At 43.0% G+C, this 137,412-nt stretch overlaps 1 protein-coding gene across 6 annotated transcripts; it reads right to left on the bottom strand.

Annotated features, from left to right (window-relative positions):
• Positions 1-28,912: 28,912 nt before the first annotated feature.
• Positions 28,913-136,008, bottom strand: ATP6V0A1 (ATPase H+ transporting V0 subunit a1). 6 transcript variants are annotated; one of them, XM_040437975.1, is made up of 22 exons: positions 135,756-136,008; positions 122,825-122,976; positions 104,312-104,390; positions 103,176-103,273; positions 102,308-102,436; positions 86,307-86,413; positions 85,700-85,826; positions 77,326-77,408; positions 76,653-76,746; positions 75,118-75,330; positions 74,833-74,983; positions 74,571-74,710; positions 62,258-62,421; positions 61,804-61,894; positions 61,596-61,714; positions 61,225-61,441; positions 60,616-60,723; positions 53,552-53,659; positions 50,606-50,623; positions 48,119-48,236; positions 46,468-46,639; positions 28,913-30,547 (listed from the first exon to the last, which is right to left on the bottom strand). In XM_040437975.1, the coding sequence occupies exons 2-22, from the start codon at positions 122,939-122,941 to the stop codon at positions 30,454-30,456; spliced, it is 2,547 nt and encodes an 848-aa protein (XP_040293909.1). In that variant the 5' UTR covers positions 122,942-122,976; positions 135,756-136,008; the 3' UTR covers positions 28,913-30,453. The 6 variants fall into 6 exon arrangements, with proteins under 6 accessions (XP_040293909.1, XP_040293907.1, XP_040293911.1 ...); XM_040437973.1 differs by lacking the exon at positions 50,606-50,623 and adding an exon at positions 48,511-48,594; XM_040437977.1 differs by having other exon boundaries at positions 86,307-86,389.
• Positions 136,009-137,412: the final 1,404 nt, after the last annotated feature.

Raw genomic sequence — 137,412 nt, 5'->3', positions numbered from 1 at the left:
AAATAATTTAGATATTTCAGTTTTTCTATAAGGTTAAACATCATTGTATCCATCAGCCAGGACCAATAACCTCATCCAACGTATCGGCTAGACTCATGGGTAAACCATGCTTGTATGGATATGGGACTACCACCTGTATTAGGTTTATGTTTGTTAAATTTCCCAGTTCAAGGCTCAGGTTCTCTGGGACTGTCGATTAACAGTATACATAGTATCAGGATGACACACATGAAGGGCAAAAAACGAAGATCATCACAGATGAACCACTTGTCTTGTCATCACAGATACAGACCTTAAAATGGCAGAGATACACTCGAGAGTAAGGCCCCTTGCAGACGAGTGTGTCCAGATGCGTTGCGGATGCGTTCAGTGAAAACTGTACGATTTTGAAAAGAAAGCTATTCAATTCTGTTTGCGAGCACGTTCAGTTTTTATTGCGCTGGTGCAATGCGATTTACTGCGTTTTTCACGCACATGAAAAAAAAACGGAATGTTTACAAACAACATCTCTTAGCAACCATCTGTGAAAATCGCATCCGCACTTTGGGGCCAGCGTTGCGTGAAAATCGCAGAATATAGAACATTCTGCGATTTTCACGCAACGCAAAAGTGATGCATGAAAACCACCGCTCATGTACACAGACCCATTTAAAATAATGGGTCCGGATTCCATGCGGGCGCAATGCGTTTGCAATCACACATTGCACCCGCGCGGAATTCTCGCTTGTGAGAAAGGGGCCTAAACCTTCTCCCAGTGTACAGGAACTATACAGTGGAGCTACTCATTCATATTGCATAGCTTTACATTGTCATTACAGGGTCAGCTGTCCACAGATACCACATGTAATAGAAAAATAGCAATAACGTAGGCTGGAGCTACAGGGGCATCATATGTACAATTCCATGTTGCATGTACTTCACTGCCAGGCAACACACAGCTCAACCAATGCCCGTTTTTCAAAGTTGCCAGAGCCAACAATGTTTCCGATTGACTTTGCATTAATGGCTGTTACTTCGTGTCCTCACCTGTGCTTCTGCCATACATGAAAAGTGATCTAAATGAACTGAAACAGAAATGTCCCTTATTTTGTATTATAGGAATATTATATTTTGTCATTGTCACTTTGTTAATATGGAGGTTTTGTAAATAAAGATAAATATTTTGCATGAAGTCTTTCTGATCATTACTGTCGAGGTTTAGAGGTTGGGTGGAAGCAGCGTGTGACTTACCAATGGTAAACTTCCCACACTTCATAAACTAGATACAAATCAGTAGTTTCTATTTTAATCATCTGCTGAAACTCAAATTCCCAGCACGACTTTGTTTGGAAAAATAATAGAACTAAATTCCTGAAACAGCTTGCGTTATATAGCTGAACAGCTACTGTGACGGGTCAGAACCACTGCGATTTCCTGTCAGGCTTGTGCTGGCTATCGGTGATGCTTAGAAAGTTCAACTAGCTTGCAGTCCCCTAGGTAAAGTACTATGCATTACAGCATTGATATGGATTTCTGGGACTAAAATGTTGATTTCCTATTGTTAGGGTACTTTCACACTAGCTTTATTCTTTTCCGGCATTGAGTTCCGTCACGGGAGCTCAATACCGGAAAATAACTGATCAGTTTTATCCTAATGCATTCTGAATGGAGAGCAATCCGTTCAGGATGCACCAGGATGTCTTTAGTTTAGTCTTTTTGACTTTTCAGGACGGAGATAATGCCGCAGCATGCTGCGGTTTTATCTCCATCCAAAATTACGGAACACCTGCTGGAATGCCATTGAAATGCATTAATGCCAGATCCGGCACCGAGTGTTCCAGCAAAACGGATCCGGAATTGCTCAGACCAAAAAAAAATTCATTTGATGAAAATAAATGCCGGATCCGTTTTACCGGATGACACCGGATCCGGCATTTCAATGCATTTGTCATACGGATCAGGATCCTGATCCGTCTGACAAATGCCATCAGTTTGCGTCCATATTGCCGGATCCAGCGGGCAGTTCCTGCGACGTTCTGACCCCTGGGAACCCTGTCACTGTTAATCAGAACAAAGGCCAGTTTCAGACAAGGTCACATATACAGATGAGCATTATTTCTGGATAAACATCGCAGCTTCTTCTTCAGACCTCTATGAATTATGCATTAATCAGTGTTTTAGTCCTGAAAAATCCTATTGAAGAGCAACTGTCACCTGTATCAACCCTATTAAACCATGCATACTGCCTGGTAGAGTTGATTCTACTGATTAAAATGAAACCTGTCTTGTGAAAATCAATTGCGGCGTTCCAGAAAAAAAATAAAACTTTTATTCTTTATGCAAATGAGAGCTTCAGTGCACCAAGGGGCAGGGGCTAGCCCTTCAGTGTTCGAGTACCTTCCAGTAATGGCCACACCCCTCAGTGTACAGAAGTTCTGATTTGCATAAAGAATACAAGTATTTCTTTTGTTGTGAATGCTGCAACAGATTTTCACAAGACGGGTATAATTTTAATAATCAGGATCAACCCTACCATGCATAACCAATATCCATGGTTTATAGGGCTGATCCTGCTGATTGGTGCTCTTTTAAGGGGTTCACCCGGAATTAAGAAAATGAAAATACTTATATATTACTTTATTATAAATATATTCCCAAACACCTTTCACTAGTTATAATGGCTTGCTTAGTCTCTTGAGCAATCATTAGGAGAAATAAAACAGCCACAATCCTATTAGTACACACAAAACCTGTCCTAATCACACAGCAGGCCAAGATGCTTCAGAGCACTGAGGTAAAGAGTTGCCTCATCCTCCTCTTCTACTTGTCAGGGGTTATGGTCCTGAATACTGTTTAATATGATTTTCAGCTGAATGTCTGTAGGAATGGAGTTCATGAGGAGACATGGGGTTCAGAGAGGAGGGTGGGGGTAATGAGAATCAGCACTTGTATGCAGTCTCCATTACCACAGCCCCAAATTACCACAGTCTGTCCTGTCTGTCCTCTGTGCTTCACGTCTCCTCATGAACTTTGTTCCTACAGACATTCATCATTTATCAGACATAGATCATATTAAACTGTGTTCATTATCATAATTCCTGACAAGCAGAGCAGAGAGAAGGAAGAGGCAACTCTTTACCTCAGCGTTCTAAAGTATCTCTTCCTGCTGTGTGATTTGAACAGGTTTTGTGTGTACTAATAGAATGGCGGCCATTTTATTTCTCCTAATGATTGCTCAAGAGACTGAATGAGGGGTGTGATATACCTATAATATACTTTCTACAGTAACATAGAAAGTATATAGTGCATTTGTATTGTGCAGCAGTTGTGTGCATTTCTGCTGCGATACCGCAGGTATACAGAGGGACAAGCGCTATTGGAACAACTATTTGCAATGAGTGTGATATACCTGTTGCCCCCCAAAAAACTGATTGAGGGGTGAAATATACCTGCTTCCACAAAATACTGATTAAGGGGATTGATATTCCTGCTTCCACCAAATATTGATTAAGGGGTTCTATATAACTGCTTCCATAAAATACTGATTGAGGGTTGCGATATACCTGCTTCCACAAAATACTGATTAAAGGGCTTCTGTCACCCCCAAAACCCTTTTTTTTTTTTTGGCCTTGTTAAAATCGTTATTTAACGACTATTCCCTATATAGGGATCTTACCTTTGTCTGTGGCTTCTTTTCATTAAAAAACGATCTTTTAAAATATGCAAATCACTTCACTACCAGCAAGTAGGGCGTCTACTTGCTGGTAGCCACCGCAAAAAACCACCTGCAACTCTTGTTGATTGACAGGGCCAGCAGTGCTCTCCTCCTCCGGCTGGCCCTGTCAGCATTTCAAAAATCCCGCGCCTGTCTTCATTCGGCGCAGGCGCTCTGAGAGAAGGAGGCTTGCCTCCTCAGCACTCCCTCAGTGCGCCTGCGCCGATGACGTCTTCTCTTTCGGTGACGTCATTGGCGCAGGCGCACTGAGGGAGTGCTGAGAAGACAAGCCTCCTTCTCTCAGAGCGCCTGCGCCGAATGAAGACAGGCGCGGGATTTTTGAAATGCTGACAGGGCCAGCCGGAGGAGGAGAGCACTGCTGGCCCTGTCAATCAACAAGAGGAGGGGGCGGTTTTTTGCGGCGGCTACCAGCAAGTAGATGCCCTACTTGCTGGTAGTGAAGTGATTAGCATACAGGGAGTGCAGAATTATTAGGCAAGTTGTATTTTTGAGGATTAATTTTATTATTGAACAACAACCATGTTCTCAATGAACCCAAAAAACTCATTAATATCAAAGCTGAATATTTTTGGAAGTAGTTTTTAGTTTGTTTTTAGTTTTAGCTATTTTAGGGGGATATCTGTGTGTGCAGGTGACTATTAGGCTGCGTTCACACGGGCGAGATTTCCGCGCGGGTGCAATGCGGTAGGTGAACGCATTGCACCCGCACTGAATCTGGACCCATTCATTTCAATGGGGCTGTTCAGATGAGCGATGATTTTCACGCATCACTTATGCGTTGCGTGAAAATCGCAACATGCTCTATATTCTGCGTTTTTCACGCAACGCAGGCCCCATAGAAGTGAATGGGGTTGCGTGAAAATCGCATGCATCCGCAAGCAAGTGCGGATGCGGTGCGATTTTCACGCACGGTTGCTAGGTGACTGTCTATACACTGTATTATTTTCCCTTATAACATGGTTATAAGGGAAAATAATAGCATTCTGAATACAGAATGCTTAGTAGAAGGTCAATTGAGGGTTAAAAAATAAAAAAAATTAACTCACCTTGTCCTCTTGTTCGCGTAGTTCTCCCGGTCTTTAGTTCTTTAAAAAGATGAACTATGGGCTAAAGGACCTTTGATGACGTAAGATCACATGCTCCAATCACATGGTCCATCACCGCGGTGATGGACCATGTGATTGGAGCATGTGATCTTACGTCATCAAAGGTCCTTTAGCCCATAGTTCATCTTTTGAGAAGTAAAGAAGAGACCGGGACTTACGCGAACAAACGGAGAAGGTGAGTTAATTTTTTTTATTTTTTTTAACCCTCAACTGATCACCTACTAAGCATTCTGTTTTCAGAATGCTATTATTTTCCCTTATAACCATGTTATAAGGGAAAATAATAACATCTACACAACACCGAACCCAAACCTGAACTTCTGTGAAGAAGTACGGGTCTGGGTACCACAGTCGGTTTTTTATCACGCGCGTGCAAAACACATTGCACACGCACGATAAAAACTGAACAACGGAACGCAATCGCAGTCAAAACTGACTGCAATTGCATTCCTACTCGCGCGGGTTTGCCGCAACACACCGGGACGCATCCGGAACTATTACGGACACGCTCGTGTGAACCCAGCCTTACTGTGCATAATTAGGCAACTTAACAAAAAACTAATATATACCCATTTCAATTATTTATTTTTACCAGTGAAACCAATATAACATCTCAACATTCACAAATATACATTTCTGACATTCAAAAACAAAACAAAAACAAATCAGTGACCAATATAGCCACCTTTCTTTGCAAGGACACTCAAAAGCCTGCCATCCATGGATTCTGTCAGTGTTTTGATCTGTTCACCATCAACATTGCGTGCAGCAGCAACCACAGCCTCCCAGACACTGTTCAGAGAGGTGTACTGTTTTCCCTCCTTGTAAATCTCACATTTGATGATGGACCACAGGTTCTCAATGGGGTTCAGATCAGGTGAACAAGGAGGCCATGTCATTAGATTTTCTTCTTTTATACCCTTTCTTGCCAGCCACGCTGTGGAGTACTTGGACGCGTGTGATGGAGCATTGTCCTGCATGAAAATCATGTTTTTCTTGAAGGATGCAGACTTCTTCCTGTACCACTGCTTGAAGAAGGTGTCTTCCAGAAACTGTCAGTAGGACTGGGAGTTGAGCTTGACTCCATCCTCAACCCGAAAAGGCCCCACAAGCTCATCTTTGATGATACCAGCCCAAACCAGTACTCCACCTCCACCTTGCTGGCGTCTGAGTCGGACTGGAGCTCTCTGCCCTTTACCAATCCAGCCACGGGCCCATCCATCTGGCCCATCAAGACTCACTCTCATTTCATCAGTCCATAAAACCTTAGAAAAATCAGTCTTGAGATATTTCTTGGCCCAGTCTTGACGTTTCAGCTTATGTGTCTTGTTCAGTGGTGGTCGTCTTTCAGCCTTTCTTACCTTGGCCATGTCTCTGAGTATTGCACACCTTGTGCTTTTGGGCACTCCAGTCATGTTGCAGCTCTGAAATATGGCCAAACTGGTGGCAAGTGGCATCTTGGCAGCTGCACGCTTGACTTTTCTCAGTTCATGGGCAGTTATTTTGCGCCTTGGTTTTTCCACACACTTCTTGCGACCCTGTTGACTATTTTGAATGAAACGCTTGATTGTTCGATGATCACGCTTCAGAAGCTTTGCAATTTTAAGAGTGCTGCATCCCTCTGCAAGATATCTCACTATTTTTGTCTTTTCTGAGCCTGTCAAGTCCTTCTTTTGACCCATTTTGCCAAAGGAAAGGAAGTTGCCTAATAATTATGCACACCTAATATAGGGTGTTGATGTCATTAGACCACACCCCTTCTCATTACAGAGATGCACATCACCTAATATGCTTAATTGGTATTAGGCTTTCGAGCCTATACAGCTTGGAGTAAGACAACATTCATAAAGAGGATGATGTGGTCAAAATACTCATTTGCCTAATAATTCTGCACGCAGTGTATTTTAAAAGATCGTTTTTTAATGAAAAGAAGCCACAGACAAAGGTAAGATCCCTATATAGGGAATAGTCGTTAAATAACGATTTTAACAAGCCCAAAAAAAAAGGGTTTTGGGAGTGACAGAAGCCCTTTAAGGGAATTAATATACCTGCTTCCACCAAATATTCATTAAGGGGTTCTATATACATGCTTCCACAAAATACTGATTAAGGGGTTTGATATACCTGCTTCTACCAAATATTGATTGAGGCCTGCGATACACCTGCTTCCACCAAATACTGATTAAGGGGATTGATATACCTCACACAGGAACATCACGTGGGAAGCAGTGGTGAGAAACACGAGGAACGCCAATACCACAGCCGGGACGCCGGCATACAGAGCGGAAAGAGAGACTAAATTACTAGTCCCATCAAATAGAGCGCAGGAGGAGGTAAGCCCACACCTGTGGGGAAACATACAGGAGGTATAATACCCTTCTATGAAAAGGTCAACCTGTCTAGCAACCAGTATTACAAACGACAGTGTACCTGTGTGCAATAGTATACAGCAATCGTGCTGTCAACCCTCCACTAAGGACTAATTCTGCTGGCAATTACAAACAGTAGAACATCTTTTTGCAACAGTGTAAAGTTATTGCGGGCATAGATACATCGTTTTACTGAAAGTGGATTACCCGGCTATTTGTTTACAACAGTGTAAAGTTGTTGCGGAGATAGATACATTGTTTTACTGAGAGCACTGATTACCCGGCTATCTTTGAAGTCCGTGGATATGGGACATTTTGATATATAGAGACCTATGGGGTTTAATCAGTTGCTGTCTGCGGGAGTAGTACATGGAAATTTGTTTTTTTAAGAGGAATACCATTTAGGGTGGTAGAAACTGACGGCACTATTGTCTCTCCAAGACAAGTATACACTCACCTAAAGAATTATTAGGAACACCATACTAATACGGTGTTGGACCCCCTTTTGCCTTCAGAACTGCCTTAATTCTACGTGGCATTGATTCAACAAGGTCAAAAAAGTCCAGCAATAAAGATACCAGTATTATATCAAATCAGAGTATTTGTATAGAAAACAGAAAGTCCAGCAAGGGTACCCTGTTATAACATAAGATGGCTAAATTTAATAAGAAATATAGAAGTATACATAAACACAAGAAATCTAAATAATAAATCCGAGGTAAGAGGCCAGTATACAGCGGGATGCACTGGGTAAGTGGTGGGGAAGGAAATCCCTAGCACTGATACCCTAAACTGGTCCTCTGCCCAGGGACGTCTCCTGATGGTGGGGACGCCCTGTCCACGTGCCTATTCTCAACCTCCTGGCTGTCCCTAGTAAGGTGAACAGTGGAGGGAGATAGGTAAAGAGTGGTATTCTACCGGATAACTCGGATCTAGCACACAATAGGAGATTTAGATAGGTGTCCACTGTATTCAGCCCTCGTGACAGTCTGCCAGGAGGTACAGGGTCCACCAAGAGGATAAAAAATATACATACAGACACACGCACAAGTAAACACAAATGTAATGACAATAGATGACCTACAACCCCGACGCGTTTCACCCACAGCAGTGGGATCATCAGGGGGTGATAAGGGGTAGGTATACTGAGGACCGGAAGCCCGTGACAGTGGCAATAGCAGGTCCAGTCCAAGGATATGTGCGTAAATAAATGCGTTGATAAATGAACACTTATAACGCAAAAATCAGACCCAAAATTAATAAGTGGTTGCCAAATGGCAGATTACATACGGTACATCAGCGGCACGGATAGTGAATTCAAACGCCTAGATGCAGACTGCAAATCAATATAGAGAACAGAAACTTAGGTAAGAGTATATAGAACAAAAAAATAATATACACACATAGCGCTAAGAAGATAAAGTCCTGGTAAGTACCTGAGATTGGCGATGGCATTAGGATCACATAGAGATAATTTGTAAAGAGGCTCATGCAGGGGCATAAAGAATAATCCCCCCGAAACTGCCTAACAATACAAAACACAAAAATGAGCATAATGATACCTAGCTAAATGACCCTGACCCATATAGCCGGAGTTAGAAAAGTCCTATATCAATACCTTGTGAGCACTCCAGGAATATGATCACAAAGTTAGTAGCTCCTCAGGTGTAGGGCTACCCTCCAGGAAGGTACCTAAAATGCATAAGTGCCTGAAGTTAGTGACTAGGCCGTATAGGGGCTATAATGGATGCAGTGTACTGGTACTTACATGTTGCCGCCATAGGAGTGGAAAGGTGGGTCTGAGGCGGTCATGCTGTATTGCCCCGCCCTTCAAATACCCTATGTGCCCATTCCATAGGATAAAGAGAATGCCCGGGGGGGGGGGGGGGGAAGAGAAACGGCTCCGATACAGACGCACAAAGCTCCCGTTCCACCACATCCCAAAGATGCTCTATTGGGTTGAGATCTGGTGACTGTGGGGGCCATTTTAGTACAGTGAACTCATTGTCATGTTCAAGAAACCAATTTGAAATGATTCAAGCTTTGTGACATGGTGCATTATCCTGCTGGAAGTAGCCATCAGAGGATGGATACATGTTCTCATTCTGTTTACGCCAAATTCGGACTCTATCATTTGAATGTCTCAACAGAAATCGAGACTCATCAGACCAGGCAACATTTTTCCAGTCTTCAACAGTCCAATTTTGGTGAGCTCGTGCAAATTGTAGCCTCTTTTTCCTATTTGTAGTGGAGATGAGTGGTACCCGGTGGGGTCTTCTGCTGTTGTAGCCCATCCGCCTCAAGGTTGTGCGTGTTGTGGCTTCACAAATGCTTTGCTGCATACCTTTGTTGTAACGAGTGGTTATTTCAGTCAACGTTGCTCTTCTATCAGCTTGAATCAGTCGGCCCATTCTCCTCTGACCTCTAGCATCCACAAGGCATTTTTGCCAACAGGACTGCCGCATACTGGATGTTTTTCCCTTTTCACACCATTCTTTGTAAACCCTAGAAATGGTTGTGCATGAATATCCCAGTAACTGAGCCGATTGTGAAATACTCAGTCCGGCCTGTCTGGCACCAACAACTATGCCACGCTCAAAATTTCTTAACTCACCTTTCTTTCCCATTCTGACATTCAGTTTGGAGTTCAGGAGATTGTCTTGACCAGGACCACACCCCTAAATGCATTGAAGCAACTGCCATGTGATTGGTTGACTAGATAATTGCATTAATGAGAAATAGAACAGGTGTTCCTAATAATTCTTTAGGTGAGTGTATATAATTGATACCCAGGACCATTACAGGTCCAACAAAGTGCCATCGGCTCCTACACCATTTTGGATATTTTTATCTCACTGATATCGTGTTTATGATTGTATTAATATTGTATTTTATTGAGACTGTACATCTGACAGGCTGATTTTTATTTCTATTTTTATTTTATTCCAATAAACCATGTTTCTATTCCATATATGAGTGCCAGTCCTATATACTATATAAATCTAAGTTATACACCAGGCCCACAGTCACCGTCCCTGTCCGAGGGACAGGCCTAGCCTGATGGCGCACACAGCAGAGCCTGCAAGTCGTGCTGTGCCGCTAAAGAGGACACACCTAGCCGGTGGCAGACGCAGCAGAGCCTGCAAGTCAATTACTGAGCCGCAGTCCAGTACAGTAAGGCCTAGCAAAACATATAACCCTAACTATCTAATTAATACAAGGCCTAGGCTAGTCTCTGTTACTTCAGGCGCCACACAGTATAATACAATCAGTAACCAGGTGTACTGACCTGCGTCCGTTCTGGGCCCGAGGATGCCGCTTACTCGGGATGGCCACCAACCTCTCAGCAACCGTGCGGCCTTGCTTGATAATAAGACTTCTGCCCACACGCTGTAAATGGTCTTCCTGGAACAATCTCTCTTTCAAAGAGCCGGATCCAGTAAGGGGACAACAGCTACTCTCCTTCCTCTGCGTGTCCATTCACTCCCGGACAACTGCAAGCCAGGATGGAGTCGGATTCAGTCTCTCACAGAACCATCCTGCCATCATGTCAGATCAGCTCAGACTTCCTGGTTCACTCAGACGCAGCCTGCATGAGTCATCACCTGCTTTACATATGCAAATCTCAGTGTGTGCTGGTTGTAACTGCAAAACAGTGGCCTCTAGTGCCCAGAATGCCAAATGACAGTTTCAATACAATTTAGGCACAAACATTATACAGGCAGAGCTGTTCCACAATCTCACATATTAGTGGGGAGTTTGTCCCTAGGTGTATGTTACACGCTTATTTTATCTTATTTTATCTAACAAGTGTCTAGTATTGGGGGTTGGGGTTACCTTGTTGGGGTTTGTTTATAACGAAATATTTGTCTGTCAATCGCTATATGTTTTGTAAACAATGATATGGTACTGTACAGACCGAAGCACTTGACAAAATGACTTGTAATACATGCTTGTTTATTTTTCAAAAATCAATAAAATATTATCTGATTCAAAAAGAGGATTGATATACCTGCTTCCACTAAATATTGATTGAGGCCTACGATACACCTGCGATATACCTGCTTCCACAAATACTGCTCTTCTCTAAGGACTTTGCCACAGGGTCATTTTGAAAATGACAGGCAGAGGAAGAGGCAGGCCGTTCTGCAGGGATGGTAGGGGTCGGGCAGGTGCACCAGGCCGAAGCCTAAGTGGGAAGTTGGAGAAGGTGCGTGCGATTACGTCAAAGGACGCACCAGAGTTGGTTGAGTGGCTGTCACGGCTGAGGATGGGGAAAACCCTCAGCCGTGCGATGCCACGAGATGTTAGTCGCTGCTCGGCCAGGACAACAGAATAAGGGAGCAGGTCACCTCCTAACGCATCCCTAATCTGACCCTAACTCCTAGCTGCATAAGCCGACCTTGAAGGTAGGAGGGCTCATGCTCAGGAACCTCGGATCCCTACTCACCCTCCGCCGATCCCTGAACTAGGAGCTGGGTAGACCACCCGTTCCTCCTGGATGCGGAGAAACAGGAGTCCAAACTGGCCGAGCTGCAAGGGGATATAAACATAAACAGACTATGGATATGGCAGGAGAGTGAAAGACTTCCACCCCTACCTGCCACAGACACACTGACTGGATCCCTGGACACAAGTGCTGAAGTCCACACACAGACATAAAAGGACACAGCACACATAAACACACAGGGAGCCAGAACCATAGCTGCAATAATAACAGACACCACATAAACATAAAATCACATAACAACATTTATGACCACAAGGGTGGCCCTCACTGGCAGATGGTATAAGGGACCAGGAGGGTGCCTCCAGCTTACAAACAAGGCTGGAGTACCCCTCAGACATCAGGTCTGAACTGAGGCTATATAGCCCAAAGTGGCCACACCCACACAGACACACCCAGTGTTCACACACACAGAAGGGAATTAACCCTTCTCACACCAGGGAAGGGAAGACAGCCACTTAAAGGAGAAAGTGCACACATAACTAAAACCCTGTGCACACCAGACATACAAAAGACACACCTAACAAAGATAGGTTGCCAGGTGCAACCGCATGCACATTGCAGCAAGCTGCCCAGCACCAGCTCAGGCTGCTAAACTGCTAATTAACTACATGTTGCCAGCGGCAACCACAAGTGAGGCAACATACTAGCGGCCCTCACCTGTGGTTGAACAACAAAACCAGACCGCAGGCAACAGCATGCGGATACAGGAGTCACGACCATGACCATGGTCGTGACAGTGGCTCATTCAGCCTTCCGCTTCTGCACCCTCCTCATCCTCTGTATCTGCACCCTCCTCACTCTCTGCTGTGTGCACCCCCCAAAGACACCACAACAACCACCACCACCATAGCCCCTACACTCGAGTCAGAGGAATTATTTTCCCATCCATTCCCAGACCTTACCAATGCACAGCCATTCTTGGCATCGGATGAGGAGGAGAAGGTAGCAAAGGCTGCCACACAGCGGTCTGATGACAGTACCCAGATCAGCCCAAGGAGGGTTGTCCCCGCTGTTGCTGCCTACTCCGAGATCTCTAATGTCAGTGGTGGTGAAGGTGACGATGATGACATGTCGATGAACGTCACGTGGGTGCCTACAAGAGAGGAAGAGGAGGGGAGTTAAGAGGGAGAGACGGAGCTGCAGATAGGGAGGAGAAGGAGGAGAAGCAGGCAGAACTCGCAGGGCACAGGAGGCAAAAAGCAGACTGCAAATGTATCTGGAGTGAGCCATCCACCATGCACGGTCACATTTTGCGCTCCCAGGATGCCGGCACATGGCTCCGCAGTGTGGGCTTTTTTTTAACATGTCAGCTGCTGACAATAGTGTTGCCATCTGCAGCCTGTGTTGTCAACGTATAAGTCGCAGTAAGCCCAAGAAGGCACCTGGCCTCCCATTACTGAGCCCAGTGGGAGCAACGCCGTCAGAACCCACAACGCCACACTCCTGGCGCTCCACGTCTTGCCTCTTCTCCTTTTCCTCTCTCCTCCCATTTGTCCTCCACTCCATCTTCCACCGTGCCGTCATCACGTTCATCTGGCAAAAGGCAGGCTTCCGTGGCCCAAATGTTTGAGCGTAAAAAGTTGATGACGCCGGATAATCCTCTTGCCCAACGGCTGACCGCTGGCTTGTCTGAACTGCTAGCCCACCAACTACTGCCATATAAACTGGTGGACTCGGAGGACTTAAGAAAATTTGTGGTCATTGGCACACCGCAGTGGAATGTCCCCGGAAGGAAATATTTCTCCCAGAAGGGCATCCCAGAGATATATGCCCTGGTTCAGCAGCAAGTGAATATATCTCTGGCATACAGTGTCAGTGCCAAGATACATCTGACCACAGACACGTGGTCTAGCAAACACAGGAAGGGAAGGTACATAACTTTTACTGCCAACTGGGTAAACCTTCTGACGGCCATCAAGCATATAACCCGTGGCACCCATGTGGATCTGGTGTTACTGCCACGGATTGCATGCAGGCCTGCCTCTTCTTCTCCTCCTCCTCCTACTCCATCCTCCATCTCCTCCTCGTCGGACTCCTCCTTTTCCACTGCTACCACCTCTTTTGCTGCACCCGCCAAGCCCCCCAGAACCTATTTGACGTGCCAGGTGAGATGTTGCCATGCTGTGTTGGTAAAGTGGTGTGCGACAATGGTGCTAATCTGCTGAGTGCGCTGAATCAGGGCAAAATGACATAAGTGCCGTGCATGGCACACGTCCTGAACTTAGTCATGCAGCGATTCGTTGCCAAAATCTCTGGCCATTTTAGAAGATCTTACACGGCCATGGCTCGCCTTGCTGACGTTCAGCGGCGACACCACCTGCCCATCAGACGTCTGATTTGTGACAGCCCAACACTCTGGAACTCCACCTTGTATATGCTTGATAGGCTTATCCAGCAGCAACGTGCCATTAACGACTACCTGTACGAACTCTGCAGCAAGACAGGTTCTGGGGAGCTTGGTTTCTTTTCACCGCGCCTGTGGCTGCTCATGCGCGACGCATTCAGACTTCTGCGGCCATTTGATGAGATCACTAAACTGGTCAGTTGCAGCCAGGGCACAATCAGTGACATCGTACCTTACACCTTCTTTTTGGAATGTGCATTGCGTCGTGTCATTGATCAAGCCATCGAGGAGCAGGAGATGGAAGATGAGGACGTCGCAATGCTGAATGAATTCCCAGGGGGGCTACTCCATCTGAGACAAGTCAGCAGGAGTCTGAAGAGGAGTCAGAGGAGGAAGAGGAGCAAGAAGAGCAGGCTTAGAGGGGGCCTTTAAACTTTTCGGGGATCCCTGGTGTTGTCCGTAGCTGGGGGGAGGAGATGGAGGATGACATTCTCCTGGGCAATGAGTAGAAGCCAGGGCGCTCCACCGCTTCCAATTTAGTGCAAATGGGGGCCTTCATGCTCCAGTGTTTGAAGAGGGACCCCCGTATAAAAAGCATAAAGGTAAAGTACCTGTACTGGGTGGCAACATACTTAGACCCCAACATACTTAGACCCCTCGGTACAACCACAAAATGGCGGACATGTTACCAGCATCACAGATGGCTGTCAGAATGCAGAATTTCCAGGCCGTGCTGCGAGAGATGCTGCATTCTGCTGTTGCGGGCACTGGCAGAGGAATTTCCACCCACAGCGAAACAGGTGCGGGTACCAATCCTACCGCGCCTGCAAGAAGAGGGCGGTTTGAAGGGCAATTCGAATATGAGATCATTCTTGCAGCCAACCCATCGACAGCCGCCCTCGAGATCCAACCTCAGGGAACGCCTAGACCGACAGGTGTCCGACTACATCGGGTTAACGGCCAATGTGGACGCTCTGAGAAGCGAGGAACAGCTGGACTACTGGGTGTGCAGGCTTGACATGTGGCCAAAGCTGGCACAATTTGCCATGGAACTCTTGGCTTGCCCCTCGTAGAGTGTCCTGTTCGAAAGGACGTTCAGCACAGCAGGGGGGGTCATGACCGATAAGCGCCTAGCTCACGACAGTGTGGACTACCTCACATTTCTAAAAATGAATGAGGCATGGACCTCAGAGGAATTCAACACCTATGATGACCACGTGTAATTACATTTCCTCATGCCAGCCCACACAGTACAAAGAATGGTCCTTGTCTTATGTATATACAGCAGCATAAAAGGCCTTTTCTGTCAGGTGAATGCCTAATTTTTGGGGCCTGTACAGCACTGGCCTACAGTAAAATTGTTATTCAGTGACCGCCCAATGTACCTCCAGCCACATAATCACTTGTTCTTTTCTGTCAGGTGAATGCCTAATTTTTGGGGCCTGTACACCACTGGCCTACAGTAAAATTGTTATTCAGTGACCGCCCAATGTACCTCCAGCCACATAATCACTTGTTCTTTTCTGTCAGGTGAATGCCAAATTTTTTAGGCCTGTACTCCTGTGGCCTAAAATAAAAAATTTCTAGGCTCCAGCAGGGTACATTTTTAAGAGTTTCCTTTAAGACGCATATAAATGGCCCCTGATTAAAATACATCTTTTTTGTGGGAATTTTTGCCATTGATCCCCCTCTGGTATGTCACTGTCCATGTTGTGGGACTATTTGTGCACTTCTAGTGAGTATTTAATGGCTGCAAATATGACCTGAAGGTTTTTCAGGTTCGCCTGCCATTAAAGTCAATGGGGTCCGCCGCGAACGTGTGTTTTGCGAATATTTGATCGCCGAATGCGCCCCCTGATGAGCCCAATTAGAGCATGGGTGAAACGTGTTGGGACGATAACGTGAATTAACACAGCGTCTTCTTGTTATAACATCAACTTTTTACCTATCCTAAATAAGGATCAGTTTATAGGCGTGGTTTATAGGCGTGATTAAGGCCTCTTTCACACTTGTGTTGTCCGGATCCGTCGTGTACTCCATTTGCCGGAGGTGCCCGCCGGATCCGTAACACCGCAAGTGAACTGAAAGCATTTGAAGATGGATCCGTCTTCAAAATGCGTTCAGTGTTACTATGGCAGCCAGGACGCTATTAAAGTCCTGGTTGCCGTAGTAGTAGTGGGGAGCGGGGGAGCAGTATACTTACAGTCCGTGCGGCTCCCGGGACGCTCCAGAATGACGTCAGAGCGCCCCATCCGCATGGATGACGTAGTGGGGTGCCCTGACGTCACTCTGAAGCGCCCCGGGAGCCGCACAGACCGTAAGTATACTGCTCCCCCGCTCCCCACTACACTTTACCATGGCAAACAGGACTTTAGCGTCCTGGCAGCCATGGTAACCATTCAGAAAAAGCTAAACGTCGGATGCGGTAATGCGCCGAAACGACGTTTAGCTTAAGGCCGGATCCGAATTAATGCCTTTCAATGGGCATTAATTCTGGATCCGGCCTTGCGGCAAGTGTTCAGGATTTTTGGCCGGAGCAAAAAGCGCAGCATGCTGCAGTATTTTCTCCGGCCAAAAAACGTTCCGGTCTCGAACTGAAGACATCCTGATGCATCCTGAACGGATTTCTCTCCATTCAGAATGCATGGGGATAAAACTGATCAGGATTCTTCCGGCATAGAGCCCCGACGACGGAACTCTATGCCGGAACAAAACAACGCAAGTGTGAAAGAGCCCTAACTTTATTATTTTTATGTAACTTTTGTTTTTCTTTTGTTACTATTTTGTATTATTCATCATTGTAGTGATGGTTCCTTTGGTCAGCATATATTAGCTGGTAGCTTCATTCCTTATTCAGGGCCATCCCAGGGTGCTCAGGAGGTTCCTGATAGGGGATCGCCCCTATTGGGGCGGCTATTCCGTCTGTGGGCAGGGCATGAAAGCTATAGGGCCAGCTGTAGGGTCAGAGCCCATTAGTATAATATATTTGGACTATACCTGCCTACCTATGTCCCAAAGTGCTGAGTATCCACTCATCTAAATTTATGATTTTTTTCATCTTTTTCATATATCATTATTTGGGTTATTTGGGGTTTTAATGGTACATAATAAAGATTATGTTTTAAGGGTGGTAGTCTGTGACTACTGATTTTCTCTATACCACCTTTGTTATATTATACCCACGGACGGGTTTTTGTCTGGACTGTGAATTCCTTTTGAACTTGCTTGGTGCGTGTTTCACTGAACGCATCCTGACACAATCCGTATCGTTCGTGTGAAATAGTCCTTACACTACAATACAATATGTATCAGTACTGGAATGTGTAAGCTACATCCCAGTAGTTTCAATTTCTGCAAAAACTTTTAACTGAAATGGCTGCCTCTGTTCTCAGTAGCCCTTTTAAGAGAACATTTCAACAAGGAGTCACCCCCATACCACATTACTACTTTACTGCATAATGCTCAAAAGAAAGGTGATTTTTATTGCAAATGAAAGTCTTAAAACATGACAATATTTGAATAGTATTCCTGTGATAATTATAGTGTCCGGTCTGGGAAGATGAGTGTGGGAACTAGGAGCCTACTGGCAACATATGGGAATACAGAAAAACCCAAAGGACCCCCTTTCAAGTCAATGGGGTCTGTCATGTGATGGATCTGTTTTTCTTTCTGTTTCTGTTATGGAACAAACAAACTGCTCAACGCAGATGTGAACAACTTCATTACTGCTATTCTGTAATATCAAAACAATCATCATACATTTTGGGCCCATTTATAGCAAATGCATCATATAAAACCGCTAATAGCCTATCATGATGGTACAACTTGTCCCTGAACAATGTACAGTACATGTCCTGAGGAGGAATTAGGTAATTATATCCGTTAGGAAGCAGTAAATATAAATATGGGGAACACCGGAGAGGAGTCACACTTTGGACGGCTCTAATTTGCTGACAGTACCGTGTCAAATTACCAACACAGCAGACAAATCCCTTAAGGTGTAACATATCATGAATTGATTTATCTTGTACTTATCATCAATACTGAGACTTTCTGCCTTTACATATATAAACTTTGTAATATCACATGTTTAGTCAAACTGCGCCATCTATGGGTAACTGGGCAGGAATGTATATTTATTTCAACTTGTAAAACACCCTAATGTTGTGTTTTTTTTACCTAAAAAGCATGACTTGCTCAGCAATTACTGTAGTGGTTTGAGGCATTTTGCCCATACAATGTGTTTTACCACCTGGTGTTTTTTTCATGACTTTTTGTGTGGCTTGCATTTTTCTTTTTATTATAGGAAAGTATGCCCCTGTAATGTGACTGTAGAGTAATGTGGGGAAAACGCATTAGTACAAAACACTAAGCAAAATACAAAAAATGCCTGTTTGTGCCAAAATATACACCAAAAATTCAAAACCCTTGAAAAGCGGAAAAAAAGAAAATTCTTAAAAATTGCCACCTCCAGATCTTAGCTGCAAGTCTATAAAAAGTAACATGCAGTACAAACATGCAACTTTTTTTGTAGTGGCAGTTTTCTTTACTTTTAGTTTGTTTTTCCGGTCCCCAGTTAGTGCTTGCAAGTACATTTTTGTTTCTGGGCAGCAGATTGTGCTGTATAAACAGCACTGTTACCCAGAAACAATGCAGCTGTATGAGGACGAGCGATCGCTCGTTCTCATACTGGGGAGGTGATTGTTGCACATAAATGCAGCACTTCACCCCCACTGTACGAGCAGCCAGTTGTCGTTCCTTCCCGATAATCGGCTGCTCCTCAGCATGTGTAAACCCACCATAACAAAATACTCAAATTTCAAAACACACTGGCCCAGATACACAATCCTGTAGATGGCGGACAGGCTGCACCAGATTTATCACAGGGCTCAGGCTGGATGATAAAGGTGGTGCTTGGATAGACATTTTTTCCAAACTCTATACCAACCTATAGATTGGCTTACTGAGTCAGAATTGTGGCACAATTTTGGTGTAAAGTGTCATGTATAATAATCCAGCCCCTTGACAAGCAAGTTGGAAAAATAGTGTAGAAACCCTACATGTGCCAAATTTTTGACACTTTGTAGACAGATTCTAAGTGCATAGTCACTAGTAAATCTACATTACAGTCACATTCATTTGAACAGATATCTGTAACTATTGGGATCTTTGGGGGTCCCAGAGGTCAGATTTCCCTTAATTATATATATTGTCATATTATATAGTGGAAACAGGAATAATCCCATTGAAAAAACTTTCCAGACAAAACCAATACATGTTATGCTTAGTGCAGGACCTGCCCTGCACATTACACACTTAGGCGTGCGCACGGGATGTGCCGAGTGTGCCTGGGCACACCCTAATCAAGCCTGTCACCTCCGTGCTCCCGGGTGCCCCCTTCCCCCGATGAATGCCCTTTAACACTGTGAATACTAATTAGCGCTTCCATTTTGGAAGCGCTGATTAGTACCGGAAGACAGGGAAACGGTGAAGGATCTGTACTCACTGCTTCCTGGTCCTCGGCTGTCTCCTGTGCAGGGCTGTGCACAGCGTGAGTGGCTCTGTGACATCACGCTGTGCGCGCCAGCCTACAGCAGGAGGAATAAGATCGCAGGAGGTGCTGGTGAGGAGCGGTGGCGTCCAGGAGCAGGATAGGGAAGTGTTTTTTTGTTTTGTTTTTATCCGAGGCTGCTGAGGGCAATCAGGGCATAATGGCCAGGTTGCTGGGGGCTGAGGCATAATATGGGGGGGGGGGGGGGGGGAGGGGGCTGAGGCATAAATTGGGCTACAAGACATAATGGGGGGGCTGAGGTATAAATTTGGCTGAGGCATAATGGGGGGGAGGGCTGAGGCATAAATTGGACTGAGAGGCAGAATGGGGGGCTGAGGTATAAATTGGGCTGAGAGGCATAATGGGGGGGGGGCTGAGGCAAAAATTGGGCTGAAAGGCAGAATGGGGGGGCTGAGGCATAAATTGGGCTGAGAGGCAATGAAGGGGGGCTGAGGCATAAATTGACTCGGCGAGGCAATGGCATAATGGGGACTGAGACTCCTGACAGGCATAATGGGGCTGAGAGGCATAAGGACTGATAATGGGGGCTGAGAGGCATAAGGGCTGATTGTGGGGCTAATGAGAGGCACGGGGGCAGATAATGGGGGCTGAGAGGCATAAGGGCTGATTATGGGGGTGATGAGAGGCATGGGGCTCTTATCTGAGGTCTGATTGGGGGTCATTTACATAGGGGTCTGAGCTGAGGTCTGATTTGAGGTCTTATTGGGGTCCTATTAACATTTTGGGTCTGATTGGTGGTCTGACCTGAGGTTTAATGAAATTTTTTTTTTATTATTGTCCCCCTCTAAAAGCTAGGTGCGTCTTATAGGTCTCCTTCCTGAACTGCAGAGCGGTGCCCACTTACATCCCTGAGCCCAGCTGCCCAGAGCACTGATCCTGAGCCTGCTGGAGTCTTCAGAACTGTAAGTATTTACAGTAATTCACTGTAAGCTATATTATATATCACTTGTTTTATGTGAGTAAGAGTGCTGGGTGGTTGGAGAAGGAGGGGGGTGGAGAAGGGGGAGGAAGGGGTGGATGGAGGGGTACAATACTATCTGCAAATTGTATAAAAAAAAAAAAAAAAAGTAAGCACCACATTATTTCCTGTCTGCCGCCACAAAACAATCTGGAAGTACCCCTCCCGAGGGGTAAATTATACAGGGTGTAATATAACTAGGGGTATCAGGGTACATTATTATGCAGGGGTTATATTACTTTTATTTTTGTTTATATTGATAATTATATGAGTTCGGGTCTGTATGTATGTATGCAGTGTATTTGTGTATATATATATATATATATGTGTGTGTGTGTATGTGTATATAATATATTTATACATACATACATATTTATACATACATACACACGCATGCGCGCGTGTGTGTTTGTGCTTTAGGGTGCACACCCTAATGCAATAGGCTGCGCACGCCTATGATCACACAGTCTATGGAGGAATATTTATCATGAGGGGAATATTTGAAGTCAGTTTTGCTTGAGTTTGCATTGACATACTTAATGCCATGTTTATCAAATGTCTCATGTTGTTTATTACACTTTTGTCTAGAAAAGCTACTCGAGTTTTACGACTCCACCCTCATACTCGAGCGAGATTGAGACTAGTGTTGAGCGAACTTGTGTTTTCAAGTTCGGCGTACAAGGCTCGGGTTATCTAAGAATTCCGTTATGGATTCCACTACCACAGACCATAAGTTATGGTTCGAGGTAGCGGACTCCATAACGGAATTCTTAGATAACCCGAACCTTCTACGCCGAACTTGAAAACAGTTCACTCAACACTAATTGAGACGTTTAAAGAAAAAAAAAAATAATCAGAATGAGAAATCTGGAATGCCACATTTGAAAACTGAAATGCGAGTGGTGTAAAAATGCAAAATTTTTATGCTAGAATTCCAAACCCTTGAAAAGTGGAAAAAAAAATAAAAAATCTGAAAAATTGCCACCTCCAGATGTTAGCTGCAAGTCTATAAGAAGTAACATGCAGTACAAACATGAAATTTTTTTTGTAGTGGCAGTTTTCTTTACTTTTAGTTCGTTTTTCCGGTCCCCAGTTAGTGCTTGCAAGTACATTTTTGTTTCTGGGCAGCAGATCGTGCTGTATAAACAGCACTGTTACCCAGAAACAATGCAGCTGTATGAGGACGAGCGATCGCTCGTTCTCATACTGGGGAGGTGATTGAAACTCATTAACCTAGCTAACAACACCTACTATTCCACCCACATTTGAAAACTGAAATGCGAGTGGTGTAAAAATGCTAAATTTTTATGCTAGAAAGTGCAAAAAGTCACAAAATCCCTATTTTGTGACGTTTTGAAGCCAGAATTCTGGAGTGAAGGCATGATAAATCGGGACCCATCACTTTTGCCCAGTATTAACTGGTGGGGTAATAAAAACCATTGCCCATTTTTCCCACATATGTATGGAAATGTTTCCAGAAGATCCTAGAACTGGAGTTATGTGAGAGAAACTAGTGATCTTATAAACAGGAATATTTATGGACTTGAGGTCAGTAATCCCGCTGAACAGGTGGACTGGGAAAAACCTAAAAGTGGCTTAATGTTGTAGGCGGGTCCAAATTGACAGAAGGCAGAACAAAAGTAGGTGGGGACAGCAATACCATATTGTGGAAATATACCACCCCAGCAGTGGGACTAGCTGCACTAGGGCATTTTAGAGCCAAGTAGCTTGAGGGCAAGGTTCCAGACAGGGTTGTTCTTTTTAGGACGGGTGCTCCGTGGCTAGGATGATAGGGCCAGCATAGCACCCGTACCTTAAAGCTTTCTAGGGACCTAGAGCCCCCTTCCGCACCTGTCCTTTACCTGCCTTGATTTTTCAGGCTCATATCATCTTTTGTGTATCCACGAAGTCCAGACAAACCTCACGATATGGTAGGACTACTGCCGTGCACCACTATGTTTGAGTGTCATTGAGCACTCTTATACACTGCTCAAAAAAATAAAGGGAACACTTAAACAACACAATGTAACTCCAAGTCAATCACACTTCTGTGAAATCAAACTGTCCACTTAGGAAGCAACACTGAGTGACAATCAATTTCACATGCTGTTGTGCAAATGGGATAGACAACAGGTGGAAATTATAGGCAATTAGCAAGACACCCCCAATAAAGGAGTGGTTCTGCAGGTGGTGACCACAGACAACTTCTCAATTCCTATGCTTCCTGGCTGATGTTTTGGTCACTTTTGAATGCTGGCGGTGCTTTTACTCTAGTGGTAGCATGAGACGGAGTCTACAACCCACACAAGTGGCTCAGGTAGTGCAGCTTATCCAGGATGGCACATCAATGCGAGCTGTGGCAAGAAGGTTTGCTGTGTCTGTCAGCGTAGTGTCCAGAGCATGGAGGCGCTACCAGGAGACAGGCCAGTACATCAGGAGACGTGGAGGAGGCCGTAGGAGGGCAACAACCCAGCAGCAGGACCGCTACCTCCGCCTTTGTGCAAGGAGGAGCACTGCCAGAGCCCTGCAAAATGACCTCCAGCAGGCCACAAATGTGCATGTGTCTGCTCAAACGGTCAGAAACAGACTCCATGAGGGTGATATGAGGGCCCGACGTCCACAGGTGGGGGTTGTGCTTACAGCCCAACACCGTGCAGGACGTTTGGCATTTGCCAGAGAACACCAAAATTGGCAAATTCGCCACTGGCGCCCTGTGCTCTTCACAGTTGAAAGCAGGTTCACACTGAGCAGATGTGACAGAGTCTGGAGACGCCGTGGAGAACATTCTGCTGCCTGCAACATCCTCCAGCATGACCGGTTTGGCATTGGGTCAGTAATGGTGTGGGGTGGCATTTCTTTGGAGGGCCGCACAGCCCTCCATGTTCTCGCCAGAGGTAGCCTGACTGCCATTAGGTACCGAGATGAGATCCTCAGACCCCTTGTGAGACCATATGCTGGTGCGGTTGACCCTGGGTTCCTCCTAATGCAAGACAATGCTAGACCTCATGTGGCTGGAGTGTGTCAGCAGTTCCTGCAAGACGAAGGCATTGATGCTATGGACTGGCCCGCCCGTTCCCCAGACCTGAATCCAATTGAGCACATCTGGGACATCATGTCTCGCTCTATCCACCAACGTCACGTTGCACCACAGACTGTCCAGGAGTTGGCAGATGCTTTAGTCCAGGTCTGGGAGGAGATCCCTCAGGAGACCGTCCGCCACCTCATCAGGAGCATGCACAGGCGTTGTAGGGAGGTCATACAGGCACGTGGAGGCCACACACACTACTGAGCCTCATTTTGACTTGTTTTAAGGACATTACATCAAAGTTGAATCAGCCTGTAGTGTGTTTTTCCACTTTAATTTTGAGTGTGACTCCAAATCCAGCCCTCCATGGGTTGAAAAATTTGATTTCCATTTTTTTATTTTTGTGTGATTTTGTTGTCAGTACATTCAACTATGTAAAGAACAAAGTATTTCAGAATATTTAATTAACTCAGATCTAGGATGTTATTTTTGTGTTCCCTTTATTTTTTTGAGCAGTGTATTATTTTTTCTTGTTGATCTGTTATATTCTGAGGGACTTTTATTAATCTGACTGATTAAAAGTTATGTTTTATTAGGGATCACCGTTTACTATTTTTCTTGATTCTGTACCCTGTGGCGATAGTGTTATTAATTATCATACAGTACTTATTAAACCACCCCAGCAGAACCAAATACAACAGTGCACCACAAAATACTGCCTCTGCAAAACCAAATACCAAAGTGCAGCACAAAATATTGTCACCTGCACCGCAGGACGACAAGACTTGAATTCAGGAGGCCACACGGCCAGGTGCATAAGTGCCTGATGCTCCTACATTAATTAATGCCGAGAGCATCAGATATTTATGTACCTGACTTTCAACCAAGAGGGGGGCTTGGGAGGCCCTCTGGGCATAGGCCCACTGTGAAATTTCCCTGTAGGGTCTATGGCTAGTCCTCCCCTGCCACTAAAGAACCCCACACAACCAGCTTCTCCCCATCCTGGAGTGGCAGATGACAGAACAACAGATACTCCTCAACTGTCTAAAAACTGAGATATGATGGAAACTATATGAAGAACACAGCAGTACCCTTATGCTAAAGCAATGCAAATGTCCATATAATGTAAGGGTGATTCTGCACCCACAGGCTAGTTTCTCTTAGTCTTAAAGAGATTTCTTCTACTAATGGAAAACTATGTTAATCCACAGGTCTACTTATATCATGGTCTGTATATTTTGTATAATAGAAATTACATTGATCAAAAGATATTTGCCTACCAGTGCCCCATGTGTGAAAGTTGTTTAGAAATTCTGTTTCTACAGGTTACGTCCACCTGCAGATTTAGGTTTTGGTGGTCACACATGGGCAGATTTGTATCCTTATCTCTCTGTGTCTGCCTGAGTTAGCACCATGTGTCTTCTCAGCGCATTTGCAGAGCCACAACTTTCTCCTTTCTGTTGCCAGCTTGCAGTAGTGCATGATGGGAGAGTGAGAGCATGCAGCAGGGAACAGACGACATACTCAAGAAACCATGAAGTAAGGGCTCACCATGGGGAGAACAGGACACTGTAAAATAAGATAAATGTATATAACATGCCCATTTTACACTTGGATTGATAGTATAGGAGATCACTAATTAATATAATGTTTAAAGGGTACCTAAACTTTCAGAAAAAACATAGGAGGTGCAGTGGGACTTCTCATAGCAATCTGCACCTTTGGCTTGCATTGGCTCCGCTATTACAGCATTTGGATCCTACATACTTTCTCTTTATCTGTTTTCCGTAAAAACAGAGCAGGGCTGATGCAAGCAGGAGGTGCAGATCACTCTGTAAAGTGCTGTACCCTCATGATTTGGGCAAAGGTTTAGGCACACTTTAAGGGGGTATTCCCATCTTACATATTGTAACCACAAGATATGCCATAGATGCCTGATAGATGGGTCTCACCTCTTGGACTCAAATCTATTGCAACAGGGATAGCCCAACATGCATCTACATGCAGGCAGAGAATGAATGGAGAGGTGGCTGCACATCTGCACAATTTTCTTCATTCACTTCTATGGGAGTTACAGAAACAGCCAAGCAAGCCTTATCAGGTGAGAAGCAGTCAGCAGCCCTCATCCCGGAAATAGGTGAGAGTCCAATAGATGGGACCTGTATTCATCAGACATTTAAGACATACCCTGTGAATACACCATGTATGTCTAAGATGACAAATGTCCTTTAACAGATGCTACCATGAGGATGCCATTACAGAAGATTTTAAATAACTTTGGCCACAAGAGGTCAGTGTAGCATTAACTTGTATTGATAAGACCCAAAGGATCTCAGGGTAAGTTCACACAAAGATATGCTAGAAATTTTCCTCTGCAGCCTATTACATAAGGCAGTGTATTCTGGTAGGAACAGTCTCCTATATTCTGACTTGGTTACTGATGGTAACATAGTGACAGTCTGAAAAGTGATTAGACAGGGTTTGTTTGGGACGGAAAATATCTGTGATTTGATATGTACATGCAGCACTGGTACTTTTTATCTCCTTCTTGTGTTTATTTTTTGACAATGAAATTCAGTAAAATGGGAGTTTTCCATGAGATTAGTACTTTTGGTAGGTCTGTAGATTATAACAGTAGCAGTAAAATAGAGGACGTTTTACCAAATATGACCAGACACTGTCCGCAGCACGTCAATCTATGCTGCTTTGTGTAATCCTCTGCAAATCAGAGACAAATTCACTTGTTGTAGTGTGATTTTCTGTAGCCTGAGAGGACTGCAGGCCATTAAAATGATTCATAATGCTGTGTGTCTCTGCACGACCTGCTGTAATGAATTGTACTGACAGTATTATGATGATGATGTTGGGAAGGGACACACAGCATTATAATACAGTGAGGTCCTGTTACAAGAGCAGAGTCCAGGTTGGAGAATCACTCTCTAACAAGGAGCGTTTTTCTAGGAGACAAGTCGTTCGTCTGAAAATGGCCTAACTCACAGGAATTCAGCCACAGATTTATTGTGGATTTTGCTGCAGATTCATGGGAAAATCTGTAGCAGAAATTTCACCATGGAAATCGGCCCCACGCGAAAATCTACTCACAATGTCCAATCTGCCTCCCACTGATTGTGATGGGAATCCACACACAGTGATTTTTCCATGGTCAATTTAAAAAAGCAATAGAAATGCTTTTTTTTGCTGTGGTTTCGCATGTATAAAAGAGTTTAAAGGATAACTGTCGAATTATTATAATTTTTTTGAGTATTGGATTGTGGTGATTAATATCACTTTGGTGGTCCTATTTCAACTTTTCACTGTGTATTCAATTACCCCTTAATTCCACATTTTTGTTCCCTGTACTGCCTACTTTTACCTGTGCTTAAAATAGGGTTGCTAGGCATGGTCGATAGACGGAGCAGCAGCGTGCAAGGTCACATTACTGACAGCCAGGGACTAAGTAAATGATTAAAGCTAGGTCCTCCCCAGCAGCTGATAACAGTGTCTGGGCTGTGTGCTTTTCTCCCTGTCCCTGCGCTTGGCAGACGCTCCCTCACTCAGCAGAGCTGGAGAATGCAGAGTTGGTGCAGCACAGACCAGGGAAGGGAGATCTGCCATCTGCTCAGTGTATAAATGAAAGCAACATGTGGTAAGAGGGCCCCTTTGTGCTGCAGGAGACTAACCCTTTAGGGGGGAGGGCTCTGGTTACTGACACTTTTGGGGGGGCTATCGTTACTGGCTAGTGCATGTGAGGAGCTCAATGCATTGTGGGTAGTGAGGGCAGGCGGGATTAGCCTCAGGGTGAGGGCAGTGGCGGCCATCTTAACTGAATAGTGAAATTGCAGCTTTATGCAGACTGGTTGCTAAGGGCTGAATCTTATTAAATATGGGGTAAGTCAGTCTAATAGTAACTGATTCTGGAATATCATCTTATTAGTAACTACATATATGAAAATTGAAATTGGGGTCTAAATGTGACAGTTATCCTTTAACTTCAAATCACCTTCCTTCTTAAACTTTTTCTTTAACTCTATAATCTTTTTATTTAGCAGTCCTCTCATGTAAGCCTTGGCAGCATCCCAGACCATATTTACCTCAGCAGATTATTTATTTCAAAGAAAAAGGTAACCTAATGGGACAGGAAGTTAATCTTGAAACTGAGGTGAAGCCAAATAGGACTAACCGAGTAGAGTTTACCAATACCATTCCCAGCTTCCAACCTTGTACCCACCGTTTATTAAATGTGACAGTTATTCTTTAAATCCACAGGTGGATCCACAGCATGTACAACTTAAAATGTGTGTCAGAAATCCGATGAAAAGTCCATCGTGTGAACATACTGTACCTTAATGCCTTATTCACAGAGTCAGTGTTCAATCAGTGATTTCCATCAGTGATTGTGAACCAAACCAAGGTGCGGATCTAAGCAGATCTTTCCCATATACCGTATCTCTATGTAGCCTCCACTCCTGGTTTTGGCTCACAATCACTGACATGTGACTAAGGCCTAAGGGTATGATAACATGTTCAGGTTACTAATAAGATCACTGTCGCGATCACAAAAGATAATGCAGCAGTGGATTAAGATTATTCTGCAGCTTAATATCCTGTGTGTATTACAAAGAACTGTACATATACCTATAGTATAGGTGCTAGTTGGATCCTGGACATTGATCGTTAGTGCAGTCACAATACACACTTTATCCATATTCAGGTTGTTTGATGCAGTCCTTGAATCCAAAGCCAGAAGTGGATTCCAAAAGAGAAGATACGGAGGGAAAGGGGCGGGTTATCTCCTTGTGCAACTCTTTTGGCGTTAAAACAATATTTGCTACTTTTTAAATGGTACTTGCGACACATCCCCACGGACTGCCGGGGGATGTGCCTAATTAGGTGACTTCTCTGGCAGAACAGGGGATTTCAATCCCCCAGTCCTCTTTTATATGCGACTAGCATCTATTATCTGTTCCTGATTCTGGTTTTATAAATTGCATAAAAATCCTGAATGTGGAAACCCAACCTACAGACCACATGGTAGCACAGAGGGAAAGTAACAGGCTTTTCACAGAGATTATATTATGGACAAGGCCACCTTAAGGGTAAATTAACCTACTGTATAATTTTCTGTGACTGCCCCATTCATCTGGGATGAGGTACCAGAAGTAGCAGAAATCAATGCACATGCCACAGATATAAATATTATGTCCATTGCTTGGTGCATTAACCAGTGTAATGATATCAGAAGATGTTAAAAAACTTGAAGTGTTTTGGTTTGATTCAATGCAGCCAAGAACACAAAAAGAGGTAATTTCCTGGTTGTCATAAATTAAAGGTTTATTATCACAGGGAGACTTCATTTACCGATTCACAGCAGCAACAACAACATTGGAATCTGAGAGCAAATTGAGGAATCACTAATGTAAACATACATGGGACAGTGAGTTGTCGGCAACGATGAATCAGGATCTTGGTACCTGAAAGGTAAAAATCTACACGCATTCTCCAAAAGGTGGCGATAAAGTCTTACAGGCTGAGCCAATATAACAAACAACAGATCAATTTACTGGACATATCATAGTTCTGTAGTCACTGGCTAAACTGATTACAAGCTTGACTTGCAAAATTGTTACCTTCAGAGTGTGCAGAACGTGTGTACACTGTAAACCTTTCTAACAGCCTCCTCTAAAGTGGATTGGGTCTTTTACTTGCTTTGTACAGGAGATCAACCAACACATCTATAGTACAGCTCTTTAGTGTTTAAAATGTTGCATTTTCTCCAAATCTGTGCAGAATCATCACAGGCTGATGTTCAGATCTTCAATTAGCTCCTCTGCCTGTGTCCCTGTGACAACACTTCCCTCCCCCTGTCTCAGGCAGCTCAATGTGGGTTACACAGCCATGTTACAATCTCACTTGAGATAACACTGATCTGACAGAATGCAGGGGCAGATGTCATGAGCGTCCAGGAAACCAGTCACACCATCCTCCAAAAACTACACTGCAACTTTAGTTTAGCTTATGTAGTGTTCCCCTTTAATAAGGAGAACCACTTCTATACCCAAATCAGCACTCCAAAGTGAACATTTTAATGCTGTTCTCATATGTGCACTATTAACAAAAAACAGATAGGAGAAACTATACGGAAACTATTCTGATCAGGTAAATTGCAGGAAATTGGGAACCCCCACATACCAAAAAATGATGTTGCTGAATTTGGTTTAGTTTGCTTCTACCAATAATCATAAAATCATGTGGAGGGAATTTAGCAATAGTCCACTGTGGTGATAAAGAGGTTAATAGTTTGAGGCCTTATAACTTTTTAACATAATTGATCCTGGGGCCATGTCTGAGAGGGAAGTTATTGTTGGAATCGTGTGGCGTCTGTATATCTCTTCAAGGAGTGATAAGGATTTAGCGCTCAACTAAATTCTACAAAGTTTCCAAAAAGTACATAGGGGTTGATCTTACAAGTATGAAGTATCACTTACTGCAATATAATACATAATAAAAGAATGTATCTGAGCAAAATATTGAGGTAGAGGATGGCAAGGAGAACATTGATATGTGCACATAAAGAACCCTTCTGTTCTGTACATTAAAATCAATGGTACTTTCAAGCTTTATTATTTCCACGAAGAGTGACTTGGGTGACCTCTAGTGGCCAAAACTGTTACTCCTCCACTCCACTTCTGGAAGGCTGCTGACTATTGAGGCTCCTGTACAATACACCAACTATGGACCATCATAAGACTACTGTGGGTCTATGAAGCGTGAAGGACAGGCAAGGTTTCACATCAATGCACTATGGCAGGAGAGGATGACGGAGAGGAAGAGGAGCACACTTTGAATGGTTGATTTCAGTCATCAAATCTACCCTCTCTGATGGTCTCAAACGAGAACGGCATGAACTTAAACCCTGTTCCGACGTAGAACTTGTTTTGAAATTCCACCCTGTGGAGAAAGAAAGAAGTTCAAAGTCAAAACTTTGCATAATGTGGCTGACATGAAGTCCCCTTAATCTTTTTAACGTTGCTTTTGCTGCAACTGGGGCAAATTGTCGTTCCGTGGTTAAAACTGATGTCTTGCAGCACTGGAATTAAATTCAACCGAGGACAACATAGGTATGAAGTTTGTATGTAACATCTTAAGATTCCTCTGTGTACTTTGATTTCTTCCTATACTCCAAAACTACTGATAAACTGACCCTAGCGTACACTGGAGATAAAAGTCTAAGGCTGGTTTCACACGGGCGTTGCGGGAAAATGTGCGGGTGCGTTGCGGGAACACCCGCGATTTTTCCGCGCGAGTGCAAAACATTGTAATGCGTTTTGCACGCGCGTGAGAAAAATCGCGCATGTTTGGTACCCAAACCCGAACTTCTTCACAGAAGTTCGGGCTTGGGATCGGTGTTCTGTAGATTGTATTATTTTCCCTTATAACATGGTTATAAGGGAAAATAATAGCATTCTGAATACAGAATGCAAAGTAAAACAGCGCTGGAGGGGTTAAAAAAAATCCTAAATTTTTTTTTAACTCACCTTAGTCCACATGATAGCGGCCCGGCATCTACTTCTGTCTCCTTTGTTGAATAGGACCTGTGGTGAGCATTAAATACAGTTACAGGACCTTTGATGACATCACTCCAGTCATCACATGATCCATCACCATGGTAAAAGATCATGTGACGTACCATGTGATGACCGGAGTGACGTCAAAGGTCCTGTAACTGTATTTAATGCTCACCACAGGTCCTATTCAACAAAGGAGACAGAAGGAGATGCCGGGCCGCGATCAAGTAGACTTAGGTGAGTTAAATTATTATTATTTTATTTTTTAACCCCTCCAGCCCTATTTTACTATGCATTCTGTATTCAGAATGCTATTATTTTCCCTTATAACCATGTTATAAGGGAAAATAATAATGATCAGGTCTCCATCCCGATCATCTCCTAGCAACCGTGCGTGAAAATCGCACCGCATCCGCACTTGCTTGTGGATGCTTGCGATTTTCACGCAACCCCATTCACTTCTATGGGGCCTGCGTTGCGTGAAAAACGCAGAATATAGAGCATGCTGCGATTTTCACGCAACGCATAAGTGATGCGTGAAAATCACTGCTCATTTGAACAGCCCCATAGAAATGAATGGGTCAGTATTCAGTGCGGGTGCAATGCGTTCACCTCACGCATCGCATCCGCTCGGAATACTCACCCGTGTGAAAGGGGCCTAAGACTGCTTTCAGATGAGCGATGTTTCCATGCACATACGGTCAAATCACTCAACACCCGACCTGAACACTGACCCATTAACCTCTTAAGGACATAGGGCGTACAGGTACGCCCTTGTGCCCTGGTACTTAAGGACACAGGGCGTACATGTACGCCCTGTGTATTTTCGATCACTGCCGTGCGGCTGGCAGTGATCGGAACCCGGTGCCTGCTCAAATCATTGAGCAGGCACCTAGGCTAAATGCGCGGGGGGGTCCCGTGACCCCCCCATGTCGGCGATCGCGGCAAACCGCAGGTCAATTCAGACCTGCGGTTTGCTGCGATTTCTGAAGTTTCTGGTCCCCGCAGTCCCTGACCGCAGGGATCAGAAACTTTATATGCCAAAAAAAAAGTTTTATTTACCCCCCCCTGCACCCCCGAATGATTTTTATGGTGGCGGGAGGTGCAGGGGGAGGGTTGCGGGCGGTGTGGGCGGTGCGGGAGGCGGGCGGTGCGGCAGGCGGGATCGCGATCCCCCGCCCGCCTCCCCTTGTATAATCGTTGGTGTCTAGTGGGGATACCAGGGTGCCAGCACATTGCTGGCACCCTGGTATAAACGGCTGACATCTGCGATGCGATGTCAGCCGTTTAACCCTTTCCATACAGCGGTCCGTACGGACCGCTGTATGGAAAAGGTTAACAGCGCAGGGAGCTCCCTCCCTCTCCCATCGGGGGGCTGCTGTGCCTTTGCAGCCCCCCGATGGGGAGGGAGAGAGCCCCCAGAGAGCCCCCCGAGAGATCCCCTCCTTACCCTTCCCCGTCTGCGAAGTTCTGAGCAGACGGGGAAGGTTCCCATGGCAACAGGACGCCTCTCAGGCGTCCTGCTGTCCATGGTGCTGAACAGATCTGTGCTGAAAGCATAGATCTGTTCAGTGTAAGTAAAATACAGTACAGAACAATATATATTGTACTGTACTGTATTATTCAGACATCAGACCCACTGGATCTTCAAGAACCAAGTGGGTCTGGGTCAAAAAAAAGTGAATAAAAGTGAAAAAAAAGTAAAAATCAAAAAACACATTTATCACTGATAAAAAATGAAAAAAATAAAATTCCCTACACATGTTTGGTATCGCCGCGTCCGTAACGACCTGATCTATAAAACGGTCATGTTACTTTACCCGAACGGTGAACACCATAAAAATAAAAAATAAAAAACTATGATGAAATTGAAATTTTGCCCACCTTACTTCCCAAAAAAGGTAATAAAAGTGATCAAAAAAGTCGCATGTACGCCAAAATTGTAACAATCAAACCGTCATCTCATCCCGCAAAAATCATACCCTACCCAAGATAATCGCCCAAAAACTGAAAAAACTATGGCTCTTAGACTATGGAAACACTAAAACATGATTTTTTTTGTTTCAAAAATGAAATCATTGTGTAAAACTTACATAAATAAAAAAAAAGTATACATATTAGGTATCGCCGCGTCCGTATCGCCCGGCTCTATAAAAATATCACATGATCTAACCCCTCAGATGACCACCGTAAAAAAATAAAAATAAAAACGGTGTAAAAAAAGCCATTTTTTGTCATCTTACGTCACAAAAAGTGTAATAGCAAGCAATCAAAAAGTCATATGCACCCCAAAATAGATGCCAATCAAACCGTCATCTCATCCCGCAAAAAATGAGACCCTACTTAAGATAATCGCCCAAAAACTGAAAAAACTATGGCTCTTAGACTATGGAGACACTAAAACATTTTTTTGGTTTTAAAAATGAAATCATTGTGTAAAACTTACATAAATAAAAAAAATTGTATACATATTAGGTATCTCCGCGTCCGTGACAACCTGCTCTATAAAATTACCACATGATCTAACCTGTCAGATGAATGTTGTAAATAACAAAAAAAAAACGGTGCCAAAAAAGCTATTTCTTGTTACCTTGCCGCACAAAAAGTGTAATATAGAGCAACCAAAAATCATATGTACCCTAAACTAGTACCAACAAAACTGCCACCCTATCCCGTAGTTTCTAAAATGGGGTCACTTTTTTGGAGTTTCTACTCTAGGGGTGCATCAGGGGGGCTTCAAATGGGACATGGTGTCAAAAAAACCAGTCCAGCAAAATATGCCTTCCAAAAACCATATGGTGTTCCTTTCCTTCTGCGCCCTGCCATGTGCCCGTACAGCTGTTTACGACCACATATGGGGTGTTTCTGTAAACTACAGAATTAGGGCCATAAATAATGAGTTTTGTTTGGCTGTTAACCCTTGCTTTGTAACTGGAAAAAAAATATTAAAATGGAAAATCTGCCAAAAAAGTGAAATTTTGAAATTGTATCTCTATTTTCCATTAAATCTTGTGCAACACCTAAAGGGTTAACAAAGTTTGTAAAATCAGTTTTGAATACCTTGAGGGGTGTAGTTTCTTAGATGGGGTCACTTTTATGGAGTTTATAATCTAGGGGTGCATCAGGGGGGCTTCAAATGGGACATGGTGCCAAAAAAACAGTCCAGCAAAATCAGCCCTCCAAAAACCAAACGGCGCACCTTTCACTCTACGCCCCGCTGTGTGCCCGTACAGTAGTTTACGGCCACATATGGGGTGTTTCTGTAAACAGCAGAGTCAGGGCAATAAAGATACAGTCTTGTTTGGCTGTTAACCCTTGGTTTGTTAGTGGAAAAAATGGGTTAAAATGAAAAATTAGACAAAAAAATGAAATTCTCAAATTTCCTCCCTATTTGCCAATAACTCTTGTGCAACACCTAAAGGGTTAACAACGTATGCAAAATCAGTTTTGAATACCTTGAGGGGTGTAGTTTCTTAGATGGGGTCATTTTTGGGTGGTTTCTATAATGTAAGCCTCGCAAAGTGACTTGAGACCTGAACTGGTCCCTAGAAATTGAGTTTTTGTAAATTTCGGAAAAATTTCAAGATTTGCTTCTAAACTTCTAAGCCTTATAACATCCCCAAAAAATAAAATATCATTCCCAAAACAATTCAAACATGAAGTAGACATATGGGGAATGTAAAGTCATCACAATTTTTGGGGGTATTACTATGTATTACAGAAGTAGAGAAACTGAAACTTTGAAATTTGCTAATTTTTTTCAAATTTTTGTTAAATTAGGTATTTTTTGGTGCAAAAAAAATTTTTTTTTTGACTCCATTTTACCAGTGTCATGAAGTACAATATGTGACGAAAAAACAATCTCAGAACGGCCTGGATAAGTCAAACCGTTTTAAAGTTATCAGCACTTAAAGGGACTCTGGTCAGATTTTCAAAAAATGGCCTGGTCCTAAGGTGTAAAAAGGCTGTGTCCTTAAGGGGTTAAAGTCAAGGGGTATAATTCACAATCAGAGCATGGTCCGTTTTTTCACACTGAACTGGCCCATTCAAGACTGTGAAATAAAATAATAAAAAAACAAAAAAAATAAGTTTTTCATGGGTGCTAGAACAATTGGGTGTGCATTCAGTTTTTTTTTTTTCCACCAACATGATGCTACACAGAGTGAAAAAAATTACAAATCAAATGCAATCGTAGAAAAAAAATACTTCAACACAGATGGAACTTGGACGAGTTTCATAGGTGAATGGTGCCAATCAGCATATATGCAAAAAAAAAAAATCAGTTGCTGACGAACCTCTTTGAGCCCTAGCTAATGGGAACCAGGCATGTTAAACATAGTGTCTTATCTGTAGGCAGGAGGATGTGAGCAGGCCGATATATATAGTTTTGAGGAAAAACTTTAGTATAAACTTGTAGTTTATTAATTTTAATTCCCGCTGATCCTATGCTTAAAATTCCAGTGGGAGGTCCTACTCAGTGCAGCCTTCCCAATATGACTCTATATACAGAGACAGCTGTCAATTACTGAGTAGAACCGCCACGGGACTCCTAAGCATGAAAAAAGCAAGGATTTATATGAATGAATAAAGTTATACTGAATCTTTTCTTACAAAGCTATATCAATCAACTCAGCTCCCCCTGCTGTAAAATAGAGGGTATTCTGCCTGCAGATCAGACTGTATATTAAATGTGACCGGCTCCGTTCAACTGCATAACCATCATTACCCCCAAGCTGAGTTTTAGGCATGACAACCCTAAATATAAATGATAATTTACTTTATATTTATTAGTGTTTCTAGATCTGTATAAACATACTTCCAACATGCCAAGTGACTTTCATTATTCCTACAATCTACAGTAGGGGGCGCATTACTACTCTATATACAGCTGTGAGACGGCAGAGTTTCATCCTTCTGTTAATATCTCACGGCAATGAGACTTTTCACAATGAAGTGGCAATTTGGGTCTTGGAAAAAATAGCAAGGAGAGGCTAAAATTAACTTTTACAGTCTGTCAGCGCCGTATTAACCCCAAACCTGCCAACAGTACATTCAGTATTCATGACAGAACAGTCATATTACTGAGACCTGAAGTGGCTTAAAACAAGTGACTTCATTATCATTTAGCTCACTGAGGGATCCCTTCACACACAGAAATTTGACTCTTGGGAATAGAGGGTCTATATTCAACACTTTTCTGTGAGATTCACTGCTCACAGAACATAAACCACTGTGTCCAGTTGTGTGTGGAAATGACATTCACAATGTGTGATTATCAAATGGTTTTCTTCCCCACTAAGAGTGCCAGAATTGTATAACAGCTGCATACATTCCTTCGCCATTCCACGCTCATTTGGCTGAGTGTGCATGTGTCCTGAATGGAGAGAGAGGAGTAAGCAGTTTGCTACACACTTCTGGCGGCGAGAATTCAATATGCCTGATCCTTCTAATCCTTTCCCCCACCACCATCTGCTGAGGTACAGTCAGGACACCCCCATACACATAAGATAATAGTCAGGTTCAGCAGACGTTAACCCTTTCAACCCCGGGCCAGTTTTCACCTTCCTGCCCAGGCCATTTTTTGCAAATCTGACATGTGTCACTTTATGTGGCAATAACTTTAAAACGCTTTTACTTATCCAGATCATTCTGAGATTGTTTTCTCGTCAGATATTGTACTTCATGACAGTGGTAAAATTGAGTCAAAATATATATTTTTTATTTATAAAAAAAAATAAAAAAAATAATTTACCAAACATTTGAAAAAATTAGCAAATTTCTATTTCTCTACTTTTATAATAGATAGTAATACCTCCAAAAATAGTAATTACTTTACATTCCCCATATGTCTACTCCATGTTTGATCATTTTGAAAATGACATTTTATTTTTTTGGGACTAGAAGGTAAGAAGCAAATCTTACAATTTTCAAGAACATTTCCAAAACCCAATTTTTTCAGCAACAGTTCAGTTATGAAGTCACTTTGTGGGGTTACATATTAGAAACCAGCCATAAATCACCCCATTTTAAAAACTATACCCCTCAAGATATTCAAAACTGATTTTACAAACTTTGTTAACCCTTTAGGTGCCTCACGAGAATTAAAGGAAAATGGGAATGAAATTTAAAAATTTCAATATTTTTTTTTTTTAGCAGATTTTCAATTTTAATCTATTTTTTCTGCAACACATTAAGGGTTAACTGCCAACCAAAACTCAAAATCTATTACCCTGAATCTGGAGTTTACAGAAACACCCTATGTGTGCTCAAAAACGGATGTACGGGCGCACAGCAGGCTTCAGAGTGGAAGGAGCACTGTATGGCATTTGGAGAGCAGATTTGGCTATGCAGCATATGAAGACATCCTGAGGTGGCCCTACAGTGGAAACACTCAAAAACTACACCCCTCAAGGAATATTTCAAGGTGTGAAGTGATCACTTTGACCTATTGGGCGATTCACAGAATTAGGAAACGCATGGCTCAAAAAAATGATGTATGGGTGCATGGCAGGGTTCAAAAGGGAAGTAGCAGCATAGAACTTTTGGAGGACAGATTTTGCAGGATTGGATTGATTTTGGGAGCTGTCGCATATGAAGACACCCTGAGGTATCCCTAGAGTGGAAACCCCCAAAAGTGACCCCATTCTGGAAACTACACCCCTCAAGAAATATTTCAAGATAAGTAGTGAGAATTTTGTCCTTAAAAGTGATTCATGGAATTGCTGTGAAATTGAAAAAAAAAAAATAAATAAAAAAATTTTTTAGGCCCAAATATTTCACTTTCACAAGGGAGACCTTGAGAAAATGCACCCCCTAATTTATTGCCCATTGTCTACTGATTACAGCAATACCCCATATGTGCTTGTATACTGCTATATGTGCGTACCACAGGGGTCAGAAGGAAAGGAGCACCAAATGGCTTCTGGAAGGCAGATTTCACCGGAATAATTGACAGGCGCCATCTTGCAGTTGAACGCACCCTGAGGTACCCCTAGAGTGGAAACCCCCAAAAAGTGACTCCATTACAGAAACTACACCCCTCAAGGAATATTTCAAGGTGTGTAGTGAGCACTTTGACCCATCGGGCGATTTACAGAATTAGGAAACGCTTGGTTGTGAAAATTAGAAATTAAAATTTTTGCCCGAAAAAGTTGCTTTCACATTTTGTTCCCCATTTCCCCCCCGAATACGCCAACACCACATATGTGCTCAAAATCTCACAGCTAAATATGGATTTTGCTGACCTGAATTGACAGACATGTATTTTAGGTGCCTTGTCGCATTAAATTAATTCCTGAGCTCCCCAGAAATGACAAATCCCAACAAGTGACACCATTTCGGACAGAGCACCCCCGTATGAACATTTTAAGTGGTAGGAAAAGGGTACTTTTCAGCAAACAAGTGTCTCACAGAAGACAGAAATACTTGTGAAAGCATTTCAAAGCACACATTTGTAAAAATTAAAAATTACTTGCAGACCACAATTTTTCACTTTCACAAGGGGTTTAAGGAGAAAATGCACCCCGGTATAGGTTTCCCATTTTCTACCCTTTTTGCAAACACCCCATATGTGCTTGTAGCCTGCTGTATGGGCACACAGTAGGGCTCTAGAGGCAAAGTGCAAAATATGTTTTTTGCAGGCCTGAATAAACAGACATGGATTTTAGCTGCCATGTCGCATTAAATAAATTCCTGAGGTCCCCAGAAATGAAAAACCCAAAGAAGTGACCCGATTTCAGTAAGGGCACCCCTGTACGAACATTTTAAGTGGTGGAAAGGGTACTTTTCAGCAAACCGGTGTCTCACGGAAGACAGAAATACTTGTGAAAGCATTTCAAAAGCACATGTTTGTAAAAATGAAAAATTGCTAGCGTCCCCCAATTTTTCACTTTCACAAGGGGTTAAATGAGAAATTGCACCCAGTATATGTTCCTCAATCTCTCCCCTTTTTGAAAACACCCCATATGTGCTTTGTAGCCTTCTGTATGGGCGCACAGCAGGCAAACAGCCATGTCACATTTAAAAAATTCCCCAGAAAAAAAAAGAAAGATGTAACCCTTTTTGGAAAGTGCACCCCCGTACGAACATTTAAAGGGGTTGAAAGGGCACGATTGTTTCACAGAAAATAATATTTAGTGGTTGTTGGAAAGTGGATATGCAAGTGAGGTGGACTCAATCAGAGATATAAAGTGGAAATATTACAGGGAGCTTAAAGGATGACATTAAATTAATACTCCATGGATGTGTGGTATACTTTAACACTCCTTCATGCACAGGCCAGGTTTTTCATGGCAGGTTTCGCAGTGGTAAATGGTGTCCTTCCTAATACGCCTTTTTGAACACACACACTGCATCTTTTTTCGGTCCTTCTTCTTGCTGTCTGGAGGACTTCAGCTGGGAAATGTCCTGGTACAACACAGCCACTGTGACTTACAGAAGTACTGGGGCCCTCTTCTGCTTGGTTTGGAAGAATTAGGGCCTTGATCACTACTTCTTGAAAGTGAAGAAATGTTCCTGTGTGCTCGCTAGACTTATATAGCACATAGGCATTGTACATTGCCATCTGTACAATGTGTACAGCCAGCTTTTTGTACCACACTTTTGTTTTTCGTGTGGCACTGTAGGGCTTCAGAACTTGATCTGAAAGATCAACCCCACCCATGTGCCTGTTGTAGACCAGAATGCAGTCTGGTTTGAGGACAGTGGTAGTGGTACCACGTACTGCGGCAGTGGAGCTGGTATTCCTGTGAATGGTGGTCAGTACAATCACATCCCTCTTGTCCTTGTACTTAACCACCAGCATGTTATCATGGAGGAGAGCCCTGCTTTCACCCTTTCTCAGTGGTTGCCCTACCAGGGATCTAGGGAGGCCTCTCTGATTTTTGCGTACTATGCCGCAAGCCACAGTACCTCTGGATTTTAGGGACATCAATAGGGGTATGCTGGTATAATAGTTATCAACATAGAGGTGGTAACCCTTATCCAGCAGTGGGTGAATCAAATCCCACACTAGTTTCCCACTAACTCCTAGGAAGGGGGGCATTCTGGGGATTCAATCCGGGAGTCTTTCCCTTCATAAACACGAAACCTATATGTGTACCCGGAGTTACTCTCACAGACTTTATACATTTTTATGCCATACCTTGCTCGCTTGCTGGGCAGGTACTGGCGGAATCTTTCCCTCCCCTTGAAATGTAACAGGGACTCATCTATACAGATATTTTGTTATGGGGTGTACACTTCAGCAAACTTGGTGCTGAAGTGGTCAAGAACGGGCCTAATTTTAAAAAGCCGATCAACTGCTGGGTCATTTTGGGGCGGACACTGTGCATTATCATTATAATGCAAAAATTTCAGAATAGACTCAAATCTATTCTGGGCCATGGAATTACTGAATATTGGAGTGTGGTACAAGCCCCATATGCAGCAGTGTAACTGGGGTCCAACCAAGGGGTATTGCGAATGGTGATGTAGGGTTCTGGGAAATAAACTGCTGGGCATATAAATTTACAAAATCTTCACTGAAAAAGATTTTGAAAAAATCAATTTCTGTGAAGCCCGTGCAGTCAATCTGGATTCCAGAGTTTCCCATAAACTCTGGAATTGGGGCTGATAATCGTCATGGGGTGGGGTCCATATTGGGTCACTCTGGGGGGCTGACTCCGCTGCTTCACTGGAGCGCCTCATCAGCGGATTATGATGATGAGGGGGTAGAGGAGTAGAGGAAAGTGGCATCCTCTTCTCCCTACACTAGCAGTCTCAGTATTGGAGGCAAGCATGGCGTATGCCTCTTCAGCTGAGTATAGTCGTTGGGATGGACGGGCCATTTTTATTTTATTGGGGTGTGACGTGTAAAACTTTATTTAGTGTGAGGGGTGTGTATGTAGTGTTTTCACACGTGAAGGGGCTTGTAATTGTAATAAAAACGGACACTACTGATCGGTGCTCAGTGGTTACAAAATGCTCGTACGCAGATGGTGCGTTCGTGCAAAAACCTAAACTCACACTAACTGAAATATATACTACCACTAACTGCAGTTCTTTTTTCACACAAAAAAATAAAATATGTAAAAAAAAAAAAAAAAAAACCTCAAAAATATGCAGACGTTACTGAGCCACACTACTGATCGGTGCTCTGCAGCACGCACACATATTGTGCGTGCAAAAACTGTAGTTTAAACATTTACTACAGTGCTCTGCAAAATGCAAGCACGCAACGCTTTTGGTTTTGCTCCCATATTGCAGGAGCTGAACTCAAAGATCTCAAAAATTTTCATCATACACAATAGACCCATTACTCTCAAATATTGTTCACAAATCTGTCTAAATCTGTGTTAGTGAGCACTTCTCCTTTGCCGAGATAATCCATCCCACTTCACAGGTGTGGCATATCAAGGTGCTGATTAGACAGCATGAATATTGCACAGGTGTGCCTTAGATTTCCCACAACAAAAGTCCACTCTGAAATGTGCAGTTTGATCACACAGCACAATGCCACAGATGTCGCAACGTTTGAGGGAGTGTGCAATTGACATGCTGACTGCAGGAATGTCTACCAGAGCTGTCGCCCATGCAATGAATGTTCATTTCCCTACCATAAGCAGTCTCCAAAAGGCATTTCAGAGAATTTGGCAGTACATCCAACCAGCCTTACAACCGCAGACCACGTGTAACCACACCAGCCCAGGACCTCCACATCCAGCATGTTCACCTCCATGATCGTCTGAGACCAGCCACCCGGACAACTGCAGCAACAATCGGTTTGCATAACCAAAGAATTTCTGCACAAACTGTCAGAAACCGTCTCAGGGAAGCTCATCTGCATGCTCGCCGTCCTCATCGGGGTCTGGACCCGACTGCAGTTCGTCGTCGTAACCGACTTAAGTGGGCAAATGCTCACATTCGATGACGTCTGGCACGTTGGAGAGGCGTTCCATTCATGGATGAGTCCCGGTTTTAACTGTTATGGGCAAATGGCAGACAGAGTGTGTGGCGTCGTGTGGGTGAGCAGTTTGCTGACGTCAACGTTGTGGATCGAGTGGCCCATGGCTGGCGGTGGGGTTATGGCATGGGCAGGCGTATGTTATGGACAATGACCATGCATTTTATTGACTGCATTTTAAATGCACAGAGACACTGTAACGAGATCCTGAGGCCCATGGTTGTGCTATTCATCCACGACAATCACCTCATGTTGCAGGGGGGCGGGAAGGGACAGGGACGGAGGGTGGTTTAGGGATCTGGAAACAGCTGCAAATGTAAAATAAAAAAAATAATCTGTGCAGCTATTCCAGATGTTCTTTCTTTTTCAGCAGGAAAGGGGTTAAAACACTGTCCCAGTCCCAGCAAGCCACAAGCAGCACAGAACCTCTCTGCATGCAGTCACCAGCTAGAATGGCTGCATGCAGGGAAGTTCTGCCTCTTCCTGTGCAGCTATAGCGCTGCCATTGGCTGGAGCGTTGTTTCAGCCAATAGCAGCGCTGGCAGGGGACCCAAAATACTGGTGGCCCCTGCCTGACCTAGGAGGAGACAGGTGCTGACTTGTTCAGCACCGGTCACCTCCAGATGACACCCCCCCTGCAGCTCCGTATCACAGCCAGAGCTGCAAAGCGCATGTCTGTGCAAACCGACCAATAGCAGCGATCGGGGCTGCAGGGGGGCGAAAATACCTTCCGCAGCCCTTAGCTAACATGGCTGCCTGCTCCCAAGCGATTATGCACGGGGGCCGCGGGGTTCTTCGTAATAGTATGGCGCTGGGCAGCATGTCACATCCAGCTGCGCTGTACTATTACTGCGCTGGTCGTGAAGAGGGTTAATCTAATAGGTATGTGCACTTCAATGGCCTTTCATGTACAATCAGCTTTAGGCCTCTTTCACACGGGCGTGTGCGCCCCGGGGTCGTGCTGCAGCCCGCAAAATGCGGGCCGCAATGCACGAGCACAGTCCGTGGGGCAGCTGCAGCGGATCGCGGACCCATTCACTTGAATGGGTCCGCGATCTGGCCATTCCACAAAAAGATAGGACAGGTTCTATCTTTTTGCGGAATGGAAGTACGGGACGAAACCCCACGGAAGCACTCTGTAGTGCTTCCGTAGGGTTCCGTGCTTCCATTCCGCATCTCCTGATTTGCGGACCCATTGAAGTGAATGGGTCCGCATCCGTGATGCGGAATGCCCATGGAACGGCATCCGTGTATCCGCAAATGTGGTCCGCAATACGGCAACGGGGCGCACACGCCCGTGTGAAAGAGGCCTTAAAGAGAATGCCCGTTTAACACCAGGTAATTGTTGGGTCCAGCTGACAAAATGGACAGATCTCCAGTTTTCAAACACAGAGCTCCAAATCTCGTAGGTACACATGTAGTCAGCTAGTAGACTTCTGCATGCATCGTATATTCATGATCTCTCATTCAGACTGTAACAGACAACTTTGATGGCAATATCATTAGGATTGTTGCCAACAAGAACAAATTAATGAATGACTGGTTGTCCAAGTGCTGTCTGGCTTCTATGTGAGGTGTATGAACATCTTCAGGCTTCTGACATATCATTAGGCATAAAACTCATACACAGAATTCAGAAGCCGTATATATATTCAACAAATCTGGTCTCCAAAAAGTTCTGCTGAGATTAAGTTTTTCTGCTTGAAAACAAAGCTGCAGACATTTCTGCTACTAGTTTCTCCTGCGAGGTTGTGAAGCAAGAGGCAGGAATGCTGGAGGTCTGCCATAGCTTCCACATGCTCCATCCAAATAAGGAAAAAATCAATTTGCTTCCAGTTAGGATGAGCAGAAGAGAGTCCCGTATAAGGAACTATTCCCAGCGATGGGTGATATAGAGCGCATATCACCCCAAAGTCACTGCAGCTCTGCATGTAGTTAATGACAAGCCCACACTGTCACTATGGGCTGGATGCCAACCTCTCATCAGTAGGCTTTACTGTTTTTTGCACATCTCTGAGCTCCAGACAAATAATTTTTGGTCTGCGGGAAAATTCAAAGCAGTAAAATTGCATAACGAGAGATTGGGAAAAGAAAGGTCACAATGAAAATATTAGAGGGTCTGTCACTTCTTCTGACATGTCTGCTTCATTAAATAGTTCTATTCCATGAAATGACAATTCTGGAGCATCTATTCTTATCACTGTATGTATTTATTTTACTCACTTTATATAGCGCTAACATATTCTGCTGTGCTTTACAGACATTATCACACGCTGTCCCCCATGGAGCTCACAATCTAAGTTCCCTATCTTTATGTCATTGGAGTCTGGAAGGAAACCTATGCAAACAAAGGGAGAACATACAAACTCCATGCAGGTGCTGTCTTTGGCGAGATTTAAACCTAAGACCCCAGCACTGCAAGGAACTAGTGTTACCACTTGCGGGGAGACATGGGGGGGTTCCCTGCACAAACACTTTCCAATCACTGCTGTCAGTGTCAGACTGTGCAGGAACACCACCCAACTGGTGACCCCCAGTTGTGCATTTATAAACTTCTACCAGGAATAATATAAGAATGGTACAACATAGAGCCATAAGAATAGATGCTCCAGAATTATTATTACAAGGGAATCCAAGTAGTTACTAAAACAAACATGTCAGGAGTGGTGACAGCAACTGTAAAAGCTGTTCATGGTAGAGTCTATGATGGGGATTACAGAAGTGCACATTGCACTAATGATGTACTGCCCAGAGCCCCTCATACAACAAAGAAGAGTGTTATCTCCTCTTTGTAATAAACAGAAGCTTTACAGTAGATGCAACAATGCAGGAGCCAAAATGCTAACTATATATAAAAAGTTGTACAACAACTGCAAATCGGAAACAAATTTTATCCCCCCAATATCGCTACTACTATGGCAAGCATCAGTCATAGGAGGGCACGGACAAGAGAGACACAGGTAACACGCTGAATGGGACAGTTGTTGAGGTAACTAGAAGATGCCTAAAAAGTCATGTGCACACAAGTCTCTTTGGATGTCATACACACTCGACATCAGGTTTGGTGGCAAAAAAAATAAAAAAAATGCAATTGTAGTGATCCTTTAAGGACCCATTAGACATGAATAATTTTGTAAAATCTGTAGCAAAGATCCCAGCAATCCCTGTGCGAGCAATATGGAACCTCCATTCTCTGCCAAGGTGCAAGGTCATTGCTGCCGAGCATAGGAACAATGTTGTATTCTATCATGTAACCCTTCTACTGTCATGCGATATGGTACAGTGCTATGTGCTACGACCTCCATCCACTGAGTAAATGACTCCTTAAAAATGCAGCAGCAACTTCTTAGGCTACTTTCACACTAGCATTTTTGCTGGTTTCGGCAGGGTCCAGCAAAAAAGCTTCAGTTACTGATAATACAACCGTCTGCATCCGTTATGAACAGATCCGGTTGTATTATCTTTAACATATCTTTAACATTGCATCAGTCATTAACTCTATAGAAAGTCAATGGGGGACGGATCCATTTTTCTATTGTTGCAGAGAAAACGGATCCGTCCCCATTGACTTGCACTGGGGGTAATGCCAGATCAGTCTGGCTCTGCATCCCAGGACGGAAAGCAAAATACATTTTGCGGTTTGCTCTCCGGTCTGGGAACGCAACTAAATGGAACGGAATGCATTTTGGAGCATTCCGTTCTGTTCAGTTCAGTTTTGCCCCCATTGACACAGAATGGGTACAAAACTGAAGCGTTTTTTCCGGTATTGAGCCCCTATGATGGAACTCAATACCAGAAAACTTAAACGCTAGTGTGAAAGTACCCTAACAGTAAATTATGTGTGCGTTTATACTCCTATTACTCCTGACTGGGAGAGAGGAGGCAGGGGTAATAATTATTAGGTGCAGGGAGGCACAGCAGACTTGTTTCTTCCCTGTGGTAGAGGTATGACAGGTATGTCCTACATGTACAGAAGTGACCAAGTCTTGGGTTTCATTGAGATTCCAAGCTTAAATTAGAGCTGGTCTATAGCTGAGCACTAACACCACCACGGAGCATGCAGTAAGAATCCCCTCCAAGTCAGCAGCCTAATATTTCATTTGTTTCTTTGTTGTAGATAGACGGCTTTGATTGAATTACTATCTAAGAATTGGCAGCATTTCCTAGACCAGTTGCCTCTAACCTGTGTCTCCCTAGCTCCTGGCAAGCCCTTTTTTCACAACATGATGGGGATTGCAGCTTTTCAACAGGTAAAGAGCCATAGGTACCACTATGCTACAAAGAACATAACATAAGAAATCATGTGAAACGTGTAGATTCTTCACATACATGAATAACAAGGATTCGATTTTACTACTCACCAGTGCAAACGGAGGGCATGCAAGAAAGCGGACAAACCCTCCATGATAAGGAGAATGGCAATGGTGAGTGCCGCAAATGCTGCAAACACGAAGACCAGGAGAATGCCACCCCCTATGCTGTTCACATGCAGACCTACGTGCATCACCATCGTCCACAAGACCTCTGAGAGTTCTAAAGGACAATCAGAACCAAGACGATTATTCTACATTTTACACAAGGGTAAAAGTATCAATAAACACAGTTTCCATACATAAAAGGTCAAACTTAACCTCACTCCAGTCTCATTCTTTCAAGTCACAGGGGTTAGGAAACCCCCTGACTTAGGCCTTCTGCACACGACCACATCTATATTGCAATCCACAAAATACAGATGACATTTATATGATGTCCGTGTTGCATCCAATTTTTCTGTGGACTTATTGACTTAAATATAAAAACACCAAGTTGGAGCTCACCTCACCATACACCACCGAGGAGCACGGACACAGAACCGGAACCAAGGATGAGAAGTAGCGAAAAAAATAGATTGTCCAGCTTCACCTCACAGTGCGTGTTTTATTAGGAAACGTGCTTAAAAACCAAACATCAGGCTCATATCATCAACATGTTTCGGATCAACATATATTACAGATCCTTCCTCATGAGGAAGGATCTGTAATATATGTTGATCCGAAACATGTTGATGATATGAGCCTGATGTTTGGTTTTTAAGCACGTTTCCTAATAAAACACGCACTGTGAGGTGAAGCTGGACAATCTATTTTTTTCGTTATTGACTTAAATAGGTCCGTGGACCAGATTTTGTGGCCAAGAATAGAATATGTTCTATCTTTTGTGATCATCTGGGTGCTTTCTGCATCTGTATATCTGTTCCACAAAAACAAAAATTATTTCTGCAAAATGTGGACCGAGGACCGCAAAATACATGCGGTGGTGTGCATGAGGCCTTACTGCAGTGATGGATAACCTCTGGCACCCCAGCTGGGGTGAAACTACGACTCCCAGCATGCTCCATTCATTTCTATGGCGTTCTGAGAACAGCCAAGCAAGCAAGTGCACATCTTGGGAGTTGTAGTTTTACCACAGCTGGAGTGCTGGAGTTTAGCCATCACAGCCTTACTGTATCTCATCTATTCTATCAAACAAATGTGATCCAATGAGCCTTAAATTAACACTCTGGACTGGGCAATAGTAATACACTGTGTTACGTCTAAGGCCTCAGGCAAACTATTGTATTTTGTATCTGTCCGATCTACATTTTTTGCAGATCGCACATAGACCAATTCATTTCTACGGGTCCGCATTTCTATGCTTCCTCTACAAGTGCCCTCCCTTTCCTTCTTGATTGACAGGGCCAAGTTCTTGCTTAGTCATCTCTCCTGGCCAAGTCAAGGCAGGGGAAGCAGAATGGTTTGAGCCTGCCCATGATGCACTTAACTGCTTATTTGCACATAGATTGAAAGTATTTTTTCTCCAGAATGAAGCAACAAAATCAATAAGTAAAAGGTACCAATACATTCAGCTGAGCTAGTTCCAGGTACTTATATTGTAATGTTGGGACTAGTGAAATGTCCTCTTTAAGTTAAATCTCAAGCTAACCTATTGCACTCTTCTAAATAAATGTCACATTAAAAACAGCTAGATACTTACGAGCATGTGCGAGACTTAGGGCCCAGAGCCGGAGATATGATGCTGTATTGGAAATGCACCCAAGACAATATTCGATTGTATGAATGGCCTGATTGACCACAACATCTCCAAAATCAAACTGCAAACATAAGGACAAAGTACAGCTGGTTTATTTTGGTATTGGATGATCTTCTTTCATGTGAAGATGCTGTGAAGGATGCCCCGGCAGCTGTGTGTTCACCAGTGATGGAACTCATCATAGCCATACAACTCAGAACGGGCGTGCCCAAAAACAGGTGATAATCCGAGAATCACACAAGGATGACCTCTATGCTGTTACAGTGACTGATATACACACTCACCCGTGAGAAAATATCACCCTTAGTAATTGCACAAAACACCCTTGTACTTACAGCTTTGACCATTACCGTGGAAACCTCACTTTCCTCTTTATCAAATTCTGCGGAAGAAACCGCTATGGAGAACTGGGTAGCAAGCTGGAGAATGGAGGGGTGACATCAGAGACAGGTGGGAACATTGAATGACAAGCCAGGTCTGGTATCAGGAAGTATGAGGTGAATAAACAGGTAAGTAAGGTATGTGGTTTATCGTTGCAGCCTGTTATGTAGCCTATGTATGTATTCTGCGGAGTCCAATTTTAAGGAGATTTTTATAGAGGTTAACACTTTCCTGAATATTTCTATATTGCACATCCTGTTTTTCATCTAGAAAGTATAAAGGTAAGGCTGAATGATACGGCAGGCCAAATCCACCTGCAACAGCTAATGGCTACATGATTTTGATGCCATTGGCTGCCACATGTAGATGTGCCATGTAGCCGGATGGACCTTTTGGCCTCATCGTATCACTGTTATGACTGCAGAACCGGTACAAAAATATGCTAAAATGTGCCACCATCACCAACCGTATCCACTAAGCCTACACTGTAGATGATACAATTAGACATTTGTACTCAGCAGCAGTGTTCCTTGGAATTGACTGTAATTACAAAAATGCTCGCAACTTAAATTCTAAACCTAACTGGCTTTTTATTATATTGGTTCGCACATGTGTGTGTGCGCAAGTCTATGCTGTTAGGCTCACTAAAACAGAGAGGAATGGGCTGGTGAAAAGTCTGAAATGGGCATTATAGAAATGGATGGTTAACCACTAAACTGGATATGGTCAATTTTCCACAGCATTAACACAATTGCATTTTTGGACTACACCCACACCTCCAGTTCTAGGAGATTCTATAATGGTGACCCTCAAATTAACCAACCAGGGTGACATTGAAAGGCAGATGTTTTAAAAAGGTTTTTCAGGATTAGAAAAATATAGCTCCTTTCTTCCAAAAACTCATGGCACTTGCTTATAAGACTTAAAGGGGTTGTCCAAGTTTTTTATTTATTGATGAGCTATCCTACTGTCGTGCAACAGAACACCTCCTGATTCAGCCATCGCTCAAATATCTAACTTTCTACTCTTCCTACAGAGCGGCACCAGTTTGAAAAAGGCCTTGTTGGAAAAGCGTGCATACATTCTGAAAGGAACAAAGAGATCGGGAATTTTTTTTTTTGCTCCCCCAACATAGGCCAAACGAATGTCGGGTGAACACCCGCTACACATTAAATGGAAGGCCAGTGTATAAATTGTCAGGTTTGGTCAACCATAGTCTAATATTTATGGCCACCATTTAAAAGAATAGACCACAAAGGTCTTTGTAATAAAACAATATTACACATTACTAGCCAAAAAATTACTTTTCAATCTCACCCAATCAAGACATACACAATTATAACAAGGACATGACTAGATGATAACACATCAGTACACACATAAAAATTAGGCCTTTGTCACTGGTAGGTGGCACACATACTGCATTGCAACCAAAATAAGCGCCTAATCCAAGGAGACTAACTACACACACTTAAATCCAATATATTCTATATAACACAAAATAAGTACAAATCACTTTGATATATATGTATATGATTACCTATACATATATAAAAGGTACATCTTATGTATTATACTTTTTTATATATTATACTTGACATGGTTGTGTTAAAAGTGCAGTTTCTTCAGATGCTTTGCTCTTACGCATGTAGTGTTTTTTACTGATAATTTTACTCATAGGCTGTGGAACCGTAGTAATGCAAGACATAATAAACCACAAAAAGAATGTATATAAGATAAATGCCAACATGCACTGAAGGCCAAAAACTAAATAAAACTGAGATCAAGAAATTACTAGTTTTTGGGGAAGGGAACTGCAATTTTAAGTCCATTTGAGAAAGCAAAGCAGGAAGGGATATGAAGATGGATGTGTGTCACGAGCTTATGGATGATTCCTGGAGCCCCTTGCAAAGCCAATCAAGCATATAAAAGAAATCATAATTAAAATTTAAGCCCTGTAATGGATAAAGTCATATGATGATGAAACAGAATGAAAATTCCAGGACTCCTTGGCTGATTGAGGGCATGCACAACGGACGTCAGTCTTACCACTTCCTCCACGGCAGGCTTGGAATAATATAAATCCAGATTTAATACAGGGTTAAAAGAGAAGGAAAGATAGGTTAGCCATAAAATATTACTTTAAAACTTCAGTCCCTCTAAAAGAATGGAATTCAAAAGGAAAAAAACGAAGAAAAAAAAACTAGAATGTAAAATATTAGGCTGCTTAACAGCAATTATTCACATATGATGTTGCTCTGGTAGTTTATACAATGAAAAATAGACAGTGCTAGAAAGAGTTACTTGTAGTAAAGGAAACTACACACAGTCCAGGCAGCCCAGTCTACAGTCCAGTAGAAAACGATACAAAGCAACTGGAAAACCATCCATATTGTGCGAAATACTGTGCATTTGCATGGCTCCACATGCATGTCTCTTAGGCCCCTTCCAGTCGAGAAAGTATTCCGCACAGATGCAATGCGAGCGCATTGCGCCCACACTGAATCTGGACCCATTCATTTCAATGGGTCTGTGTACATGAGCGTTGTTTTTCACGCATCTCTTGTGCGTTGCATTAAAATCGCAGCATGTTGTATATTCTGCGATTTTTACCCAACGCAGGCCCCATAGAAGTGAATGGGGCTGCGTGAAAATCGCATCACATCCGCAAGCAAGTGCGGATGCAATGCGTTTTTCACTGATGGTTGCTAAGATATGTTGTTTGTAAACCTTCAGTTTTTTATCATGTGCGTGCAAAACGCATTAAATCGCATTGCACCCGCGCTATAAAAACTGAACAACTGAACGCGATCGCATACAAAACTGCATGAACTTGCTGGCGAAATCGCACATTTTTCACTGAACGCATCCGGACCTATTCTGCTTACGCTCGTCTGTAAAGAGGCATTATACTGGAACTAATAATTTGTAAAATCAGAGTGTACAGTTAAAAAAAAAAAACAGTCACCATAGAATGGAGTACCGCAAAAAAAAAAAACGCATGTCTCACTCTGGTAAATAAATGGGTAAACGTGGCTTCCATAGATGATAATCGCTGACTGCTAGGGCATCAAAAAGCTGTACACCCATTTTATTTAAAAGGGATTCTCTTCCTGTGTGATACTTAGGTGTACGGCCAGCTTAACAAAACACTCCAGCAATTGTTTTGGCCCACATAGTGCAGCCTAGACCATATAGAATAATGCAGAGGCTTGTGTAAACCTGCTTGAGCTGATGTGCCATTTATGGGTTATCTGTCATCTTGATTCAGTCTCTGAAATGGTTCCCCATCTTGATTCCTTCTCTGAAATGGTTCCTCTAATGCAGCCTACATTTTCCAGTATGTCTCTGGCATTGCAGAGACAAAAAGGGCAAAGGCTCATCACAATGGAATTGCTCCGAGTCCTATCTAAGGGTGTTGGCACACAGTGCAGTTCTGACATGCAATCAGGATGCAATTTTCAATTTAGCCAGTTTAGCAGCCTCGTTAAACCCTCGTGTTCTGCATAGTGGTAATGATTTATTTAATTTCAGCTACCTACAATAAAAAACTGCATCCTGAATGCATGTCAAAACAGCGCTGTTTTCCAGCACTCTGAGGGGAAAAGATTTTTGACGTAGAACTTCTGTCCCTCAATTCACACCGTGGTCTCTCAGTGTATGCTATGTGATGCAGCTGTAGCCTGTCTCCCTGCCCCCTGCTTGTGACTGATGTTTTCTTCCTTTTAGCTCTTACATGCAGGAGAGACAGTAGTATGAAATTGTACCTCATAGAAATACACTGAAGATTCTGCACACAGAACACACAGGCAATATATGCAGTTCCTGTGACTCTGGGAGGAGTTTTATCACAATTTGCAGCTAATCATTGTAGGGACTCACCTACTATATCACTGCACTTGTTTTCTTAGATATGGCAGAAATGATAGGTCAAGCAGCCCTTTATGTACAGAGGAACATTTAGAAAAAAGCAAGGTGGAGCTTGGGGGATGGTCTGAGATTTTCCAGGAAGGGTTTGATGGGTAATGATGTAATCCTGTAGTTCACAGGAAGCCTTTTACACAGGAGAGCAAGCACTGGACTGGTGGTCAGACTGGGGATCACATGACACAGCTATGAAAAGGTTCAAAATTTATGGATGCAATTGACCTGGGATGAAACAAATTATAACGCTAAAATACTGCTGGCAAGTTAGCATATGTTCAAAACATTTTGCTGGAGTGCTTCTTTAAACTCATTGCTATATTCTGTATCCTTTCCTTATGTAGAGAAGTTTTCAGTTAGGTTATGGGTTACTATCAGAAACATGACACAAATTTATACAGCAAAACCATTTTCTACTTGGGAAAAAAGTCAGAAAGCCTATACCAGGTGAGACCAAGGGGCCAGAGGATTCTAAAGGAGCAGATGCAAATGCTTATGTATTTGCACAAGCAAGTTTACATACTTCGTGAAATGTCTGTGTACATTTTATGTAAAAAAAAAAAAAACAACACTTTCGATAAAATTCTCCCGTTGAATGGATTGGCATGTCTAAACAAACACACAGAAAGTGGTCCTCGAGGTCTTGTCTGGAAAGGGGTGTGTTGGAAATCGTGAAGTTGTCCCCATCCCGACTCCAAAAATTTGACTTCCCTAAATAATGCCTCTTTCTTACACTGTTTTTTTCCATCAACCAAGGCAATCTGTAATATTCTTTTAGACAAAAACATACAAATTATGACAACCTTTGGAAACCAGGCAAATTTCCAAAGAAGGAGGAAGAAAAGTGTCTTGTACATTTACTTAGTAGCAGGGACCTGTACATCAGATGGTGGTAAAAAGGAAAGCGGCACAGTACACAAGGGACTGACATTTCAAAGCAACGTTAATACGATGACATGTGCAATAACATGAAACCTTCAGTACTAGTTCTACTTGCAACACGCTGAACACTTAAGCATTGCAGACTCTACTAGCAGCCACAGAGAAAAAGGACAATGTAAAATGCATTACCTCCTCGCCTTCCTCAGAGTGCATGGAGAGCTGATCGTGCTGAATAATTTCGGCATCTTCTTCCGTGGGACCGTTCCCAACGCGGATACCTCCGAAGTTATGCGTACCCTGGATTGGTGGGTGTGGGGAGGGGTATTTATAAATCAGGGTCAGGGCTCTCAGCCAATCAGCATGCTCTGTTTCCTCACTGCAATATCCCAACCTCGCATTTACCATTATAAAGCTTTTTGACTGTTTCTAACTAAGCCAGCTCCCAAACAGTTTGCCAACAACTGGCTATTAAATTAAAAATATTTAATGAAATATTAATAAAAAAAATAATAAAAAAAAGGTGTGAAGAGTCTTATCCCAGATTAGTAGCAGTTTTTGAAAGAGAAACCCTGATTTATAATTTAATAGCGCTAATGCTACTAGCCACTTGCGTGATAAGAGGGGGTCTGCCACACACAATAATAACATGGTGTCTGCATCTCTTATCCTGTAATATGGTGGTGGCATTAACCTTATTAACTTATAAAACACACCAGGAAAAGCTAACCCGCCCTCTAGGAAAGAGAACATGCTGGAATGTATAGAGACAGTACAGCTAGTATATAGGACAGAGGAGTTTAAAACAGATGTCATACAGCAAAATCTGGCTGGTTGACAATGAATCCCAAAGAATATGTCTGAGTGCAGGTTTAAAGGGGTTGTCTCGCTTTAGCACATGGCATTTATCATGTAGAGGAGGTTAATATAAGGCACTTACTGATTTATTGAGATTGTCCATATCCTTTGCTGGCCTGATTCATTTTTTCCCATCTTATTATACACTGCCCATATCCAGAGGTTATGACCACCCTGCAGTCCAGCACCAGTGGTCATACTTGCACACTACAGAAAAAAGCATCGGCCTCTGTGCCGGGGTTATGACCACCCCGCAATCCAGCAGTGTAGCACACTATAGGAAAAAGTGTATCTATGCGTGCTCCCGCGGTCCCTGCCAATAGTGGCAGGGACCGTGGGAGCACGCATAGGTACACTTTTTCCTATAGTGTGCTACACTGCTGGATTGCGGGGTGGTCATAACCCCTGGATACAAGCAGTGTAGAATGTAATGGGAAAATGAATCCAGCCAGCAAAGAAAGCAATATGGGTAATCACAATACATTAGTAAGTGCCTTGAATTAACTTTCTCTACATGATAAATGCCATTTGCTGAAGTGAGACAGTCCCTTTAAATCTCAATCCCTCAACCTTAAAACTTTTGCCAACGAAGAAAACCCTCATCCAGTTTTCTATTTATCCATAGTCCATCCCCCTATTTCAAGTATTAATCCTCCAAACTATGGTAGCTTTTACAGCACACACATACAGACAAGTAAACGTTTTTGTATGTCAATTGTGAGACAGTGACAGGTCTCACAGAGGTTAAAGGCAAGGAAGGGGTGGATAGTGCGGTCCACACCACTTTTCTGCCACAGGTGAGACTAGATGGAGGTACTCATGCTGCCATAAAGCACCTCCCAGGGTATCAGTAAGGGGGGAGTGTGTTACCCGTGGACAGAGGCCAGGAGGCTCTGTGAGTGTGGTCTCAGCTGGGCAAGGCTGAGGGACCACGAGGCTGGGAGATAGCCTGGAGTTGGGGGACGAAGCGACGCCTTGGAGGGTCGCAGGGCCATAGTCAGGAGGACTACTGAGCCCCAATCCCCCACAAGAGACACTGAACTGGAGACAGTGGGTGTACTGTGCTGTGTACAGCCAGGAGGCTGTGGGAGATTGGCTGGGAAAGGCGCATGGGTTCACGTGTGTGTGAACGCTGACTTAGGCGAGTCAGGAATACTGTGTTTAGTTAGAGCCTGGACGGTCGAGTGTTTATTGTTTTGCTTTTGCTGGTGTGCCACAATAGATGCACTGTTTGGACCTTAAACCTGGTGTCCTGAAGCCGTATCTGTGAGGATGATCCCCTGAAAGAAAGCTACCCCTCACACAATATAGAGGTATAACGCAAAGGCAGAAAATGAGAAATCTTCCAACCAGATACTTCCAATGGATACTGCAAAAGTGTATTGTCTCTTTAATATTTTTTTTACTTTTTCTAAGTAAAAATAATAAGCAACAACCAAATTCGACATTTGCTGGAAGTTTAGTCTCTCATTTAAAAAAATATATATAATTTATTGCACCATTTTCCAGATCTCTGCAGTCAGAATGATGACATTCTTATTTATATCCAGGGTTGAAAACCCAATACAAATCTAAAACTTCTCAAAGCTGAAAGTTTGCTACAATTGTATCCTACCCAGAAAATTTATAATACATCTGTAGTCCAAATACCTTTCCTGTCCTGATGGCTACTATGTATTAGCAAAGGCATTCTGTAGTCCAGAATACTTAGCTCAAGTCTGGATACAAATGATTAAAAGGTATGTATTTTAAGAAGTCTATGACATGTAGCCCAATCCCTAGAGGGTTTCTACTTTACAACATAAGGTTCAGTAAATAGCTTACATAGTGACATTTCTTGTTTAAGGGCTTCTAGTAGGGTATGGATGCCTAGGCTGTGCCTCCGATCATCACTTATGGTGGGCCATGAAGGAAAGGCTTCTGGCATTTATATCTGTCTCCCCCTTTGCCACTTCTGACATGTGTTGTGCAGTTAAAGGCAGCAGTGTAATGCAGGTTGAATTGTAACCAGTGCAAGTGAATGGGGTTGAGGAGTGACCTGCACAATCCAACAGCTGCAAGTAATCCAACACTACTGGATTTTTTGCAACTATCAGGTTTCTTGCTGCATTCTCAAGTGCTGCATTACTAAGTGCATCTGAGATATTCAGGAGACTAACTTAGAGCTTTTCCACTGTAGCAGAACTTCAGCTGTGTTTTTGGTGGATACTCAGACACTGTTCTTCAAAACAGGTAAGGAATTTGTTAGACAGGTTCTTGCTATTGTCCGATTTCAAATGAGCATAGGTGATTAAGGTGTTAAATTTGTTGTTGGGGGGAGGAGCTTTTGTGGGAGTGTGTGTATATATAGCAACATAGTATTAGCTTGCTGCATTACTAAGTGCATCTGAGATATTCAGGAGATAATCTGGAGGTGGATACAATCTAAAAAAGTAAGATTTGCTTGTTTAAAATCTTTCCCCTCTTTAAAATGGCAGACCTCGTTCAGTGCAGGAATTGTTGTGCTTTTATTTCAGGTTCCACTCTTCGGAGGTTTGGATGCTGTCTGATCTTTAGACAGCTCTCCATAATGCAGCAGGAAATTGCATTTTTGAAATCTGAGATTTGTAAATTAACTGTTAAACTCAGGCTGGGAATGTTGCAATGCCACTGCCACAGAGGCCCCCTAGAAATGGAAGATGGGTTATTGCAGGTTCTGGTAGACTAAGTTGTTGATAGAAGACATGTCCCACAGTCTGTGGCTCTCCATAATTCATTTGCCGCACTTTCAGAGCGCAAGAGCAACATGGAGGATGGCTCAGGCACAGTGGGTGAGGAACAATCATCTCCCATGCCTAAAGTATGCAAGACTGGAGCCAAAGACAAAAAGGATAAGGTGAGGACTTATAGTAAGCAGCTGTTGGTAGGCAATTCTATCATAAGAGGTGTAAAGTTTGAGGAAAATGGTTTTGTGAGATGTCACCCTGGTGCTACCGCTAGCAGGGATAGACGACGTAACCTTAATATGGTTAGGCAAGCAAAGCAGGAAAGGGAGGTGGATGTTATTGTCCATCTTGGGACAAATGATCTGGCATGCAAAGAGGTTTCAAAGGTGACGCTTTTCACACACTTGGAAATGATATACGGGTGGTTGCATCAACTGTTTCATTCTCTGCAGTTTTGCCTGTGCATAACCTTCAGCATGTCAGGTAGATGCGCATTAAGGAATTCAATGTATGGCTTGGTGAATGGTGTCTGAACCAAGGGTTTGGCTTTGTGTCTCATGTTAGCTCTCGTTGGAATGGAAAACTGTACAAGAAAGATGGTTTGCATCTTTCTCTCAAGGGAACGAATGTCCTCAGTGAACAGTTCAAAGTATTTGCTAAGGAGCATTTAAACTAGGAAAGGGGGGCAAAAGAGTGATAATCCAGCAGTCCGACTGCCCTCCGGAGGAACAATGCCAGAAGATGCCAGTAGCACATAGGTTAAGAAATGACAAGCTCAGAGTCTTGTGTACAAATGTCTGCAGTTTAGGGAATAGGATCAATGAACTTGAGTCTATAATGTCATCTGAGAATATAGATTTAGTGGCTGTTACTGAGACATAGTTCAATGGGAGTAATGACTGGGATATAACAATACCAGGGTTCTCTCTATATAGGAAAAATAGAGAAGGCAAGAAAGGGGGAGGGGTGGCCCTTTTTGTGAAAGATACCATAAAATCGAATTTAATACAAGTTAGCAAGACCAATTTAGAGTCAGTTTGGGTTACCTTGCAGCTTGATAATCATAAGGTAACTCGTGAAGGTGTGATATATAGACCACCTAGCCAAGTCGAAGAATTAGATGATCTATTAGTTGAGGAAATAGCTAAAATGACATTGAAAGGGGAAGTTATCATTATGGGAGGCTTTAATCTTCCTAATGTAAACTGGAAAACCAAAATAGCTAATTCTGCCAGAACATATATTCTAAATTCCCTACTGGGATTATCTCTACAGAAAGTGGTTGAGGAGCCAACCCAGAAGGAGGCCATTTTAGATTTAGTATTCACAAATGGGAATTTGGTATCTGATATTACTGTAGGGGAAAGCTTGGGCTCTAGTGATCACCAGTCAGTGTGGTTTACTATAGGTACAGTGACTGAGTCACACCACACAAAAACAAAAGTTTTTGAAAAACTGACTCTTCTAAAATTAGATTAGTGGTATACAAGTCCCTATCAGATTGGAACAGTTTCAATGGAGTCCAGGAGAAATGGGACTACTTAAAAGTGGCACTATTGAAGGCAACAGATAATTGCATTCGGCTTGTCAGTAAAAGCAAAAAAAGGAAGAGACCACTGTGGTACTCAGCAGAAGTGGCCAAAATCATTAAAAACAAAAAGATAGCATTTAGTAATTATATGTATAAAAAAAAACGATGACAGGCAAATTTATAAGATTAGGCAGAGAGAGGCCAAACAAGTTATAAGAGCTTCTAAAGCACAGGCAGAAGAGAAATTAGCTCAGTGAAAAAAGGCGATAAGACATTCTTCAGATACATAAATGAAAAAAGGAAACTAAAACAAGGAATTACCAAATTAAAAACAAACATCTAAAATCCCATGGATTGAAAGATGAAAAACAGCATGGGTTTACTTCAGGGAGATCATTTTAAACTAATCTTATTGATTTTTTTGATTGGGTGACTAAAATAATAGATGGCGGAGGTGCAGTAGACATCGCTTATCTAGACTTTAGTAAGGCTTTTGATACTGTCCCACATAGAAGGCTTATCAATAAACTGCAGTCTTTGAGCTTGGACTCCCATATTGTTGAATGTATTTGGCAGTGGCTGAGGGACAGACAATAGAGGGTTGTAGTCAATGGAGTATATTCAGACCATGGTCTTGTTACCAGTGGCGTACCTCAGGGAACTGTTCTGGGACCCATATTGTTTAATATCTATCAGCGAAATTGCTGAAGGCCTCGATGGTAAGGTGTGTCTTTTTGCTGATGACAAAGATTTGTAACAGGGTTGATGTTCCTGGAGGGATACACCAAATGGAAAAGGATTTAGGAAAACTAAAGGAATGGTCAAAAATCTGGCAAGTAAAATTTTATGTTGATAAGTGCAAGATAATGCACCTGGGGCGTAAAAACCCAAGAGCAGAATATAAAATCAGTGATACAGTCCGAACCTCAGTATCTGAGGAAAGGGATTTAGGGGTCATTATTTCAGAAGACTTAAAGGTAGGCAGACAATGTCATAGAGCAGCAGGAAATGCTAGCAGAATGCTTGGGTGTATAGGGAGAGGCATTACCAGTAGAAAGAGGGAGGTGCTCATGCCGCTCTACAGAGCACTAGTGAGACCTCATTTGGAGTATTGTGCGCAGTACTGGAGACCATATCTCCAGAAGGATATTGATACTTTGGAGATAGTTCAGAGAAGAGCTACTAAACTGGTACATGGATTGCAGGCTAAAACTTACCAGGAAAGATTAAAGGACCTTAACATGTATAGCTTGGAAGAAAGACGAGACAGAGGGGATATGATAGAAACTTTTAAATACATAAAGGGAATCCGCATGGTAAAAGAGGAGAGAATATTTAAAAGAAGAAAAACTGCTACAAGAGGACATAGTATTAAATTAGAGGGGGCAGAGGTTTAAAAAGTAATATCAGGAAGTATTACTTTACTGAGAGAGTAGTGGATGCATGGAATAGCCTTCCTGCAGAAGTGGTAGCTGCAAATACAGTGAAGGAGTTTAAGCATGCGTGGGATAGGCATAAGGCCATCCTTCATATAAGATAGGGCCAGGGGCTATTCATAGTATTCATTATATTGGGCAGACTAGATGGGCCAAATGGTACTTATCTGCCGACACATTCTATGTTTCAGTAACTTGCGGGTCACCCATCAACCCTGTTCATGTTCACTTGCACTTTTTGCGAACCAGGCTGCACTGCACTGTAATCTTTGGTGGCGTGTCACGATCAAAGTTGCAAAGAGTCAACAAACTCAGTATCATAACAACAAGAAGGCAATGACTTTAATACCCAAACATAATTTATAAAATATAACCTCTGTTTTAAACTCATAAGTAGTAAGAACGAAAGCTTTGTATACATGCAGGCACGCATTTCTAAATTATAAACTCTCAACCAAATCACAGAGGAGCAAACATAATGAACATCATTTTTCATATTTAGGTTCAAAGGAAACATCTCCCTTGACCATTACCAGTCGGTACATGGCATGGCATGAATTACGTTAGGTGCCAGATGTATCAGTGCATCTATACACGTTGAAAGACAGGAGTCCTTGCCACTTGCAGAGTCACTCCATTGTTGCAAATCAGCAGACCCCCATGTGACAGAGCAGTGGTAAGGTATAGGCAGGGCAAACAATGGATTTACTTGTGTCTGGCACTCACCAGGTGCTTCCTCCTCAGGTACTGGTGGCGAAGCATGAAAGGTTTAAGAACCAGCATCCAAGGCACACAGAGTATGGCACATACAACCAGGAAACACTGCAGTCCTTTCTGGAAGATACAAGTTCATAAGGATAAGTGCAAATCTGAATGGAGATGAGGCAGTGTTTTCCTGTTACTCACGATATCTTGCAGGCCCTTAGTTTTGGTGATAGGTGGACATCCCAGTGATCAACTATACTTATTCTATTCCTATGCCTAACATGTTAGGGATATGGAAAAATCCATACACCAAAAGTTATTAATGTGTATCTACGCATCTATATTTATGAGCATCTAGAAATCAGCTCATGTCTGTAAGTGTGCCCACTAATAATTTCCAAACTAATCTAATTGATGCTGAACTAGAAAATATAGTAAAGGAGTACATCTTGCCAATCTCAGTGTTAAACAGGTTGTTCGGGATTAAGAAAAAAAAAAGCCTCCTTTTTTTCAGCAGCAATTAATGTAAATTAATTATGGGCCAAAAAGTGTGCTATTTGCTTATCATTTCCAAAAATGTTGGAAAGAAGCACCGAATCTATATACCCATATCCACTGCATTGTTCCTACCTGTCCAGTATAAAGCATAGGAAAAGATGGGTCACTGTAGTTGAACATGAACATGTTAATGAAGTGAATGAGGAGGCTTGGTGCGATCTTTGAGGTGGCGGCATCATAGCTGCACCACTTGTAAAGTATAAGAATGACCAAGTATCCAAATAGAGTTGCCATAAAGATCATTTCTGGTATAAATCCAAGGTAAATGTTCAAAGGCTTCTTGAAATATCTAGAAAACAAACAAAAAGAGCACATGAGATCTTGTTTTTGTCACAAAAGAGACATTTTTATAATGGCAACTTTTGTGTCTTTGCATATAATATAATAGGGCAAATAGACAAGGTTGGTTGAAATGAGACATCCTCTTCAATAGATTTACTTACATGTGGTTTAATAGACTAAGCGTGACCCCAAACATCATATGAATGATGCCAAGCACAACTGACATTTTCATCTTGAAGGAATTTAGGAAAGTCAGCTTGTTAGTTGCAATGCTCCAAATCTATTACGAAGAAATAAAAATGTTAACAGTAACCATTGCAAATCCTACAAAACATATATAATCTGTTAATATAACAATTATTCATTTACTGGATCAATCCCAAATGGATAAGGTCCATTGAACACTCCAGTGACATCTGGATCCAGCTGCAGCACCTGCGCATTCTTAAGCAGTTCTTCTCTACAAACACAAAAAGAAATAAAGTGCTAAGAGATTCTTCAAGTCAGGACAGAAGTAATGCTTCAGCAGCACTGGAGCTCTAAGTTTAGAAAAAGGGTTCACCTATAAGGCCAGATACAAACGAGAGAGTTCAATGCGAAAAACTCACTGCGTGTGGCACTGTAAGTTCCTGTTCTGAACTCTGCTCCTCTAACAGGATCGCACAGCATTATAATGCTTTATAATGGCGTGTGTCCCTGTGAGACCTGGAATCTTTTGAATTACACCGACAGCACATACATGGATGCAGACAGTGGTGGAAATGTGCTTTAAAGCATAAAGGAATTTGATCACCTAAACATACAAACTTCCTGTGATACTCACGTCCAGTTGGCCTTTGTGCTGGTAAACATTGGTCGAACACTCCAGGAAGAACCAAACATGTTGAGAGCCTTAGAAAAGCAATCATTGTAGATAAGGCCAGTGTAGACAGAGAAAAGGCCCATCAGAAGAATGATGTATCGGCCACTAAACACCATGTTGAAGAGCTGTGAAGAAATAAGAGGACTGTTACAATGATCTGTAATATGTACTTGTATTTCACGGGCTTACAACAAAGGAGTCCTTTTTTTTCAAATTGAAACCAAGACATTTGAAATGAGTTATCTAAAATGCCATATTTTTAACTATACTTATGTTTTCCTGCAATCATATAGAGCAGGCGACCAACTCCTTGTTGCACTACGACAGCTTTCATCCCCAAAATGTGAAAAAATCTGTCCCTTTTTGGACAGTTTGCTAGATTAAAGAGGATCAACAGTACTGAGGAAAGCTATCAGATACAAGCCCTAGAATTAAAAGAAAAATGTCTCCTTGATGGGGGTTATCCTGAAAAGGCCCTTTTAACTGCCATGAAAAAGGTGGATAACTTCTCTCAACGTGAATTGTTGACAAGGAATATAAGCAGTAATAAAAATAATTTTAACAACAATCAGAAAAGATTCACATTTTCATTTAGGTATAGCCCCATGGCAGATAACATACGGAGGGCAATACAAAATAATTGAGACATCTTAAAAAGTGACAGTGGTATATTAGATGCTGTTGAGAATAAACCCCTAATCACATTCAGGAGGAGCCATACTATTAGGCTCAGTTCACACCTGAGCGTTCTGAAAGGAGCGCTCTGTATGCGCGATTGTACGGGCGTTTACAAGCGCGCATACAGAGACAAGCGTACACACAGTGTCGCGCGTTCCCGAAAGTCTATGTACGGGAACGCGCGACAAGCGCCCAAAAAAACGCTCCTGTACTTGTTTGAGCGTCGGGCGTTTTACAGCGCGATCGTACGCGCTGTAAAACGCCCAGGTGAGAACCATTCCCATAGGGAAGCATTGGTTTCTCCTTGTTGAGCGTTTTACAGCGCGTAGGAACGCGCTGTAAAACGCTCAGGTGTGAACTGAGCCTTAGGGATAGGTTAGTGAGAAGCCGCTATGTAGAAGGAAGGAGTAAGAACTGGTTGCAGGACAGGAGGCCTAAAGGTAACTTCAGGTGAGGAAATTGTTCGTTCTGTAGGTATAACCCTCAAAGCAAACTTCTCAATTTTGGAGGGATTCAACATAAAGTGACCAGCTTCATCACGTGTAGGAGTACATTTGCAGTATATTTGGCGAGATGTCAGTGTGGACGATTCTACATTGGAAAAACAATAAGATGTATGTAAGAGAGGTTCAGAGAACAACTCAATTAAGTGAGGGAAAGGTTGCCCTAGATTGATTGAACATATAAGGGATAAACATGGTGGAGATCCAGGATCCCTAAATTTTGCAGGAATCGAGGTAGTCTAGAACTTACCACAAGGTGGCGATAGACATCATTTATTGCTACAAAGAGAGGCTAGGTGGATTATACAATCCAGAGCTATGGTTCTTCCCCCCCCCCCCTCCCCATGATAAGGGGTGTGCTGCCATTTCTGGAATAGTAGTGTATGCAGGTCTTTGCGCATACACCTCCCTAACATAGGAGGAGGATGAGACTCAGGGGATCTGGAGTGTGGGTTTTAGGCTGGATTGTGTTATCTGGGCAGATAACTAGAACATAAAAAGATAGAGATTTTAACTTTTAAAGCTATCTGCCTTACTAACCAGACCTGTGTTAACCCTGTGAGCTGCTGCTGAGAAGTACTTTAATATAACTAACCACCTGTTTCACTTACTGCATGCTCCTACTAAACGTCTCTATGTTTGAAGAACTGTGGCACTGTCTCAATATAGATTTAAAAATTTTGCTCTAATAGGCTTACGTTTGGTGCTCAGCCTCAGTGCAGAGGAGTTTCCTTAATTGTTGGGTTCTGCCCCTTTAAGATTGAGTGTGGAAACTGTGTGTTAACCTTGGATGCTTGGCGTTAAATAACATTAACTCTGGATCTATGTGTGTTAACAACTGCTGAAGAACTCTGCGACTCGCTATTTGGCTTCAAGCATATTAACTTTGAACCTATACATTATTGTTGTGCCTATTATGCCTTAAATTCTTGAAATAATGGCCAACCACTTTAAAGGGAATCTGTCACTAGCAATTTACCAATTTTTTTTTTTCATGAATCCATGTACCTTTTTTCCATGGGTCTTGTTCTTTTGATTGTCAGTCTTGTCATTTCTTCAAAAAAATCGATTCTTATGATATGTAAATGACGCTGTAAGGAGCCCAGAGGGGCGTTCTTCTTTCTCCATGGTGCCCAGGAACGCCCCTCTGAAGTGCCGTGCCCAGCAAAATTTGAAAACTAATAACGCCTCCAAGTTCATCTAAATCGCCTCCCAGAGGTGCGGCTAAGTGCTCAACAACGCCCCCACCCCCCCCCCCACCCTCAGCGCCGCGCTCTGCGGCAAACACCCCGATCCTCCTCTCGCCGGCATCCCAAATCCCGCGCAGGCGCAGTGCCGACAGTCATCTTATCATAGCGCAGGCAATCGCCGGCACTGCGCGGGATTTGGGATGCCGGCGAGAGGAGGATCGGGGTGTTTGCCGCAGAGCGCGGCGCTGAGGGGAGGGTGGGGGCGTTGTTGAGCACTTAGCCGCGCCTCTGGGAGGCGATTTAGATGAACTTGGAGGCGTTATTAATTTTCAAATTTTGCCGGGCACGGCACTTCAGAGGGGCGTTCCTGGGCACCATGGAGAAAGAAGAACGCCCCTCTGGGCTCCTTACAGCGTCATTTACATATCATAAGAATCGATTTTTTTAAGAAATGACAAGACGGACAATCAAAAGAACAAGACCGATGGAAAAAAGGTACTCTGTTAAACATGGATTCATGAAAAAAAAATTGGGTAAATTGCTAGTGACAGATTCCCTTTAACTTCTAGTCTTTGTTTATTGTTTATTCAAAACTTTTGAACAACTTTACTGCCTAGCTGGGTACAGCTGGATAATGAAGGGCTTAGTTTGAAAAGAAGCTGGACTAAAATTAATTACTAATTAAGAGAGACCTATTTGCGTACCCCTTACTGTGCTGTGGAGGGAGGTAATATTTTGAGAGAAATAATGGTTAAGAAGAAGGATGATAGGAGAAAGGAGTGCAGCAGAGGAGGTCTGGGGTGTCTGCCTCTCTTAGACAGGAGGTGGTGAAAATAAAAGGTGATCGGGAAGGAAGAATGGACAAATTTCTCCAAGCTCCATCTACTGTAATAAGGGGCAGAATAAATCCAACTCTCAAAAGCTGGTGGGGAGTGGTGAGGATATGGAAGGTTTTAAGGGGGCTTTATCAACTCCAACAGACACTACAAATTCTCCCACTCTATCTGACATTATGTCAGCAGTGTCGAAATCTAACTCAGTGTTGGAGATGATAACGAAACAAATGGGAAAATTAAAAACTGAAGTACAGTTGATTAGAGATGATTTTAGGAGGGTTAGTGAAAGAGTTAGTTGTGCAGAACAAAAAGGATAAGATAAGATCTTAAGAGCTTGAAAAGGGAAAATATGGCCCTTAGCAAGAAAATCACATAGCTGGAAGATAGGGACAGGAGAGCAAATATCAGATTTATAGGTATACATGAGAAAATGGAGGGTGCCAACTGTGCACAATATATTCAAAAATGGATTACTGAATTGGTTGGTGGGGAAAATCTCTTATTTATAGTCGAGAGAGCACATAGGATACCAACGAGAAAGGTAGTAGGTAATTCTCCTAGAACAATAATAGCAAAAATCTGTCCGTTCAAGGATAAAGAGGTCGTTATGGGCAAAATAAGATCACTTGACTCAGTGGAAATACATGGATCAAAAGTGTCAGTTTATCCAGACTATTCCCTTACAACAAAAAGAGAGAGAGAGAAATATGTTGATGTTAAACGCAGACTCCGCCAGGCGGATATAGCTTACTCTCTTCTGTATCCTGCTAAACTCAGAATTGTATATAAAGATCAGACTAGATTTTTTTCCTCGTCTCAAGATGTGAACAAATGGCAAGAATCTGTGGGCTTATGATTTGATAAGAGGTACGGTAGTAAATCAAAGCTAGGCAGGTTATTGAATTTGGAAGACAAGGGGATAGGGATGGGAAGTGGACATCGAACCAGGAGTAGGATGTGAAGCCTCCATGCAGGAGCAACACACCAGAGGGCGTGGGGTGGGCGAGAGCAGGAGGGAATAGGGGAATTTATTATTTTTTTCTCTTCTTTTATTATACAAAGGATAATGATAAAACAAAGTTTTCAGTGATGAAAGTTTTATCCTGGAATGTAAGAGGATTGGGGAAGAGAATGAAGAACTTTGCTGTGTTTAGTGTAATCAGCAGATATCTGCCAGCTATAGTATGCTTAACGGAGACTCATATGTTAAAAGACAGATTGAGTCTTTTTAAAAGGAAGTGGATAGCTTATCAATTTCACTCGGTTTACAGTGGGTACAGTAGAGGGGTTAGTATTCTGATTCACAAAGATATTCCATGCTCAATTATCACACGGAGGATCAATGCAGAGGGGCAGTATGTCTTTCTGCATGGATCCTTTGAGGGAGTAAGGTGGGTAGTTGCAGGGATTTATTATCCCACCACTTCATAGGCATGAGGTGTTGCTAAAATTTTACGAGTTCTTACAGGATAAGAATACCTGTTCAATGCTATTGCTGAGTGATTTCAACTGCACAATGAATGAGGATCCGGATAGGTTAACCAAAAAAAGACGAGTCAAAAAAGGCTGGGCCTACATCATTAATGAAACTAACCAAAGAGTTTGATTGGTGAGATACTTGGAGGACTCACAACCCGTTGGTGAAACAATATTCGTGCTATAGCAAAACTTATGACTCCTTTTCCAGGATTGATTTGGTATTTGAAAATCAGTTGACACTTCAGAGCAGAGTGGTGGTCTTGTATGAGCCAAGGTGTATCTAAGACCACTCTCCAGTGCTAATAAACGGTGGGTACAAGGTTGGAAGCTGGGAATGGTATTGGTAAACTCTACTCGGTTAGTCCTATTTGGCTTTACCTCAGTTTCAATATTAACTTCCTGTCCCATTAGGTTACCTTTTTCTTTGAAATAAATAAATAATCTGCTGAGGTAAATACGGTCTGGGATGCTGCCAAGGCTTACATGAGAGGACTGCCAAATAAAAAGATTATAGAGTTAAAGAAAAAGTTTAAGAAGGAAGGTGATTTGAAGTTAAAGGATAACTGTCACATTTAGACCCCAATTTCAATTTTCATATATGTAGTTACTAATAACATGATATTCCAGAATCAGTTACTATTAGACTGACTTACCCCATATTTAATAAGATTCAGCCCTTAGCAACCAGTCTGCATAAAACTGCAATTTCACTATTCAGTTAAGATGGCCGCCACTGCCCTCACCCTGAGGCTAATCCCGCCTGCCCTCACTAGCCAGTAACAATAGCCCCCCAAAAGTGTCAGTAACCAGAGCCCTCCCCCTTAAAGGGTTAATCTCCTGCAGCACAAAGGGGTCCTCTTACCACATGTTGCTTTCATTTATACACTGAGCAGATGGCAGATCTCCCTTCCCTGTTGTGTGCTGGTTCAACTCTGCATTCTCCAGCTCTGCTGTGTGAGGGAGCGTCTGCCAAGCGCAGGGACAGGGAGAAGTGCACACAGCCCAGGCACTGTTATCAGCTGCTGGGGAGGACCTGTCTTTAATCATTTACTTACAGTCCCTGGCTGTCAGTAATGTGACCCTGCACGCTGCGTGCTCCGTCTATCAACAGATAGACGGACCATGCCTGGCAACCCTATTTTAAGCACAGGTAAAAGTAGGCAGTACAGGGAACAAAACTGTGGAATTAAGGGGTAATTGAGTACACAGTGAAAAGTTGAAATAGGGCCACCAAGGTGATATTAATCACCACAATCCAATACTCCCCAAAAAAATAAAAAATACGACAGTTATCCTTTAATATTGGGAAATATGGCGGAAAAATGATAATTCATAATACGGCGGAGTCAAGGGGAAGCGTGGCTGGTGGCATCTAATTATGAGAATTATTTTAGAGAAAAAGCACAGAATACTGAATTATTCATCAAATCTAGAAGATTTTGTCAGGGGGGCAGGCCTGGCAAATTCTTGTCAAGGATTATTAGTAAGATGGAAAAAGTGGTAAATAGTGTGGCAATAAGAGATAAAGGTGGGATAGTATATAATGTTCCAGACAAGATATTGGATGTATTTAGAGAGTATTACAAAGATTTGTATTCCACACATATTCAAATTGATTAAAATTGATTGAGTTGCTTTTGGAGGGGTATTAAGGTTCCAATACTTAGTGCCACCCAGCGGGAAGCCCTGGATAGGCCCATTTCATTGAACGAGGCGATATCAGCAATAGAGGAATTTCCATTTGGTAAGGCAGCAGGGTCTGATGGTTTGCCTATATAACTATATAAAAGAGATAGAGAGTTTTGGGCGAGCAGACTGTTGGAAGTTTTCTCTTATTCGAGCTATCGATTATCCTAATTCCTAAGGATGGGAATGATGGTTTGGATCCTGGTTCGTACCGCCCAATATCATTAATGAACAATGATTGTAAGATTCTGGCTAGAATCTTGGTAAAGAGACTGAAGGGGGTTATTACGTATTTGGTGCATGATGATCAAAATGGATTTATTCCGGGAAGATCTACCTCTTTAAATCTCTTCAGAATATTGGCCAATATTCAATAGGTGGGTAAGGATGATGTTGAAGGTTGCTCTATTCTGTCCCTAGATGCGACAAAGGCCTTTGACAGTGTGGAATGGGGGTATTTGTGGGAAACGCTGGGTTATTTTTTGTTTTGGTTCTGAGTTTATCAAGTGGGTGAAGATTATCGATAATGAGAATTTTTGTATTGAGAGAGGCATGAGGCAGGGTTGTCCCCTCTCACCTTTACTTTTTATCTTAGTGGTGGAGCCATTGGCAATTAGGATTAGACAAGATCCAGATATTCAGGGATTTTTTTGGAGTGAGGGGCAGCGAGGATAAAATATCATTATACACAGATGATCTCTTTTTTCTTGGTGATGCTAATGGGGCTTTTAATCACGTTATGGCATTAATGGATGAATTCTGTAATTTTTCCGGTATAACTATTAATTGGAGTAAATCAATACTGTTTCCGCTGTGTGAGAGGATTGAGGTAATGGATGAAAGGTTAACCAATCTGGGGTACCAGGATAATTTCAAATACTTGGGGTTAGAAATAGCAAAGGACCCTTCTAGATTTATAGAATTGAATTTTGTCCCACTGCTTCGAAAGATTAAGGATAGGATTAAGATTTGGAATAAATTACCTATAAATAAAGCAGATAGGATTAATTAAAATGGTTTTACTTCCCCACTTATTGTATGTTATCAGGAACTGTATATATATATATATATATATAAGTTTTTTTTTTAAAGAAATGGAGAAACTGTTGAATGAGCTATTGTGGGCAGGTAAGTGTTAGGAAAAAATTAAGTTGGTTTACCAGGGCTTATGATTATAGAGGCCTGGAAGTTCCGGATATGTATGTGTATATATGTATATGTATATATATATATATATATATACACACACACACACACACACACACACACTTGTTTTCTAGGTTTGTATATTTTATTGTTGAAATAAAGATTATATATATATATATATATATATATATATATATATAAAATCTTTATTTCAACAATAAAATATACAGACCTAGAAAACAAGTGTGTGTGTGTGTGTGTGTGTGTGTGTGTGTGTGTGTGTGTGTGTGTGTGTGTGTGTGTGTGTGTGTATATATATATATATATATACACATATACATATATACACATACATATCCGGAACTTCCAGGCCTCTATAATCATAAGCCCTGGTAAACCAACTTAATTTTTTCCTAACTCTTACCTGCCCACAATAGCTCATTCAACAGTTTCTCCATTTCTTTAAAAAAAAAAACTTTATATAAGCAGGGGCTCCTAAGCCATTTTCCATATATGTAGTTAGCCACAGACCAGACCAGGGACTCCTGAAAAAAAAAAAATACATACACTGCTCAAAAAAATAAAGGGAACACTTAAACAACACAATATAACTCCAAGTCAATCACACTTCTGTGAAATCAAACTGTCCACTTAGGAAGCAACACTGAGTGACAATCAATTTCCCATGCTGTTGTGCAAATGGGATAGACAACAGGTGGAAATTATAGGCAATTAGCAAGACACCCCCAATAAAGGAGTGGTTCTGCAGGTGGTGACTACAGACTACTTCTCAGTTCCTATGCTTCCTGGCTGAAGTGTTGGTCACTTTTGAATGCTGGCGGTGCTTTCACTCTAGTGGTAGCATGAGACGGAGTCTACAACCCACACAAGTGGCTCAGGTAGTGCAGCTTATCCAGGATGGCACATCAATGCGAGCTGTGGCAAGAAGGTTTGCTGTGTCTGTCAGCGTAGTGTCCAGAGCATGGAGGCGCTACCAGGGGACAGGCCAGTACATCAGGAGACGTAGAGGAGGCCGTAGGAGGGCAACAACCCAGCAGCAGGACCGCTACCTCCGCCTTTGTGCAAGGAGGAACAGGAGGAGCACTGCCAGAGCCCTGCAAAATGACCTCCAGCAGGCCACAAATGTGCATGTGTCTGCTCAAACGGTCAGACTCCATGAGGGTGATATGAGGGCCCGACGTTCACAGGTGGGGGTTGGGCTTACAGCCCAACACCGTGCAGGACGTTTGGCGTTTGCCAGAGAACACCAAGATTGGCAAATTCGCCACTGGCGCCCTGTGCTCTTCACAGATGAAAGCAGGTTCACACTGAGCACATGTGACAGAGTCTTGAGACGCCGTGGAGAACGTTCTGCTGCCTGCAACATCCTCCAGCATGACCGGTTTGGCATTGGGTCAGTAATGGTGTGGGGTGGCATTTCTTTGGAGGGCCGCACAGCCCTCCATGTGCTCGCCAGAGGTAGCCTGACTGCCATTAGGTACCGAGATGAGATCCTCAGACCCCTTGTGAGACCATATGCTGGTGCGGTTGGCCCTGGGTTCCTCCTAATGCAAGACAATGCTAGACCTCATGTGGCTAGAGTGTATCAGCAGTTCCTGCAAGACGAAGGCATTGATGCTATGGACCGGCCCGCCCGTTCCCCAGACCTGAATCCAATTGAGCACATCTGGGACATCATGTCTCGCTCTATCCACCAACGTCACGTTGCACCACAGACTGTCCAGGAGTTGGCAGATGCTTTAGTCCAGGTCTGGGAGGAGATCCCTCAGGAGACCGTCCGACACCTCATCAGGAGCATGCACAGGCATTGTAGGGAGGTCATACAGCCACGTGGAGGCCACACACACTACTGAGCCTCATTTTGACTTGTTTTAAGGACATTACATCAAAGTTGGATCAGCCTGTAGTGTGTTTCTCCACTTTAATTTTGAGTGTGACTCCAAATCCAGACCTCCATGGGTTGAAAAATTTGATTTCCAATTTTTTTATTTTTGTGTGATTTTGTTGTCAGCACATTTAACTATGTAAAGAACAAAGTATTTCAGAAGAATATTTAATTAATTCAGATCTAGGATGTGTTATTTTTGTGTTCCCTTTATTTTTTTTGAGCAGTGTATATATTCAAAGCAGGAACTCCGAAAGCAGCGCAGGCATTTAGAAAATGCCAGAGGCTTAAGCCTTTCCCCTCTCCTGAACTTCCTGTTGAGTATGTATGTACAGTCGTGGCCAAAAGTTTTGAGAATGACAAAAATATTAGTTTTCACAAAATTTGCTGCTAAACTGCTTTTAGATCTTTGTTTTAGTTGTTTCTGTGATGTAGTGAAATATAATTAAACGCACTTCATACGTTTCAAAGGCTTTTATCAACAATTACATGACACTTATGCAAAGAGTCAGTATTTGCAGCGTTGGCCTTTCTTTTTCAGGACCTCTGCAATTCGACTGGGCATGCTCTCAATCAACTTCTGGGCCAATTCCTGACTGATAGCAACCCATTCTTTCATAATCACTTCTTAGAGTTTGTCAGAATGCGTGTTTTTGTTTGTCCACCCGCCTCTTGAGGATTGACCACAAGTTCTCAATGGGATTAAGATCTGGGGAGTTTCCAGGCCATGGACCCAAAATGTTAACGTTTTGGTCCCCGAGCCACTTAGTTATCACTTTTGCCTTCATGGCACGGTGCTCCATCGTGCTGGAAAATGCATTGTTCTTCACCAAACTGTTGTTGGATTGTTGGAAGAAGTTGCTTTTGGAGGGTGTTTTGGTACCATTCTTTATTCATGGCTGTGTTTTTGGGCAAAATTGTGAGTGAGCCCACTCCCTTGGATGAGAAGCAACCCCACACATGAATGGTCTCAGGATGCTTTACTGTTGGCATGACACAGGACTGATGGTAGCGCTCACCTTTTCTTCTCCGGACAAGCCTTTTTCCAGATGCCCCAAACAATCGGAAAGAGGCTTCATCGGAGAATATGACTTTGCCCCAGTCCTCAGCAGTCCATTCACCATACTTTCTGCAGAAGATCAATCTGTCCCTGATGTTTTTTTTGGAGAGAAGTGGCTTCTTTGCTGCCCTTCTTGACACCAGGCCATCTTCCAAAAGTCTTTGCCTCACTGTGCATGCAGATGCGCTCACACCTGCCTGCTGCCATTCCTGAGCAAGCTCTGCACTGGTGACACTCCGATCCCGCAGCTGAATCCTCTTTAGGAGACGATCCTGGCACTTGCTGGACTTTCTTGGATGCCCTGAAGCCTTCTTAACAAGAATTGAACCTCTTTCCTTGAAGTTTTTGATGATCCTATAAATTGTTGATTGAGGTGCAATCTTAGTAGCCACAATATCCTTGCCTGTGAAGCCATTTTTATGCAACGCAATGATGGCTGCAAGCATTTCTTTGCAGGTCACCATGGTTAACAATGGAAGAACAATGATTTCAAGCATCACCCTCCTTTTAACATGTCAAGTCTGCCATTTTAACCCAATCAGCCTGACATACTGATCTCCAGCCTTGTGCTCGTCAACATTCTCACCTGAGTTATCAAGACTATTACTGAAATGATCTCAGCAGGTCCTTTAATGACAGCAATGAAATGCAGTGGAAAGTTTTTTTTGGGATTAAGTTAATTTTCATGGCAAAGAAGGACTATGCAATTCATCTGATCACTCTTCATAACATTCTGAAGTATATGCAAATTGCTTTTAGAAAAACTTAAGCAGCAACTTTTCCAATTTCTAATATTTATGTAATTCTCAAAACTTTTGGCCACGACTGTATGTAAGGTCATTTACATTAGCTGTTCTGTAGCCGAAGATGGAGTGGAGTAGGTGGAGAAAGTTCTTTGTCTGCAAGATGTGTGTAAGGCCTTATGCACACGACCGCTGTTTTGGTCCGCATCCGAGCTGCAGTTTTGGCGGCTCGGATGAGGACCCATTAACTTCAATGGGGCCGCAAAAGATGCGGACAGCACTCCGTGTGCTGTCCGCATCCATTGCTCCGTTCCGTGGTCCGAAAAAATATATAACATGTCCTATTCTTGTCCACGTTATGCGGACAAGAATAGGCAGTTATATTGAAGGCTGTCCGTGCCGTTCCGCAAATTGCAGAAGGCACACGGATGCCATCCGTGTTTTGCGGATCCGCGGTTTGCAGACCGCAAAACACACAACGGTCGTGTGCATGAGGCCTTAAAGGGAACCTGTCACCGGGATTTTGTGTATAGAGCTAAGGACATGTTTTTTTTTAGATGGCCGGTAGCACATCCGCTATACCCAGTCCCAGTAGCTCTGTGTGCTTTTATTGTGTAAAAAAAACGATTTGATACATATGCAAATTAACCTGAGATGAGTCCTGTACGTGAGATGAGTCAGGTACAGGACTCATCTCAGGTTAATTTGCATATGTATCAAATCTGTTTTTTTACACAATAAAAGCACACAGAGCTATGGGGACTGGGTGTTGTGGATGTGCTAGCGGCCATCTAGCAACCCATGTCCTCAGCTCTATACCCCAAATCCTGGTGACAGGTTCCCTTTAAACTGCTTAAGGCAGCAGTATAGGAAACACCTTGTAGACATAGTTGTGTGCACCAAGCATTAAATGTATTTGTGATATTTATATTTTCACAGGGTTTAGTGTCCCTTTAAAGCTATTACAATATATATATATATATATATATATATATATATATATACACACACACACACACACACACAATGTGATAGCAGGCTGCATACCTCATTATCAACTTTTTGTGACAGAATTCGGCTTTCTCTTATGACCATCCAAACTGCAAACAGTGTCATCAGGATTCCATGGCCAAAGTCACCAAACATAACGGCAAATAGGAAAGGGAAGGTGATAATTGTATATGGGGCTATAAAAAAAAACAAAAAAAAATAACCACTGGTCAGTCATCTCTTAAATGCATAACATTAATACACATTTTTACAGCAGATTCCAGAAAATTCTTTTTATACAGCGGGTGTCTGGGAATACCTGGATTTATTTCCCGGTAACTGCCAATGCCATAGGCATCGACAAGATTCTGGAAACCATATGTGAACTTGTTGGTCTTGTTGTAAGTTGGTGGGGTTTGGTTGGTTTGCATCCTGTTGAGGATGGAAGGGACAGTAGATCCGCTATGCTCCTGGAAAAAAAGATTTATAAAGATATAAATGTACACACAGGTCTTCGACAAGAGTCATTTTAAATTTAGTCTTAATGCAATGTCTGTTTAACTATCCATCCATGCCAATTTAAAAAACAGAGAAAGTTACTCACTGTGCCTCTCCTTAGAGCAAACTGGATGGAGTCCAGATCAGCAACTGGGCACCAAACTTCTGCAATCAGACACTTTTGGGTGACATCAATGTTGCACAGGTTAAGGGTATGGTAAATGGCCTTCATTTTTCTGACTTTAATAAACCAGACTCGGATTGTTTTAGCAGCAGCTTGAAGAACACGCTGGCGATGGTCTTCAGTTTGGTTAAGAACCTAAAATTAAGCAAGTTACAATGAAGGATTGGATTTTTCATGAAAGTTTTGGTAATGTCCGTTTAGTGTTGTTCTTAGACTACTTTCACACTTGCGTTTTTGCTGGATCCGGCAGGGTTCAGCAAAAACACTTCAGTTACTGATAATACAACCATCGGCATCCGTTATGAACGGATCCGGTTGTATTATCTTTAACATGGCCAAGACGGATCAGTCATTAACTCCATTAAAAGTCAATGGGGGACGGATCAGTTTTCTCTTGTGTCAGATAGTGTTAGAGTTAGGCCTCATGAACACAAGTCCGCAAGAAATGACGTCTTTGTGCATTCCGTATTTTTGCGGAACGGAACAGCTGGCCCCTAATAGAACAGTACTATTCTTGTCTGTAATGTGGACAATAATAGGACATGTTCTATTTTTGCACACGGAGAAACTTCAGTTTTTTTTGCAGACCCATTGAAATGAATGATTCCGTATAAAAAAATAAATGAACGGACACGGAAAGAGAATACGTTCGTGTGCATGAGGCCTTAATCAGATCCGTCCCCATTTGACTTGCATTGTGGGTCATGATGGATCAGTCTTGCTCCGCATCCAATGACTGAAAGAAAACTGCAGCTTGTTCTCCAGTATGGAGATTGCATTTTGGAGCATTCCGTTCTGTTCAGTTACGTTTTGTCCCCATTAACAATGAATAAGGACAAAACTGAAGCGTTTTTTTTTTCTTCTGGTATTGAGACCCTATGACGGATCTCAATACCGGAAAATAGAGACACTAGCGTGAAAGTAGCCTTAGCTAACTAAACTCTGAGGGGGACATTTACTAATGCTTTTACGTCACTACTGTGGTGTAAAAAAGTGCACAACGTATTTGTACCACAATTTGTGACTTTTTAAGCTCCTCGCCTCTTTACAAAAGTGGCAAGAAAAAGGGGTGGTGGAGCTTAGTGCTATCCACCAGATTTACTATGGCTTATGCCAGAAAATGGCGTAAGTTACAGCTTAAGTCTGCACCAGTTCCTAGCTGGCGTACATTTAAGTTTCTGGCGCACTGAAGGGCAAAGATGTGCCTAATTTATTAAGAAGCATCTCAGGTTCTCCCCCTGTATGTGTTTGTCCATGTATACATCTCTATCTTACCAATGGCATCTATAGGTACAACACTGTAACAGAACTGTAGCAAAGGTCAGAAAGTTGATACTACTGACTGGGTTGTAATGGGTTACTCAACGACTCTAAAAACATTTAATTATTCCTTATGTAGGAGATGCTTGTATACATATCCCAATACAGACAAGGACCGCCATCCTCTAAAGTTTTACCATCTGCAAATCGTCTATTCTTGTGTTTACTCCAGCAGCCATCTCCTTGCGTTCCTGTGGTGTTTCTGGACAAGGGTAAAGAGAAGCTCGAAACCTGTGTTGCAAAAAGAAAAATCATTTATAAATTGGAAGATATGTATATGACCAGTAAAGCAAACAGACCAAGCAGCGTACAGAGAGGATGCAGCGACAGAAGGTGGCCTGGTGATCAGCTAGCTTCTGAAATCCCCTTCTATTATCTACAGAGGAAAGTGCAGCCAAATGCAATTTGATGAATGGCCATTTATGCAATAAACAGACAGGCTGGGTTGGATTTTCAAAAGCTCTCTGCTTTGACATACAATGAGTCAGTGTTAAGACTGTATTATTCAAAACTGCTGCAGGTAAATGGAGCTGACCTGTGCCTACGCCACGTGACGTCACGGGCCTAGGGTAAGTAACAAAAAGGCAGAGGCACAAGAGTGCTGGGGCCTTCTCAAACAGCTGATCGGCAGAGGTCCCGGCTGTTGGACCCCACCAATCAGATAATGATGACTTATCCTGAGTATAGGTCATCAGTTTCAAAGAGTTGGATAACCCCTTCAAATCCATCTAGCATTGTAAACATCATTAAATCATAAAATAAATGTGTACCACCAGGAAAGTTTATTTTTAATCAACAATTCTCTCATACCCTTCACAAATCTTCTTCACTCTGTTCTTCAACTGGTCTCCTTGGAAGAATATGATGAATACAGACTTGTGAACACTGTCACCCTGTGAAGTGCAATGATATCAGTTAATGCATAGGAAAACTTAAGACAAGACACAGCCAATAAATACCAAGCGTGGCTTTTTATAAGGGGGCCTGTAACAAGAAAGCAGTTACTAGCAATGACTGAATCTTCCTGATACAAGTCTCACCTTGCCGTTCAGATCATGAGGATACTGAGAATAGGCCATCACCCAAAAACCACCATTAAAAGGGTTTTGCAGGATTTTGATACTGATCGCCTATTCTCAGTCTAAGCCCGCAATGGCCCCCCTTCTCACTCCCATGTATCAGCTACCATCTTGTAGCTCCACCTTTGGAAGTCAGCACTAGAACTACCCAGATGTGTCTACTGTGTAGTGGATGGAGCTGGTAGGTGCAGCATTGCTCGTACTGAAGAGAATGATAGGGAGTAGAAAAGGGGGGCTGCTGGAGAGAAGACCGCGAACAGAGGTAGATATTGGTAGCTTTATTGGTCTATGACAATGAGTCTCAGGACTGCATTGGTTCCTTCATCAAGTCAATCACAATGATATTACCTCAGGGTCTTCTTTCCAGCAGTACTGCTATCCAGTCCCTCTTTTCTACTTACTTAATTTATTTATGCTTTTTACCCTACAGTGGAGGGGGGGGGGTGTAGGGAGCATGAGTACTGTAGAGGGAACAGTTTCGCAAGTGCTGACAGTCCTGGGAAAGTGCTAACATGTAAAACAGGCATATGGGAAAAATATTCAGCGTTTGGGGTACACTAGGCAGATATAAAATGTCATTATATGACCAGAGAACCCTTTTAAAGAGGTTATCTGGGAATTTCATATTGATGACCCATCCCAAGGATAGGTCATCAGTATCGGTGGGAGTCCGGCACACTGACCGATCAGCTGTATAATCAGTCCTATGCACTCTGGGAGCTCCTAGGCCTCTTCCTAGGACAGTGACATCACCATACATCGGCCACGTGGCCTAGGCACAGGTCCATTCAAGTGAATAGAGCTGAGCTGCAATACCAAGCACATGCACTATACACTAGATGGGACTGTGCTTGGTGAATTGTGAGGAGGCCGTGGCAATCACTTTTGTTACAGTGAGCACAGCTAATGAGCAGGGGTCCTGGGAATCGGACCGCCGCTGATCTTATATTGATGCCCTATCCTGACGATGGGGCATCAATATGAAAATCCCAGATAACCCTTTAACACCCTCTGCAGCTGAAGTAGCAAATAATCACGTAAACACTATGTACTGGGCTCACATTTTGATTATCATCTCATGCTCACAAACGTATTTTGTTTCCGTGTCCGTTCCGTTTTTTTTTGCGGATAGAATTTGGACCCATTCATTTCAATGGGTCAGCAAAAAATGCAGACAGCACACAGTGTGCTGTCCACATTCGTATGTCCGTTCCGTAGCCCAGCAAAAAATATATAACGTCCTATTCTTGTCCATTTTGCAGACAAGAATAGGCATTGTTACAATGAATCCGCCCATCTGTATTTTTTGCGGATTCGTGTTTTGCAGACCGCAAAATACATACGGTCATGTGCATGAGCCCTAACAATCAGTATACATATCCTTGGTAAGAATTTCTTAAGAAGTCTATAATCCATCCATTTCAACATCTGTACTAGGATATTCTGCAAAACGTATATTGTATTCTGTTAGCTGGCCTGAATAGCATTGCCACATCGGACTACTCCCCTCACTGACCTAAATGGAGACCGTTAGGTAAAATCAGCATGCTGCATATGTTAGCTAAGCAAGGTACCTTGGCATACTGCCACTGACCACCTTATCTTCAGTGGCAGAATGTCCAATGCTTGGAATAGAGAGCTTTAATTTGGCACTGGCTTTCGGGCACTGCCCGTCAAATGTTCTCTGCAGATAAACAGTCAAATTATAATGACTCATGCACAAAACATTTGTCTTTCTTGCCAGAGAAAGAGGTTAACAGCTTTAATAGTGAGCATACTACAGTCAAAAGTAAATCAAAACTGCTCTTTAAGGGCAGACACTGGATTAAAGGGAATCTGTCTCCCCAATTTTGGATTATTATCAGTAGTAATACATGAGCAGTACTGCAGATAAAGTGTCCACATTACTATTTTTTTGTTTTCCTACTGCCCCCGGTTCCCCCACTGTCAACACTTTAAGCTGTGTGAAGTACACAGTCAGGACTGCTGTGCTGTGCTAACATAATGGAGAGGATTCCTGTGCGCATGCATGGCAGCCCTGACAATGTATTTCAATGCAGCTCTGAGTGCTGACAGTGGAGGAACGAGGGGCAGTAGGAAAATAAAAAATTGTGATCTGGACTCCATATTTGCTGTACTATGCATGCATTACTGTAGATAATAGTATAAATCGGGGTGACAGATTCCCTTTAAATAAGGATTTCAACATACCTGATCTCTTCCTCAAGAAATAAGCTGCTGATTGAGGTGCCTTATCCTCCTCTCTACATTAAAAGCTATATAGACACCTTTGGGTCAAGTTTTTTTGCATTGTACTTATTTGGGGTAAAAAGCATTTCTGCCCTTGGTCTTTAGTAAAAATGTTCAACTGTTTGTCATTTGTAGCCTTCAGGATTTCACTGCTGACGGTTCAATCTGTAACCCTCTGATCTACTTTCCTGATAACTTGTGAACACTCATTTAAGCTAAATTACAATCAAACCCGTAAGAGTTCATCTTAAATAAGTGTTTATAAGCCATCAGTAGGGAAAAGATAAGGGCTACAGATCTAGTAGTCAGAGCAGATCTGACAGATTTCAATTAGATGCAGAAAGAACAGTCTGTATGGTCAATGACATTTGAAGGCTACAGAGGACAAGTGGTTGAGGCTTTGTAATAAAGACCGAATGAAAAAAAAAGTTTTGGCCAAATGTAGTATAAGCATGATACAATGAAACAATGCCCCCTAATGTGTCAATAGCCTATAAATATATATAAAGTCAACCGTCAGCTACGGTAAAACGGATCCGTTACAATAATACAACCGCATGCATCCGTCATAAACAGATCCGTTTGTATTATCTGTAACATAGCCAAGACGGATCCATCATGAACGCCACTGAAAGTCAATAGGAGACGGATCCATTTTATATTGTACCAGATTGTGTCAGAGAAAACCGTCCCCATTGACTTACATTGTGTCCCAGGACGGATCCGTTTGGCTCAGTTTCGTCAAGCGGACAGCAAAACACTGCAGGCAGCATTTTGGTGTCCGCCTCCAGAGCGGAATGGAGACTGAATGGAGGCAAACTGATGCATTCTGAGCGGATCCTTTTCCATTCAGAATGCATTAGGGCCAAACGTTTTGTGATAAAGCAAAACTGCAGCGCTCACCTGTGTAGTCTCTCCGGGAAGCACGGAAAAGGCCTGGACACAGCCGAACAGAAGATTACAAAAAGGTTGTACAAACCAGCTTCCCATGAAAAAAGATGATCTTTATTCACTTAGGATAAAATCCAGACATCAAACACAATACAGTCTACGCGTTTCAGACCTCTGCATAATGGTCCTTCATCATGATGGACAGTTATGCAGAGGTCCGAAACGTGTAGACGGAATTGTGTTTGATGTCTGGATTTTAATCGTAAGTGAATAAAGATATTCTTTTTTATGGGAAGCTGGATTTTACAACCTTTTTGTGATTAGTGCAAAACTGATCCATTTTGGATCGTTTGTGAGAGCCCATGACGTGAGAAAGCCAAAATGCGAGTGTGAAAGTAGCCTAAGATAACAAGCTAAATGCAATCCTTACCACAGCTCTACAAATTCTTTATGATTTCTCCCAATTCTTACATCCGGTGGGTATATAGCTAGTTAGTTTATTCTAAGCTTTTCTAAAGAAACACACCTAAGATAGTTGTTAATAGTCAAATATGCCTTTCAACCCTCTATACACAGATCAAGAGTGCATGTGTTTTCTCTGGTGGTGGTTTAATTCCCTTAGGAACAAAAACATTTGGGAATACTGAATTGCAACATGCCTGACCCTTCTATCCCCTGACAACCTTATAAACATTAGATGATCGGTCAGGTCATGATGAAAACAGCAGGTTCAGCCAATGTGTGTCTATGGGAATCTTTCAATACATTTGAAACACTAAGACCATTTGCCACTCCAAATCCAAGTATCTCTCCCACTCCCGCTGCTAATAGAATGAAGCTAAGGTATTTTGGGTTGTTTGGCTGGGAGGTGAAACTGGTGCGCTGGTGGTTAAATAGTTTGTTGAAAGAGGACCATGAAGTTCAACAGTTAATAGTCGACCCAAGCTAATCCAGGGGAAGGCAAAAACCACCCTGAATGGCAGGGACCTAATTCACCATAAAGTGTAAAAATGGTCCTTCCTGACTCCTGCTGGCAATCGGACAGATTCCTGGTTAATCTACTGTATATTAATACCAGTAACCCTGCATATTGTGCTTTACAATTAAAGGGCTTGCCCAACGAAAAATATTGTATCGTTTTCAAACCAGCGCCTGGATCTGAATAATTTTGTAATTGCATGTGATTAATAAATTTATTATAGATACCAAGTCATTCAATGAAATCCATCTATACAGCGCCACCTGCTGTTTGCTTTTTTCTAATTTCTCTGTCCTGCTCACTGAGACGGAAGCACATGTTCACTTCCATCCTTGAACTGCCACCAGCTGCAGCAGAAAGGACACTCTCCCTTAGCTGACCAGCTTGAAATGAATCTCACAGAACTGGAGCAATAAACAGGAGGAGATCTCTGGATCCATGCGAGGTACAGGGGTGGTTTGTTAGAAAGAGGTCGTCATATATTAGATTAGGTATGACTTAAATTTTTTTTTACATTATTCATGTGAAAACCCCTTTGAAGATATCTAACCATTTCTTAAAGCTATCTGCATTTTACCAAATCCTGTGGAGTTTTCTTTCCTTAAGAATATATGCCGACAACGAATGTATTTTGCGGTCCGCAAAATAGGGATACCGCTGTGTGCATGCATCTTTGTAGAAATGCCTATTGATATCTGCAGAACGGACAATAATAGGATATGTTCTAAAATTTGCAGAGATGCCACACAGATGTGGACAGCACACAGATGACATCCATGTGTTGTCTGCCTTTTTTTGAGGCCACACAAATGAATGGGTCCGTGTGCGATCCTTACAAAAAAAAATTAAAAAAAAATCGGACACAGCCTGAAAGTACAGTCGTGTGCATGAGGCCTAACATTGCAATGCATCTGATTTGGCTCAAATGTAAAGTTTTCTCCAAATATTACAGTATCTATTCTCTCCCCAGCAGAGGGGGGACAGAACAAGTATAATCTTCATGTACTAGGCAACATGTCGTCAACATGTGAGACCATTACTTTCAAATCAGAGCTAAGAAAAAGTTGTATTGACTGGCCATATCATGGCAAGTTCTAGGGGACATTCTAGCGCAGCTGTCTTGGTGCAGATAGACTAGAGACCTTCCTGTGTTTGTATGGTGGATACTGAGATATGGGTAAGGAAGTCAATCTGTTAATCAGTAGGGACTGAGCTCATTCTGAAGGCACTTCCTTGGCAGTACAATACAGAATATGAAATGTAAAGAGAAAGGCTGCCAAGCCATGAATCCACCATACACAAAGGACTAGGCTGATACAATAGTCATCAAAAAATTTACTAATGTCAGATTTCTGTAATATAAACTATCATAGGGTATTTAAGGTAAGCGGAAAGAAGGAAACTACACTAATGGGCCATGTCATAGCTTTGCCAATCTGACCTAATAAGGTAGATACATGAGAGGCAAACTGAAATATCACAGCCTATGCAGAATCTACAGTCGTGGCCAAAAGTTTTGAGAATTACATAAATATTGGAAAAGTTGCTGCTTAAGTTTTTATAATAGCAATTTGCATATACTCCAGAATGTTATGAAGAGTGATCAGATGAATTGCATAGTCCTTCTTTGCCATGAAAATTAATTTAATCCCAAAAAAACCTTTCCACTGCATTTCATTGCTGTCATTAAAGGACCTGCTGAGATCATTTCAGTAATAGTCTTGTTAACTCAGGTGAGAATGTTGACGAGCACAAGGCTGGAGATCATTAGGTCAGGCTGATTGGGTTAAAATGGCAGACTTGACATGTTAAAAGGAGGGTGATACTTGAAATCATTGTTCTTCCATTGTTAACCATGGTGACCTGCAAAGAAAAGCGTGCAGCCATCATTGCGTTGCATAAAAATGGCTTCACAGGCAAGGATATTGTGGCTACTAAGATTGCACCTCAATCAACAATTTATAGGATCTTCAAGAACTTCAAGGAAAGAAGTTCAATTCTTGTTAAGAAGGATTCAGGGCGTCCAATAAAGTCCAGCAAGCGCCAGGATCGTCTCCTAAAGAGGATTCAGCTGCGGGATCGGCGTGCCACCAGTGCAGAGCTTGCTCAGGAATGGCAGCAGGCAGGTGTGAGCACATCTGCACGCACAGTGAGGCGAAGACTTTTGGAAGATGGCCTGGTGTCAAGAAGGGCAGCAAAGAAGCCACTTCTCTCCAAAAAAAAAACATTAGGGACAGATTGATCTTCTGCAGAAAGTATGGTGAATGGATTGCTGAGGACTGGGGCAAAGTCATATTCTCCGATGAAGCCTCTTTCTGATTGTTTGGGGCATCTGGAAAAAGGCTTGTCCGGAGAAGAAAAGGTGAGCGCTACCATCAGTCCTGTGTCATGCCAACAGTAAAGCATCCGGAGACCATTCATGTGTGGGGTTGCTTCTCATCCAAGGGAGTGGGCTCACTCACAATTTTGCCCAAAAAGACAGCCATGAATAAAGAATGGTACCAAAACACCCTCCAACAGCAACTTCTTCCAACAATCCAACAACAGTTTGGTGAAGAACAATGCATTTTCCAGCACGATGGAGCACCGTGCCATAAGGCAAAAGTGATAACTAAGTGGCTCGGGGACCAAAACGCTGACATTTTGGGTCCATGGCCTGGAAACTCCCCAGATCTTAAACCCATTGAGAACTTGTGGTCAATCCTCAAGAGGCGGGTGGACAAACAAAAACCCACTAATTCTGACAAACTCCAAGAAGTGATTATGAAAGAATGGGTTGCTATCAGTCAGGAATTGGCCCAGAAGTTGATGAGAGCATGCCCAGTCGAATTGCAGAGGTCCTGAAAAAGAAGGGCCAACACTGCAAATACTGACTCTTTGCATAAATGTCATGTAATTGTCGATAAAAGCCTTTCAAACGTATGAAGTGTGTGTAATTATATTTCACTACATCACAGAAACAACTGAAACAAAGATCTAAAAGCAGTTTAGCAGCAAACTTTGTGAAAACTAATATTTGTGTCATTCTCAAAACTTTTGGCCACGACTGTATACTCTTTACTGATGAGAAGTCTTGACTGTTTCATCTTACACAGAATGGAGGTGTAGGTACACAGCTGCTTATTGTGAATATGTAATGTAGATCTTTACTTCAATAAAAGCAATGGACACTTTTAGATGCCATTTTTTATTGCATTGTACTCATTTTGAGCTAAAAATTATTATTTTTTCAACGGTCCTTATAAAAAATTTGGAACCCCTTTCTCTGTATAGCCTTGAGATTCTCTAGTAGCAAACTGTATTTTTAGTGTTTCCCATCAGGCATCTCAGCTGTCGGGTTCTTACCGCTGATCTCTGACCTCAAACACTTATTTAAGCCAAAATCTTATCAGTAAGATAAGAATTGAGCTATAATAAGTGTTTATGACCTCTTAGTAATTTAGAGATAAGGTTTATCAGATGACAGGCATAAAGTGAAACTGAAAGTATGATTGACACAGCTAGGCAAACAGTTAATCCTTTGTGACAGACTGGCTGAATATTTTCAATAAAGACTAATTGAAAAAATTACTTTTAGCCCAAAATGAGTCAAATGCAATCATAAAAAAAAAAAATTGCCCCCGAAGGTGTACAAAGCCTTTAAAAGGTGTATTCTGGTGACAAATAGGACCACATGCACCACTCAGTCTATAGAACTGAAAGAGGCAGTCAAGTATACCGCTCCGCTAACTCCAGCAGTCCAATATTGATGAATGGAGTGGCACTGCCCATGCCCAACTGCCATTCCAAACAGAGGACACAGAATCTCATAAATGCTGAGTGTCCCAGTATTCAGACCCCCACTGATCTTACAATTATATCCTTATCCAGTGGGTAGGGGTTAACTTTTTGTTATCAGAATACCCCTTTAATATAGGTATTTCAGTAAGAAACTGTCATGATTTCTGAAAAATACAGAAAAAAAAAAGTGGACAAGCCTTTGTACCGTCACTGGATCTTCCAAAGGATTTTCAATTTCTGCCTGTCGTAGGAACACATTGCCACGGCACACCCGCCACAACATCCTTTCAAAGGTGGGAATCCTCTCACGGTTGATCACACCAGCCACGAATCTGAAAATGTATCGGAGGAATAACAAGTGGTTAGAATATCACATAAACCCTTGAATATTAGGTCAAACTTTAATGGCAAATCCGTGGGGGGCTCCCAACCAAGCACAGCAAGAAATGACATGTTCATTCCAGTGACATGAATTTCAAATCCGCACTGTAGTTATGTCACAATAAATAAATTTATTATTATAAATACTGTAGTGGTAATAGTTGGAATGCACAAGTTTTTTATGGCATGGAATGTGTGCCAAATCTGCAGTGTGAACATACCCTTACAGTTTATGGGAGACAGCTGTTTCTGTAACTCCCTTAGATTTTAACAGAGAGAAACGACACAAGTGCAGCAGGCAAGTCTCTACTGAGCCAGGGGGGAGCGGTGACCAGGTAGCCACATCAGTATGCCAAACTCCTATAGGTTCCACATAACCAAATCTGAAATGATTACACTAAACGTGGAGAAGGTGCAATTACAGTACATACCCAAGTCTCAGTGGAGCTCCTCTTCCTATCTCGCTTGGCTCCAGAAGTGAAGAGGATTCCTCCAGTAGATCAGGATCCGCCATCTGCTGATGATGATGCAATTGAGCCTGAATTCACAAACCAATTAATAACTAAATCAAACCAGTTAGTGGCATGCAGGGGCCATGTGGGGCAGGCATGAGAGCCAGGTGGAAGGGATACACAGAGATCAGGTGGAGATGTCTATGTATCAAGGCAGTCGTTCCATTCACGTTGCCTAATAGAAAAAGTCTGCGCTGAGAGCAGACACGTGGAGAAGGGTGATCAGGGTCTCCACAACATGTTTAGAGATATTGGGGGGGGGGGGGGGGGATGGTCATTTACAAAGACCTGTGCTTTTTACATCAGTCTTTGTTTCCTCCATGTGCTGCCAGAGGATTCGCCTAATTTATGACGAGGTGGGCGCTTTTTCATAAATTAGGCACACCTCCAGCAGTCTGTATGCGCCTGGAGTAAAAACTACTCTGGTCCCTGACTGGAGTAGGTTTTACTCCTCTTTTACATTTGTAAATTTGTAAATTTGCAGGAGACAAAGTAAGTGGGGAGGACTGCATAAAAGCACCCATGCTACAAAATACTGTCACATGAGCACTTAAAAAGTCGCAAGACTTGCGACTTTTTTATGCCAAAAACTGGCTTACCGATGTTAGTAACTGACCCCCATTATTTTCAGATTGAACGCTAAGTTGAACTAAGCAACAGTATGCATTGATACATAGACCTTGGAAGGAAAACTCCAGCAGTTAGGGGCTGCTGAACAAGAATAAGTAAAGGGGCAAAGGATTATGGGTGAAGTGAAAACTATACCCATGAATGAAAGGCTGGATTTAGTTTAGCATAATTAAATCTGCTGGACACACTTTTGGCTTCATCCTTTCCTTTACTAAAAGGGTGAAAACGTCAGGATTCCAAAATTCCGGTTCACAGTAGACTGACCGACTTTACGTAGTTTACTTAAAGGGGATATTCCCACCATTAAAAAACGGGTCTTATCTTACAGAATGATGTAAAAAAAAAAAAAATCATGTCTGATATTGGAACTTCAGAGCAAATGTGTGGCATTTCATTTGTCAGGCCACAAATCAAACATTTTGCAATTGGCTATGTCCTCCTGCAGCCCACATTCAGGCAGAAGCTCTGTGGGCTGAATGTCAACACACATCTAGTACCGACAACCAGCACTGCAAATCACAAGGTTTGCAAAAAACTTGCCAAGCAAGCGCTATTCAGGTGCCAAATAAACCAAGTGGGGCAGTATATGATGCATGTGAAAATGAAGAATAAGTGCCATGGGCCACCTAGGAGGCCCTTTGGTTTACATGCAGGACCTGCTTCCCTTATTGAGAGTTTAGGGGACATTTAAAGAGTGCCATCAGGCTTAGACTAGACTTAGACTTTCTTATGAACAATCCAATTTAAAGAGGTCAGTGTCTGTTCCCTGATATAATCAGATATGACATATTTGTGACTCCAGCAGACTACAATCTGCACTGTAAATGAACTGGAGCCAACAATCATTTTGAAAAAAGCAGCTATATTACCCAAAGGGACTACAACCACAGCTAACATTTCAGGTATAGTTTTCTATCAAAGACACTAGGCCAAATTTATCGACTGTCTTGCCCACAGCAACCAATTAGATGTCATCTTTTATTTCAGAAACTGATCCAGAAAAAAATTAAGTTACCATATAATTGACTGCCATGGGTGAGAGGCAGTTTTTAGAAATTTTGATAAATAGGGTCCAGTGTTTCCCTGAATCCTTTATGCAGTAAAAACCCATTTTGCAACAGCAATTGGTTTTTCTCTCAAAACAAGCATTAACCTTCACAAAGCAACGACATCAACACAACACTGCGGAAAACACTATTTTGGGGGGGAGCGGCGTGGTAAAATAAATGAGACACAAATAGATCATAAACCCAGGCTGGAAAAAGAAAGGAAAATAAGCTATGCTATGGGGCAGATACACGGACTGGAACAGATGGAGCACAAATGAGCACAGATAACAAAAATACAGCAAAAAATGATTAAGGGATCCAGGATGTGACTGCATTAATGTGCAGTAAAAGGTTTGGTACAGCAGTTCCTCAGCTTCACATATCCAGCCTACTGCAAATGAGCATCATGTTGAAAATAAGATGGTGGCAAACATGGAAATTTGAAAACTTTCAGGCTCAGAATTTGGTCTTAGATAAGTCTATAACGAGTCAAAATATGCACTTAGAATAATGTATGTCCACACTTGCCTATACCACATCTACCAGGTGTATGGGGATAACGTAAAATGACCAAAAATTATGAATCTGCATGAAATGGATTTCGAAAAGTTGAAGATAATGTGCCTGGAAACCTTAATATTAAATGCTTGGAGGACAAAAGGGCACAATGGGAAGAGAAAGTGAACAAAATGGCGGCACTGCCACAGCACTAGATGCTAGTATCAATGGAAACAACATCCTATGAAACTACAAATGGACATATTAGTGCTGTATTCTGACTCTTGCCATATACAGCAGATCACAACTCAATGAGGTAAACATTTTCATCCTGGTCTTTTTAACCACTTAAGGACCACAGGTTTATACCCCCCTAAAGACCAGGCCCTTTTTTACAAATCGGCACTACACTACTTTCACCGTTTATTGCTCGGTCATGCAACTTACCACCCAAATGAATTTTACCTCCTTTTCTTCTCACTAATAGAGCTTTCATTTGGTGGTATTTCATTGCTGCTGACATTTTTACTTTTTTTGTTATTAATCGAAATTTAACGATTTTTTTGCAAAAAAATGACATTTTTCACTTTCAGTTGTAAAATTTTGCAAAAAAAACGAGATCCATATAGAAATTTTGCTCTAAATTTATAGTTCTACATGTCTTTGATAAAAAAAAAATGTTTGGGTAAAAAAAAAATGGTTTGGGTAAAAGTTATAGCGTTTACAAACTATGGTACAAAAATGTGAATTTCCGCTTTTTGAAGCAGCTCTGACTTTCTGAGCACCTGTCATGTTTCCTGAGGTTCTACAATGGCCAGACAGTACAAACACCCCACAAATGACCCCATTTCGGAAAGTACACACCCTAAGGTATTCGCTGATGGGCATAGTGAGTTCATAGAACTTTTTATTTTTTGTCACAAGTTAGCGGAAAATGATGATTTTTTTTTTTTTTTTTTTTTTTCTTACAAAGTCTCATATTCCACTAACTTGTGACAAAAAATAAAAACTTCTATGAACTCACTATGCCCATCACGAAATACCTTGGGGTCTCTTCTTTCCAAAATGGGGTCACTTGTGGGGTAGTTATACTGCCCTGGCATTCTAGGGGCCCAAATGTGTGGTAAGGAGTTTGAAATCAAATTCTGTAAAAAATGACCTGTGAAATCCGAAAGGTGCTCTTTGGAATATGGGCCCCTTTGCCCACCTAGGCTGCAAAAAAGTGTCACACATCTGGTATCTCTGTATTCAGGAGAAGTTGAGGAATGTGTTTTGGGGTGTCTTTTTACATATACCCATGCTGGGTGGGATAAATATCTTGGTCAAATGCCAACTTTGTATAAAAAAATGGGAAAAGTTGTCTTTTGCCAAGATATTTCTCTCACCCAGCATGGGTATATGTAAAATGACACCCCAAAACACATTCCCCACCTTCTCCTGAGTACGGCAATACCAGATGTGTGACACTTTTTTGCAGCCTAGGTGGGCAAAGGGGCCCATATTCCAAAGAGCACCTTTCGGATTTCACAGGTCATTTGTTACAGAATTTGATTTCAAACTCCTTACCACACATTCGGGTCCCTAGAATGCCAGGGCAGTATAACTACCCCACAAGTGACCCCATTTTGGAAAGAAGACACCCCAAGGTATTCCGTGAGGGGCATGGCAAGTTCCTAGAATTTTTTATTTTTTGTCACAAGTTAGTGGAAAATGATGATTTTTTTTTTTTTTTTTTTTTTCATACAAAGTCTCATATTCCACTAACTTGTGACAAAAAATAAAAACTTCCATGAACTCACTATGCCCATCAGCGAATACCTTGGGGTCTCTTCTTTCCAAAATGGGGTCACTTGTGGGGTAGTTATACTGCCCTGGCATTCTAGGGGCCCGAATGTGTGGTAAGGAGTTTGAAATCAAATTCTGCAAAAAATGACCAGTGAAATCCGAAAGGTGCTCTTTGGAATATGGGCCCCTTTGCCCACCTAGGCTGCAAAAACGTGTCACACATCTGGTATCTCTGTATTCAGGAGAAGTTGAGGAATGTGTTTTGGGGTGTCTTTTTACATATACCCATGCTGGGTGAGATAAATATCTTGGTCAAATGCCAACTTTGTATAAAAAAAATGGGAAAAGTTGTCTTTTGCCAAGATATTTCTCTCACCCAGCATGGGTATATGTAAAATGACACCCCAAAACACATTCCCCACCTTCTCCTGAGTACGGGGATACCAGATGTGTGACACGTTTTTGCAGCCTAGGTGGGCAAAGGGGCCCATATTCCAAAGAGCACCTTTCGGATTTCACAGGTCATTTTTTACAGAATTTGATTTCAAACTCCTTACCACACATTTGGGCCCCTAGAATGCCAGGGCAGTATAACTACCCCACAAGTGACCCCATTTTGGAAAGAAGAGACCCCAAGGTATTCGCTGATGGGCATAGTGAGTTCATGGAAGTTTTTATTTTTTGTCACAAGTTAGTGGAATATGAGACTTTGTATGAAAAAAAAAAAAAAAAAAAAAATCATCATTTTCCACTAACTTGTGACAAAAAATAAAAAATTCTAGGAACTCGCCATGCCCCTCACGGAATACCTTGGGGTGTCTTCTTTCCAAAATGGGGTCACTTGTTGGGTAGTTATACTGCCCTGGCATTTTCCAGGGGCACTAATGTGTGGTAAGTAGGTAAATGACCTGTGAAATCCTAAAGGTGCTCTTTGGAATGTGGGCCCCTTTGCCCACCTAGGCTGCAAAAAAGTGTCACACATGTGGTATCGCCGTATTCAGGAGAAGTTGGGGAATGTGTTTTGGGGTGTCATTTTACATATACCCATGCTGGGTGAGAGAAATATCTTGGCAAAAGACAACTTTTCCCATTTTTTTATACAAAGTTGGCATTTGACCAAGATATTTCTCTCACCCAGCATGGGTATATGTAAAATGACACCCCAAAACACATTCCCCAACTTCTCCTGAGTACGGCGATACCAGATGTGTGACACTTTTTTGCAGCCTAGATGCGCAAAGGTGCCCAAATTCCTTTTAGGAGGGCATTTTTAGACATTTGGATACCAGACTTCTTCTCACGCTTTGGGGCCCCTAGAATGCCAGGGCAGTATAAATACCCCACATGTGACCCCATTTTGGAAAGAAGACACCCCAAGGTATTCAATGAGGGGCATGGCGAGTTCATAGAAATTTTTTTTTTTTGGCACAAGTTAGCGGAAATTGATATTTTTAATTTTTTTCTCACAAAGTCTCCCGTTCCGCTAACTTGGGACAAAAATTTCAATCTTTCATGGACTCAATATGCCCCTCACGGAATACCTGGGGGTGTCTTCTTTCCGAAATGGGGTCACATGTGGGGTATTTATACTGCCCTGGCATTCTAGGGGCCCTAAAGCGTGAGAAGAAGTCTGGAATATAAATGTCTAAAAAATTTTACGCATTTGGTTTCCGTGAGGGGTATGGTGAGTTCATGTGAGATTTTATTTTTTGACACAAGTTAGTGGAATATGAGACTTTGTAAGAAAAAAATAATAATAATTCCGCTAACTTGGGCCAAAAAAATGTCTGAATGGAGCCTTACAGGGGGGTGATCAATGACAGGGGGGTGATCAATGACAGGGGGGTGATCAATGACAGGGGGGGTGATCAATGACAGGGGGGTGATCAGGGAGTCTATATGGGGTGATCACCACAGTCATTGATCACGCCCCTGTAAGGCTTCATTCAGACGTCCGGATGCGTTTTGCGGATCCGATCCATCTATCAGTGCATCCGTAAAAATCATGCGGACGTCTGAATGGAGCTTTACAGGGGGGTAATCAATGACAGGGGGGTAATCAATGACAGGGGGGGTGATCAGGGAGTCTATATGGGGTGATCACCACAGTCATTGATCACGCCCCTGTAAGGCTTCATTCAGACGTCCGGATGCGTTTTGCGGATCCGATCCATCTATCAGTGCATCCGTAAAAATCATGCGGACATCTGAATGGAGCTTTACAGGGGGGTAATCACCACAGTCATTGATCATGCCCCTGTAAGGCTTCATTCAGACGTCCGGATGCGTTTTGCGGATCCGATCCATCTATCAGTGCATCCGTAAAAATCATGCGGACATCTGAATGGAGCTTTACAGGGGGGTGATCAGGGAGTCTATATGGGGTGATCACCACAGTCATTGATCATGCCCCTGTAAGGCTTCATTCAGACGTCCGGATGCGTTTTGCGGATCGGATCCATCTATCAGTGCATCCGTAAAAATCATGCGGACATCTGAATGGAGCTTTACAGGGGGGTGATCAGGGAGTCTATATGGGGTGATCACCACAGTCATTGATCACGCCCCTGTAAGGCTTCATTCAGACGTCCGGATGCGTTTTGCGGATCCGATCCATCTATCAGTGCATCCGTACAAATCATGCGGACGTCTGAATGGAGCTTTACAGGGGGGTAATCAATGACAGGGGGGTAATCAATGACAGGGGGGGTGATCAGGGAGTCTATATGGGGTGATCACCACAGTCATTGATCACGCCCCTGTAAGGCTTCATTCAGACGTCCGGATGCGTTTTGCGGATCCGATCCATCTATCAGTGCATCCGTAAAAATCATGCGGACATCTGAATGGAGCTTTACAGGGGGGTAATCACCACAGTCATTGATCATGCCCCTGTAAGGCTTCATTCAGACGTCCGGATGCGTTTTGCGGATCCGATCCATCTATCAGTGCATCCGTAAAAATCATGCGGACATCTGAATGGAGCTTTACAGGGGGGTGATCAGGGAGTCTATATGGGGTGATCACCACAGTCATTGATCATGCCCCTGTAAGGCTTCATTCAGACGTCCGGATGCGTTTTGCGGATCGGATCCATCTATCAGTGCATCCGTAAAAATCATGCGGACATCTGAATGGAGCTTTACAGGGGGGTGATCAGGGAGTCTATATGGGGTGATCACCACAGTCATTGATCATGCCCCTGTAAGGCTTCATTCAGACGTCCGGATGCGTTTTGCGGATCGGATCCATCTATCAGTGCATCCGTAAAAATCATGCGGACGTCTGAATGGAGCTTTACAGGGGGGTGATCAATGACAGGGGTGTAATCAATGACAGGGGGGTGATCAGGGAGTCTATATGGGGTGATCACCACAGTCATTGATCACGCCCCTGTAAGGCTTCATTCAGACGTCCGGATGCGTTTTGCGGATCCGATCCATCTATCAGTGGATCCGTAAAAATCATGCGGACGTCTGAATGGAGCTTTACAGGGGGGTAATCAATGACAGGGGGGTAATCAATGACAGGGGGGTAATCAGGGAGTCTATATGGGGTGATCAGGGGCTAATAAGGGGTTAATAAGTGACGGGGGGGGGGGGGTGTAGTGTAGTGTAGTGGTGCTTGGTGCTACTTTACTGAGCTACCTGTGTCCTCTGGTGGTCGATCCAAACAAAGGGGACCACCAGAGGACCAGGTAGCAGGTATATTAGACGCTGTTATCAAAACAGCGTCTAATATACCTGTTAGGGGTTAAAAAAAACACATCTCCAGCCTGCCAGCGAACGATCGCCGCTGGCAGGCTGGAGATCAACTCTCTTACCTTCCGTTCCTGTGAGCGCGCGCGCCTGTGTGCGCGCGTTCACAGGAAATCTCGGCTCACGCGAGATGACGCCTATTGGCGTTAGTGTGACCTGGGAGCGCCGCAGAAATGACGCCTTTCGGCGTTAGCGTGGCGGGAAGTGGTTAAAGGCAGTGTGACTAACACAAGTTACATCAAGGTCTACAAGATGGTCTACACACGCAGAGACAAAGGGCGAAAATATATGTCTAAGGCTGTTCACAGAGTTTTTTTTTCAAATAGCATGTACACTGGCGAAGTGTCTAATGTAAAAACTAGACGTGTCGTTAGGGGTCTACTTGTCAAACAGTGTACGCCAGTACACGGAAAAAACTTCTAGTAAAAAAAAATGTTTACCACACAGTATAAAAATAATATATATTAAAGTATTGTGTAAAAGTTTTAGGCAGGAGTGGAAAAATGCCATAAAAGTAACACTGCTTTCTAAAATAGAAGTGTTAATAGTTTATTGTTATCAGTTAACAAAACGCAAAGTGAATGAACTAAATCTAAATCAAATCATTAGGTGCGACCACACTTTATCTTCAAAACAGTTCTTCTAGGATGAAGGCTTACTCAAATCGTTCAGTCTCTTCATGTAATCCCAGATAGACCTAATGATGTTGAGATCAGGGCTCTGTGGGGGCCGTATCATCACTTCCAAGTCTCCTTGTTCTTCTTTACGCTGAAGACAGTTCTTAACGACATTGGCTGTATGTTTGGGATTGCTGTCCTGCTACAGAATAAATTTTGAGCCAATCATACACAATTAATTCAGACCAAATCCCCAACTCCATTTGCTGAAGTGCAGCCCCAAACTTGTTAGAAGACTGCAGAAAATCATTATTGTGCCGCTCTCCAGCCCTTCAGTGAGAAAAGGTGCCTTCTATTACAACCAAATATTTCAAATTTTGACTCATCTGTCATGCAGCCAATTTTCTTCACTCCAGTTCCTATGTTTTTGTGCACAATTGGGTCATTTGTTCTTTTTTCCATGTAATAGGCATGTTTTTTTGGCAGTAATTCTGCCATGAAAATGACTTTTGGTCAGACTTCTCTGAATAGGAAAAAGTGTACATGGGTAGTATTTGTTTCTGCCAATTTTGAACTGATGGCACTGCTGGACATCTTCCAATTATGAAGGGAAGTAAGCGTGATGGGGGAGATTTATCAAACTGTTCTAAAGAAGAAGAAGTGGCTTAGTTGCCCATAGCAACCAATCAGATTCCACCTTTCATTTTTTACAGCCCCTTTGGAAAATTAAAGATGGAATCCGATTGGTTGCTATGGGCAACTAAGCCAGTTCTACTTTACACTAGTTTGAGAAATCTCCCCCGATGTGTCTTGCAAGTCTGTGGTTACACTTCAGTAAATGAAGTTGGCGGTTTGGTTAGGATTAATGGTGTCCTCAATGCTGAGAAATATAGGCATATACTAATCCTTCATGCAATACCTTCAGGAAGGCATCTGATTGGCTTCAAATATATTCTGCAAAAGGAAAAAGACCCCAAACATACAGCATAATGAAGAACAAGGAGTCCTGGAAGTAGAGATATGGTTCCCACATCATCGAGTCTGTCTGGGATGACGAAGAGACAGAAGGATTTGAGCAAGCCCACATTCACAGAAGATCTGTGGTCAGTTCTCTAGGATGTTTGGAAAAACATCTCTGCCGAATCCCTTCATAAACTGTGTGCAAGTGCAACTATAAGAATTTATGCTATTTTTAAGACAAAAAGATGGCCGTACGAAATAGATCCTTTTTTTTCCCCCATTCACTATGCATTTTGCTAGTGGATACAAGTAAACTATTAACAATTCTATTTTTGAATGCATTCTTATTTTGCAGCATTTTTTTCACAAACGTCTAAACTTCTGCACAGTACTATACAGGGATACAGCCTAAAACATACAAGGACAAGTACATTTAATGGACTTGTCACCACAAAATGCAACACAAACTGCTGAAAGCACCATGTTATAGAGCAGGAGAAGCTGAGCAGATATATCATACATAGTATTATGAGTAAAGATTCAGTAAAACCTGCAATTTTGACATTTATATCTCTGCTTTTTCTACCTTCTGTGAACAGATATCAGTACAGGAGGGAGGGGTTATCAGTGATTGATAGCATTGTGTGTATAAGTGAGCATACAGAGATAGCTGTCAGTCACTGACACCTCCCTCCTGTACCTATAGTTTTTCACAGGAATAAAAATATATATAATAAAATAAAAAGGAATGTATAAATTACAAGTTTTCCTGAATCTTTTCCTTCTGCTCTATAACATGGTGCTTTCAGACTGCATTGCTGGTGACAAGTCCTCTTTAAGCAAAATAAATAAATAAATAAATAAAATAAATGTAAAAAAAAAAAACTGTTTAAAAGATGAATATGAGAAGGCTGCATCCTACTAGAAGCTGCTAGCTACAGGGAGTCCACCCAGAAACTAGGTGACAACAGCCATAATCCACATCAGTTTTAATGAATGGTACCCAGCAAATGCAGGAGGCTTCCTATGATACTATTTATATGCGTTAGGGTACTTTCACACTTGCATTTTTCTTTTCCGGCATAGGGCTCTTTCACACTTGCGTTCTTTTCCGGTATAGAGTTCCGTTGTCGGGGCTCTATGCCGGAAAAATCCTGATCAGGATTATCCCAATGCATTCTGAATGGAGAGAAATCTGTTCAGGATGCCTTCAGTTCAGGACCGGAACGTTTTTTGGCCGGAGAAAATACTGCAGCATGCTGCGCTTTTTGCTCCGGTCAAAAATCCTGAACACTTGCCGCAAGGCCGGATCCGGAATTAATGCCCATTGAAAGGCATTAATCCGGATCCGGCCTTAAGCTAAACGTCGTTTCGGCGCATTACCGGATCAGACGTTCAGCTTTTTCTGAATGGTTACCATGGCTGCCAGGACGCTAAAGTCCTGTCTGCCATGGTAAAGTGTAGTGGGGAGCGGAGGAGCAGCACACCCACCGTCCGCGCTGCCCCCCAGAGCGACGCCAGGGCGCCCCACGCGCATGGACCACGCGATCCATGCGCATGGGGCGCCCCGACGCCACCCCAGAGCGCCCCGGGAGCCGCACGGGCGGCAAGCACACTGCTCCCCACCACTACCATGGTAACCAGGACTTTAATAGCGTTTTGGCTGCCATAGTAACACTGAACGCATTTTGAAGACGGATCCGTCTTCAACTGCTTTCAGTTCACTTGCGGAGTTACGGATCCGGCGGGCACCTCCGGCAACGGAAGTGCACGCCGGATCCCAACAACGCAAGTGTGAAAGAGCCCATAGAGTTCCGTCCTAGGGGCTCTATACCGGAAAAGAACTGATGAGTTTTATCCCCATGCATTCTGAATGGAGAGCAATCTGTTCAGGATGCATCAGGATGTCTTCAGTTCAGTCTTTTTGACTGATCAGGACAGAGATGCAGCATGCTACGGTTTTATCTCCGGACAAAAAAAACGGAACTCTTGCCTGAATGCCATTTTTATTTTTTTTACATAGCAATGTATTAGTGCCGAATCCGGCATTCAAAATACCGGATCCGTTCTTCCGGCTTGCGCATGCGAAGACAGAAATAAAAGGTGAAAAAAAATAAATGCCGATATTTCAATGCATTTGTAAGGATCCTGATCAGTCTTACAAATGCCATCAGTTGGCATACGTTTTGACGGATCCGGCAGGCAGTTACAGCGACGGAACTGCTTGTCGGATCACTCTGCCGCAAGTTTGAAAGTACCCTAAAAATATCTTATTGTGTTTCCTACTTTATGGGAGATCTTTATATAAAATGTTCTGTACTCAGCTGTTAGGATGCAGCCTCCCTATTAAATCCAGCAATTTAGCCGCAACCCACAGAAGATGAAGTGGAGGAAAGGAGGGTGAAGCCAGCATACCACCTGCATGCCAATAACCTCTTCATTAAAAGCAAAAAAATAAAATAAAATTTTGATTGGCAAAGACAAAGCGCCAATCATAATGCCCATCTGCCTGTTGCCAGTCTTAACCACAGTATACTAGTATTTACCTGGCACACATAAAAAAAGCATTACGCTAGCATTAAGCAGCATTCAAATAAGCTAATACAGTCATATGACGGAGGGAGGGGTTGGTGGGTGTTCATTCTGCACTTACCTTACATATACACCCACCATGTTTTAACCTCCCTATAACACGACTAAGAAGAGCAACTGCTGCTCAGAAATTGGTTATTCCCTGTTATGCCAAAGCAAAAAAGTGTTAAATTCCTGAACTGATTTTAAAGGGAACCTGTCACCTGGATTTTGGGTATTGGGCTTTGGATAAGGGTTGCTAGATCGCCGCTAGCACATCCGCAATAATCATTCCCCTTAGCGCTCAGAGCCCAGCCACGGCCACTGTGAAGGAGCCCAGCACCGCCCCGCATCTCCTCCGAATCTCTTCCTTGCTCCCCGACGTCACAAAGCTAGAGCGCCGTAATCTCGCGTTGCGCGAGCTAGCGCATGAGCAGTGTCGGCATATTGTTCCTTCCCTGTGCTGGCATCAGCCTCAGGGAACAAACTGCGCATGCGCTAGATCGCGCATCACGAGATTACGGCGCTCTAGCTTTGTGACGTCGGGGAGCAAGGAAGAGATTAGGAGGATGCGGGGCGGTGCTAAGCTCAGAGTCAGAGAACACTGGACTCATCTCTCAAGCATGGAGGAGACAGGACCCATCTTTGCCTCATTTGCATATCTATAAAATCGTTGGGTTTTTTTACACAATAAAAGCACACAGAGTTATGGGGACTGGATATTGCGGATGTGTTAGCGGCAATCTAGCAGCCCATGTCCTGAGCTCTTTACCCAAAATCCAGGTGACAGGTTCCCTTTAAGAGCTGGAAATGAAAATGCAGCAATGTAGAGCAAATCAAAAAGGTGGAAAACTAGAAAGTGAATGTTAGTAGGAAGACAATGCAAGAAGAGCTAGATACACAGATAGAAAGCAAGGCTAGGCATATGGAGAGCAGGAACTGGTGGAGAATATGGGCAGTGAGCAGGAAACAATAGCGAGAGTGAGATGGTGTGCACACATTACCATATAGACTACTCTTCATTAAAGCCCCCAGAATACTCAAACAGTTTAGTTTTTGTCTAATTCAGGCACTAAGAAACATTTTGTAGACAAGAGGCCTCCCCGCTACATTTACAAGCTTCTGAGATGATTTTCTCTATCGTTTTCAGGTGCCTGTCAGTGCTTAAGGGCTTGTGTGGTTCACTGTATGCATTGGGAGTGCTTTTCGTGCCTCTATTAAAGGGGACTTCTTTACTGATAACCTCAGCAGAGGTCATCAATATATGATCTGTGAGGATCCAGCACCCGAAACCTGTGCCGATCAGCTGAGCTCTGGTGAGCGCTGTGGCCTTACAGCTCACCAGGCACAGCACCATACATTGTATAGTGGCTGTACTTGGTATTGCAGCCCAGGCCCATTCACTTGAATGGGACTGAGCTGCAGCTAGGCCACAAGACTGATAAATGTGACATCACTGGCTTGGAGTTGGTGGGTCTCACAGAGCCCTGAGGTCTCTTCATACAGTTGATCAGCGAGTGTGCTGGGTGTCGGACCTCCACCGATCAGATATTGATGAATTTTCCTGAGGACAGGACATTAATGTATGAATTCCAGAAAACCCCTTTGAATGGATGCCTATGCCTCCATTACACTGATGGACTCCAAAAAGTGTTTAGTCTCCGATCAGGGACATGTGTAGTGTTTTCACATGGAATTGCACAGCAGACTGCATTATTCCATGCAGAAGCGTCCGGCAATAAAATCTATACCAGACAGTATATATATTTTTTTTTTAAACAAGGGCACCTATGTGGGATAGATGCCGCTCAGTGGCATCTGCTTTATGTGTACAGCGGGAGATTTTCTGGAGCTACAGTAAACAGACACAAAAGACGCAGCCTAAGAAGAGCCTTATAATAATGAAGCGAAAGAAATAAATCATTGCAGTTTTGATATTATTATTGGGGATCAAAACTGCAGCGGATCAGGCCATTCACTGATGGAAGTGAAAAAGAGTGGAAGAGGGAAAAAGAGAAGGAAAAAGCAAAGCCTGGAAGATGAGAAGCATGAATAAGGAATACTAGAAGACAAACATGGAAAAGGATTCTTTACGGTAAGAGCAGTGAGACTATGGAACTCTCTGCCTGAGGAGGTGGTGATGGTGAACTCACTAAAAGAGTTCAAGAGGGGCCTGGATGTATTTTTGGAGTGTAATAATATTACAGGTTATAGTTTGTGTCATCAGAAAATGACCTGCTGTTTAAATCACCTTTTTATGTTTAATATATTTTGAAAGAATTCTTGATTATATTTTTAATTTTCCATGTATTTAAACAGAAAAGATAAAATCCTGCAGTTTTCACACTGGCCACCATGTCTAATAATAGGCACCACAGATCACTTTACTGCAGTTAATCCATTCTAATCCTGACTGTAATGATATCACCTCTGTGTATAGATAAGACAGGATCCACCATTCACAATAGGTGATTGTCAAATCTTATCTATTCTTTCCTTGTACAATGACCTCTGCACAGGTCACAGAGCATGCCTAGAAAACTCTCCCGAAGGGGTCAATGAGGTCCCCTCCTGACCATTGTCTCTATGGCCCATGGGGCTGCAATTTTAATGCTGTGTAAATATTGTTATGAACAGCTCAGGCAAGATGTCAGCCCCCATAATAAGGTTTAGGAAATAGAATTTAAAAAAATCTACAATCAGAAAATAAAAAACAGATTAGAAACAAAAGTTAACGGACCCCATTATAGTCTATGGGGTCCTTAGGCTCCGTTTGCTCAGTTATGTGCCAAATCCGTCCTTTCCGTTCTCCTACTCCTAAACGGAGCAGGAGAACGGTGATGTGAACGAAGCCTAACTGGAAAGACAGTAGCAGAAACGTATATTCCAGCACAACAGATTACAGAGAACCAAATTGTATCCACCTTCTGTGAATACAATCCCACACAATTTAGGGCTTAGGTCTCGTTCAGACTTCAGTGAATCACGGAGGTATACTGTCCCTGTTTTCTACAGACAGCAATGTACCTATTGACTTTTAATGCATTTGTTCATCCACACATCAGCAATTTTGCACTAACTGTGGGTCATTGAAAAAAAAAAAAAAAATCACAGAGACATGAACTACTTTGGTCCATGATGCGGACCAAACATGCTCACTGAAGTCTGTGGGTCTGTGAAAAACCACCGACTTAACAGAGATGGCACCTTATTTTGTCAGTGGTTTTCCACAGACCATGGCTAGGGCATGTTCTGGAAATACATTTTCAGCTGAGCAGCATCTGTGGAATACGTAACAAACGGAGGGCAAAAAATGGACACATGGACCAACCACTGACTCTTCACGGATATCTTCACAGATCAAAAAGGGACTAATTTCCCATGAACATCAAATGGACACACAAATGTGAACGAGGTCTTATTTACATGATTGCGTCCGCTTTGCAGGAGTAAAGACTTGGGACTGTTTTACATCCCCAAAAGTCTAAGTTCAGGATGTGTCTCAGATTTTTTTTTTCTCACTGTGGTTTTTAGGGTCTGTTCAAAATGGCAACTTTTTTCACTAAATTGCTATTATTTTTCTATGCAATGGATCAATAAAAATGGACCACGCATAGATGGCATCTGTGTGAAGCATTGGGATTTCATGGACCTATCGATTAGAATGGGCAGGTTCTGTCAGCAAAAGAGACCAAAGAAGACCATGCCTCCGCTCCCTTGCTGCGGACTAATGACAACTGAAAACACATGTAGAATTCAATGGATCTGTGTGCGGCCTGTGAAAAGTATGGACAGCACACGAACGTGAATCCCCATCATCACCAGTGTATAACATCATAAAAATGAATGGCACATTCAGTCTGTCTGGTGCGGGATCACTAACGAGGTTAGTTGAAACCCTCTCCTGTGGGAGACATTACTGCAGTGCCAATGCAAGAGCACAAAACTTAATAACCCAGTATTATCTGAGGGAGATGAAATCTCTCCATTCACAAACCCATCCTTGTGTAATTAGAGCAATTTCTGAAATCAGAAGACAAAGAAACGCTGACCTCATCAAAAAATTGCTGGGTTTTGCGCAGGATATATTTTAATTCTGTCAGCTCCAGAAAGTTCCTCTTTAAAGCTTCCTGGTTGGTGTTAATCTCTTTCAATTCATTCTCAATCTTCTCAAAATTGGCCTGTTCGTAAGAGATATTACATAATTAGAGCAACAGGAGACAAGAATAGAAATATTGCAAAACTTCAGTGTCGCAAAAGTACAACACCCAACATGCTAGGGCATGCTGAGAGCACTGCTGTAGGACTAACCTTTCAATAGGCTAGTAAATAGTCAGTTGTAGAGATTTAAGCCAGCCATACACATTCAGTAGCGGTCGGCCGAATGATCGTTGGGCCCACAGCTATCTCTCCCTCATATACATACATGTTCGGCTCGGTGCCACCACTTCTACGCACCACTGGTAGCTTATTATGGTTTGTGAAATTTAAAGGGAAGCTATACATGCATCCCGTTCAGTCGACAATCCTACTCGGTGAATCTTTTGCTGCAAAACTATATATCAATTGACTCGTCTCCGGCTCTACAGCATGTTCCCTGCAAATCAGACACCATCTTCAACATGACAGGTTCCTTTAATTATCCAACGGCTGCACTGATTATCCGCGCCTGCACTGATTTTTCGCACTTTGGCACATGTGCGGAGCGGCCCTCACTCCTGATCCAGCCTCTATGAACCGTACACTAGTGATTTTGGAGCCAATAGACTCCCCCTAAGTAAATGGTTGCACTTTCCAATAATCACATTTTCCCAATACTGTCTATTATAACGGATCCTATCTTTATTGAATCTTCAATACAGGGGGTAACTCTCAAGAAGAATGGATGGATTACAGAAGAATGAATGAATAGCAGCTTACCTCCAGGTCAATCATGTCCCTGGGAAAGGGAACTTCTGGGTTCTCCCCTGTGTCAAGAATTGGGATACTTGCTTTTTTAATCTCCTTCTCCACAAATCCTGCAAGTAAAAGAACAGCGCATTTGCTTTTAAAAAGACTCCATGTAGACTTTTAAGACAAGAATGAGGTAGTCATGTAAAAACATTATTGACAAGAACATGTCAAACTTCTACTAAGCTTTTTTTAGTAGATCTTGTTGGATTTCATCAATGCAATCAGAGGTCAGTACTAACTCTGGCAGCATTAGGCTACTTTCACACTAGCGTTTGGTGCAAATTCATCATGGATCTGAACAAACGCACCCGTTCAGATAATACAACCGCATGCATCCGTTCAAAACAGATCCGTTTGTATTATCTTTAACATAGCCAAAATGGATCCGTCTTGAACACCATTGAAAGTCACTGGGGGACCGATCCGTTTTCTATTGTGTCAGTGAAAACGGATCCGTCCCCATTGACTTACATTGTGTGTCAGAACAGATCCGTTTGGCTCAGTTTGGTCAGACGGACACCAAAACGCTGCAAGCAGCGTTCTGGTGTCCGCCTCAAAAGCGGAATGGAGGCGGAACGGAGCAAAACTGATGCATTCTGAGCGGATCCTTATCCATTCAGAATGCATTAAGGGCAAAACTGGTCCATTTTGGACCGCTTGTGAGATCCCTGAACGGATCTCACAAACGAAAACCAAAACGCCAGTGTGAAAGTAGCCTAAGGGAACCCAGCATTTTCATGATGCAAAGGATCTTTAGAAAATATACATGGCTTTATTGCTTCAAAAAAAATCCTCAAATGACAGTATTTGTCAAAGAGGTCTATAGCGGTGTTATCTGAGCCTGTGCCTTTCTGGTGGCCATAGAAATTTGATGCATGTGTATGTAGATGATACAACTGCAGATGCTGGGGAAAAGAAGGGTCAGGCCTGTTTGATTCCAATATATCCAATGATCTTTTTGTCAAGATAGGTAATCCGCCACCAGTAGTGTCTAGCAGTGGCTTCCCTTCTTTGGAAGCAATGTACGGCCGTCTTTAGAAAAATGCTTATGCTCAATCAAATCAAGGAGGCACCCAGGAAGTGAAAACAAAGGATAAACATACGCAGTTTACGGTCCATCTCCTCACATCTTCTGACCTCATTGACAAACTTTCTTTGGAAAACATTAATATCAGGATTTAACTGGAAAAAACAAAGACAAAAAATAATTAGAGATTGAGGGATGCAAATAGTGATATACATACACTGTGTCCATATACACTATGGGGGTCATTTACTAACCAGAAATATGCCCATATTGGGTGTATTTCTGGCGCAGATTGCAACTTTTCCCCGCTCACGCCAAGTCTAAAAAAGGGGGCGTGGAAGGGGACAGGACGGTTAGGAAGCGAGTTCTGGCTTCTAAAACATTGGTCTTAATAAATGACCCCCTATATATCTAGAACACTTCTCTTATCCTCTTTAAAATCAATGGAAATCTAAACTCCAGTCACTCCACTAATGGGATTTCGGAGCACTGTACTCGGCTATCTCCAGAACTCCCATAGAAATGAATGGAGCGACTGCGCACATGTGCGACTGGCCACTCCGGTCATTTTAGGGGAGCAGAAGGGGGTGCGGGGGCCCCATTCTCATGATCGCCGAGGGTCCCAGTGGTAGAGTCCCCAACAATCTGATAATTATCCCATATCCTGTGAATAGAGGATAACTTTTCCCTAAGGGCTGTTTCACACGAGCGAGTCCATTGCGGGAATGACCCTCCGTGTGTGTGTGATCCTCTGCTCTGGACTTGCAGTAGCGCACGGAATTATCATGATTTATAATGCTATGTGCCTCGGCTTGACCTTATTTCTACAGAATCATACTGACAGCTTTATGTCACTATGATTCTGTAGAAAAAAGGCCATGCAGAGACACATAGCATTATAAATCATGATAATTCCGTGCGCTCCTGCAAGTCCAGAGTGACACTCACACACGAAGCGTGATTCCCACAATGGACTCGCTCGTGTGAAACAGCCCTAATGGAATACCCATTTAAACACGGTGGATCCCTTCTTAAAGGGGTGTTCCAGGATTTTAATATTGAAACATCTGCATTCAGTCATTAACACTCTAAGGACTGGCCAATTTTTGTTTTTTCCTTTCTGTCTCTCAAGACCCATAACTTTTTTGTTCACATAACCAGGACAAGTTGTACTCTTAGGCTGGGTTCACACGGGCGTCACGTTTTGGCTCAGGATGCGTCCCGGGTGCATTGCCGCAAACCCACGCGAGTAGGTACCCAATTGTGATTGCGTTTCGTAGTTCAGTTTTTATCGCGCGGGTGCAATGCGTTTTGCACGCGCGTGATAAAAATTTTTATGTGGTACCCAGACCCGAACTTCTTCACTGAAGTTCAGGTTTGGGTTCGGTGTTGTGTAGATGTAATTATTTTCCCTTATAACATAGTTAAAAGGGAAAATAATAGCATTCTTTATTACAGAATGCTTAGTACAAGGTCAATTGAGGGTTAAAAATAATTAAATATAAAATTTAACTCACCTCCTCCAATTGATCGCGTAGCTGCCCGTCTCCTGTTCTTTCTTCAGGACCTGTCAAAGGACCTGTGGTGACGTCACTGAGCTCATCACATGGTCCAATGACATGGTCATTCACCACGGTGATGGACCATGTGATGGGACCATGTGATGTGACGTCACCACAGGTCTTTTAGCCGTCAGCTCATGATTAAAGAAGTTAGGGCTCTTTCACACTTGCGTTGTTGTGTTCCGGCATAGAGTTCCGTCGTCGGGGCTCTATGCCGGAAGAATCCTGATCAGGATTATCCCAATGCATTCTGAATGGAGAGAAATCCGTTCAGGATGCATCAGGATGTCTTCAGTTCCGGACCGGAACGTTTTTTGGCCGGAGAAAATACTGCAGCATGCTGCGCTTTTTGCTCCGGCCAAAAATCCTAAACACTTGCCGCAAGGCCGGATCCGGAATTAATGCCCATTGAAAGGCATTAATCCGGATCCGGCCTTAAGCTAAACGTCGTTTCGGCGCATTGCCGGATCCGACGTTTAGCTTTTTCTGAATGGTTACCATGGCTGCAAGGACGCTAAAGTCCTGGCAGCCATGGTAAAGTGTAGTGGGGAGCGGGGGAGCAGTAAACCTACCGTCCGTGCGGCTCCCCGGGCGCTCCAGAGTGACGTCAGTGCGCCCCACGCGCATGGGTGACGTGATCACATGGTTTACGTCATCCATGCGCATGGGGCGCTCTGACGTCATTCTGGAGCGCCCCGGGAGCCGCACGGACTGTAAGTATACTGCTCCCCCGCTCCCCACTACTACTATGGCAACCAGGACTTTAATAGCGTCCTGGCTGCCATAGTAACACTGAACGCATTTTGAAGACGGATCCGTCTTCAAATGCTTTCAGTTCACTTGCGTTGTTACGGATCCGGCGGGCACCTCCGGCAAATGGAGTGCACGACGGATCCGGACAACGCAAGTGTGAAAGAGCCCTAAGAAGAGATCAGCAACTACGCAATCAAGAGGAGGAGGCGAGTTAATTTTTATTTATTTTTTTAACCCTCAATTGACCTTCTACTAAGCATTCTGTATTAAAGAAAACTATTATTTTCCCTTATAACTATGTTATAAGGGAAAAAAAAAACAGTGAATAGACTGTCATCTTAGCAACCATGCGTGAAAATCTCACCACATCCGCATTCACTTCTATGGGGCTTGCGTTGCGTGATAAACGCACAGAGGAGCATGCTGCGATTTTCACGCAACGCACAAGTGATGCGTGAAAATCACTGCTCATGTGCACAGCCCCATAGAAGTGAATGGGTCCGGATTCAGTGCGGGTGCAATGCGTTCACCTCAGGCATTGCACCCGCGTGGAAATCTCGCCCGTGTGAACTCAGCCTTAAGTGGCACCATTTAATTAACCCCTTCAACCCCGGGACTGTTTTCACCTTCCTGCCCAGGACATTTTTTGCAAATCTGACATGTGTCACTTTATGTGGGAATAGCTTTGGAACACTTTTACTTATCCAAGCCATTCTAAGACTGTTTTCTCGTGACACATTGTACTTCATGATAGTCATAAACTTGAGTCAATATATTTCACCTTTATTAGTGAAAAAATCCCAATTTTACCAAAAATTTTGAAAAAATTCCCAAATATTCAAATTTCAATTTCTCTACTTTTATAATAGATAGTGATACCTCATATAATCGTTATTACTTTACATTTCCCATATGTCTATCTCACGTTTGGATCATTTTCAAAATGAAATTTAAATTTTTTGGGGACGTTAGAAGGTTTGGAAGCAAATCTTGAAATTTTTTAGAAAATTTCCAAAACCCACTTTTTAAGGAACAATTCAGGTCTGAAGTCACTATGTGAGGCTTACATAATAGAAACCACCCAAAAATGACCCCATTTTAGAAACTACACCCCTCAAGGTATACATGGATGATACTTGACTACAAGTGGAATCCGTGGTTGTTTCAAAGGTTTATCCTGCTGTATTTCCTCAACTCTGTTCCTTTGTTGCTGTAGTCAAGTATCATCCATGGACCCAGAGATTGAGAGGGATAATAAACAAACACTGGCATGTGGTATCAAAATCCTACCCACAAGTGGTGGAATTTAGACAACCACCCATGATGTGTTTTAAAAGAGCTAGCAACATACGTGACAGGATAGTACGGGCAGATATTGGCAGCAATAGAACTGGACCTATACAGAGAGTATTAGCTACCCCCAAAATGGGAACTTTTCCCTGTTTAAATTGTGTACACTGTAATCAAGGGTACACATTTCACACACCCACAATCGGGTGAACGTATACCTATCAAAGGCTTTTTTACATGCGATAGCCGCTTCTTTGTGTACATTTTGAAGTGCCCTTGTGGCCTGTTGTACGTGGGAGAAACTTCCACAAGGATGAAAAATAGATTAAGCAATCACAAATCTACCAATAGAAAGCAAAATGTATTATTTCCTGTACCATTTCACTTTCACGAACATAGACACACTGTGGCACAGCTGTGTTATCAGATTATTGAAAGTGTACCCCTCCCACGTCGAGGTGGAGATAGAAATAAATGATTGCTTCAAAGGGAGGCTTATTGGATACACCGACTACAAACGATTGAGCCCCGCGGACTCAATCGTGAATACAACATACAAAGCTTCCTTTAATAGATTACCTTACTAAAAACACAAAAAAATACAACTCTCCTTTTTTTCTTGATAAAAATCCCCCAAAAACATTTTTTTCTTATATTTTATATAGCGGACCTAAGAAAAGGAGAACACAAATAAGGAAGGAAACACTAATATAGATTGAATCCAAAGAAATGCTACTACAAAGCGTGTTTTCATTTTGTTCATATGTTTTGATTTAACACTGATTGGTGGGAGTGGTTTTCTGTGTGATGTCATTTCCCTGTGTTTGGGCGGTCTATTTAAACATGAAATGTTTCTTGTATAATGATAAGTCTGATGAAACGTGTCACTTATTCCCTGTATATGTGACTGAATAAATACAAGATTGATCTACAGCGAGTGTCGGTCTTTTCTGCAATAATATATATTATATATATATATATATATATATATATATATATATATATATATATATATATATATATATATATACACACATACACACACACACACACACACACACACACACACACACACACATATACACACACCCACACCATCCCCCCACACCAATAAGGCTCCTAATTAGAAACAGGTGAAGGGGGAGGCACAAAACAGCATGATTTAAAATCACATGCAATACTAGAAACATTTTATATAAATATATGTGCTTCATTTCACCTCAAAAATACATATACGTAAAGTCAATATCGTTAAGCAACACAATGCACTGGCGCAACACAGGGATAGATTTACATAAATATAGCATGCTATTAATATTGCAGAATAAGGTCACATCTTCTATTTAAACCCTGTGGATAACGAGTGGCTAACTGGATAACTTTTTACTTTGGCAATTGAAGCTGGACTTTTTCAAGTTTGTTGGATCCGTCATTGTCAGCACTTTCCAGGGGCTGCGTCTGTGCTCATTGCAAAGGAACGCAGGTGAGAGCTGCTAACACACCTGTTTTTGCAATGATATTTTAGTGTATCCATAGTCTGAGAGTGATAGCTTTTTTTATTTTTTGACCTATTCTCTTAGGTAGGGTCTCATTTTTTGCGGGATGAGGCGACAGTCTGATTGGTACTATTTTGGGGGCATACGCCTTTTTGATCACTTGCTGTTGCAATTTTTGTGATGTAATGTGACAAAAATGTCATTTTTTTTACACAGTTTTATTTATTTTATTTTTTACGGTGTTCATCTGAGGGGTTAGGTCATGTGATAATTTTATAAAAGCTGGCCGTTTTTTTTATACTATGAGTATTTGTCTAATTTAAAAAAAAAAAAAAAAATGCAGATTTTTATTCATTCCACCTTCCAAAAAAGCTCAAAAATGATCAGTCACATGTACCTCAAAATGTTATTGAAGGGGTTGTTCACCTCTCATTAAGTGATGGTCTATTCTAGCTGAAGTTAATGGCAGCAGCGCAGTGATGATCTCAGTCCACTACGTACAAGATGGAGCTGTCTGGCTACAGAGATATTACCAAACAGCTAGGGCTGAAATGATTACTCAATTGAATAGAGTAATTCGAAACAAAAAAATCCTCAATGCAAATTTTTTGCAACGAAGATTCGTTTGTGTCACGTGACCACGGAGCGGAAGTAAAGTGCTTGCTATTACTCCCACTCCGTGGTGTCCCGCTGACCCGCAATACTCACCTTTCCAGCAGGGGGCCTCCGGACACTCTACAGCACATCCATAATCCCTCACTGCACTGACCTCCTAACGTACGCACACCGTGACCGGACGCGCTGTGTGACGTCAGACACAGAGCAGCACGGATGGATGGAGTGTCAGCAGCACCCCTGCTGGAAAAGTAAGTTGGTGCGGGTACGGCGGGGTCCCAGAGTGGCAAGCATCATAGCAACCAATGACGCTGTGCACTCCGGGTGTCAGGAGGAGCGGGGAGGAAGAGAGCTGCTGGCACAAAGGGGGGTGGGGGAGCACTGACGGCACAAGGGGGGTGGGGGAGCACTGATGGCTCTGTGGGATAGTGGAGCCGATGGCACTGGGGGGGGGGGAACTGCAGCACTTGGGCTGATCACACAGGGGGGAACAAAGGGTGTTGGATACTGATGGCAGGGGGTCTGATAAGGAAAACAGTCCTTAATTCATTTTTTCTTATTAGAATACTCAATTAGGCTACTTTCACACTAGCGTTCGGAACGGATCCGTCTGATGTTTCATCAGACGGATCCGCTCCTATAATGCAGACGTTTGTATCCGTTCAGAACGGATCCGTCTGCATTATAACTTAGAAAATTTTTAAGTGTGAAAGTAGCCTGAACGGATCCGTTCAGACTTTACATTGAAAGTCAATGGGGGCGGATCCGTTTGAAGATTGAGCCATATAGTGTCATCTTCAAGCGGATCCGTCCCCATTGACTTACATTGTAAGTCTGGACGGATCCGCTCGCCTCCGCACGGCCAGGCGGACACCCGAACGCTGCAAGCAGCGTTCAGGTGTCCGCTCACTGAGCGGAGCGGAGGCTGAGCGCTGGCAGGCGGATGCATTCTGATCGGATCCGCCTCCATTGAGAATGCATCAGGGCTGGACGGCTGCGTTCAGGACCGCTCGTGAGCCCCTTCAAACGGAGCTCACGAGCGGACACCTGAACGCAGGTGTGAAAGTAGCCTTAATTGTAAAAATAAATCGATAGAATACTCGATTTCTAAAAAAATTGTTTACTGCAGCCCTACAAACAGCTGATCGGCAGGGGGGCGGGATGTTAGATCCCCTCCAAACAGCTAATGGCGACCTATCCCGGTGAAAACCCCTTTAATGAAAGCTACAAGTCATCCAAAATAAAAACACAAGCGCACACAGAGCTCTGCCAATGGAAAAGTAAAAGTGTTTTTATTGTACAAAAGCAGAAAAAAGCATAATTATATTAAAAGACATAATAGCACATTAGAGCCTGATGGGCTGGACTGCCTGTCTTTCAAGTAAGGCTACTTTCACACTGGCGTTTCTGGGTCCACTTGTGAGATCCGTTTCAGGGCTCCCACAAGCGGCCCAAAACGAATCAGTTCGGTCCCAATGCATTCTGAATGGATAAGGATCCGTTCAGAATGCATTCATTTGGCTGCGTTTGAGGCTGAGAATAAAATGCAGCTTGCAGCGTTTTCGTGTCCACCTGACGATGCGGAGCCTAAAGGATCCGTCCTGACTTACAATGTAAGTCAAGGGGGACTGACACAATATGGTGCAATTGAAAACGGATCCGTCCCCCATTCACTTTCAATGCAAGTCGAGATGGATCTGTTTTGACTTAGACTTTTTTTTTTATGAATAATGCAAACGAATCCGTTATGAACGGATACAAGTGTTTGCATTATTGGTGCGGATCAGTCTGTGCAGATACAAGACGGATCCGCACCGAACACCAGTGTGAAAGTAGCCTAAGTACAACTCCAATAACATACATATATTCAGACAGGTTGTCCTGATGATACCAAGCAAAATACAGTAAGGCTACTTTCACAGTAGCGTTTTTGCTGGATCCGGCAATACTGATAATACAACCATCTGCATCCGTTATGAACGGATCCGGTTGTATTATCTTTACCATTGCCAAGACTGATCCGTCATAAACTCCACTGAAAGTCAATTGGGGACGGATCAGTTTTCTATTGTGGCAGAGATCAGTCCCCATTGACGGTCATGCCAGATCCATCTTGCTCCGCATCCCAGGACGACATGACATGTTGCGGTTTGCTCTCCAGTATGGAAACGCAACTGAATGCATTTTGGAGCATTCCATTCCGTTTTGTCCCCATTGACGATGAATGGGGACAAAACTGAAGCGTTTTTTTTCGGCATTGAGCCCCTATGACGGAACTCAATACCGGAAAACTTAAACGCCAGTGTGAAAGTATCCTAACAGGAAACAGTTTCCCTTTGTCATTTCCTGATATTGTCTATTCTGAAGAACTCCGCAGACAATTCTCCTTCCTTAGAAGTGCTGAGAACCAGGAACAGATCTCACTACATTTTAGTCAAAGTGGTTGGCAATGTGACTTATGTCAGACTGGAGAAGGAGTGACCAATAACTAAAGATTATTCATTGTGTAAGGAGAAAACACCTTTCATTTTAACACAGTCTGCTTCAATATCTCACCATTCCCCAGCTGCCTGCTTGTAGTCACTGAACAAAAATGACCAATAATACTGGTGGTGCCACTCCTTGGTAATTCAGCGCCCTAAAAACCATGTACAGACCATGGGTGGTGGTTTATCAAAACTGGTGTAAAGCAAAACAGGCTTAGTTGCCCATGGCAACCAATCAGATTACACCTTTTATTTCTTAGAGCTTCTTTGGAAAATGAAAGGTGGAATCTGATTGGTTTCTATGGGCAACTAAGCCAGTTTTCTTTTATATCAGTTTTGATAAATCTCCCCCCATGTATTTCCAAGCGCTAAAAACCTAAGGCTACTTTCACACTTGCAGCAGAGTGATCCGGCAAGCAGTTCAGTCGTCGGAACTGCCTGCCGGATCCGCCGATCTGGATGTGACTAAAAGCATTTGTGAGACGGATCCGGATGCGGATCCGTCTCACAAATGCATTGCAAGAACGGATCAGTCTCTCCGCTTGTCATGCAGACAGACGGATCCGTCTTGTATCTTTTTTCAAATGTTTTACCGGTCTGTGCATGCGCAGACTGGAAGGACGGATCCGGCATTCCGGTATTTTGAATGCCGGATCCGGCACTAGTACATTCCTATAGGGAAAAATGCCGTCCCGGCATTCAGGCAAGTCTTTAGCATGCTACGGTTTTATCTTTTGCCTGATCAGTCAAAATGACTGAACGGAAGACATCCTTATGCATTCTGAACGGATTACTCTCCATTCACAATGCATGGGGATATACCTGATCAGTTCTTTTCCGGTATAGAGCCCCTGTGACGGAACTCTATGCCGGAAAAGAAAAACGCTAGTGTGAAAAGAACCTTAGGCTGGTTTCACATCACCGTATCTTTTTCCGTTCTTCAGATCCGTCAGAAGAACAGAAAAAAAAAAAATATGTTGCATCTGTTATGCACATTTGGTATCCGTTTGAGCTATTTCAGTCTGAGATTTGTTTTTTAAGACAGAAAAAAAGTACTGCATGGAAGACTTTTTTTCCGTCTGAAAAAAAAAACAGGATCTCAGATGGAAATGGTTAAGGCTACTTTCACACTTGTGCTTTTGTGCTTCTATTTTCCGGTATTGAGATCCGTCATAGGGTCTCAATACCGGAAAAAAACGCTTCCGTTTTGTTCCTATTCATTGTCAATGGGGACAAGTCGTAACTGAACATAACGGAATGCTCCAAAATGCATTCCGTTCCCATACTGGAGAGCAAACCACAGCATCTCTGACACAATAGAAAACTGATTCGTTCCCATTGATGGAGTTCATGACGGATCCGTCTTGGGTATGTTAAAGATAATACAACCGGATCCATTCATAACGGATGCAGATAGTTGTATTATTGTAACTGAAGTGTTTTTGCTGAACCCTGCCAGATCCAGCAAAAACGCTAGTGTGAAAGTAGCCTAAAACGAATGCCTAACCGATGCAACAGGATACATTATTTCTTTTTTTTTACAGGATCCTGTTGTTTTTTTGATCTTCTGACGGATGAGAACAACGGAAAAAGAAACGGTGATGTCAGGATGGATCCATCTTTCCCCGCACCCCAAACGGAACAGAATGCATTTCGGAGCATTTCGCTTTGTTCAGTTTTGTCCCCATTGACAATGAATGGGGACAAAACTGAAGCGTTTTCATCCGCTACTGAGATCCTATGATGGATCTTAATAGCGGGATTGAAAACGCTAATGTGAAAGTAGCCTTAGTAGCACAATTTTTCCCCTGCCCTATATTTTTGCTAAAATGTATCAGTGCAAGTAGCTGCTATCGGTTTGGTGCCGGAACCTTGTAGCTCAAAGAACATGGTCTTTTTTGTATACACAGCGAGGAACTAAAACTGAAAGTATTTTTCATCTATACCAAGACCAGACAACCCCGTTCATCTTGGTTAGATCTATCCATCGGTTGAGTCAAAAGGGGGAGATTTTTTGAAGACTGGCATACCCACAAGCCAGTCTTGATCTATCTCCACTGGCATGAGATGCACCTAATTTATTAAGAAGGAGAGGCCTTTTAATAAATTAGGCGCATCTCTACCCTGCCGTGCCCCACAAACTGCTATAACTTACACCAGTTTTGAAGCCCTTCTGCTAAGCTCCGCCCCTTTATGTGAGGTTTTTTTTTTACGCCACAATAGTGGTGATCACTGCAGAGCTTTGTTCCTTGACTTGGTTCTTCTTAGTTATACGAGATTAGGTCTATTTCAAACTGGCATTAATGGTTCTGGCGGGGGGGGAACAGCCTGCCAGATCTGCAACTACAGTGTGGTGCAGCTGTGCTATAATGGGGTGCGGCAGAGCAAATATGCCTCTGCCGGAACAGCCTGCCGAAACCATTAACGCCAGTGTGAAACAGTCCTTAGAAAAAAGGGTTTACTTTTTCCAAGGACTGTGACTGGTATTGCAATTCAACCCAATTCATAAAAAATTGGGCTGAGCTGCAAATACTAAACATAGCTCACAAACAAGGATAGTGCAGCAACTTATTTAAAATTATGTTCATTTTTAAAGGAGCACTCAAGCAGTTTGTTTGCCCATATAGGGGAGCATAAAGTATTATTAAATAATGTAGAAACTCTTGGGTATATGACTTCAGGAGAGATCACAATTTTTTTCCAGAAGAGTAAAAATACTTACCATTTTTGAGGACTACTTTTACCCGAGGAGAAGTACGAAAGTTGCCGTAATTCAAATACATAATACGCAGGTCTACATAACGTTAAAGGCTTGTTCACATTTGCGTTAAAGGCGCCTCAGTTACAGATTCTATCAAAAAGACCGAAAAATCCTTGCATTTCCAAACAGAAACGGAACGGACTCCATTATAGTCAATGGAGTCTGTTCAGCTCCCTTCCTGTCAGTTATGTGCCGATCTGGAACTTCCGTTATTTTTGTTGTTCTACTCCTCTAACAGAGTTGCGAACGCGCCTTAAGAGGTAGGTATTTATACAGGGGAACCATTACTAGTCTAAATAACATATCTCCTCCCTGTAAATCCCCCTGCAACATACAGTCCCATGTAAGTAACCCTCCCCTCCCTCTAGCCCCCTTCAACATACAGTCACATGTAAATAACATCACCCCCTCACTCCATGATAGGGTTAATAAGCCCCTTTGAGGAGTCAAAAGTGAAAGCACAGCAGGCTATAATAATATACAACATTAAAAAGTAACTACACTTTTTTGAAACTTTTGATATGTCATAGGGATATATCAAAAGTGTTGATCAGCGGGGGTTCCAACACTGATCTCTAGAAAGAGGAGTCAGAAGAGCTCAGTTGAGCACGGCTGATCCTCACTGCTGAGCGCAATACTGAAGACCGTCTCAATAGAAAGCCTATGGGACCGTCTTCACTCTCGCACACAGCTGTGGGGAGAAGCAGCGCTCGGCTAAGAGCTTCCGACTGCTCGTTCTAGAGATTAGAGGGGGTCTCAGGCGCTTGGACTCCCGATAATCAACACTTTAGATATGTCCCTATGATATATCAGAAGTTTCAAAAACTAAGGCCCACTGTAAACTAGGCGGTTGCTTACCCCGCCAGTGAAGATCGCGCACCTCTGCAGGACTCTCCCCCCCAACTTCAAAGCGGTGCGCTAAATGGTCCGGCAGCCTGCCCAAACGGACCAATAACTAAGCTCCTTGCTGTACAGACCTTTGTTATTGGTCATTTCATGAACCACTAACATCGCTGTGTTGCCTGTGCCATTCACAGAGTGCCCTGCACCCATGAATGGCTGGAAAAAGTCTGGCACTTATTGGTACACGTCAGAATTTTTTCAGGGAGTAAAATGGCCTGAAGTGGCTATGATGCTTGTACAGGTGTTATTGCGACCTCTGGACTTGTGTATACCTGTTTTAGTTAGTAGATTTGCCATTTATAGGTTGTCTGCCATCTTGTCTCGTTCCTCCCTACTGACATGGTGCCCCTAATGCAACTCACATTTTCCATTATCAGTGCTCCAGACTAAAAAAAAATTACATAGGAAAACTTAGGGGCCAAATAAAATGTTTAGTCGCTAAATTTAAATACATGTTGGTAAGGCTGATTAGTCAGCCTGCATTTGTGGGAGGGGCGGAGGCTCTTCAGATACGATCCACAGCCTCACCCACAGGCGTGGGTTCTCAGGTGCACAGCTGCCGCTGGGTGTGATTAGCAAACTAGCTTCTCTGGTGGTAGGATTCTTTCTTTGGAGCTTGTTATTTTGCTCTCTGCTACCGTAGCATGCACGCGCCATACTACGTAAGTAGGTTGGGCCGGGGCCGTCTCTCCAGGCCGGTCAGAACCGACTTTGCTAGCGAACGGGAGGCTTTGCCTCAGAATCCGCTACCTCAGGTTTGCTCGTTGGGGCTAAATACTTCTATTTCTTTTCAACTTTGTTTGTTGGTAATAGGAGTTAGTTCCTATAAATCTTACAAGTTTTACTTCGCTTTGTTCATCTCGTATGAAAAGTTACTTCAGCCGGTTTGCTGTAAAGGAAGAGTTAACCGGGCTGCACGTGACGTCATATTTGGAGATCGGACGCGGCTGTTATTGTTTAGGCCTCTTGCTGTAGCTGTTCCTTGCCACGTGTCTCCCCCCGCTACCACCATCTTTAGACTTCATGTATTTCACTGCTTCATGTACTTAAAAACCCTGCCGCACTTTCATGCTCTGCTGCTATCCTGAGCGGCATTTACACTTTCGGCTTTTATTTCATGTCTTATGCTGCATCTGCACGTCTTTACTGTCCTGCACTTTTCTACTCCTTGGTTCTTATTCACTCAGATTGGTCTCACATTCAAGCTGCGGTCACCTGATGGCTGTTACATCTCATTCCGTACCCAGCCGACAGTCTGATCCGTATTACACGCCTGTTTTTACATGTTGTATACTCGGCTTACAGCCATAGCTGCTACTGTTACTCCGTTTTCATGCTCTGGACGCACCACCCTGGTGTTCCCACCTTGCTCCACTCACAACCAGAGCTGCGTTCATGCGCCGACTGGTATACCATATTTGCTCTGCTCACTGTGAGAGCTGTGTTTACACGTCTGCTGTCACAACATGTTCATACTAGGCTTGTTCCAGAGCTGTATTCACTTTCACTGTTACATCATGTTTATGCTCCACTCACATTTAGAGCTGCTATTCTACCAGTTTCATTCTCGGCCACACCCAGAGGTGCATTCACACTACGCTGTCAAATCATTTTTTGCACTCCACCCTCAACCAGAGTTGCATTCATACGTCTATCGGTATATCAGGTTTACTCGACTCGCACCCAGAGCTGCGTTCACACGTCCTATGCTACTACAGGTTCTTTTCAGGCCCATTTCAAGAACTGCATTCATGTCGCTGTTACATCTATGTTATGCTCCGTTCACAACCAGAGCTGCTGTTATACCAAATTTCATGCTCTGCTTATACCCAGAGTTGTGTTCACACTTCTACTGCTACACCAGGTCGTATACCCCACTCACCAAAGCTGCTTTCCATGTCTGCTTGTCTGCTGTCACAACAAGTTAGTATTCCGTTCACATCCAAAGCTGCGTCCGCATGTCTGCTTTTACATCTTGTCCTATACTCCATTCACTACTAGAGCTGCGTTCACGTGTCTGCCTTTGCATCACGTCAATACTCTACTCACTTTCAGATTGCATTCATACGTCTGCTTTATAGCATGCTTTTCATGCGCTACCCATACTCAGAGCTGCGCCCATACCATGTTTTTTAGGCACCACTCACATCCAAAGCTCCAGTCACCCATTTGCTGTTACATCATGTGTTGTACTCTGCTTCCACTCAAAGCTGCATTCTCCTGTTCATTGCTACGTCATGGTTTTACTCAATCTCACCGGGGCAGTCTGCACCCACCGCTCTGGTTCTTTAATCCTGGTTCATATTCACTCAGACTGGTCTCCTTTTACTTCTGGTTCGTATTCACTCATATTGGTCTCCTGCCCCAGTTCACCAAACCATTCCTCAGCGGAGGTCAGTGGGCCAATAGGAGTAAGTTTCCTGCTATGTTTTCACAAGCTGTTCATTTGTTTGTCATGATAAGAGACTTCTCTTAGCGAACTTGCAATGCCTCAGGCTCTTGTTTTTCTTCCATCTCTGTTTCAATTTCATGTTTACGTTTTATGGTTCGCGGTGGTTAGTGTTTTATGTATGCACGTGCTTCGGATTATTAATGTCTATATTTTCAACGCCTGTTGGCAGTTATGTTCTTTAGGCCACCTTCTAGCCAATCCAATCATTCAAGTCTCTGCATATCTCATCAGGTCCGGCTTACGCTTCAATTACTTATCGTCACCGCAACGTCATCCCTCCGGCCTCGGGGGCCCTATGACTGATCCGGCCTCATGGCTCCGGGGGCCCCATGACCGTTTTTCATGTTTTGTTTTGTTTGTTAGGGGTACGACATGGTTGTAGGCTGGTTAGTGTCCCAGGTTTGCTGTTGGAGGGGGTCATGGTTATGCGAGTCCCCAAGGCATTCTGGTGCTGCATAAGTGGTTTAAAAAAAAAAAACATAAAAGGAGTGGCTCTTCACTTATAGGACCTCACGATTGGCATAGTCATTCGTAGTTCGCACGGCCATCTGATACTTTTTTCCGCCATAAGGGACTCGTACACATGGCTCTTGGCTTAGAGGATTTCACAATTGTAATCGACATTGGTAGGTCATACGGCCATCTGATACTATTTCCCATGGCACACCTTTCAGAAGTTTTCTTTTGTTCATTTATATTTTACAGATTAGTACTTGCAGTTCATTTCAGCCTCATTTCATCAAGAAGCTTTACCCCATGTCTTTGTCTTTCTAGGTTATCGAGTCCCGGTTGATTACTAAACCCGTCGGGTTAAGCCCCAATCTTTTCCCCAGCCGTCCTTAATTCTAAGGTTCGCATCCCGGCGGCTGCCTGGCCCCAAGGGCCCCTGGTGGTTGCTTCGGCCCCATGGCTTCAGGGGTCCGACCAATGGTTGTCTGTCCACCTGTGCAGCTATGCTTTTGGTTTTGAATGACTCACATCTTTACCTGCTTGCCAGCTTATGTTATTTAGGTTTCATTTTAGTTAATGTCCGTTATTATCTCCATTTTCTGTCACGTTTCCCTTCGTCTTTTCAGGTCATGCAGTTGAATTCATGTTTCTCTCCCTAGGGTTCTTTGGATATCTCTTAGCCGTAGTCATGACCACAAGTTGGTAAGGCTGATTAGTCAGCCTGCATTTGTGGGAGGGGCGGAGGCTCTTCATATACGAGCCACAGCCTCACTCACAGGCGTGGGTTCTCAGGTGCCCCACCCTTATCTTCTCATTGCCACTGGGTATGCCCACTTATAGGCCTACCCACGATCATGGCTTAGGGCACACAACAAGCCATTTAGTCAGGTTAGCTAAGACACGCCTAGCTGGGTTAGGTTGTTCCTGTTGTTTCTCTCCCTAGGGTTCTTCGGATATCTCCTGGCCGTAGCCATGACCACAAATGTAATTATGATATAAAAAAAAAATACCTCATTCACACGTCAGTGTTTCGGTCAGTGATTGTGAGCCAAAACCAGGATTGGAGCCTCCACAGACACAAGGTATAATGGAAGGATCTGCACCTGTTCTGTGTTTAGAGCCACACCTGGTTTTGGCTCAAAAATCACTGATGGAAATCACTGACTGAACACTGACTGTGTGAATAAGGCATTACTTTGTTTGTGCTTTGTCCCGCATCTCTCTCCTCCTTCTCATTCCATTTGGTCCTCTTACAGCTGAACTTAAAAACTTGAACTTTCATTACTGATAAAAACTATTTACATAGTTCAAAATTTAGGGTTTATTGGTCCCAATAAATAGATCCAAACCAGCATCTTACTCAGGGCTCAGGATTAAATGGCTCAAGTGAAGGGCCTTCTCCGCTAATTTGGATTAGATTCTCCAGTGTAGAAATATGAATTGATTGCATACTTTTGATTTTATTCTGTTTTGGGCAGATAAACCTTTGTTCACACTGGATTGAGTTCTACTTTTCAATAGTAGCATCCTAGGGTATACATATAATTTATTGATCAACTTTTATTAAAGCAGTTCTCTGGGCTTTTAATATTTATGACCTATCATGCTCGCTGCTGCTATGTCTATGGCAAAGCAGCAGCGTTCATGAAGAGACTTGGGAGGTGGCACTTGCACATTACGCATGCAGTCTCCTCATACAGCAGATTAGTGGGGGTGCCGGGTATCAGACCCCCGCCGATCTGATATTGATGACCTATCCTGAAGATAGGTCATCAATATTCAAAGCCCAGAGAACCCCTTTAACTCTTTCTTTGGGGAATAAAAAATAAAAAAACTTTCCACGCCGCCTACCATTACCTATCTGAACTTCCAGCACCGATGGGGGTCGCATAGAATTGTATTGATTTATGATGCTATGTAACCCTTACAGTTCTGGAATGTATTAGATGACACTGGCATAATGCTGTCAGTGTTATCCAATACATTCCAGAACTGTAAGGCCCCTTTCACACGGGCGAGTATTCCGTGCGGATGCGATGCGTGAGTTGAACGCATTGCACCCGCACTGAATACCGACCCATTCATTTCTGTGGGGCCGTTTACATGAGCGGTGAAAATCGCAGCATGCTCTATATTCTGCGTTTTTCACGCAACGCAGGCCTCATATAAGTGAATGGGGTTGCGTGAAAATCGCAAGCATCCGCAAGCAAGTGCGGATGCGGTGCGATTTTTCACGCACGGTTGCTAGGAGACGATCGGGATGGAGACCCGATCATTATTATTTTCCCTTATAACATGGTTATAAGGGAAAATAATAGCATTCTGAATACAGAATGCAAAGTAAACTAGCGCTGGAGGGGTTAAAAAATAAATAAATAATAATTTAACTCACCTTAGTCCACTTGATCGCGTAGTCCGGCATCTGCTTCTTTCTCCTTTGTTGACTAGGACCTGTGGTGAGCATTAATTACTGTAACAGGACCTTTGATGATGTCACTCCGGTCATCACATGGTACGTCACATGATCTTTTACCATGGTGAATCACCATGGAAGTGGTAGATCAGGTTTAGCCTGCTTCCATTGACACCTGTTTGTGATTGATGGGTTTCGCCTTGTCAGCGCTTACGAGCAGGAGGCAGGAGAGCAGGGTTGCCAACCTTCCAGAAATTCCTGGACAGTTTGTAAAAATAGGCAACTTTTTTACGGTGTTACAGTAATTAATGGCTGGTAAGTACTTGAGCAGGTTATTTTTATGGTAATTATTATTATTTCACAGTTTCCAGTTAATGCTGGTAATCCGTTCTTATCAATATATTGAGCTATAGACGTGTATTCCTTATTTTCTTTATTACTCATTATGGCTTTCCAATTTATCCTTAAAAGTGTTGTCTGTCTGTGATTGTTTGATAACTTGTCCAGTAAAAAAAGATTCTGGTTGGCAACCCTGCAGGAGAGAGCAGAGTGAAGCTATATCTTACGGCTCACGCAGGCGTCTGTAGCAGCAAAACGCGGATAACCACCATGTGCGCTCCGCGTTTTGCAGAGTGAAACGCCAGGCCCTCTATAGAACTGTCCTATCCTATAGGACATGTTCTATTTATTTTTTTTAAGATAAGGATGCGGACAGCACGCGGTGTGCTGTCCGCCTCTTTTTGCAAAATCTGTGGATTGGATGCAGACAAAAAACTTGTTCGTGTGCATGACCCCTAGCACACAGCACTGTCAGATGGAGGGACATACAAAGGAATGAGAAGGGTGGACCTAGTGGGAAGGGGAGGTGTCTGGGACGTACCAGAAGGAATTTGATAGATGCCGATTTAGGCTGGGACTACACGGCAGCCAGGATCACAGAGTTGCAGTGATCCCAAAGAAATGAATGTTGGATTTCTTGTGAATGGCGTGCCGATCCCATTCATTGCTATTGGGATCCCCACAACTCTGCGATCCTGGCCACGGCCAGTGTCGCCGTGTAGTCCTAGCCTCAATACTTTAGTTCACAGAAGTCAGCTACACAGGAGAGCAAGCTCCAGACTGGCACTCCAACTGGAATCACAGCTGCCAGAATGTAAATATGCACTAATGCAACGGATTACACTGCAAGAATACTGCTGGTGCGTTATCACTATATATGGGGGGAAATATTGCGGGAGTGCTTCTTTAACTTTTTCATCAGAGCCACTTATCTGTTGATCAGGTAATGGTCACTTGTAAAATACCTGGTATTTTTTTTTGTCACACAACGTGTCATCGTACAATTCAGAACCTAACATAACAAATCCCAGTAAATCACAGGCAGAAACCGAGCATTTTGTAAACTTACATCACGAAACTGTACTTTTCCCAGCTCTCCCAGTTCACTGACACAGCAGTAAGCGGCTTCAGACTGGAGAAAGAGCTGCGCCAATGTCATCTCTTCGCTGCGGAAGAGTTCCCCCATTTTGGTGGATTTGCTTGACGATTATCCTAATAAAACTAAACAGAGAAATAGGAAAGGTCAGAAATTTATAACTAGCAATACATATAATAGCCAGATGATCAACTCTGATTTAATGGTAACCAGTTCCATATATCTGAATGGGCTTGCTCCTGTGGCAAGAAAACTGATTTCTTCAAGCTCCCTTCAGATATATGGAAGAGATGAAAATATTTCTACAACTAATCCGCAATGTGTCTCGTTCAGGAGGAGCCAGCTCTTCCAATTATTACACTGGCAGCCAAGAAATCTACAAGACGCTGTACTGCGACCCACTGTGAGACCCAGGTTCTGAAGAAAGGAAGCATCAAACAAAACTCACTGGATATCTGAAGACCCTATAAATTCTGTCCTTCTAAAGAATGGACAACTGTGATCCAAGAAGAGAAGCCTCTTTATAGTGTAAATGAAGCCCCGCTGACATACACAAACATCTGGTCACATGAGTTATGAAATATTACACTGCTAGCACTGAATGAACCATCACATTCTCTCCATGTAGGACCCCAACTGAACATGAAACCCACCTCAAGCCACACCGAGGCTTTATTACTCAAAATAAATGGTTTAAGAAATGTACGTGGAAGACGGTAGAAATGTAAACCAATATTACAGATCCAGATCTCTCCCTCTATAAATATGTATCCAGGTAAATCTGCACTGTGCACTGGCAAGTAAGGCTAATTTTTACACATGCGTTCGGTGCGGATCCGTCTTGTATCTGCACAGACGGATCCGCACCAATAATGCAAACGCTTGTATTCGTTCAGAACGGATCCGTTTGCATTATTCTTAAAAAAAAAAAGTCTAAGTCAAAAAGGATCCGTCCTGACTTACATTAAAAGTCAATGGGGGACGGATCCATTTTCAATTGCACCATATTGTGCCAGTGAAAACGGATCCGTACCCATTGACTTATATTGTAAATCAGGACGGATCCGTTTGGCTCTGCATCGTCAGGCAGACACCAAAACACTCCAAGCAGCGTTTTGGTGTCCGCCTCCAGAGCAGAATGGAGACTGAACTGATGCATTCTGATCGGATCCTTATCCATTCAGAATGCATTGGGGCTGAATTGATCCGTTTTGGGCCGCTTGTGAGAGCCCTGAAACGGATCTCACAAGCGGACCCAGAAACGCCAGTGTGAAAGTAGCCTAACTTACTTTTTGTATCATACTGATTTCCAATCTGTAATAAACCTCGTACAGTAAAACATTCAGTGAGTAAATAATGCCAAGCTTTAAAAGGCAAATGGAAATTTCTGTGATGAAACTCTGCTCTCCATGCCCTGATTTTCAGGTTGACTTAGGGCTCATGCACACGAACATATTTTTGGTACGCATCCGACCTGCATTTTTTGCAGGTTGGATGCAGACCCATTCACTTCAGTGGGGCCGCAAAAGATTTGGACAGCACACCGTGTGCTGTCCACGTCTGTACGTCCGTTCTACGGCCTTGCAAAAAAAAATAGAACACGTCCTATTCTTTTCCGTTTTACGGACAAGGATAGGACAGTTCTATAGAGGACCGGATGCTCCGTTCCGCAAAATGCAGAAGGCACACTGTAGGTATCTGTGTTTTGAAGATCCGTAATTTGCGGACCACAAAAACTGCTATGGCCTAGTGCAGGAGCCCTTACTGTGATCCAATCTATAAAAGCACAGCTGTAGTGAAAAGCAAGGAGGTCAATGAATCTCTGATTAGAGGTGTCTCAAGACTACCTGAGACTCTCTTTAGATAATATACGGTAACCATGATCCCTAATCATAAGTGTGAGCAGCCAGCACTAAATGAAATAAAAGCAGATTCATGCTAACCATTTTTAACTCTTAACAACCAAGCCAGAAAATGCTTTATAACCAGACACTTTCAATTGGCATTGGCGTTTGCTTTTTTAAAATTTGTATTTATTATATTTTTACATTCATTTCTGGCACATGATACACTTCCCAAGAGGTCAATAAAAGATCTCTGGATCCAAAAGAACCCCCAGGGGGCATTCGACACAGGCAGAGCTGTTCAGGGTCTGCTAAGACCCTGGGCATGAAAAACCCAGCAATCACGTGATCAAGCACTGGAAAAGGCAGGAAGTGTAATAAACTGCTTCTATCTTCTCCTCGTGGGCCGAGGCTGGAGCAGGAGCTTTAATCACGACCTGGTTAACACACAATTTCCTAAAGGTGTTGTCTGATATGCAGTTTTTTAACCCCCTCTTGACATGCCCAGTACATGTATGGCACATGCCAGGTTTTAAAGATCTAGGAGTGCCTGCTGTTTTACAGGGCCCCATAGGAGCATAACGAATCTCAGCTTTTTGTAAAACAAAGAATTACACAATCATTGTACACTATAAGGCCTCATTCTCATTTCTGTGTCAGTTGCACATCCGCGAAAACAAAAAAATAATCTGTCAATGTTACATTCATGAGGATGTCCGTGAAGCATCTGTGTATTCGTTTTTGCCCTCTGCATGCCATCTGTATTCCATGGAAACTGCTCAGCTGAAATTTAATTTCCAGAGCATCTCCTATTAGTGGTCAGTGAAAAACGGACGTAACACAGACCCATAGACTATAATGGGCATGTTTGAACCACATCACGGACCTAAGCAGTGTATGTCTCAGATTTTTTTTTTCACGGACGTGGAAATTTTTTTTTTTTAAATACTGATGTGTGAACAGACACATTCAAATCAATTGGTGCGTGTGCTGTCCGTGGAAAATGCACACACCGTGGACAGCACACATCAGTGAAAATGGAAATGTTGACCACCATCATTCTAATTCTGTCTTGTTAAAATGCCCGCCTGTTTTTAAATGGAAACTATCAATGTATGCTGTTTGTACGATTTATATAGGGTTAATGTCTGCCTTAGGCTACATTCACACGTCAGTATTTTTCTATAATCCGATTTTCAGTCCGTTTTTTGCGGATCCGTTGTTCCTGAAAATGTTTCCGTATGTCATCCGTATGTCATCTGTTTTTTGCGGATCCGCAAAAAACGGAAACATGTATAAATTTCAATAAGCAAATAAAGTTGTTTGGATTTCTTTAAAAAAAAAAAAAATATATTAAAATGTAATTTCCAGGAACGGATTCCGTATAAAACGGATGACATACGTAATGACATCCGAATGTCTTCCGTTTTTTGCGGATCCATTGACTTTGTATTGTACCAGGATCCGATTTTTCAGGAAAAGAATAGGACATGTTTTATATTTAAACGGACATGCGGAACGGAACAACGGAAACGGACAGCACACATTGTGCTGTCCGTTTTTTTCCAGGACCCATTGAAAATGAATGGGTCCAGATCTGTTCCAGAAAAAACGGAACAGATCAGGAAAGAAAAAACGGACGTGTGAATAAGGCCTTATGGCGTTGGATTCTATTGTTCTGGTCCCCTCCTTTATAACCAGGACCATAAGCCATTTGGAAGTCCATAATTTACTTATGACTAGAGAGGCACGGACTATAGTCTGTGTAGTGGAATATGATTTGTCTATCAATGCAGGGGATACTCTCCTCTAATTTAGAATTCTGCCTATGACAGCATATTAGAGATTGTACCTCCCTTGTGATGAGGTAACAAGCACAGTGCTAATGGTTAAAAGTATACACCTCTTTCAATGACAGCTGTACAAATACTATATGGGACAAGCTGTTCTGAATACAATAGGAATGTTTATACTGCAGATCGCTTTAAGGATCAGTTGAGAACAATGTGACTACCGAAAATGGACATAGCAGAGCAAGTCCTTGCTCCTGGGCAGACGGAAACATCACAAGGCAAGCAGCTGATCTGCGAGACATTATCAGATTAATTGCTTTATTAATGTTTGAATAATCCTAGACAGTGTAATAGCTTTTACCACTGGAATGTCTTAAGACCCTTCGCATGGGCCGATAAACAGAGAACAAATGTTTCCAAGGGCTCATGCACACAAGCATAACTGCTCAGTGCCCATGCTGCGGACTGAAAATAGCGGTCCGTAATGCGCGGGCACCGTTGAGTTGAATGAGTCCGCGAACCGCAACATACGGTCAAAGATAGAACATGTTCTATCTTTTTGCAGTGCAGAGGCACGGTTCAGAAGCTCACGGAAGCACTCTGCAGTGCTTCCGTGGATTTCCAATCTGTGCCTCCACACCGCAAAAAGATAGCTGGTGGATGCGGATCCATTTAAGTCAATGCGTCTGTTTACAGTCCGCAATACAGGCACTGAGCAATTACGTATCTGTGCATGAGCCCTAAGAACGTGTGCTTGGACAATCACCTAGCCATCTAAACACCCCAATGATCAAACCTTTTATGCAGGAGCAAATATAATTATTCGCGGCAGCACATCTTTCTGGGTAACTAGATCATTCATCCTTATCGAAGGGCTGTTTCACAAGAGCAAGTCCATTGTGGAAATCACACTGTGTGAGCGTGATCCTCTGTTCTAGACTTGCAGGGGCGCAAGGTATTATCATGATTTATAATGCTGTATGCCTATGCTTGACCTTACTTCTAAAAGAATCTTAGTGACCTAAAACAGTCAAGTAAGGACAAGCAGAGACACATGGCATTATAAATCATGATAATGCTGTGTGCTCCTGCAAGTCCAGAGCAGAGGATCGCGCTCCCACCTGGAGCGTGATTCCCGCAATAGACTTGCTCATGTGAAACAGCCCTAACACAGCTGGACTCAAGTCCCAATGGTTTAAAATCATAGAGCCATGGGCACTTAATGTGCCACCTGTGATGCCTTCATATGGTATATTAGGTCCCTTTTATACTGGCCAATTATCAGGAACAAACTTTCGCATAACCACTCGTTCCCAATAACTGGCAAGTGTAAAGGTAAGGCTGATCACCTGAGAAACGAAAAATAAGCTTTTCTGACACATGCTCGCATAATCAATGGCAACCAAAAACGGTTGACTTTAGACTGTGGGTTTACTCGGGCCGAGGATCACCCAGATAATTGCTAACAAGCGTTCATGGCCATGCTCGCTATCGATCTGGCGGTGTAAATTATAATCCATTATCGGTTTACTGATGCTGCAAGGGGAAGATGGTATCTGCAAGGTAATCCTCATTATAACAGTAGGTGTAGAATTGGTTTAACAGTATGATAGCACTATTCTTTGCTTGAAAGGCCTAGATAAAAGATGTCCACAGAAAAGAATTGCACTGATCAGCGTACTGTGTGTGCCCCTTTACTCGGGCAGAGAATCCGTCAGATAATTGTATTCATAGCCATCGCCAACAAGCATTCATAGTAGGGTTGCACCGGGTATTGAATTATCGATACCTTTGTACCGGCATTAATTGAATACCAGGATTTGCCTTTTACCGATACTAGGCTGCCCTACTGCGCAGCCTAGTATCAGAGAACATGGCGCGCGCTGCTCTCAAAGCGCTCCATGTTCTCCTCAGCAGCACAGTGGAGAACAAGTCTCTCCCTTTCCCCTGTGCCGCTGCTGCCATCAATGACAAGTGAGAAAGGAAGAAGAAGCGAGGGGCTGTGGCAGCACCTGAGGGGGTTAACTGCCACTGATCGCAGCTTCCTGTCATAGAGGTCTTCACACTCTCCCTGCTGCCCTGTGCATAGTACACACAGCAGCAGGGAGCTTACCATGGCAGCCAGGGCTTCAGTAGCATCCTGGCTGCCATGGTAACCGATCGGAGCCCCGCAATTACACTGCTGGGGTTCCGATCGGAACTGCCACTGCCACCAATAAGGAGGAGGGGACCCTATGGCCACTGCCACCAATGATTTAATTCTGGTGGGGGGGGCGCACTGTGCCACCAATGATTTACTACTGGGGGGTTGGGGGCGGACTGCGCCACCTATGTTTTTAATACTGGGGGAGAGGGCGCACTGTTTTTAATACAAATACAGGAGGCGGGTTCCGGCTATGTGATTCTGCCGCCGACACCCGCCTCCTGTATTTGTATTAATGGTTTAGTTATCCTCATTGGTGGTGAAGTGCGCCCCCCCCCCCCCAAGAATTAAATCATTGGTGGCAGTGGCCATAGGGTCCCCTCCTCCTCATTGGTGGCAGTGGCAGTTCCGATCGGAGCCACAGCAGTGTAATCGCTGGGCTCCGATCGGTTACCATGGCAGCCAGAACGCTACTGAAGCCCTGGCTGCCAAGACAAGCTCCCTGCTGCTGTGTGCACAGGGCAGCAGGGAGAGTGTGAAGTCCTATTCACCCTAATACAGCTCTATTAGGATGAACAGGACAAAAGATTAAAAGATCCTAGGTTCTAGCCCCTAAGGGGGGAAATAGTTATTAAATAAAAAATAAAAAGTAAAAAATAAAGTATAAATCACCCCCTTTCACAATTTTACATATAAAATATATAAACATATTACATATCGCCACGTCCGAAAAGTCCCAACTATTAAAATATAAATAAATATCTTCTATGCAATGAACGTCGTAACAAAAAATAAATGTTAAAAAAACTGTGCGATTCGCGATTTTTTGGTCACCTTGAACCCCCCAAAAAATTAGGATAGGACTGTTCGATTATGGGCCGGACGTGCCATAAAATGCAGAATGCACGTGGCTTTTTTGGTGTTCTATTTTTTTCACGTGCTATCGAGTATCGCAATACTTTATCATATCGAATCAAAATTTTTAGATCGTGACAACCCTAATTCAAAGCCATGATCGCTAGCAATCATCTGGCGGAGTAAGGCCCCTTGCAGACAAGCGTGTCCGGCTTATGTCCTGATGCGCTGCGGATGCATTCAGTGAAAACTGAGCGATTTCCCAAACAAAGCCATTTCGTTTTGTTTGCGATCGCGTTCAGTTTTTATTGCGCAGGTGCAATGCGATTTACAGCGTTTTGCACGCGCATGATAAAAAAAAACTGAATGTTTACAAATCTCTTAGCAACCATCCATGAAAATCGCATCGCATCCGCACTTGCTTGCGGATGTGATTTTTACGCAGCCCCATTCACTTCTATGGGGCCAGAGTTGAGTGAAAAATCGCAGAATATAGAACATGCTGCGATCTTCACGCAACGCAAAAGTGATGCATGAAAACCACCGCTCATGTACACAGACCCATTTAAATAAATGGGTCCAGATTCCATGCGGGCGCAATGCGTTCGCATCACGCATTGCACCCGCGTGGAATTCTCGCTCGTGTGAAAGGGGCCTAAAGGTGCTGCCGATTACCCATAATTGCTGCGTCCCGGGACCTAAACCGGCTTTCGCCAGCAGCAGCTCATGCTGTCTAAACAGCACTGTCGGCAGACAATGATTCTGTACGGGGATGAGGCATGTGGTATTAGCAATCACTCCTTCCCATACTGTGGAGGAGATCGCTGCATGTAAAAGTCTTCTTCGCTGATGAGCAGATAACTGCTGGGAAGAAACGCTTCCTTCCCAACAATTGCCTTCTGAATTGTCCCGTGTAAAGGGACCTTAATTGAGTAAAAGTCCAAACAAAATATGAAGTTAAAGAGCCAGTGCAGAGAATACATTGAGTACCCAGAAAACAATCCATCATTTTTTTAAATTAAAACATTACTCAGAATATTTATATATAGGCTGCTACTCTGTAATAAAAAAAGTTTGATGGGGGTTGTCCCTTTAAGGCAGTTTTGCCTGAACCAGTTTTCCAGTCAATAAGTTCAAGAAATTGAAAGAAGATTGCTTTATAACAATACTTCATGCTGGTTGTTATAGAAAACCTCAAACTATATTGCACTGTATTTTTTATTTTTTTATAAATCACAGATAATATGCAGATACATACAGTTAGGGGGGGCATTCTGGTTATATTAAGTAATCACCTCTCCACAGGAGACTGGACAACTATTAGATCCATGGTAGTCCTACCGCTGGGACCCCCAGTGATCACAAAAACGGGGGCGTCATACCACATGAAGCCCCCAAAAATGAACAGAGCAGAAAGTCAGGCATACGCTAATCCTCACCATTCTTTCTATGGGAGTTCTGAAGACAGCCGAGAGCAGCTGAATGCATCCCTGACCGGCCTCTCCGTTTATTTTGGGGAACTCCAGTTCTCATTTTAGGTGGGGGTCCCAGCAGTAGGACCCCCATGATCTGATAGTTATCTCCTACACTGTGGATAACTTAATATAACTGGAAAAACCCTTTAATTCTGACCTTATAAGGGTCATTACATAAAGATTATCTAGTATTAATGCTGAAAGACTATGAAACCAGTTATGAGAGAGGTGGACCAGTTCTCAAAGAATAGGTGTAATTTACTAAACTCGTGACTTCCTCAAAAGAACAGACAGTACCTGATAGATGCCGTTGACTCAGGAAACAATAAGAACATTATAGAAATACCACTTCCTTAGAACCTTGTCATTTTGGTAGCAGTCATCATTGTGATGTGGTGTTTGCTAAAAGATTTCAGCAGCAACCACAAGAACATAAAATGTTCATTAAAGGAGGTTTCTGAACCCCTGAGAAAATGCTCTTAAGGCCTCATGCACACGACCGTGCAGTTTTTTGAGGTCCGCAAACCGCGGATCTGCAAAAAACGGAAGCCGTCCGTGTTGCCTTCCGCAATTTGCGGGAACGGGCGCCGCCAAAATAATGCCTATTCTTGTCCGCAAAGCGCGGACAAGAATAGGACATGTTATATTTTTTAGCTGTCCGCATCTTTTGCCCGCCCCCCCATTGAAGTGAATGGGTCTGTATCCGAGCCGCCAAAATGGCGGCTCGGATGCGGACCCAAACAACGGTCGTGTGCATGAGGCCTAACACTCAAATAAAATTGAATAATACATGTATCTCTGTCACCATTCCCATGTTGCTGGTCACCAGAAACACTTCTTATTGGCACACTTGTGCTACCATTTTGACAAGACTGCCCATAATTGGCTACTGTGGTCACATAGATCCTGCACTATCCAGTAATGGGAGTTCATGCACCCCAGAGGTTCAAGACAACAATCACACTGGCCAACATTTACTAAAGGGAGTCTGTCACCAGGAAATGCACTGTTACAACAGACACAATGCAGCGCAGGGCTGGCTCATCTGAATGTAATGATACCTTTCACTTTGTGATCTGTTGCTTCATTCTGGAGAAAAAGTACTTTTAATTTATATGCAAAGGAAACGTTAAGTGCACTGAGGGCGGGCCCAAGCCATTCTGTGTACCCTTGATCCTCCCGCTTCCTCTGCATCTCCTTGATTGACAGGGCTGCAAGATGGCTATGCAGGAACCTGGACCTGTCAATCAAACAGCACACTAAGAGATTTGGGATATCTATGTATCCCATCAATTGCACCCCTAGCATTCAGACTGTTATCACCTATCCTATGGATAGATAATAAGTGCCATTTGAGGGTTAACCCTTTTAATACTAAAGCCAGAAAAAAAGTGCAACATTTGGGGGAAAATCAACTCACAGCAGGTGTGGATCTTATCTTTTGACTTTAGGACAGTCAAAAATGTATGAAGGGGTATGCGCAGTCCATGCAGATTTTTTTAGATTGCTATAAACAGAGCTCAATTTATCTGCCCCATTATTTTTATTTTCTCTGGGAACCCTTTTAGTTCAGGTAAACTGGCTAGAATACACCAAGGGGAAAGATCAGCGTATTAAGGTTCCAAGCCCCAGGCATGTAAACCGCACAGAAATATCAGGGACATATTACAAAAACTGTGTATAGCCCTGGTCTGACACCCAGTCTTCAAGACGTTTTCCTGTTTGCCATCTTATCAAGAAATCAATAACTGTAGACAGCACATGAGCAATGAAATGGAGAAGCCCTCTTTATGTGAATGAATACACTGCACATAGACGCCTTGTATTATTTTACCTGGAACGAGACTTGTGATCATCCTTCTTCCTATTATATAGTATCACATGGGGATTCTAGCATGTACTAAAACCATGAAGAAATGTCCGCAGTATACGTACACTTTGACCTGAGTGCAGAAGAGTCAGTTGATGTTCAGCTCAAAGCGAACTTTCTGCAATGATTTACAAGCCTGAAAATGGAACAATAGCCGTAGAACTGTGTCCTATAGCTGGTGTCACCATCTGCCTTACAAATTATTCATCAGTCTCCTCCACCTAGCCAAGCTACAGAAGTGCAACCCAATACTCTGCAATGGACACATCATACAGAACGTCAGTGATATATTCCTGACTAGCAGTGCTCATAACCGCAACTCTGCTACTCTACCTCTGCTATGCGGCACATCGATAATGGATTACTAAGGCTACAATGTCTGTGACTACTTGACAGATGCCTTATGTTCCCCCGGAGCTGTCTATTCATTGAGAGGCTTAGTTCCATGTATGACAGGTGTGCCAAAAAATAAAAAACCCAAGTATCACTCAATATTGTTAGGCCTCTTTCACACTTGCGTTGTCCGGATCCGTCGTGTACTCCATTTGCCGGAGGTGCCCGCCGGATCCGTAACACCGCAAGTGAACTGAAAGCATTTGAAGACGGATCCGTCTTCAAAATGCGTTCAGTGTTACTATGGCAGCCAGGACGCTATTAAAGTCCTGGTTGCCATAGTAGTAGTGGGGAGCGGGGGAGCAGTATACTTACCGTCCGTGCGGCTCCCGGGGCGCTTCAGAGTGACGTCATTCTGGAGCGCCCCGGGAGCCGCACGGACGGTAAGTATACTGCTCCCCCGCTCCCCACTACACTTTACCATGGCAAACAGGACTTTAGCGTCCTGGCAGCCAGTAAAACCATTCAGAAAAAGCTAAACGTCGGATCCGGTAATGCGCCGAAACGACGTTTAGCTTAAGGCCTGATCCGGATTAATGCCTTTCAATGGGCATTAATTCCGGATCCGGCCTTGCGGCAAGTGTTCAGGATTTTTGACCGGAGCAAAAAGCGCAGCATGCGGTGGTATTTTCTCCGGCCAAAAAACGTTCCGGTCCGGAGTGACCTGCTCCATAAGCCATATGACCAATGAACTTGACGTTACCGGCCTAAAAAGAGGCTGTGGAGCTCATGGAGCATTACAGTCACTTTAAACATCTGGGAGTCGGATCACTGACAATCTGGTAATGATGAGCTATGCTGAGGATAGGTTATCACTATTAGGACTCATGCACACAGCTGTAAATTCCAGATCCACAAAACATGGATACCGGACGTGTGCACTCAGCATTTTGCGGATTGGAATGTCTAGCCCTATGGTAAAAATACCTATTCTTGTCCACAAAAAGGACAAAAATAAGATATGATATATATAGAGATAGATATATATATATATTATAAAATTTTATTTATTTATTTTTTTTTATTTTTGCAGGGCAGCGGAACGGACTTGCAGATGCAGAAAGCACAGGGTGTGCTGCGCGCATTTTTTGCAACCCCACTGAAAAGAATGGGTCCGCATCTGAGCCACAAAAAATGCAGATCATATGCAGACTGAAAATACGTTTGTGTGCACGAGTCCTGAAATACCCAGACAACCCCTCTACAGCCCCTCCCCCATCACCTTCTGCAACAAGCCAATTGCTCAGATCTCTTCTATAGACAGCTGTTAGTGTTTGAGGGGTTGTCCAGCCGTTAATACTGATGACCTGTCATCAGAATAGGTCATCGGTATCTGATCGGCGGGGGTCCGACACCCAGCACCTCCACTGATCAGCTGTTTGAAGAGGAGGCAGCACTCCAAGCGAGTGCTACTTCCTATTCATTAGGCGTCCTGCACACGAACGTGTGCCCCCCTTGGTCGTGCTGCTCCGTAGTGCTCCCGTAGGGTTCCGTTCCGCATCTCCGTATTTGCGGACACATTGAAGTGAATGGATCCGCATCCGTAATGCGGAATGGCCACAGAACGGCGCCCGTGTATTGCAGACACACACGTTCGGGTGCAGGAGGCCTTACACTGCACTTCGTCTCTCAGTAGGTGATATTAAAGGGAACTTGTCAGCGGCAAAAGCTATCTCAAACCACCAGCAGTACATTCAAGTAGCCGGCAGTGAGTTTCGAATGATGATGTTCTTACTGCATTCTGATGAGGCAGAAGTATGAAAAACAATATTTTATCCTCCGTCCGCGCTATTTTCCAGTCAGGCTTGAAGTCAAGGAGGCAGCGGCCTCTTTGCTTCAAGTCAAGGTAACCGCGCCCCCTTCCTGTGACTGACAGCCGGCTACTTGAAGGTACCTCTGGTGGTTTGGGATGGCTTTTGTCGCTAAGAGGTTCCCTTTAAAGAGGCTCTCTCACTAACATAAGATTTATTTTCAACTGAAGCTGTTGTCTGTTCAAATTAATAGACAACCATTTGATACATTGCTTGGTCCACAAGAGGTCTCTACTAGAGAAGCCATCACAAATTTTCTAAGAGGGCACACTAATCGTATCATGGGGGCTCAAAATGATGTAAGTTCTCACATCCATACAAGCCAGGTGTGTGTGTGTGTGTGTGTGTGTGTGTGTGTGTGTGTGTGTGTGTGTGTGTGTGTGTGTGCAACACAAACATGCAATAACATATACTACAGCTGCACTGCCAATGCACAATATAATATATATATATATATATATATATATATATATATATATATATATATATATACACACACACACACTATGTAACCATTGTCTTATCTGTCAGTGTAGGATACATGCCAGGCTCACAGCAGGAAGGTGTGACACCCTCTGTACACATAACCATACAATACTGCCCCTCCACACACGGATACAACAGCCTCTCTGTATCACCCCCCACATTACTCAGTTTACAGCTGCCCTAATATTCGCCCTTTTCTCCCCCTTTCCTTCATTCATTCCATGATCTCCGTACCTTGTAAACGAGAGCTCAGCGTCAGCTGCTCCTTCCTCCTCCTTCAGCCCGGACCTCAGCCCCGTGACGTCACGTGCACGTCACCGCCAGGAGCGCCCAGGGAATGCCGGTCTCCTCAGGACGTATTCGGAACCTAGTTAGTGACAGAAGAGCACGGACATACGAAGAAGGTTTTATTTCACGTTCCTCTAAGCCGCCATTATTTTGATTGTGTTGCCCACAAATAACATGGCCGCGTCGAACAGGCGCTGTCCGTCACGTGACGTGTTATCCCTGGGAAATCTTGGGGGAAGGGAATATGCCGCAGTGAGGAGGGCGGGGATCACATGACTCACATGGTGCTCTGACGTAGCCGCCTCTTCAGCCGTGTAGACGGGCGTTGTAATAGGCGTAGTTGTAATGTCCGTCTACTTTTCGCTGTCAAGGTTTATGAGGAGAAATATGTGACGTCCTGTCTTCTGTAGTAGAAATGTTTTTTGGAAACTAAGAGCTGTAGTAATAATTCCAGAACAGTATTAGGGATTATTTACATGGCTTTTTATCCCAAAACAGTCCACCAGTATCAAACTGTCATGTCTCAAGGCCTATTTAAAGGGTTGAACACTGACTTATTGGATAGCTGCCTTACATCTGGTGGCATTAAAGGGGTTATCCGAGGCTGGAAATGGCCCCCCATATGCCCGGGCTACTCACACTGGTTCTACTTTACTGGCTCCACACGTCGCTCCTGGTCCCCGCACGGCCACAGCTGCTTCTCCCCGTCCACGGATGAAAACATCCGGGAGGGGGGGGGGCAACCAATGGCAGTGCCGGAGTTCCTTGCCGCTAGTGTGAAAGTACCCTTAGCACAGCGCCATACATTGTATAGCTGATGCGCTTGATATTGGGCTCAGCCCCATTCTCTTGAATGGGACTGAGCTGCTCCTAGGCCACGTGACACATAAATGGCCTAGGAAAAGCAGAGAGAAGACCGCTCCTTCTCAAATAGTTGATTGGTGGGAGTCCCGGGTGTCGGACCTCCACCTATCACAAAAAATCGAGGAAAACCCCTTTAACCATTTTGTGGACAAGAATAGGCATTTTTAACATAGGGCAGGACGTGCGGAACAGGAAATTGTGTTTTGCGGATACAGTCGTGTGCATGAGGCCTTAGGTAGAGTTTTCTTTCCAATCTCTGGCTTTTGAAAAAGTTGCTTGTCAAAGCTCTGGCGTTTTGATATCTCCTCTGTAGGGAAAAAAAACCTTCACAGTTGTTTAGAATATAAAACATAAAAAACACATGCAATATAGAAAAAAAAAAGCTGTTTCTATGGCGTGTTTTTGGTGAACATAAAACACCAGAACTAAACGTGTGTAGGGTTCCATTTTTTGGTTCCCTACACACATGAATTGGACACTGGTGTTTTTTACCATTAAAAAAAAAAAACTTGCTTTTTTTTTGCCACCTGCTGTTTTTGCAGCGTTTCTTGTGGCAGTTTTTCAGATTTGTTTGCAAACAGTGGCCCAGATTTTCTCAGTCAGCAGATAGCATGAGCGTAGACAGGCTGCCTAGATTTGCACCAGATTTATCACAGTGGCCCAGGCGGGATGATCAATCTGATGCGGGGATGCACACTTTTGTCTTGGTTGGCTTATTTTGAGACAGAATAGCGGTGTA

This window comes from Bufo bufo, chromosome 6 (genome assembly GCF_905171765.1).
Source record: "Bufo bufo chromosome 6, aBufBuf1.1, whole genome shotgun sequence".
Taxonomy (NCBI): Eukaryota; Metazoa; Chordata; class Amphibia; order Anura; family Bufonidae; genus Bufo; species Bufo bufo.
This window is presented reverse-complemented; position numbering and strand designations above follow the sequence as displayed.

What these genes read in the sequence shown, in the direction of transcription:
- ATP6V0A1 (XM_040437973.1), bottom strand. Translation starts at nt 122,941, where the DNA reads ATGGGGGAACTCTTCCGCAGCGAAGAGATGACATTGGCGCAGCTCTTT. An exon ending in CTTTGGAAGATCCAGTGACG is followed by an intron (nt 77,409 to 85,699) that starts GTACAAAGGCTT and finishes TGCACTTCACAG; the next exon opens with GGTGACAGTGTTCACAAGTC. An exon ending in ACCTGAGGAGGAAGCACCTG is followed by an intron (nt 53,660 to 60,615) that starts GTGAGTGCCAGA and finishes CCACCAATCCAG; the next exon opens with GGTACGCATAACTTCGGAGG.